Raw genomic sequence first — 106262 nt, forward strand, 5'->3', positions numbered from 1 at the left:
CCCCCATACCATCACAGATGCTGACATTTCAACTTTGCGCCTATAACAATCCGGATGGTTCTTTTCCTCTTTGGTCCGGAGGACACGACGTCCAGTTTCCAAAAACAATTTGAAATGCGGACTCGTCAGACCACAGAACACTTTTCCACTTTGTTTCAGTCCATCTTAGATGAGCTCTGGCCCAGCGAAGCCGACGGCATTTCTGGGTGTTGTTGATCAACGGTTTTTGCCTTGCATAGGAGAGTTTTAACTTGCACTTACAGATGTAGCGACCAACTGTAGTTACTGACAGTGGGTTTCTGAAGTGTTCCTGAGCCCATGTGGTGATATCCTTTACACACTGATGTCGCTTGTTGATGCAGTACAGCCTGAGGGATCGAAGGTCACGGGCTTAGCTGCTTACGTGCAGTGATTTCTCCAGATTCTCTGAACCCTTTGATGATATTACGGACCGTAGATGGTGACATCCCTAAATTCCTTGCAATAGCTGGTTGAGAAAGGTTTTTCTTAAACTGTTCAACAATTTGCTCACGCATTTGTTGACAAAGTGGTGACCCTCGCCCCATCCTTGCTTGTGAATGACTGAGCATTTCATGGAATTTACTTTTATACCCAATCATGGCACCCACCTGTTCCCAATTTGCCTGTTCACCTGTGGGATGTTCCAAATAAGTCCTTTGATGAGTATTCCTCAACTTTATCAGTATTTATTGCCACCTTTCCCAACTTCTTTGTCACGTGTTGCTGGCATCGAATTCTAAAGTTAATGATTATTTGCAAAAAAAAAAAAAGTTTATCAGTTTGAACATCAAATATGTTGTCTTTGTAGCATATTCAACTGAATATGGGTTGAAAATGGTTTGCAAATCATTGTATTCCGTTTATATTTACATCTAACACAATTTCCCAACTCATATGGAAACGGGGTTTGTATAATTGAGCCATGTGTTGTTGTTGTTGTTGTTTTTTTACAAACTACTGCAATATTAATAATCTTTACGAATTGGTGTAATTTACAAAATGCTTTGATTTTAAGTGCTACATTTTAAAACCGGATTGGCTGTGTAGTCAGCCATGAAAGTGCTAAAAAAAAGAAAGAAAAACAAGCCTGGCTTTCACAACACTACATAGTACAGTACATTTTTAATTCATTACCATTTTGATGTATTTTATTTATTTATTTAGAGAGTTAAAAAATATGGATGCTGCAAAATTGTTGAAAGGATGTACGCACAGTACTGCTCTCTTTTGGCAAAGAAAATGTGTCCATCACCTTAAAAAAATAAAAAAGTAGACAGTATGCATGCAACACTCCCCTCTACTGGCAAAACATATAAAATGGTATTGAACGATAGATTAAAAATGTTTTTACCGCTTTCATATACATAGGAATTTTTGTGCCTGAAAACTCTGGAAAAACCGATCATTTTTTAAATGTGGAAAATGGTCATGTTTTGGTTTTAAAACGGTTTGAATCAATCTGCAAATGTGGAAGTCGCAAGAGTTCTAAGAATTAGAAGGGATGGGAAATTTCGGGAAAAGTGGATTTTTTTTTTTTAACATTCATCCATTTTCTACCGATTTTTCAAAACAATTTTTTTTCTGACCCGCATGATTTATATGTACTGTGAATGTGAGTGTGAATGTTGTCTGTCTAGCTGTGTTGGCCCTGTGATGAGGTGGCGACTTGTCCAGGGTGTACCCCGCCATCCGCCCGAATGCAGCTGAGATAGGCTCCAGCACCCCCCGCGACCCCAAAAGGGACAAGCAGTAGAAAATGGATGAATGGATGGATGGAACTTTGTCCATTTCTTTTTTAACGTGGGAAATGTGTAATACTTTTTTTTTTTTATATGCGTCAATAAATCTGCATGGACTCAACATTTTGGATCAATTGAGAAGCCATGTGCATGTTATATATGGGTGAAAAAACATAAAAAAGCAAAACAAATGTTTAATAGAAATATACTTTCTACTGTGGCTAAATATATTTGCTAAATATAGGCCTTGTTCACACTGCAGATCCATTCCGATTTTTTTTTACCCGTATCGGATTTTTTCAAGTCAGTGTGAACAGTGTCATTCCGATATTTTCATATCCGACCCAGGCCTCTTTTGTATATGGATATAAATCGGATATATGTACTATACGTCCTGAATGTGGACGCTCCCATGCTCAGGTCGCATTTATCCGACCAGAACGTCATCAAAAAGCGATAAAGCGTCGTAATTATTCGCCAAAACAGACGGTTACAAAATGAAGTTGGTAAATGAGCAGAAAACAGGTGAAAATTAGAGATGTCCGATAGTGGCTTTTTTGCCGATATCCGATATATTCCGATATTGTCCAACTCTTAATTACCGATTCCGATATCAACCGATACCGATACATCATACTTGCCAACCTTGAGACCTCCGATTTCGGGAAGTGATGGGTGGGGGCGTGGTTAAGAGGGGAGGAGTATATTGACAGCTAGAATTGACCAAGTCAAGTATTTCATATATACATACATATATATATATATATATATATATATATATATATATGTATGTAACACAGTTTTGTTTGCATATTTTCAGGATGTAGATATATATATATATATATATATATATATATATATATATATATATATATATATATATATATATATCTACATCCTGAAAATATGCAAACAAAACTGTGTTTAGATAATTGATACTTCAAACTTGCATAAATAAATCTTAGGAAATATAACATAACTTGGCTTCTGTGAGTTTCAAAATGTAATGAATAAAACGCTAAAGTTGTTGATAAACAAGCAATTATTTTAATAATTAAATATGGTCATTTTAAATGAATTATTATGATAATTTAAAATCAATTATTTCAAATATGTTTATTTTAATGTATAATTCTATGGCTGGATGTAATAAGGAGTCAGGAAAAAATACAAATAAAAATACAATTAATTTTGATGTTTTTAGCAAAATATAGTAAACATGTATTTTTTTTAAATTAATGAATATATTTATTTTTAGGTAAGATGAACATAATAACACAATTTATCTCTAGTCTGGATGATTTAGTTCTTGTCACCCTGTTGTCCTCCCGTCATGAAAAAAGGCTGTCCTCACTCAGGTCCGCATGGAGCTGGAGGGGGCGTGGCTTCTAGCTCCGGCTGAAAATCGGGAGATTTTCGGGAGAATATTTGTCCCGGGAGGTTTTCGGGAGAGGCACTGAATTTCGGGAGTCTCCCGGAAAATTCGGGAGGGTTGGCAAGTATGTGATATATAGTCGTGAAATTAACCCATTATTATGCCCAATTTTGTTGTGATGCCCCGCTGGATGCATTAAACAATGTAACAAGGTTTTCCAAAATAAATCAACTCAAGCTATGGCAAAAAATGCCAACATGGCACTGCCATATTTATTATTGAAGTCACAAAGTGCATTATTTTTTTTAACATGCCTCAAAACAGCAGCTTGGAATTTGGGACATGCTCTCCCTGAGAGAACATGAAGAGGTTGAGGTGGGCGGGGTTGGGGAGGGCGGGGTTTAGGGGTAGGGGGTAGCGGGGGGTGTATATTGTAGCGTCCCGGAAGAGTTAGTGCTGCAAGGGGTTCTGGGTATTTGTTCTGTTGTGTTTATGTTGTGTTACGGTGTGGATGTTCTCACGAAATGTGTTTGTCATTCTTGTTTGGTGTGGGTTCACAGTGTGGCGCATATTTGTAAGTGTTAAAGTTGTTTATACGGCCACCCTCAGTGTGGCCTGTATGGCTGTTGACCAAGTATGCTTGCATTCACTTGTGTGTGTGAAAAGCCGTAGATATTATGTGACTGGGCCGGCACGCAAGATTTATTGGCGCTCTGTACGCCTCCCTACGTCCGTGTACACAGCGGCGTTTTAAAGTCATAAATGTTACTTTTAGAAACCGATACCGATAATTTCCGATATTACCATTTAAAGCATTTATCGGCCGATAATATCGGCAGCCCGATATTAACAGACATCTCTAGTGAAAATAAAATGTTTTAGGAACATTTTAGAAAGTTCAGACTGCTCGCCCACAGACATCGAAGTAAAACATGCCATAAAACTGCCAGAGTCAAAATACGTGTCCTCTTCTTTCATAATCTTCTACACGCAATAATTGGGTTCAGAGAATGTTGACTTTGATTGCACAAAATCCTTGAAAATGCCTCAAATGCACTAGTACTGTGAACGTGGAAGCCATGTTTACTTACGTGAACGTGCGACGTCATGACGTCATGTCCGCATGCGGGTCAGATTGCATTCACATTAGAAATCACATTTTTTGTGCAATGTGAGCGGCCGCAAAAAAGATCGGATTTAACAAAAAAAAATCCGAATTGGACATCGGACCCTGCAGTGAGAACGTATCCACAGTGACAAAAGTCGCTAAGTTGGCGACACTGATTCCGCCACCGTCACCGCCACCGTAGGGGTGTCGAAACATTTTGACTTGGGGGCCGCATTGGACTAAAGAAATGTTGTCCAGGAGCCAAATACATGTACATATTATATATAATATGCCCATCCATTCATCCATTTTGTTCCGCTTATCCGAGGTCGGGTCACAGGGGCAGCAGCCTAAGCAGAGAATCCCAGACTTCCCTCTCCCCAGCCACTTCGTCCAGCTCCTCCCGGGAGATCCAGAGGCATTCCCAGGCCAGCCGGGAGACATAGTCTTCCCAACGTGTCCTGGGCCTTCCCCGTGGCCTCCTGCCGGTCCCTAGGGAGGCGTTCGGGTGGCATCCTGACCAGATGCCCGAACCACCTCATCTGGCTCCTCTCGATGTGGAGGAGCAGCGGCTTTACTCCGAGCTCCTCCCGGATGACAGGGCTTCTCACTCTATCTCTAAGGGAGAGCCCCGCCACCCGGTGGAAGAAACTCATTTCGGCCGCTTGTACCGTGTCCTTTCAGTCATAACCCAAAGCTCATGACCATAGGTGAGGATGGGAACGTAGATCGACCGGTAAATTGAGAGCTTTGCCTTCCGGCTCAGCTCCTTCTTCACCACATTGGATCGATACAGCGTCCGCATTACCGAAGACGCCGCACCGATCAGCCTGTCGATCTCACGATCCACTCTTCCCTCACTCGTGAACAAGACTCCTAGGTACTTGAACTCCTCCACATGGGGCAGCGTCTCCTCCCCAACTTGGAGAAGGCACTCCACCCTTTTCCGGGCGAGAACCATGGACTCGGACTTGGAGGTGCTGATTCTCATCCCAGTCGCTTCACACTCGGCTGTGAACATCATATATTAATATATAATTAATATAACTGGATATTAAGATATGTGAAAGTTTGACTCGTACCTTGTTTACCTACCTTTAAGTTTTGTAATCAATCAGAAATATCAAGCAGCTAAAATGTGCCAAACATTGATAAGTTTTAACATTTTTTCCCATCATGCACTCTAAATGGGTGTAATTCAGAAAGGTATTTCTACATTTTTCATAATATCCACAATGTTCAGTGAGCAGGTTGTTTACATGGTTTACATGGACTGGCACCTCAGTATATCTCGGACCTCATCCAAATTTACACTCCTGCGCGCGCTCTGAGGTCCGAGAGCCAGCTCCAGCTTGTGGTGCCCAAGACCAGACTTAAATCCAGGGGAGACAGGGGCCTTCTCTGTGGTCGGCCCTATGCTCTGGAACACTCTGCCCCTCCATGTTCAAACTGCTCCCACAGTGGAGTGTTTAAGTCTAGTCTTAAGACCCACTTTTATTCTTTGGCTTTTAACACTACGTGAGTTGTGTTCTGTCCTGTGTTTTTTTTATTTATAAATTTTGATTTCTATTTACTGTTTTAATTGGTTTTACCCTTTAAAATCATTTTTAATCATATTTATTTTTATATTGCTTTTATATTTATTTTTTGTTTTTATTCAGGAGCTAAGGATAACATTTGAATATTGTTTTTAATATTGTTATGCAGCACTTTGGAAACATTTTTTGTTGTTTAAATGTGCTATATAAATAAAGTGGATCGGATTGGAGTTTTTTTGCACCATGACTAGAGAAGGTTATTTGGATTGTGTCATACAAGTAAATGCTGTGCTATTATTTGCAAGTACTTTCAAGGGTCATTGATCTGATTTACTTAACATTGTCCATGAAATGGTAGGAAATATGTAGCATGCAGAAACTACCTGGTATTTAAGATTGAGTTGAAAGCGCTCCGTGGTGCGATGCTTTGTTGAACTCGTGACGTCTCACGGGCCAAATTGAAGAGGCTGGCGGGCCGCACTTGACCCAGTTTGGACACGCCTAGTATAGCATTTTTAACGGCCACCTACGCACATTCACAGACAGTCCCATTATGATTATGAAATGTATTTGTGGCCTCAAATAAACAAACACTGCCATAGCTTCTTGGGTTTGATTTTGTTGAGCTTTCCTTCTACACTGGTATCAAAAGAAGAAACTGTAGTTATTACAATCAAAGGAACTTTTATTGCATACAAACTGTCTGAAATGTTCTTTTGAAATTCACACCGTGGAGCAACACATTTCACAGTCACTGTTGTTATACACGATATGCGACAGAATGCAGTCCAAATGGAGCAACTACAGTGCAACCAACAAGCATGTCGACTGAATGTATTTACTGTACACCAGCATTTGGCACTTTATAGGTGCTAATTTCCGACCTTGCTCACATACGCTAACATGTAACAAGCATCGCTAATTTATCCTAATCTTGAAAATGTGTTTAAACAAACTAGACTAGACGTGAAGGCGCCAACTCTCTTTTTAAAACTTTTAAAATAGGATGGATTCTATCATGAGTGGTTAAAAATAAGTTTGAATATAGCGTTAAATGTAGGGCTGCAATTAACAACTAATTTGATCATCGATTAATCTGTCGATTATTACTTTGATTAATCGATTAATAATCGGATAAAAGAGACAAACTACATTTCTATCCTTTCCAGTATTTTATTGAAAAAACCCAGCATACTGGCACCATACTTATTTTGATTATTGTTTCTCAGCTGTTTGTAAATGTTGCAGTTTATAAATAAAGGTTTATTAAAAAATTTAAATAAATACATTTAAAAAAAAAAAAAGTAGCCTCTGTGCATGCGCATAGCATAGATCCAACGAATCAATGACTAAATTAATCGGCAACTATTTATATAATCGATTAGTTGTTGCAGCCCTAGTTAAATGCATGTAAACTTTGTGTTGCGGCGTAACAATTATAAGCTAAAATGTGTTTATTTGTGTCAGCGGTGAAGTCACACATACAGTACATTTAGTTATTGCACACACACAAAAAAAAACCTTCATTTTTCAAAAGGGAACAAAGTTTGAAAATTAAAATAATGTGTTTCCTTGTTCCCGATAAATAACTAACTTTATTCTACACTACTTTTTTAAAAGCATTGCGAGATTCACAGTCCAATGCTGTTTGTTCTTGGGTCCCGTACGTCACAATTTGGGGTCGACTCACATTCAATCCAGTCAAAAAAGGAAAACAGGTGGTTATTCCAAACGGGCAGCAGCAATATAAGACACACTGTACATTAAATATGAAATCTATTATCTTAGTATATATAATATACCAACAGTAGACATACGCGTCACATTAAAATCTGTGCCTGTTTCTCTGAGCCGAGAAGCAAGTCTCAAACTTCTCAGCTTTGGCATGACCGGCGCAAGACACGCTACTGTCGCCGATATGGAATGGTGCACGGGATAAGACATGGTGACTAATGCCCAGCCGCGAATTCCCCCAAATCCTTCCCTGTTGTCAGCGTAAAAACACTACATTGCACTTTGATGCGGTGCAATCACCATATTTCAGCAACTAACCCAGTTTGTGTGTTTGTGTGTGTGCCAAACGTGCATTGAATCAGGAGTAACAAGCTGATGGGTTAAGGGGGTTCTGTGTCCTACACAGCGTGCTGAGGGTGTGCATGTACGTCCTGGTGGACACAGGGGAAGACCGATGAGAAACTCGATACTTTTTACTCCTGCAGGGGGGAAAAAAGAGAGAAAGCGTGATATTATTATTCCTTAAGTTATAGATTTGGCGCGACCTGTTCACTCCTAAAACACAAAACAGCTTGTTGGTAGATGGAATTGTAACTCTGCTTCTTAACACACCTCATACGCACCTGGGGCCTCATTTATAAAGGTCGCTAGTGGCGCCGACTAGTGGTGAGTGTAAGGAAAGGCAAAGGGAGTTACAGACAAATCCTTATACACGTTCAAATCAGACAACTCATAGTGTCGCAAAAGTCACATGTAAAAAGACCGCCAATAGACGGTTCCTGTTTCACACACGTCTACATATTTTTTTTTTTTACACACACCAATCGAAATACGGACAGACATATTATTTTTTTTACACATAGACAAATCATAATACGTGCAGACAACTTAAAACACAAACACACAGATCTGATTGAACACACAGATTTATATACAGGCACACATTAATTGGATTATAATGGAATTGGATTACACATGATACATGGATACATTATACATCATTTATAATATATATTACATATATATATATATATTATACATATTATATATTATAATATATATATTTATATTATATTATATACAATTATATTATTTATATTATATACAATTATATAATAATATATAATATATATATATATATATATATATATATATATATATATATATATATATATACTATATACACACACACACTGTACAGGCCAAAAGTTTAGACACACCTTCGACTCATTCAATGCATTTTCTTTATTTTCATGACTATTTACATTGTAGATTGTCACTGAAGGCATCAAAACTATGAATGAACACATGTGGAGTTATGTACTTTCTTCAAAATAGCCACCCTTTGCTCTGATTACTGCTTTTCACACTCTTGGCATTCTCTCGATGAGCTTCAAGAGGCAGTCACCTGAAATGGTTTTCACTTGAAGCTCATCAAGAGAATGCCAAAATTGTGCAAAGCAGAAATCAGAGCAAAGGGTGGCTATTTTGAAGAAACTAGAATATAAAACATATTCAGTTATTTCACCTTTTTTTGTTAAGTAAATAACTCCACATGTGTTCATTCATAGTTTTGATGCCTTCAGTGACAATCTAAAATGTAAATAGTCATGAAAATAAAGAAAACGCATTGAATAAGAAGATGTGTCCAAAAAATGTGTCCTGTACTGTATTATTATATATATATATTATATAATATATCATGTATAATATACATTAAACATGATTGGATTATACTACACGTTTGCAAATCATTTTGCTACAATAATACTTCCATAGTTGCTACGCACAAAATAGTTGTGCCAAAAGGGGATAGAAAGTGCGTAAGTGACTTTCACAAGAATCGTTTTAAAGAAAAACTCTGAGGAAAAGGCTGCGTATTGCCACGCACTTTCGACCATGCGTAGAGCTAACGTAAATGTTTTCAGACGCGGGAATCAGCTACGTCTGATGGTGTCATCAACACCAAATACAGCTCATACTCACATGGAAAAACACATATTTGACGATATATAAGCATTTTTTAAGTTCTGGATGTATTGTATATACATTTGTTAAAACCTAATGATCCAAATATAGAGTTGTATTAATACTGTACATTAGGGGTGCTAAAAAAAAATCGATTCACATTCAAATTTCAATTATTATTTGTTCCCATTTTACATTGATTCAAAATGTTCTAGATTCGATTACATTTTGTTGTTGTTGTTGAAAATGTATTTTTTTTTTTTAAAGGGGACCTATTATGCAAAAACTACTTTTCTTATCTATTACCTATACCTGTTTTTGTGTATTTGGGATCTGCATAAGTCGCAAAAATGTGAAATAAAACCATGGAGGCATGGTGGAGCTATTTATTAAACAATTTCCTACCTTCATACTTTCTCCAAACAAGCCATTGGTGACGTTTTTCCCAAATGTGACGTCAGCGGATTATTCATATATGGTAGAAATTTACCCGAAGATCTTTGCGCGAGTCCGCCATTGTGGTCCGACGAGGGAGTCAATAAGCTCGCTTGTTGTGGAGCAGACTGGCTCGTACGTGCACATGCATCTCCTGCTGGTGCCATTTATAGTACAAAGTAGCGTATAGTTTGAACTAGGGCTGCAACAACTAATTGATTAAATTGATTATAAAAATAGTTGGCGATTAATTTAGTCATCGATTCGTTGGATCTATTCTATGCGCATGCGCAGAAGCATTTTTTTAAATTTTTTTAATTTATTTTAATAAACCTTTATTTATAAACTGCAACATGTACAAACAGCTGAGAAACAATAATTAAATTAAGTATGGTGCCAGTATGCTGTTTTTTTCCAATAAAATACTGGAAAGGATAGAAATGTAGTTTGTCTCTTTTATCCGATTATTAATCGATTAATCGAAATAATAATTGACAGATTAATCGATTATCAAATTAATCGTTAGTTGCAGCCCTAGTTTGAACTTATAAGTGTCTATCAGTAGTCTCGCTATGGAAGCGCTAAACAATTACAACATGGCTGGCGGCGGGAAGTGCTGGTACGTACCGTAAATACAATCGGCCACAAAACGTGGCATCCTGCAGAGACGGTCAGAAAGCGACTTGAAGATAATTTGTAAAACATAATCTAACAAGGAAGTGTTTTAAATGTAGAAAAAAATCTTTAAGAATCAATTTTTGGAATAAAAACAACTATTATTGATATTATTATTAATATTGTTGTTTTTATACATTTTTAGTTTTCCTTTTGTTAGTATTGTATGTATTGTATTTGTATCTTCTCAATTGCTTTGTAAATTTGTACCCCAAATATTGTAAAGCTGGGATTGGGTTGGAATTTGCTTTTATATAGGATTGATTAACATTCAATGATTTTTGAATTAAAAATTTTTAAATACATTTTTCAAAATAGTTTTTTGAAGGCTAACACTGCTCGTATAAGTCATTAGTCTGCAGCCAAAAGGAGCTTTTGTAACCTGTTTTGTAAAAGGTTTTTTATTTTAATTTGTACACCAAATAATACAAACCCCGTTTCCATATGAGTTGGGAAATTGTGTTGGATGTAAATATAAACGGAATACAATGATTTGCAAATCCTTTTCAACCCATATTCAATTGAATGCACTACAAAGACAAGATATTTGATGTTCAAACTCATAAACTTTTTTTTTTTTTTTTGCAAATAATAATTAACTTAGAATTTCATGGCTGCAACACGTGCCAAAGTAGTTGGGAAAGGGCATGTTCACCACTGTGTTACATGGCCTTTCCTTTTAACAACACTCAGTAAACATTTGGGAACGAGACATTTTTTTAAGCTTCTCAGGTGGAATTCTTTCCCATTCTTGCTTGATGTACAGCTTAAGTTGTTCAACAGTCCGGGGGTCTCCGTTGTGGTATTTTAGGCTTCATAATGCGCCACACATTTTCAATGGGAGACAGGTCTGGACTACAGGCAGGCCAGTCTAGTACCCGCACTCTTTTACTATGAAGCCACATTGATGTAACACGTGGCTTGGCATTGTCTTGCTGAAATAAGCAGGGGCGTCCATGGTAACGTTGCTTGGATGGCAACATATGTTCCTCCAAAACCTGTATGTACCTTTCAGCATTAATGGCGCCTTCACAGATGTGTAAGTTACCCATGTCTTGGGCACTAATACACCCCCATACCATCACAGATGCTGGCTTTTCAACTTTGCGCCTATGACAATCCGGATGGTTCTTTTCCTCTTTGGTCCGGAGGACACAACGTCCAGTTTCCAAAAACAATTTGAAATGTGGACTCGTCAGACCACAGAACACTTTTCCACTTTGTATCAGTCCATCTTAGATGAGCTCAGGCCCAACAAAGCCGACGGCGTTTCTGGGTGTTGTTGATAAACGGTTTTCGCCTTGCATAGGAGAGTTTTAACTTGCACTTACAGATGTAGCGACCAACTGTAGTTACTGACAGTGGGTTTCTGAAGTGTTCCTGAGCCCATGTGGTGATATCTTTTACACACTGATGTCGCTTGTTGATGCAGTACAGCCTGAGGGATCGAAGGTCACGGGCTTAGCTGCTTACGTGCATTGATTTCTCCAGATTCTCTGAACCCTTTGATGATATTACGGACCGTAGATGGTGAAATCCATAAATTCCTTGCAATAGTTGGTTAAGAAAGGCTTTTCTTAAACTGTTCAACAATTTGCTCACGCATTTGTTGACAAAGTGGTGACCCTCGCCCCGTCCTTGTTTGTGAATGACTGAGCATTTCATGGAAGCTACTTTTATACCCAATCATAGCACCCACCTGTTCCCAATTTGCCTGTTCACCTGTGGGATGTTCAAAATAAGTGTTTGATGAGCATTCCTCAACTTTATCAGTATTTATTGCCACCTTTCCCAACTGCTTTGTCACGTGTTGCTGGCATCAAATTCTAAAGTTAATGATTATTTGCAAAAAAATGTTTTTTTATCAGTTTGAACATAAAATATGTTGTCTTTGTAGCATATTCAACTGAATATGGGTTGAAAATTATTTTCAAATCATTGTAATCCGTTTATGTTTACATCTAACACAATTTCCCAACTCATATGGAAACAGGGTTTGTATATTACGAGAATTGTGTTGAAGTGAATCGTCTCCTCAAGAATCGGACTCGAAACAAATGGTCACACGTGACGTGCCCAGAGATTCCAAGAATTTGAAATAGCAACTAAGGAAATACAAACCTGGTTGTGTCACATTGTTCGGCTGTACTGTATGCCGGTCTTGGAGGCGATGTTGGACCACGGCAGCAGAGATCGCAGCAGAGACTGCGCCTGTCGATACAGCCACTGTGGGATTGAGCACGGGCTCAGGCTGGCTAAGGTTGAACCTATGTGCTGGATATAGTCGGTGAGACAGTGCGTTAAGGAAAAAAGTCATTGTGATTGTGTTTCACTGTGGATAACCGAAGAAAACAATAACATCAGACACTGCACAGAAGGTATAACAATAGCTGTGTACACACAAAACATTAAAATAATACTTTACAGACACTGTAATATGATCAATCATGTTTTTCAGTCAGTACAGATTGGTGTCTTATCGCAGTGTTGTGTATTACAAACTCAAACGTGTTTCGTGCTGACGTAGACGCTAGCCTATCTCTTGTCGTAGTTAGCTTTCACGGCTAATAAATACCGCAGCCCGCCGATGTGTTACTACGTTAGAAGAAGAGTTCCTCAGTGTTTGCTCTTACATAAACAATGTTGCTACAGCTTTGTTTATGATAGTTTACGTAACATAAATGGTAGTATTGACGTTTTTTGAAAGCATTTTTAAAGTGATTAAAAGGTAGGTGGCGGGGCTCTCCCTTAGAGATAGGGTGAGAAGCTCTGTCATCCGGGAGGAGCTCAAAGTAAAGCCGCTGCTCCTCCACATGGAGAGGAGCCAGATGAGGTGGTTCAGGCATCTGGTCAGGATGCCACCCGAACGCCTCCCTAGGGAGGTGTTTAGGGCACGTCCGACCGGTATGAGGCCGCGGGGAAGACCCAGGACACGTTGGGAAGACTATGTCTCCCGGCTGGCCTGGGAACGCCTCGGGGTCCCACAGGAAGAGCTGGACGAGGTGGCTGGGGAGAGGGAAGCCTGGGCTTCCCTGCTTAGGCTGCTGCCCCCGCGACCCGACCTCGGATAAGCGGAAGAAGATGGATGGTGGAATAAAAGGTAGAATTGATTGCATTGCTAGCCACCAAGAACGAGCTGATTTTTACATGTTAGAATGCAAAAAAAAAACAACTAAACTTTTGTTTTCTTGTCTCTCATGATTGTGAATGATAGGCAAAATTAAAAAAAAAAATTGAAGTTCCCCTTTAAGAAACTCGAAAATGCAGGTTATCTGCTGTAATGGAGGTGATTATTATCAGTTTAGACTTATGTGTCTCCACACTGTGTATGGAGACACATAATGAGCTGTATTTAAAAATAAATAGCGCCAGCCAAACAGGATCGGTCTTTGTGAATGGCATTAAAAGAGATAAATCGACAAAGGCCAATCACATACTTTTTCACAAAAATCAACACATCCTTACATAAGTTCATTCTAGACCACTGGCACCCCACATCATTTTGAATGGCCCGTGAAAGCTTGGAAATAATATGCATCAATAAGTTCTTTATCTTTCTTTCTTTTTCTATTTAGACAGAAAAAAAGACATGCACTGCATGCAGTTCTATATCTTTTAAAATTGATCTAATAATGCAACATATATTATATTATCATACATTCTACCGTATTTTTCGGATTATAAATCGCAGTTTTTTTCATAGTTTGGCCGGGGGTGCGATTTATACTCCGGAGCGACTTATGTGTGAAATTATTAACACATTACCGTAAAATATCAAATAATATTATTTATCTCATTCACATAAAAGACGAAGCAAATGGCAGCAATCGTCACTCACACGTCAACCAATAAGAATTCGGCGGGGGAAGGTCATGGCAGAAGTGCATTGTGGGTCATGGGATGCGAACTGCTATATGCTACTGCCGTAGCTATTAAAATGGATCACATCAACATTGGCGGTAACTTATAAAAACTGAGAAGGACTGAACAAAAATGGCACCGAAAAGGAAATCATATACTGCAGATTACAAGCTGGACGTAGTGAAATATGCAGCAGAGAACGGCAATCAAGCAGCAGAAAGAAAAGGACATACCAGAGGCGACACCGGGGATGAAGATTTCATCGGATTTAGCGTTTGGGAGTGACAGATTGTTTGGTAAATGTATAGCATGTTCTATATGTTATAGTTATTTGAATGACTCTTACCATAATATGTTACGTTAACATACCAGGCACGTTCTCAGTTGGTTATTTATGCCTCATATAACGTACACTTATTCAGCCTGTTGTTCACTATTCTTTATTTATTTTAAATTGCCTTTCAAATGTCTATTCTTGGTGTTGGATTTTATCAAATTAATTTCTCCCAAAAATGGGACTTATACTCCAGTGCGACGTATATATGTTTTTTTCCTTCTTTATTGTGCATTTTCGGCCGGTGCGACTTATACTCCGGAGCGACTTATAGTCAGAAAATTACGGTAATCATTTTTGGGGTAAAAACATACATAAATATCTACTTAGCCTTATGATTTCAAAGCAAGTTATCCATCAAATTGTACACTGTAAACATGACAATATACATATTTTTTTTAAACAGCTCGGTCTTCAGAATCTTATCATAAGAAAAAAACTGTGGTACCATTTTTACATTTACAGTAATACACTGTCAAAGCAGCAACCATATTTTTCATGCAAAACCCTCCCCCCCCAAAAAACTGGCAGCTCAATCACCAGATATTTACAGTAAAATAGAGTGTGACCATTTTACTGTAAATTTTATGGTAAAATTCTGCCACTTTGACCGCAAAATCCACAGATTTTTTTTTCTTACAGTATAAGTAAAATATACATTTAATAATCAAATGGATAGGTAATCGTGTGACAATATCATGCAACTAATCCTTATACATGTATGTTTCTTTTATTAATGTTACCTCTGACGCCAGCCAAAACTGCAAAGTGGCCCTCAATGAAAACGAGTTTGACACCCCTGTTTTAGATGGTTCAAGTATAATAGGTTAAAGTTTTGCTTAACTTGTTTAAGCTTTTTCTAACATTACACACAACAAAATAAAAGTACCGGTATGTATGATTTGTGATGATATCGGATCGGGTCAATATTGGTATCCAATACTCTAGGCTCAAACATACCGTATTTTTCGGACTATAAGTCGCTCCGGAGTATAAGTTGCACCGGCCGAAAAATGCATAATAATGAAGGAAAAAAACATATATAAGTCGCACTGGAGTATAAGTCGCATTTTTGGGAGAAATGTATTTGCTAAACCCAACACCAAGAATAGACATTTGAAAGGCAATGTTAAATAAATAAAGAATAGTGAACAACAGGCTGAATAAGTGTACGTTATATGAGGCATAAATAACCAACTGAGAACATGCCTGGTATGTTAACATAACATATTATGGTAAGAGTCATTCAAATAACTATAACATATAGAACATGCTATACGTTTACCAAACAATCTGTCACTCCTAATCGCTAAATCCCATGAAATCTTATACGTCTAGTCTCTTACGTGAATGAGCTAAATAATATTATTTGATATTTTACGGTAATGTGTTAATAATTTCACACACAAGTCGCTCCTGAGTATAAGTCGCACCCCCGGCCAAACTATGAAAAAAACTGCGACTTATAGTCAGAAAAATACGGTAGGTATCGTAAGTGAAAATTCATTGAGACACAGACCTCCGGCTAGCCTATGCCCAAAATGACTTAGTTTAATTAGGCCTTAATTATGTTTTTTTCTGTTAAAAGGCATTAGTTTGTGTGTGTAAACCAATATGGAAATGCACTTTCCTTTTTCTGTGATTGGTGAATCATCCTTTCCGAATCATTACTACTGTTTTCCCCTGTTCCGTCCGTGCATAAGCCGAAAGGAAACCGACAAAAGGATATATAATTGTCCAAGGTGGATGACCCCCGTTGATGTAGAGAACATACGTGAAGCCGTCTTTGAGAACGCCGCGTATGGTGTAGTAGTAGGGTAGGTAGTGGTGTTGCTTGAAGTCCCTGTTCTCGTAGAAGTGGATGGCAGTGTTGTTGGTGGTGAGAACGTGCAGGTATATCGCCTTGCAGTGGTCCTGAGCTGTCGTGGAGATGTGCTCCTTCAGACTGTCCAGCAGTAGGGAGCCTGCACCGTGACACGGGCAGAACACTCAGTCACAGAAAAAAGTGGGCTACAAAATGACTCTCAGAATAATAACTATGAATTCATGTTCAGTACCTATGCCGTGTTTCCTGAACTCTTTCACCACTCCCAGGCTGAGGATGTAGGCTACCTGTGTGTCCACAGGAAAACTGGAGGCAAGAATATCTCCATCCTGACACACGCACAGAGACATCACACATTAAAAATGAAAACAGATTGACATGAAGTCAATACATAATCAATACAGCATATTTAATTGAGGAACCATAGTGAGACAAGTTATTTGTGTGTGCTGATGTTTAAATAATCTGCAATAATCTATTCATTCATTTGTTTGATTAATTCAATTAAACACACTTTATAGCAGGGGTTACTAAACTATGGCCAATGAGGCAAGTGCGGCACGCCAGCATCTTAAATTTGGTCCAATAAGCAACTTGACTTGGGCATGGTGTTTTCATATCATATACAAATAGCCAGCGGTCTGATAGCAATTTTTTTGGTCGCCATCTGGTGGCCAACAAAAGTAACTCAAGTCAGTGACTATTAATTACAAACCATGGGACGGCGTGGCAAAGTTGGTAGAGTGGCCGTGCCAGCAATCGGAGGGTTGCGGGTTACAGGGGTTCAATCCCCACCTTCTACCATCCTAGTCACATCCGTTGTGTCCTTGGGCAAGACACTTCACCCCTTGCTCCTGATGGCTGCTGGTTAGCGGCTTGCATGGCAGCTCCCGCCATCAGTGTGTGAATGTGTGTGTGAATGGGTAAATGTGGAAATACTGTCAAAGCGCTTTGAGTACCTTGAAGGTAGAAAAGCGCTATACAAGTATAACCCATTTATTTATTTATTATCACATCATTTATTTATATGACCTTCCCTAGTTATGATGCAGAAAAAAAATAATTCCACCAGCACAAAAACTCAACATGGTCACCCATAACACATACAAAAATTATCAAAATTACACCGATTTAAATCCATTACAAGGGATGATGGGGAAAAAAGCAAAAGACACTCTCCACACTTAGCCATGTTTAGTACATTTTAGCTGCTTGATGTTACTGATTGATCAAAAAACTTGAAGGAGGTTGTCACAAAAGTAAACAAGGTAGGAGTGTAATTTTTCACACGTATTTCCTTGAATTATCGCCGGGTCGGTAATTAATTTAAAACCTCTTCTCACTCCGGCGCTTACCAAAGGCATGCGGTAAATTTAGGCCTGCGCTTATAAATTTATAACCTCTTCTCACTCCGGCGCTTACCAAAGGCATGTGGTAAATTTAGGCCTGCGCTTATAAATTTGAGTGTGATGTAAGGATACCATCATGAAAAGCACATTTAATAAAAAAAACGTTATTATGGTCTTACCTTTACTTATAAATGAAGTCCATGCGCCGCTCTTTCTGAACAAAAGCATCGATAACTTGTTTATAGAAGTCTTCCTTATCTTTCTTCTTTTTAAAAGTCTCTCTGTCTCGATGGAGATCTTCCTTTAATTATTACATCCTGCTTCGATTGAAAGTCCAGTTTAGAAAACTGTTGTTGTCACTTCTTCTGCAGCCGAGTAGTCGCAAGAATGTTTCCTGGGATCACTAGCGCCCTCTATCACCATGAGGCGGGAGTCATTTAATGACTCATATTTGACACACGCAGCTATATTAATAAAACATTTGTACTGTTCTTTTTAGCATATTCAATAGCGTGGACCTTAAATCCTACTGAATAGCTCTTTATCTTCTTCCCTTTATTCGATTTTAAATTATTGAAATTAGCCTCCTCCATTTTGGAAAATGATGCCTTGAAAGGTGAAGTGTCACTCGTGACGTGACGAGTTTGACCCGGCGGTAAAACGAGGCATATGCTAATTATTCTGCGAAACGAGTTTGACCCGGCGGTAAAACGAGACATGCGCTAAATATTTTGCTAAACAAATTTGACCCGGCAGTAATTCTAAGCATGCGCTAATTATTTTGCGAAACGAGTTTGACCCGGCGGTAAAACGAGGCATGCGGATAATTTATACCCAGCGGCAATTCAAGGAAATACGGTACTCTTAATAACCCATTATAATTATTATCAATGATAATAATATTTACTCATATAGAAATACATACATATATTTATATATATATATATATATATACACACACACACACACACACACACACACACACATATATATATATGTATGTACAAACACACACATGTATACACACGCAGATATACATACACACACACACACACATACATACATGTTTTTATTTTTTTAAATTATCAATTGATTTAGAATCGGGATGAATAAGAACCTAAATATCCAAATGTTTTCACATGTAAATCGATTATTTTGTGCAGCCCTAGTAACGAATGTGTGTGTATACAGTATATATATATCTATATATATACATATATATCTATATACCGTATTTTCCGCACTATAAGGCGCACCTAAAAACCACAATTTTTCTCAAAAGCTGACAGTGCGCCTAATAACCCGGTGCGCTTTATTACGATTCATTTTCATAAAGTTTCGGTCTCGCAACTTCGGTAAACAGCCGCCATCTTTTTTCCCGGTAGAACAGGAAGCGCTTCTTCTTCTACGCAAGCAACCGCCAAGGAAAGCACCCGCCCCCATAGAACAGGAAGCGCTTCACCCGCCCCCGGAAGAAGAAGAAAAAACGCGCGGATATCACCGTACGTTTCATTTCCTGTTTACATCTGTAAAGACCACAAAATGGCTCCTACAAAGGACAAGGATCCGGTTCATAAAAAGACGCAATCTCTCCATCCGCACACGGATTACTACCGTATTTCACAGCAACTGATATTCCTGTGAACTGCACTGTGGAACGGGAGCACGTACGGTGAATATTCGCACCACAGAGAATGAGAAGTCATCCTTCACTGTGGTTCTAGCTTGCCATGCTAACTTCCACCCAGGGTGATATTCAAAAGGAAGACCTTGCCAAAAGAGACCTTTCCAGCCGGCGTCATCATAAAAGCTAACTCGAAGGGATGGATGGATGAAGAAAAGATGAGCGAGTGGTTAAGGGAAGTTTACGCGAAGAGGCCGGGTGGCTTTTTTCACACAGCTCCGAAGGCGAACACACCTTCACTAAGACGGGCAGATAGCGCCGGTCGACATACGCCAACATCTGCCAGTGGATCGTAAATGCCTGGGCAGATAGTTTCGGTCACAACTGTGGTCCGAGCTTTCCGGAAGGCAGGATTCACAGAACTGCTGCACAACAACAGCGACACTGAATCCGATGACTTCGACGAGGCGGAGCCGGCCATTTTTGGATCCCACGCTTGCGCAACTTTTCAATTCGGACACCGAAGACGAAGAATTCGAAGGATTTACGAATGAAGAATAACTTCAGAAGGTGAGCGCTATGTTTATTTTGTGTGTTGTGACATTAACGTTCGAGCAACATTATGTTGCTATTTATTGCTCTACACCATTTTGAATTTTACTATGTTTGTGATTGCACATTTGCGTACATTTTGGGACAGAGTTGTTAGAACGCTGGTTTTCAATATATTATTAAAGTTTGACTGAACTATCTGACTGTTTTTTTGACATTCACTTTAGCGCAGCGTTTTTTTGACATTCACTTTAGCGCAGCGTAGGCGCGGCTTTTAGTCCGGGGCGGCTTATTGGTGGACAAAATTATGAAATATGTAATTCATAGAAGGTGCGGCTAATAATCCGGTGCGCCTTATAGTGCGGAAAATACGGTATATACATATATATATATACATATATCTATATATATACATATATATATATATATATCTATATATATACATATATATATATAGATATATACATATATATATATACATATATATATATACATATATATACACATATATACACATATATATATATACACCGGTATACATACATATATATATATATATATATATATATATATATATATATATATATATATATATATATATATATATATATATATATATATATACCTGTAGTTACTCTGCATGCAGTCGGCTTTAGTCCCCCGGCCAAATGTTTTAAGCCCAATAATGCGGCACCCCAGTCAAAAGGTTTGGACACCCCTGCTTTATAGCCTCAATACGTCTTATAGGGAAAATATAGAACTTTATTGATTACATTTTTTCTACAAATACACATATCGCTGTGGAAGGCAAGCGCCTCCTTGCCACACCTGCTGGATTAAAGATGTTCTGTATTTTCTCAAACTGGAGAAAATTAGGCTGACATTGAACGGTTGTTCTGTGAAGTTTCAGCAAGTATGGGGTGGTTTCCCAAAATGTGTAAAAGGGACTCATCTCAAATTTAACCCCAACTGAAAAGTAGATAATTGATGAGCCTTTTGTTTGCTTTAGTGTATTACTGCACCATTGTGGGGACATTCCGGAGTGCATGTGGCTTCATGTCAATATTTCCCTGTACTTGTTTGACTGATGCATGTTTTTTTTTATTTTTGTTTATTTAAGTTTTGTGAGTTACTTGTTTGGGGGAGAAAAAAAGAACATTTGACATGTGTTTAATTGTATTTCTAGACTGTATATGTTGAAAATCCAATAAACAAATGTTTAAAAAGCGAAAAAGAAATACACATAATTGAAATGGCACTTTTAACATCCATCCATTTTCTACCGCTTATTCCCTTTGGGGTCGCGGGGGGCGCTGGAGCCTATCTCAGTGTGTTTCACTATATATTACTTTTTAAAATAACTTAAAAAGTAATAAAAAACAACTGAGTGTAACCTAGGTATTTAAACACATTTTTTTTGCTGAGTGGTGCTGATCAAATGACATCTTCAATGTACTGTTTTTGCACTTTGGCACAATAAAATACCACCCGAGTACCCAATCCAGCTTTGCCTGGGCTGACTAGAGCCCTGCTTCACACACTCGCATGGGGTTTAAGCACAGAGCCTGTTGAGTTGTACTGCTTGGCACAAACTACTATCACACTACTTCAACGTACCTCTTTATGCACTTTAGTTCGACTTTTGATCTCGGCCACGATCATTCCCGCAATGCCTCCTCTGAAGGTGGCGGCGAGAGAGAAAAACTTCTTGTTTGAGGTGATGTCCTGGTACCATGAGTCTGGGTACCTGCGGTCACAGGTCAAGGACATGCCACTTAGTTCGAGAGTTTGTCAAACGTAAACATAGAAAATAAGATTCATAATCGTCTTGCATAGTAAATAATAGGATTCTTACTCAATTGGGAACCAATCACCGCAGAGCAGTTTGACACTCTCTATGTCATCGTGGCACAAGAACCGTAGCTGGACTTCACTGAGAGCTGTGGGAGGCACCACGTCACTCATTCACACCTGTAGGTACCAACACAGAGCAGAAAGATGCTGACTGAGCAGTCTGTTGATGATGATACTGATAAGTAAGGTTGGACTCGTTCAGAATCAATTCACATTCTGAGGTGACGATTCGATTCAACACGATTTTCATGATGTATTATTCGGTATATATATACACAGTACAGGCCAAAAGTTTGGACACACCTTCTCATTCAATGCGTTTTCTTTATTTTCATGTCTATTTACATTGTAGATTGTCACTGAAGGCATCAAAACTATGAATGAATACATGTGGAGTTATGTACCTAAGAAAAAAAGGTGAAATAACTGAAAACATGTTTTATATTCTAGTTTCTTCAAAAATAGTCACTCTTTGCTCTGATTACTGCTTTGCACACTCTTGGCATTCTCTCCATGAGCTTCAAGAGGTAGTCATCTGAAATGGTTTTCACTTCACAGGTGTGCTTGAAGATCATGGAGAGAATGCCAAGAGTGTGCAAAGCAGTAATCAGAGTAAAGGGTGGCTATTTTGAAGAAACTAGAATATAAAACATGTTTTCAGTTATTTTTTGGTGTACAGCTCCACTAATGGACATTGGAGTGTTACTTTCAAAGGCAAAATTAAAGTATTGCTAGAAACATAATTTTATATGGGACTTTATTGTATTATATGTATAGTACATGTATCAAAAAGAAAAAAGCATAAAACACCACCAGAATTAGAGATATTACAAGTCAAAGTGATGAAGCTTAGTGTTACGCTCATGACTTGGTGTAACTAAACATTACCCTATACCAGGGGTCGGCAACCTTTACCAGTCAAAGAGCCATTTTGACCAGTTTCGCAAATTATAGAAAACAATGGGAGCCGCAAAATTTTCAAGAAATTTTAAATGAAATAACACTGCATACAAAGTTTTCTTTTTGCTTTGTGCTATGTATAAACCAGGGGTCTCAGACACGCTGCCCACACCTTTGTATGGAATTTGTAAGCTCGTGCGGCACGCGGATTTTAAATGAATGGCGCATGTCAGCGTCATGCGTGCCGTGATGGTACAGCATATAGCGCCCACTACAACCAGCGTGCCTGATCAGCTACACGTTGTATGGTGTTTCCGCTTGCTCACGTAGGTGACAGCAAGGCATACTTGGTCAACAACCACACAGGTTACACTGACGGTGGCGGTATAAAAAAAACTATAACACTCTTACTAATAATGCGCCACACTGTGAACCCACATCAAACAAGAATGACAAACACATTTCTGGAAACACAACAGGACAAATACCCAGAATCCCATGCAGCCCTAACTCTTCCGGGCTACATTATACACCCCCGCTACCAAACCCCGCCCACCTCAACCGACGCACGGAGGGGAGGGGGGTGGGGGGGTGATGTGTGAGGGAGCAGGGTTGGGGTGGGGGCGGGGTTTTGTGGTAGCAGGAGTGTATAATGTAGCCTGAAAGGGTCAGGGCTACATGGGATTCTGGGTATTTGTTCTGTTGTGTTTATGTTGTGTTAAGGTGCAGATGTTCTCCCGAAATGTGTTTGTCATTCTTGTTTGGTTTTGGTTCAAAGTATGGCGCATTATTAGTAAGAGTGTTAAAGTTGTTTTATATGGTCAGTGTAACCTGTGTGGCTGTTGACCAAGTATGCATTGCTGTCACGTATGTGTGCAAGCAGAAGATGCATATTGTATAAAAAGTGTTGGGCTGGCACGCTGTTAATACAGATTGTAGAGAGCGCCAAATGTTGTACCATCATGGCACGCCCTTATCATAGCTGTAAGGGTGAAAATCGGTGAATATAAATCCCGGGAGTTTTCTGCGAGAGGCACTGAAATCTGGATGTCTCACGGGAAAATTGGGGGGTTCAGCAAGTAAGCTACTGAGCCGCATCAGAGTGATCAAAGAGCCGCATGCGGCTTCGGAGCCGCGGGTTGCCGACCCCTGCCCTATAAGATGAAGGCAATTGCATTTTATTGATATTTGAAATGCATTCAATGTTTATAAATGAATATTTAAATATACTAAATGTAAAAAAGGAAATAAATATTCAAAATAAGATCATTAAATGAAATCTAGTTTGGTTACGCCATCATGAGCGCAATTACAAGGTTGTAAAAGTTTCAACTACAATTCTAAATAAGATGTCAAAAGCAAACTGAAATCAAATACACACAGCTTAAAGATTGATCAATACCGATTTAAATTTAGTAATACATAAATATGATTTATCAAAATATAAAAGAAATATACCTGAACAGGACGCTCATGATGGTTACACCAAAAAGTAACGCTAGCATTTTTATGCTATTTCCAAGCATCTCCTTTTTATTATCGTTGATTTTAAATGGTCAAACTAATGCATATTATATATGCATGCCCTAGTAAACAAAAAAAAAAGTCATATTTATTTTGATTGATACCTTTTGAAGTACCGTACATTTGTGCAGGTGGGTGCGAATGTACCCATTACCAGAGCTGTACACTTTGTTAAGTACATAACTCCACATGTGTTCATTCATAGTTTTGATGTCTTCAGTGACAATCTACAATGTAAATAGTCATGAAAATAAAGAAAACTCATTGAATGAGGAGAAGGTGTGTCCAAACGTTTGGCCTGTACTGTAAATTATTTAAAAAAAACAGGTTACAGATTACAAAAGCTCCTCTTAGCTGCTGACAAAATGCATGCAGTGTTGGCCTAAAACAACCTTTTTAAAATGTATTTTGACATTTTATTTACAAAAAAAAAAATCACAGAATGTTAATCAATCTAAGAAAATAAATATAGAGCAAACCCAACTGCAACCCAATCCCAGTTTTACAATAATTACAAATGCATAAAGCAAAATAAAAGACATACAAATACTTATTAAATACACTACTAAACAAAACAATAAAAAAGCACCTGTATCGACAACAATAATAATAATAACAAATGTTTTATGTTTTTATTCTAAGAAAAATTCTTAAAAAAATAAAATTGATCCTAAATTGATTCTCAAAAATTATAAATCCATTTAGAATCAGAATAAATAAAAATAGCGATTTGAATATGAATACTTTTCTGATAAGGGATGCACAAAATAATACTGCGGCTTTAATTGGATTACATGCTAATTTCAAAAATATTGACAATTCAAAAAACAACTTCAACTGCTTCACAATAAAATGCAGCTTTTTACAATAAAATGCAGCTTTTTTACTTCAGAACTCACGGGCCGCTGCACTGTCATTGACATGGCGGTCGCAACTTCGGCCTCACATTCACCGTCCTTTTGTGAGCGTCGCAGTCAACTTGCCCTGGCTATCATTAATCAGCTACAGGGATCGCATGAATTGACTTTTCCATTGACTTTCTTTCTCACGTGCATGAATATATATCGTGCACGTAAATATTATATGTTATTATGAATGTGCCTGTTACTACTTTATACTTACAGCATGTATTTAAAACCTTAATGAAGGTGTTTGAATGATTTTTTAGAGTGCCTTATAGGCGAAATAGAGCGACTCACATCGGATCCATTTTAGCTGACTTTTGCTAGCTTTTATTTACGACTTAGGATGCATAAAAATGTGTTCTTGTCTTACATAAAGATTGTGAATGATAGGCAGATTTCTCAAAACAAGTGCATAGAAAGACAACTAGAAGTCTAATAATAATGATGAAAATAACAAATGATAGTGTAATATCTTTGCACAGAAAATAGCGTCATGAGAACCGCAATCTTAATTTAACGCAAGAAAATTGTGATTCACATTTTTTGCAGAAACATGCAGCGATACTTAAGCAATTTAAATCAGACTTTTATTAGTAAAAGTCAAAATATGTTCACAAAATCACACAGCACAGTGGGTTCTATTACACATCTGTTTAGAAATGCTACCAACCTATCACTCATCATCATCATTTCTTTTTATTCCTTTCATTAAAATGCATATATACAAGCCACGCACAGTTCACACTTTCATTGTTTTTTTTGTTTCTTATACATTTCCATGCTTTAAAATGTAATATCGGAAATGATCGGTATCGGTTCCAAAATTATCAGTATCGGTTTAAAAAAGTAACATTTATGACTTTTTAAAACGCCGCTGTGTACACGGACGTAGGGAGAAGTACAGAGCGTCAATAAACCTTAAAAGGCACTGCCTTTGCGTGTCGGCCCAGTCACATAATATCTACGGCTTTTCACACACACACAAGTGAATGCAACGCATACTTGATCAACAGCCATACAGGTCACACTGAGGGTGGCCATATAAACAACTTTAACACTGTTACAAATATGCGCCACACCGTGAACCCACACCAAACAAGAATGACAAACACATTTCGGAATATCCGCACAGTAACACAACATAAACACAACAGAAGAAATACCCAGAACCCCTTGCAGCACTAACTCTTCCGGGACGCTACAATATACACCCCCTCAAATATCCCAGTATTATCCATCCACCCATACAAGGTAACAGTAGTTTTTTTTAAATAGAAATGAACAGAATGCAATTGAGAATATGAAGGCATGGCGCTCACTTATTAGGTAGCAACAATTCACCGAAAGCATTAGTTCTTTTTTTTTATATAACTTAGGACAAAAGTAGTGAAGTGAATTATATTTATATAGCGCTTTTCTCTAGTGACTCAAAGCGCTTTTACATAGTGAAACCCAATATCTAAGTTACATTTTAAACCAGTGCGGGTGGGTAAAGTGTCTTGCCCAAGGACACAACGGCAGTGACTAGGATGGCGGAAGCAGGGATCGAACCTGGAACCCTCAAGTTACTGGCACGGCCACTCTACCAACTGAGCCATACCGCCCCAAAAAGTACATTGCAAGAACAGCTGTCACATATACTGTAATATTGTACATGGTAATTGTTATATATTGTTTATATGATATAGACATAATATATTAGGGGTGTAACGGTACGTGTATTTGTATTGAACCGTTTCGGTACGGGGGTTTCTGTTCGGTTCGGAGGTGTACCGAACGAGTTTCCACACGGACATATTAAGTAGCGTACCGCACGTTGTGTAAACAATGCACACCGAGGCACAACACACGGCATGCTAGTAACGACCAGGCTACGATAGACTGACCATACGTCCTCTTTTCACCGGACATGTCCTCTTTTGCGGGGCTGTCCCGGCGGAGGTTCTTAAATGCCTGGCATTTTGAGTTAGGGTTGCGTGTATTTTCAATGTACGTTCAGGGTTAAGAAGGGGTTAAAAACAAAACAAATTGTGCACACAGCAGCATTGGTGAGGGAGGGGCAGAGACAGAGAGAGAGAGAGAGTTATGATAAACGCGCATGCGTCGCCAGGCTTTGCTTTTTATCCATAGATTTATCAGATTTAATTTTTTATCATCTATAGCAGGGGTGTCAAAAGTGTGCCCCGGAGGCCATTTGCGGCCCACAGCTAATGTTTTAAAGGCCCACGGCACATTCTAAAAATACTATTAAAATAAACAAAAACATAACAAAAGTTAAATAAAAAAGCTTAAAGGTGAAATGTAATTTAGAAATAGTTGCAATGTTGACGAATAAAACAAAGCTTTTTTATTTTGTCATTGCTCAAAACATAATATTGAATCAAAATCAATGTTATTATGAATTATTGACCTATCCAAGGTTCCGATTACTTCACATCAAATATTCCACTAAGAAAAATATTTTTGGTGGAAGATTTTGCAAATTTGGTAAATAAATAACCAAAAATGTATATTTTGTTGTTTTCTTACTGTACCGAAAATGAACCGAACGTACGTACCTCTAAACCGAGGTAACCGAAATTTTTGTGTACGGTTACACCCCTATAATATATCAGTACTTATAATATACTGCACATATATTATGTAAATATTATATTTATACCTGCATTGTCCTTTCCATCCTTACACTTTCCATCATTGTAACTGAGCTACTGTGTGGAACAATTTCCCTTGTGGATCATTAAAGTTTGTCTAAGTCTAAAATCTAACAGTTGTAAGAATAGAAATAGTAGAAAATTCTAAGATTATATTGAGTGAAAAAGGGCTGTGGATTATAACACAGTTAACGTTTAAAATGGTCACAAAGGTCATATACTGTAGTTATAAACAAAAACACGACAAGTGAGCAACCCTGACTGAAATGTCTGCCTAACATTGTATTTCATATTACTTAGTTTTTGTACTTTAAACAACAATACACTATTAATATTGTGTTTTTTAACAGGCTAGCTGACGTTAGCTAGCAGCTGCTAACGGTTTGGCTAGGCTAACGTGTTCATACCTGATATCAACTCTCGGACCGAAGGAAAGTCAAGGAGGTTTTTTACGTTCTGGGCTATAAATCTATATTTGACCAAGCATAGTTCAGCACATTTTCACTTTGTGTGGTCATTACTGGTATCGAGGCTGGAGCGAAACTAAACTAAGCTAGCCTCTAGTCCAAAGCTCTCCGCCGGATGTTTTCTTCCTGCTTGGGGAAGCAACGCGGGTGACGTCACTCTAAAGGTTTTATCTTTACGACAGCGCTTTCGATTACTGCCCTCTAGTGGCCACTCAACGCCACTCCTTTTAATTGACCACAACAGGGGTGTTCAAAGTACCTTTTTTTAACCGTAGAAATATTAAATAAAAAAACAAAAAGGGGTAAAATACAGCAAAAATGTAAAAAAGAAAAGAAAAAAAGCTGAAATACTTAGACTTCCTTTTTATTGTCATTCAAATTTGAACTTTACAGTACAGATAAGAACAAAATGATATCCTGCATGGTAGTGCAGGATAAAAAAAGCAATAAGGTGCATGTATAAATAAATAAATAGGTTACTGTACAGATAAATATATTGCACTTTTTCACATGCGTCCACGTTTATGAATGTATGTTATATTGTCTTTTAAAAAAAAATTATTAAATCAACATAGAAAAAAACTCACGATACACTTTCAACTAGTGCAGGGGTCGGCAACCCAAAATGTTGAAAGAGCCATATTGGACCAAAAATTCAAAAACACATTTGTCTGGAGCCGCAAAAAATTAAAAGCCATATTACATACAGATAGTGTGTCATGAGATATACATTGAATTAAGAGGACTTAAAGGAAACTAAATCGCCTCAAATATAGCTACAAATGAGGCATAATGATGCAATATGTACATATCGCTAGCCTAAATAGCATGTTAGCATCGATTAGCTTGCAGTCATGCAGTGACCAAATATGTCTGATTAGCACTCCACACAAGTCAATAACATCAAAAAAACTCACCTTTGTGCATTCATGCACAACGTTAAAAGTTTGGTGGACAAAATGAGACAGAAAAATGATAAAACACGTCCTAGGAAGTCGGAGAAAGTTATATATGTAAACAAACTAAGGTGAGTTCAAGGACCGCCAAAATTAGTAGGACAAAATGGCGCTCGCCAAATACTCGAATCAGTGAAGCATGTTTAATATAAACAGTGTGATTTATAACAATTAGGGAGGTTTGTGTCATGTTTGTCCTCCTACAGAAAACATACTAAAACAAAAAATATTTTTTCCCCCCTCATCTTTTTCCATTTTTCATACATTTTTGAAAAAGCTCCAGAGAGCCACTAGGGCGGCGCTAAAGAGCCGCATGCGGCTCTAGAGCCGCGCGTTGCCGACCCCTGAACTAGTGCATCAACCCCCCAAAAAACCTCCCTCCCCCATTCACACTCATACACACCCACTCACACAAAAGGGGTTGTTTCTTTCTGCTACCAATATTCTGGTTCCCACAACATGGACAACACTTCTGCAAGGGACACAGTCCCTGAAGCACACTTGATTGTTTGTGCTGCTGGTCCACTAACATTTTCATTTAATTACTATTTTTTTAATGTAATTATTTTTATATTGTTTTACTTTCTTTTTTATCCAAGAAAATATTTATTTATCTTATCTAAAAAATAAAATAAAAAAAAAGGACCTTACCTTCACCAGACCTGGTTGTAAATGAAATTAGCTTCGTTTAAAGGTTTTTTTTTAAAACCAGGTCCAGTCCAGATAATATTTATATATTGTCTTTTTTATTCCAGCGAGTTAATCCATTTTGGGGGGAGTTGAGGGGATAATAATGATGCGTTCAAGAGTCTTACGGCCTGAGGGAAGAAGCTGTTACAGAACCTGGAGGTTCTGCTTCGGAGGCTGTGGAACCTCTTTCTAGAGTCCAACAGTGAAAACAGTCCTTGGTGGGGGTGGGAGGAGTCTTTGCAGATTTTCTGAGCCCTGGTCAGGCAGCGGCTTTTTGCGATCTCCTGGATAGGAGGAAGAGGAGTCCTGATGATCTTTCCCGCCGTCCTCACCACTCTCTGGAGAGACTTCCAGTCCGAGGCATTGCAGGCTCCAGTCCAGACAGAGATGCTGTTGGTCAGTAGGCTCTCAATAGTGCCTGTGTAGAATGTGGTGAGAATGGGGGGAGGGAGCTGTGCTGATATATATATTTATATATATATAAATGGATGGATGGATATTTATACTGTACTACTTTTATTACTTTTTTTTGCTACTAAAAAAACTCATGTACAAATTCCAATCCGGCTTCAGAACTAACCACTCCACTGACACATGCCTTCTCTATGTGACCGACCACATCAAACATGAGGTGGACGCGGGCAAATACTGCGGCATGGTCATGCTGGACCTTCAGAAGGCCTTTGACACCGTTACCCACGCTATACTGTTGGATAAGCTCAGAGCAATAGGATTTGATAAAACCTCATTGAGCTGGATGCAATCTTACTTGGAGGGGAGGGAACAGGTGGTAGAGGTGAACGGTACCGCCCCCCCCCCTCTCAGTAAGCTGGAGTCCCCCAAGGCAGTATATTAGGGCCTTTACTGTTCCTAATATACGTTAATGACATGTCATCAGCATGCAACTGTGAATTGTTCCTGTTTGCGGATGACACGGCCCTGCTGGTATCCGGCAAGGACAAGTCACAGGTGGACAAAATCCTCAGTGCTGAACTCCGTAGTATTTGCACCTGGCTCGCTGACAACAAGCTATCCATACACTTGGGTAAAATGGAATCCATCCTATTTGGGTCCCAAATCAACCTTATGAAAGTCAGTGACTTCACTATAAAAGTGGGTGACATTGTTATCACCAGGAAAGATGAGGTCACCTACCTAGGTTCCATTCTAGAGGCTATTCTTTCCTGTGATAAAATGGCAACCAAGGTAATCAAAAAGGTCAACCAACCCAACGAACGAGATTTCTCTACAGAATCTCCTCTCTGGTCAACAAAAGCACCATTAAGATTCTAGCGGGAACTCTCATTCAACCCTTCATCGATTACGCATGCACCTCCTGGTACCCTAGCACCTCCAAAACCCTCAAATCTAGACTCCAAACGTCCCAGAACAAGCTAATCAGGTTACTTGTAGACCTCCACCCCAGATCACACCTCACTCCAACCCACTTCTCCAAAGTGGGCTGGCTCAGGGTGGAGGACAGAGTAAAACAACTTGCACTGAGCCTAGTCTATAAAATCCGCTACACCGTCATACTTGCCAACCTTGAGACCTCCGATTTCGGGAGGTGGGGGTGGGGGTGGGGGGCGCGGTTGGGGGCGTGGTTAAGAGGGGAGGAGTATATTTACAGCTAGAATTCACCAAGTCAAGTATTTCATATATATATATATATATATATATATATATATATATATATATATATATATCTACATCCTGAAAATATGCAAACAAAACTGTGTTTAGATAATTGATACTCCAAACTTGCATAAATAAATATTAAGGAATATAACATAACTTGGCTTCTGAGAGTTTCAAAATGTACTGAATAAAATGCTATATATATATATATATATATATATATATATATATATAATATATATATATATATATATATATATATATATATATATATATATATATATATATATATATAAGAAATACTTGACTTTCAGTGAATTCTAGCTATATATATATATATATATATATATTTATTTATTTTATTATATATATATAAAAATAAGAGAAATACTTGAATTTCAGTGTTCATTTATTTACACATATACACATATAACACTCATCTACTCATTGTTGAGTTAAGGGTTGAATTGTCCATCCTTGTTCTATTCTCTGTCACTATTTTTCTAACCATGCTGAACACCCTCTCTGATGATGCATTCTGCTTCGTCTCCTTGTTGTGTGCGCAGTTGTGCACTGCACTCTCTAAAAGCCCTAGATGTTATTGTCACATATGCATACAGTAGATGGCAGTATTGTCCTGTTTAAGAGTGTCACAACATTGCTGTTTACGGCAGACGAACTGCTTTACGGTAGACGAAAACGTGACTGCTGTTGTTGTGTGTTGTTGCCGCGCTGGGAGGACGTTAATGAAACTGCCTAACAATAAACCCACATAAGAAACCAAGAACTCGCCCTCGATCATTCTACAGTTATAACATGATTGGGCAGGCACGCTGTTTATATTGTGGGAAAGCGGACGTGAAAACTGTCTGTCGACACGTCACTCAGGTCCGCATGGAGCTGGAGGGGGCGTGGCCTCCAGCTCGTCTGAATTTCGGGAGATTTTCGGGAGAAAATTTGTCCCGGGAGGTTTTCGGGAGAGGTGTTGAATTTCGGGAGTCTACCGGAAAATCCGGGAGGGTTGGCAAGTATGGCTACACCTCCCTGATGCCGAAGTACATGTCAAACTACTTCCATAACGTAAATGACCGCCATAACCACAACACCAGGGGGAGCTCCACTAACCACGTTAATCCCAGATTCTGATCTAACAAAGTCTTAACTCATTCTCCTTCTATGCCACATCCATATGGAATGCACTCCCCCAACAGGTGTAAAAGAAAGTGCATCTCTATCCTCCTTCAACACGCACTAAAAGAACACCTCCAGGCAACTTCAACCCTAGACTAACACCCTCCCCCCTCCACATCCCGCCTCCCGGATTGTAAATAATCAAATGTAAATAATCAAATGTACATACTTGTTCTTATGCTTTCTGAACTCACTATGTTCACTGCTCGCTGTACATATCCTACCAAGTCAGACCTACACTGTTTCAATGTCCATTTCTCTGATGATGTATATACATGTGTGTATATATATATACATATGTATATATATATATATATATATATATATATATATATGTATATATATATATATATATATATATATATACATATATATATATATATACATACCGGTATATACATATATATATATATATATATATATATATATATATATATATATATATATATATATATATATATATATATATATATATATATACATACATACATATATATATATATATATATATATATATATATATATATATATATATATGTATGTGTGGGGAAAAAAATCACAAGACTATTTCATCTCTACAGGCCTGTTTCATGAGGGGGGTACCCTCAATCGTCAGGAGATTTTAATGGGAGCATTCGCATACCATGGTTTATATAGGGCACAGAGTGGGTGGGTACAGGCTGGCCTAGGGGCGTGGTGATTGGTTCATGTGTTACCTAGGAGGTGTTTCCGTCTATGGCGGCATGTTGTTACAATTTCGCTGCGCTTGTTGAGGGATGACAGGTCTGGACGGTAGATGATAAACAGTTTCTCTTTCAAGCATAGGTTGCATCTTTTATTACCACTATTGTAAGGTGTGCTGGATGCAAGAATTTGCCATGTTATTGAATATTCAACATTATTGTCTTTGAGGTCCCAAATGTGTTTGCTGAGTTCTGTGGTATTTCGCAGGTTTTTGTTCCTGAAAGAAGCCTTGTGGTTGTTCCATCTGGTTTTGAATTCACCCTCGGTTAATCCTACATATGTGTCGGATGTGCAACCCAATACCTTACAGAACATCCACCTGGAAAATAAAAGGATCGCGGCTGAACTGGACATTGAGGACAGGGTGGACGCCACAGCCAACAAGGAAGCCTTCATCACATTGAAGGATCACAAACCCAACTTCGCAAATAACCCAACATGCCGACTAATAAACCCAACTAAATCTGAAATAGGAAAAATCAGCAAAATAATCCTGGACAGAGTCAACACAAAAATCAAGGACAAAACACCACTCAACCAATGGAGAAATACAGCAGCAGTAATCAAATGGTTCAACAACATCCAAGACAAACAACAGCACAACTGTATCTCCTTTGATATCGAGGAATTTTACCCTTCCATCACGCAAGACCTACTGACTCAAGCACTATACTTCGCCTCAGACTACGACTCAATCACAGGCAACGAAAGAAACATCATCATCCACGCAAAAAACTCCATTCTCATCCACAACAGTACACCATGGCAAAAAAAGAACAATGCAACATTTGACGTCACTATGGGAAGTTTTGACGGAGCAGAAACGTGTGAACTCGTTGGGAGTTTCCTCCTCTCCCAGCTCGCTAGCCTCAATCTGAACCTTGGTATTTACCGTGATGACGGACTGGCAGTGTGTCGCGCCTCGCCAAGGAGCAGCGAGAATACCAAGAAGCGCATATGCCAAATTTTCAAAGAGAACGGCCTACGGATCACGATTGAAGCCAACAAGCAAACCGTCAACTTCCTTGACGTCACTTTCAACCTGAGAAATAACAGCTACCAACCATTCACGAAACCCAACACAACACTCCAATACGTGCACCATGACAGCAACCATCCACCCACCACCACGAAAAGAATACCTACCGGAATCAATAAAAGGCTATCGATGCTGTCATCTAGCAAAGCTGAATTTGACCAAGCAACCCCCCCGTACCAAAAAGCCCTTGATGAAAGCGGATACAATTTCACCCTCACCTATGAACCCACGCCAGGAAACCAGCCAAAAAAGAACAGAAAACGAAACGGCATCATCTGGTACAACCCCCCATACAGCAAAAACGTCTCAACGAACATTGGACACAAATTCCTCAACCTGATTGACAAACACTTTCCCAAAGACAACAACCTAAGAAAAGTATTCAACAAGAACAACATCAAATTGAGCTACAGCTGCATGAACAATATACGACAAATCATCTCAAACCACAACAAAACAATTGCAAATGAGCCGTCGACCCCCAGTCAGAACGACTCCAAAACCAACAAAGCATGTAACTGTCGAAAGAAACCTGATTGCCCCCTCAACGGGGGATGCTTACAAACATCAGTTGTCTACCAATCTAAGGTAATACGCAAGGACATTAACACATCCGACACATATGTAGGATTAACCGAGGGTGAATTCAAAACCAGATGGAACAACCACAAGGCTTCTTTCAGGAACAAAAACCTGCGAAATACCACAGAACTCAGCAAACACATTTGGGACCTCAAAGACAATAATGTTGAATATTCAATAACATGGCAAATTCTTGCATCCAGCACACCTTACAATAGTGGTAATAAAAGATGCAACCTATGCTTGAAAGAGAAACTGTTTATCATCTACCGTCCAGACCTGTCATCCCTCAACAAGCGCAGCGAAATTGTAACAACATGCCGCCATAGACGGAAACACCTCCTAGGTAACACATGAACCAATCACCACGCCCCTAGGCCAGCCTGTACCCACCCACTCTGTGCCCTATATAAACCATGGTATGCGAATGCTCCCATTAAAATCTCCTGACGATTGAGGGTACCCCCCTCATGAAACAGGCCTGTAGAGATGAAGTAGTCTTGTGATTTTTTTCCCCCACACATACATATATTGCGCTCTACTACGGTATCGAGCACTATTTTTTGGATAACCTTATTAAGACATATATATATATATATATATATATATATATATATATATATATATATATATATATATATATATATATATATATATATATATACACACATACATATATATATATATATATATATATATATACACACATACACATATATATATATATATATATATATATATATATACACATACATACATATATATATACATACATATATATATATATACATACATATATATATATATATGTATATATATATATATATGTATATATACACATACATACATATATATATATATATATATATATATATATATATATATATATATATATATATATATATATATATATATATATATATATATATACATACAGTACAGGCCAAATGTTTGGACAAGCCTTCTCATTTAATGCGTTTTCTTTATTTTCATGACTATTTACATTGTAGATTGTCACTGAAAGCATCAAAACTATGACACATGTGAAGTGAAAACTGTTTCTTGAAGCCCATGGAGAGAATGCCAAGAGTGTGCAAAGCAGTAATCAGAGCAAAGGGTGGCTATTTTGAAGAAACGAGAATATAAAACACGTTTTCAGTTATTTCACCTTTTTTTTTGTTGAGTACATAACTCCACATGTGTTCATTCATAGTTTTGATGCCTTCAGTGACAATCTACAAAATAGTCATGAAAATAAAGAAAACGCATTGAATGAGAAGGTGTGTCCAAACTTTTGACCTGTAATGTATATATATATATAGATATATATATATATATATGTATATACTGTAATGTATATATATATATATATATATATATATATATATATATATATATATATATATATATATATATACATACAGACATCATTATATATATATATAAATATTTATGTATGTGTACATATATATATGTATATATATATATATTTATATATATGTTGATATGTATATATATATATGTATATATATGCTTCATATATATATATATGTTTATATATATGCATACATATATATGTGTATATATATATGTTTATATATATACATACATACATATGTATATATATATATATATATATATATGTTTATATATATGTATACATATACACACATACATATATATATGTTGGTATGTATATATATATATATATATATATATATATATATATATATTTTGTTTTAACATATGTTAAATATTTATATATTATATATTTATGTTTCTATTTATGTTTATATATATATAGTTACTTTTGGCCCTCGATCAAATTATTTTAGCCCAAGTCAAGAAGTTTGGAGACCCTTGCATATCAACATCGGATCAATAACAGTCCTTTACAATAGAAATGGCCAACTCTTTCTCCGATGTAAAAAACAAACAGCTTCCAGCCCAGGCCCACCCACAATGTCAACGTCAATGGCTCCCCCAAAAATGCTTGAAAATAATTCAAAAATGACACTTTACATGTGTAGTGGGTTGAGAAATGGTAGAGTTGTATTATGGTTCAAAGTCAGCGTCCACCTGCACAAGACCTTAAATAAACTTTCTTATCAAGTTTTTTTTTAGCACCTGTTGCTCTTCCCAGTGCCTTTTAAAAATAGCATTGATTAATCGGTAGCTGTGTCTTTTTCAATACGTTCATGAGATTTGACAAAACATTGTAAGTACACAGGTAATATTCCTACATTATACTAACATTTGCCTGTGCTTAATTACCCAGTTTTGCTCAGTTAAAAATACACCCCTTAAACAGTTATAACGGTATATAATAGTTAATACACTTTTAATAATATATACAAATAAACACAATTATACATGTATTCAAATACTAACATATACTGTGTTCATGCACTGCAAAAACTGAAATCTAAGTAAGATTAAATATCTCAAATAAAGGTGATATTTGCTTATTTTCTGTTGGATAAAATAATTCTTCTCACTAAGCAGATTTTATGTTCGAGTGTTTTACTTGTTTTAAGGGTTTTGGTCCTAAATGATCTCAGTAAGATATTACAGCTTGTTGCTGAGATTTGATGACCTATATTGAGTAAAACATGCTTGAAACTAGAATATCAACTGTTGCAAAGCTGTGTCATCAACACTCACAAGAATGAAACTACCTTTTTTTAAAGTAATAATTTCTTATTTCAAGCATGAACAAAAAAAATCATGACTTTGACACAATTGTGTCCCGTAATTAAAACAGATGACAGCCAAATGGACTTTGCGGTTTTATTTTCAATGAAACAAGAGAAAATACATACTCATATAGTAGTACAGTTGGCACAGTACAGTAAACGGACAGTTAATATTTAAACATTTCACATGTGACATTTCAAACTATTTTGAACAGAAATAGTTCATACACATCCAGGTAAATTATTCAAAATTACAAAAAAAAAATTTGGCTGGGGGCCGGGCTGTATATATATATATATATATATATATATATATATATATATATATATATATATATATATATATATTCCTCGCGTACTAATTGACTGAAAAAGCATGCACTTGGCGCGATGATGTCATGTTATCGATGGAAAAATGCATTTTTAGACCATATGATTTGCCTGAGCGCTTAGTAGACCCCGAGAGTAACAAGCGCTTGCCTTGTTGCCTTTCCATTAAGAAAAATAAATTAGTTTTTAGTGTAAATTTGCTGGTTTCAAGAAATGTAATGCCGGGCGCATATCATTATGTCAAGATAATGGCACTAGCATTTACTTCATTTAAGAATATTTTTCAACATATTGAGAAAAAAGGTCTCTTTTTTTTTCTATCAAGAAAAGTGCACTTGTTATTAGTGAGAATATACTTCATTGAGGTTAGCTAATTTTACTTGTTTTGGAAAATTTTGACAAGCCAAATTTTCTTGTTCTATTGGCAGATAATTTTCCTTAGTTCAAGTAAAATACCCCTCATTTTTGTATTTTTTTCTTGTTTTTGAACACTGACTTTTTCCAGTGTGTACAGTAGTTATTTTGTTAATAGTACATACATGTGCACATTTAGTAGCATTTTGATGTTGACCTCCACAATGTACCCCATCCATAACAACAACAACACCCTGCCTACCTTCACTCCCGGCCAGCTTGGTTACAGGTCACATGACCCAGTGGTCAGATAAAGGCTTGTCCACAGACTCAATCCGTGGTTCTGCTCCACAAGTTCCATGCAGCAAGCGTCTGCGCTCTGAGAATCAGGTATCAGCGACTGTTTTATTCCATTCTCGTCCACAGCAGTGCTTAAAAAGTAGTTTGTTGTTGCCGAGTACTGTGAGTACTGCGTGATAAGTATGATGATACTGTCGTGAACAACGCTAGATACTTGACTTACTTGTTCAATGTACTTAGGAAGGAAGGTCGCTTGCTTTTTTGTTTGTTCTTTCTGTATTTTCAGCAGGGGTGGGCGATACTGCAACTATGAAAAGTAAAAGTCAGTATTGTCGACATTGGTATTTTTACTTGCAACTTTACTTTATAAACCTGACTAAAACACAGATTTTACTCAAACATTCTTTTTTTTTAAATCAACAAACTTGTTTGTGAACAAGACAATACAACAATACCAACAAAATAATGCAATTATACCCGTTTATGACAATTGTTCAAGCAAAATTAGATCAACCGTGCAAAATAACAAAATCAAAAGCAAAAACTATCTACTAAGCATCTTATTTCTGTAAAATACTTTGTGAATTGACAGATGCAGCGCAGATAGCGCCGTCAAACCACTTTGTCTTCAGGTTACTAGGGTTGCAGCTATCGATTATTATAGTAATCGATTAATCGATCGTTAAGGTTGTGTGATTAATCAAGTAATCACACATTTTATAGCATCAATGTCTATTTTAAGTAAAATAGTTGAAATAAACAAAATATGCTTGCCATTCCCTTCGTTCTTTATTTTTGCACACCATTAACCACAAAATTGCACTTTTGGAAAAAAATTTGTATATTTAAAAAAATAAATCTATTCTGATTGAAGCAACAAAATAAAAATCTAAGATTTCTTTCTAATCGGATGAATCAATTGAAATCGATTCATTGTTGCAGCCCAATCATTTACAAACCCCGTTTCCATATGAGTTGGGAAATTGTGTTAGATGTAAATATAAACGGAATACAATGATTTGCAAATCCTTTTCAACCCATATTCAATTGAATGCACTACAAAGACAACATATTTGATGTTCAAACTCATAAACTTTATTTATTTTTTTTGCAAATAATAATTCACTTAGAATTTCATGGCTCCAACACGTGCCCTATAGTTGGGAAAGGGCATGTTCACCACTGTGTGTTACATGGCCTTTCCTTTTAACAACACTCAGTAAACGTTTGGCAACTGAGGAAACACATTTTTTAAGCTTCTCCGGTGGAATTCTTTCCCATTCTTGCTTGATGTACAGCTTAAGTTGTTCAACAGTCCGGGGGTCTCCGTTGTGGTATTTTAGGCTTCATAATGCGCCACACATTTTCAATGGGAGACAGGTCTGGACTACAGACAGGCCAGTCTAGTACCCGCACTCTTTTACTACGAAGCCACGCTGATGTAACACGTGACTTGGCATTGTCTTGCTGAAATAAGCAGGGGCGTCCATGGTAACGTTGCTTGGATGGCAACATATGTTGCTCCAAAACCTGTATGTACCTTTCAGCATTAATGGCGCCTTCACAGATGTGTAAGTTACCCACGTCTTGGGCACTAATACACCCCCATACCATCACAGATGCTGGCTTTTCAACTTTGCGCCTAAAACAATCCGGATGGTTCTTTTCCTCAGTTTCCAAAAACAATTTGAAATGTGGACTCGTCAGACCACAGAACACTTTTCCACTCTGTATCAGTCCATCTTAGATGAGCTCAGGCACAGCGAAGCCGACGGCGTTTCTGGGTGTTGTTGATAAACGGTTTTCGCCTTGCATAGGAGAGTTTTAACTTGCACTTACAGATGTAGCGACCAACTGTAGTTACTGACAGTGGGTTTCTGAAGTGTTCCTGAGCCCATGTGGTGATATCCTTTACACACTGATGTCGCTTGTTGATGCAGTACAGCCTGAAGGATCAAAGGTCACGGGCTTAGCTGCTTACGTGGAGTGATTTCTCCAGATTCTCTGAACCCTTTGATGATATTACGGACCGTAGATGGTGAAATCCCTAAATTCCTTGCAATAGCTGGTTGAGAAAGGTTTTTCTTAAACTGTTCAACAATTTGCTCACGCATTTGTTGACAAAGTGGTGACCCTCGCCCCATCCTCGTTTGTGAATGACTGAGCATTTCATGGAATCAACTTTTATACCCAATCATGGCACCCACCTGTTCCCAATTTGCCTGTTCACCTGTGGGATGTTCCAAATAAGTGTTTGATGAGCATTCCTCAACTTTATCAGTATTTATTGCCACCTTTCCCAACTTCTTTGTCACGTGTTGCTGGCATCAAATTCTAAAGTTAATGATTATTTGCAAAAAAAAAAAAAAGTTTATCAGTTTGAACATCAAATATGTTGTCTTTGTAGCATATTCAACTGAATATGGGTTGAAAATGATTTGCAAATCATTGTATTCCGTTTATATTTACATCTAACATAATTTCCCAACTCATATGGAAACGGGGTTTGTACAGTGAAAAAACAACTAAATACTGACATGTACCGTATTTTTCGGAGTATAAGTCGCTCCGGAGTACAAGTCGCACCGGCCGAAAATGCATAATAAAGAAGGAAAAAAACATATATAAGTCGCACTGGAGTATAAGTCGCATTTTTTGGGGAAATTTATTTGATGAAAGCCAACACCAAGAATAGACATTTGAAAGGCAATTTAAAATAAATAAAGAATAGTGAACGACAGGCTGAATAAGTGTACGTTATATGAGGCATAAATAACCAACTGAGAACGTGCCTGGTATGTTAACGTAACATATTATGGTAAGAGTCATTCAAATAACTATAACATATAGAACATGCTATACGTTTACCAAACAATCTGTCACTCCTAATCGCTAAATCCCATGAAATCTTATACGTCTAGTCTCTTACGTGAATGAGATAAATAATATTATTTGATATTTTACGGTAATGTTTTAATAATTTCACAAATAAGTCGCTCCTGAGTATAAGTCGCACCCCCGGCCAAACTATGAAAAAAACTGCGACTTATAGTCCGAAAAATACGATAGCTCAGATTCACGGCTGGTGGGGTACTGACTTATTTTGTATGCTTTAAGCAAGGGGTGTCCAAAGTGTGGCCCGGGGGCCATTTGTGGGCCGCAGCTAATGTTTTACCGGCCCGCAGCACATCATTCTAAAAATACTAAAACATTTTTTCAAAAAACATTAAAAAGTGGAATAAAAGAGCAAATAGGTGAAATGCAGCGAAAAAAAGTTGCACTGTTGACTCTAATAACAATTTTTTTTTTTTATTTCTCAATAAGTAATAATGAATCAAAATAAATGTCGCTATGAATTATTGACTGATTTAAGGACAAAAAGGACATAAATACAACAAACAAAAAAACATGAAAAATATGAAAATTATTTAAAAAAATACATACTAATGATATACTAATACTAATTATACTAATTATTATATTGATTGTTATTATGAATATACTAAACTAATTACACTATATATTATCTGAAGCTGATATAGCGATTAGTGTTAAATGTAAAAAATAAAATAAAATAAAAAAGCATGAGTTTTTTTTATGAGTGGGGCACTTTTGGATCCCCACGAATTTTAGTGAAATTAAAAAACACCTGTCTTTGCCAAAATAATTAAAATAATAATACATTCAAATCAATTTTGTTATGTATTGTTGACCTATTTAGGGATCCAATTACTTCACATGAAATATTCCACTTTGAAAATCTTTTTGGAAAATATATTGTATATTTTGTCCCAAAAAATAGGATTTTGACAAAAAGATCTTAAAATGTAAAATAAAAAAAAAATAAAAAATAAAAAATATATATATATATATATATATATGTATATGTATATATATGCCCCTGGGGAAACTGATTTTGGCCGCTAATACCCACACAATATGTCTTTTTAGTAGTCGAATGCTACGAGTGATAATACTTGGGAAGTGTCGTGCCCGCAGATCGTAGTGTGGACACCCCTGCCTTAGACGGATCTACAAAAGCCGTGCACAGTTGAATAATTTGTCATCAACATTTCTCTTGCAGCTGCCTTGCATTTAAAATCATGTCCACGATGCCTGTAGATTGTCGAAACCCACATTGTGATTCAGGTAGCATAGTACTGGAGACAGGAAGGAGGTGGCTTGCAAGAATCCTGGCAAGTTTTTCACCTGCAGTTGCAAGGATGGAGATCCCTTTGTGGTTTTCATAGACGGTCTTGACCTCTTTCTTGAACAGGGAAATTTGAATATAGCGCGTCCTGAAAGTCTGCAGGCATCACCTCGTTTTCCCAGATCTTTGTAATGAGGAGATACAGCCGTTGGGTAAGGAAACCTTTTTGCTTAAACATTTTGCCAGGAATACTGTCGGGTCCAGCGAGTCGTGGTTCCTTTTTGTAATTCTGCCAGATATGAAGTATCTGCTAACTCTTCAATGATGGGAAGTTGTGGAATTTTACCAAACACCTACCCTTCAACTGTAGAGTTCTGGTTTAACAGGTTTTGAAAATACTCCCTCCAACATTGATTGCTGGCAGCATTGTCCGTCAGAAGTTCAGAACCATCTCTTGACTTCAAAAAGGTAGGACCCTGGCTGTTTGGTCCATTGATGTCTCTTGTCGCGCTAAAGAAGACGCAGGAATCACCACTGTCCGCTAATTGCTACAGCTCAACTGTGCTAAGCGATCATGTTTTGTGTTATCGGTTTGTTTTGGACTCCTTTTTAGTTCCTGTTTATGCACTTCCTGAGTTTAGTCACCATGGTTACTTATGATTTTCACCTGCCTTTTACGCACACCTGTTGCTCATCAGAGACTACTATTTAAGTCTGCCTTTTCCGATCATTCGTCGTGGCTTCATTATTTGCTTCCCGCTACTGTCACGTGAGATTTCGAGTTCATGATTCCTGTGCTAAGCGATTCCTTAGCTTCTAGTGTTCCTGTGCTAAGTAAGTTACCTTAGCTTCCCGTGCGATCGGCACGCATCCCTTTTCCCTCTGCGCATGCGCATAGCATAGATCCAACGAATCGATGACTAAATTAATCACCAACTATTTTTATAATCGATTTTAATCGATTAGTTGTTGCAGCCCTAAATACAAGGGATCCAGTTGTCTTAACGAGCTGTTTTATTCAAGTGCTAACTGCTAGCCTCAAACATATACACAGAATGTGGTAACATAAAGACGTGCCGCAACCCGTACATAATCACAACATAAAGAGCACAGAACAGCTACCATTTCAAAAAGAGAGGTAAAACAAAAGTAGTGAACAGAAGGAAACAATTATCAATAAATAATGTGATAACGTCGGACAAGCAGAAATGCACAAAGCCATGTTTGATAACAGTGGAAGTCTACTGCTTCTTCGGCACCTGCAGTGATGAAACTTGTCCAAAAGATGGCGCCATAGCACAAATAAAAACACACCTCTATGTCAGGTTCTGCGCAAGTCAAAATATTCCGATTTAAGGTGTGATGCATGAAAATGCACGTCATAACCAGATCATTTATTTCAGGGTCCATGTACACAGGAACATTCTAATCCCAATGATGATCAGATGAAACACATTTTGTCCATGTGGCTATTGAGGTACATTAGTTAGTGCCGGTTTTTTTTTCCCGTTTTTTGAGTTGTGTGTGTGTATTTCTTTTGTGGGGATATGGTATCTGTCTGTAGTCTCTTTGATGTGTAATTTTTTGTATTTTCTGTTTTTTTAAAAGACAAACTGTTTGGCTGTGACGCACCAGGCCACTCTTTCCCCGAGCTTGAGAAATTTGATCCAGAGAACGGGCGAAAAAGAAACACTGATTATTCCTTATGTCTTTCATGTGTGGAGGAATTGATGATAAATCATCTTTGAAGTCTTTGGTGTTCTTTGCACTTGGTAAGAACTAGCAAGCCATTTGAATTCCTGTTGCTCACCCTCTTTGCCGATGGTGCTAGTCCACGTTTCATGATTTTCTCCCGACTCTTGCATTGAAATACAACTCTGACTTGTGTTCTTTGGGGACTTTTGAAAGTAGGCAAACTTTTCCTTTGGGTAGGAGTGTAATCACTAATCATTTTTGTTGTTCACCTTGACAGACAAGAGATATTTGTTAACTTCTACTGGAGTATCTCGTATTTGACATACTTTCTAGAGCAGGCCTGGGCAATTATTTTGACTGGGGGGCCAAATTTAGAGAAACAAATGTGTCTGGGGGCCGGAACACTAACACAAAACCTCACAATAATGTCTGATTGAATGCTAAAAACGTTATGACAGACCGCCTTAAAAAACGGAATGGAATTTTAAATTTTTTTTACTGAATGAGACACTCAGAATGTACATGAAAATAAAGAATGTTACAATATTAACTATGAAGGATAAAACACTAAATATTGACAACATATGAACGTCACACACCGTCTCCATCCACATATTTTACAATCAAGCAAAACGCAACAAAAATGCAACAAACACAGCGAAATATGAACGTGAAGGGTACAAAATAAACCCACCTACAATCTGATATATCTGATATATCACTAAGCTTTAGAACTTTGTTGTAAAAATCTCCTTCCGCGTCTGTCCCTGACACCCACATTTCAGACTCTCGAAACACTCAATGTGTTAGATGACCATAGTAACTAATTAGATGACCATAGTAACTAGTATATCATGCAGATTCCAAGCATTGAAAGACTTAGTATAGTTGAAGACTTACGGTCATTAGAAAACATGAGTGCACATCATAATGGCAGCTACACTTTCCAGCTTAAAGATCTAAAAAACGTATTTGGGAATGTCCGGCAGGCCAGATTGAAAAGCTTAAGGGGCCGCATGTGGCCACGGGCATTCATTTGCCCAGGTCTGTTCTAGAGGTTGGTTCCTAACAGGGTTGTCTCGATACCAATATTTTGGTACCGGTACCAGTACCTAAATGTATTTCAATACTTTTCTAAATAAAGGGGACCACAAAAAATTGCATTATTGGCTTTATTTTGACAAAAAAATCTTAGAGTAAATTAAACATATGTTTATTATTGCAATCGAAGAACAATTTTGTCCTTAAATAAAATAGTAAACATACTAGACAACTTGTCTTTTAGTAGTAAGTAAACAAACAAAGGCTCCAAATTAGTCTGCTGACATATGCAGTAACATTGTGTCATTTATAATTTTATTATTTTGTCAACATTATAAAGGACAAGCTGTAAAAATTGATTATTAATCCACTTGTTCATTTACTGTTAATATCTTATCTTATCTTATTTTCTGTTTCAACATGTTCTATCTACACTTCTGTTAAAATGTAATAATCACTTATTCTTCTGTTGTTTGATACTTTACATTAGTTTTGGATGATACCATAAATTTAGTTATCGATCCGATACCAAGTAGTTACAGGATCATACATTAGTCATAATTTAAGTTCTCATGTGTCCAGGGACATATTTCCTAAGTTTATAAACATAATATGAATTTTTTTTAAAGGAAAAATAGATTTTGTGACAATAAAAAATATCGATGTAATAATAGTAGTATCAACTAGATACGCTCTTGTACTTGGTATCATTACAGTGGATGTCAGATGTAGATCCACCCATGGCGTTTGTTTACATTGTGACGCCGGTGAGCTATTGTATCCTCCTACGGTGTGTAGTATTGCGTCTGACCAGCCTTTCCTCTCAGGGAATTAAAGTCACCGGTCAATCCCAAGTTCTTTCAAATGACATATATGCAGAGTAAGAAGGACCATCAAGACAGAATACGAATATTATCAAGTTATACTAAAGCTTTAGGAGACCAGCCCACATCAATACAGTCATACCGTCATCTCGGGATGGTCTAACATTCAAACAGGAAGAGACAACTTCTTGAATAGAAAAACAGCCCCCACCCTGTCCACAAAGGAATACAGCCTCATTGTTCTAATATAGATAAGATATAAGAGAGTACTCCAACTCCTACATTCCAAGTCTTCAAGGTAAAGCACACAGTTTACTTGCGGACATAAGATAAAAAATAAAAAAAGGGTACAAATGGAAAAACACTAGCTGATTTAAACATGGCTATGAATAAAGAAAGAACTCTTAAACATATATGCATTCTCCACAGTAGTGAAGCATGTTTAGCTATTCCTCGTCCTGCAGGGATGATACTTGTAAGGAACTCACTTTATTTGTCGCCATGGAGACAAGGATTAGTGATTTAGAAGTAGCTAAAACACTGCCGACTGCGGATGGATGTTAGCCGCTAACTAGCTAGCCATGTCTTAAAGCACCTCTTCCTGAGGGCGTTTCAGTGTTATAACTTCACCTTTATCGTCAGTTTTTAAGCCAAAATGCATCCATTCTCCCTTTTCTGTCTACACACTGTGTCTGCTTGTAAGTACTCCGTGATTGTGCGCTGCCGAACAAGCTCCTCTGCTTGTAAAACCAGCAATGTCATGACCCGATGACGCGCATTTATTTGACGTTATCATGATTAGTTGTTGTTTTTCTTCATGATGACAGGGGAGGCTCTCCTCACCACACGTCATTGATTCACACTTCCCTTTTGCGCAACGGTGTAATGTTTTATCCTGTAAGTGTAACATTTTAACCAGCATGCAACACGACGAAGATCAAGTTCCATGTTGTTACTTTCACGCCTCACTTCCACAGTATGCAGATTCTTTGAAGCAAATCCTTACTGCTCATGAAGTCATACAGAGTTATTTGATCTGACCTGTCCCAGGATGCGTCTGGTGTGTACTTTGGGTCTGCTTCTGGCCCTGCTGCATCTGTGCACGCCGCTGCTGCTGGGAGCCTTCAACGTCAAGTCCTTTGGGGACAAGAAGGCCTCCAACACAACCTTGATGAACATCATCAGCAAGGTAGGATTTCATGAAATGTATCAGCACAACACTACTGAGCTACCTCCGTTTTCTTGTACCCCCCACTTTTTGTAGGATTCCTTTAAAAAAAAAAAGTTCCCCTATATAACGCCCTTGTTTCAATGATATCATCTCAATTATCTGTATAACTGACTGTATAATAATGTGTTTTATGCAATACAAGTACAGTGTAATAATGTTGTTATTCATATAGTATGGTGTAATAATGTTGCTTATGCAGTATAATGTAAATGTTAATGCAGTTTGTGTTATAATAGTGTGTATGCACTATAGTGTAATAATGTTATTTATGCAGTACAGTGTAAGAATGTTGTTTATGCAGTATACTTTATGCACTATAGTGTAATAATGTTGTTTATGCAGTATACTTTATGCACTATAGTGTAATGCTGTTGTTTATACACTATAATTTATGCAGTATAGTGTAATAATGTTGTTTATACACTATAATTTATGCAGTATAGTGTAATAATGTTGATTATGCAGTATATTTTATGCAGTATAGTGTTATAATGTTTATACACTATAATTTATACAGTATAGTGTAATAATGTTGTTTATGCAGTATATTTTATGCAGTATAGTGTAATAATGTTGTTTATATACTATAATTTATGCAGTATAGTGTAATAATGTTTATACACTATAATTCATGCAGTATAGTGTAATAATGTTGTTTATGCAGTATAATTTAGGCAGTACAGTGTAATAATGTTGTTTATGCAGTATAATTCATGCAGTACAGTGTAATGTTGTTCATGCAGTATAGTGTAATAATGTTTATGCAGCATAATTTATGCAGTATAGTGCAATAATATTGTATATACAGTATAGTGTAATAATGTTGTTTATGCAGTATACTTTATGCACTATAGTGTAATAATGTTGTGTATGCAGTATACTTTATGCACTATAGTGTAATGCTGTTGTTTATACACTATAATTTATGCAGTATAGTGTAATAATGTTGTTTATATACTATAATTTATGCAGTATAGTGTAATAATGTTTATACACTATAATTCATGCAGTATAGTGTAATAATGTTGTTTATGCAGTATAATTTAGGCAGTACAGTGTAATAATGTTGTTTATGCAGTATAATTCATGCAGTACAGTGTAATGTTGTTCATGCAGTATAGTGTAATAATGTTTATGCAGCATAATTTATGCAGTATAGTGCAATAATATTGTATATACAGTATAGTGTAATAATGTTGTTTATGCAGTATAATTTATGCAGTACAGTGTAATAATGTTTATGCAGTATAATTTATGCAGTATGGTGTAATAATATTGTTTATGCAGTATAATTAATGCAGTATAGTGCAATAATATTGTATATACAGAACAGTGTAATAATGTTTATGCAGTATAATTTATGCAGTACAGTGTAATAATGTTGTGTATGCAGTATAATTTATGCAGTATAGTGTAATAATGTTGTTTATGCAGTATAATGTCATAATGTTGTTTATGTAGTATAATTAATGCAGTATAGTGTAATAATGTTGTTTAGTCAGTATAGTGTAATAATGTTGTTTATGCAGTATAATTTATGCAGTATAATGTAGTAATGTTTTTTATGTGGTATAATTTATGCAGTATAGTGTAATAATGTTTATGTAGTGTAGTGTAATAATGTTGTTTATGCAGTATAATTTATTAATAGGGTAATGTTGTTTATGTAGTATAGTGTAATAATGTTGTTTATGCAGAATAATGTATGCAGTATAGTGTAATGTTGTTAATGCAGTATAATTTATGCAGTATAGTGTAATAATGTTGTTAATGCAGTATAATTTATGCAGTATAGTGTAATAATGTTGTTAATGCAGTATAATTTATGCAGTATAGTGTAATAATGTTGTTTATGCAGTATAATTTATGAACTACAGTGTAACAATGTTGTTTATGCAGTATAATTTATGCAGTATAGTATAACAATGTTATTTATGCAGTATAATTTATGCAGTATAGTGCAATAATGTTGTTTATGCAGTATAATTTATGCAGTATAGTGTAATAATGTTGTTTATGCAGTATAATTTATGCAGTATAGTGTAATAATGTTGTTTATGCAGTATAATTTATTAATAGGGTAATGTTGTTTATGCAGTATAGTGTAATGTTGTTTATGCAGTATAATTTATGAACTACAGTGTAACAATGTTGTTTATGCAGTATAATTTATGCAGTATAGTATAACAATGTTATTTATGCAGTATAATTTATGCAGTATAGTGCAATAATGTTGTTTATGCAGTATAATTTATGCAGTATAGTGTAACAATGTTGTTTATGCAGTATACTTTATGAACTACAGTGTAACAATGTTGTTTATGCAGTATAGTGTAATAATGTTGTTTATGCAGTATAATTTATTAATAGGGTAATGTTGTTTATGCAGTATAGTGTAATGTTGTTTATGTACTATAGTGTAATAATGTTGTTTATGCAGTATAATTTATGCAGTATAGTGTAATAATATTGTCTACGCAGTATAATTTATGCAGTATAGTGTAATAATGTTGTTTATGCAGTATAATTTATGCAGTACAGTGTAATAATGTTGTTTATGCAGTATAATTTATGCAGTGTAGTGTAATAATGTTTATGCAGTATAATTTAGGCAGTACAGTGTAATAATGTTGTGTATGCAGTATAGTGTAATAATGTTGTTTATGCAGTATAATTTATGCAGTATAGTGCAATAATATTGTATATACAGTATAGTGTAATAATGTTTATGCAGTATAATTTATGCAGTACAGTGTAATAATGTTGTTTATGCAGTATCATTTATGCAGTATAGTGTAATAATGTTGTTTATGCGGTATAATTAATGCAGTATGGTGCAATAATATTGTATATACAGTATAGTGTAATAATGTTATGCAGTATAATTTATGCAGTATAGTGTAATGTTGTTTATGCAGTATAATTTATGCAGCACAGTGTAATAATGTTGTTTATGCAGTATAATTTATGCAGTATAGTGTAATATTGTTGTTTAGTCAGTACAGTGTAATAATGTTGTGTATGCAGTATAATTTATGCAGTATAGTGTAATAATGTTGTTTATGCAGTATAATTTATGTAGTACAGTGTAATAATGTGTATGCAGTATAATTAATGCAGTATAGTGTAATAATGTTTAGTCAGTATAGTGTAATAATGTTGTTTATGCAGTATCATTTATTAATAGGGTAATGTTTATGCAGTATAGTGTAATAATGTTTATGCAGTATAATTTATGCAGTATAGTGTAATGTTGTTTATGCAGTATAATTTATGCAGTATAGTCTAATAATATTGTCTATGCAGTATAATGTATGCAGTATAGTGTAATAATGTTGTTTATGCAGTATAATTTATGAACTACAGTGTAACAATGTTGTTTATGCAGTATAATTTATGCAGTATAGTGCAATAATGTTGTTTATGCAGTATAATTGATTAAGTATAGTGTAATAATGTTGTTTATGCAGTATAGTGTAATAATGTTGTTTATGCAGTATAATTTATGAACTAAAGTGTAACAATGTTGTTTATGCAGTACAGTCTAACAATGTTGTTTATGCAGTATAATTTATGAAGTACAGTGTAATTATGTTGTTTATGCAGTATAGTATAACAATGTTATTTATGCAGTATAATTTATGCAGTATAGTGCAATAATGTTGTTTATGCAGTATAATTTATGCAGTATAGTGCAACAATGTTGTTTATGCAGTATAATTTATGCAGTATAGTATAATAATGTTGTTTATGTAGTGTAGTGTAATAATGTTGTTTATGCAGTATAATTTATTAATAGGGTAATGTTGTTTATGCAGTATAGTGTAATGTTGTTTATGCAGTATAATTTATGCAGTATAGTGTAATAATGTTGTTTATGCAGTATAATTTATGCAGTATAGTGTAATAATATTGTCTATGCAGTATAAATTATGCAGTATAGTGTAATAATGTTTATGCAGTATACTTTATGAACTACAGTGTAACAATGTTGTTTATGCAGTATAATTTATGCAGTATAGTGTAATAATGTTGTTTATGCAGTATAATTTATGCAGTATAGTGTAATAATGTTGTTTATGCAGTATAATTTATGAAATACAGTGTAACAATGTTGTTTATGCAGTACAGTCTAACAATGTTGTTTATGCAGTATAATTTATGAAGTACAGTGTAATTATGTTGTTTATGCAGTATAATTTATGCAGTATAGTGTAACAATGTTGTTTATGCAGTATAATTTATGCAGTATAGTGTAATAATGTTGTTTATGCAGTATAATTTATGCAGTATAGTGTAATAATGTTGTTTAAGTAGTGTAGTGTAATAATGTTGTTTATGCAGTATAATTTATTAATAGGGTAATGTTGTTTATGCAGTATAATTTATGCAGTATAGTGTAATAATGTTGTTTATGTAGTATAATTTATGCAGTATAGTGTAATAATGTTGTTTATGTAGTATAATTTATGCAGTATAGTGTAATAATGTTGTTTATGTAGTATAATGTAATAATGTTTATGCAGTATAATTTATTAATAGGGTAATGTTGTTTTTGCAGTATAGTGTAATGTTGTTTATGCAGTATAATTTATGCAGTATAGTGTAATAATATTGTCTATGCAGTATAATTTATGCAGTATAGTGTAATAATGTTGTTTATGCAGTATACTTTATGAACTACAGTGTAACAATGTTGTTTATGCAGAATAATTTATGCAGTATAGTGTAATAATGTTGTTTATGTAGTGTAGTGTAATAAGGTTGTTTATGCAGTAAAATGTATTAATAGGGTAATGTTGTTTATGCAGTATAATTTATACAGTACAGTGTAATAATGTTAATGTAGTGCATAAGTGTTTTGTTTTGATGCTTGTTGCAGATCGTCCATCGCTATGACATCATTCTGATCCAGGAGGTCAGAGACAATGATCTCTCAGCCACCCACAAACTCATGCAGCATGTCAACAAGTCAGCCTACTATACAAACTTCATGCATCGTAGCGGGCAGCCGTTTTACCACACAACATCCAGCTGTGAAATGTGCATTAATACTCACTCTAATTCACACTGTGTGTGTTTCCCCAGAGGTTCTCCTCAGTTTCGGTACAAGAACATTGTCAGCGAGCCGCTTGGCCGCAGTTCCTACAAGGAGAGATACCTCTTCCTATACAGGTACACAAAAACAGGGCATGGTATGGTTTATTTAGTCCAGGACAATACGTTACAAAACATGAGTACGGTTACACAACTCAACACGTTATGGAGCCTTTGTCAATGTCCATAACGTGTTTACATGTTGACACTTACAAACATTACCCTGTTTTTATATTACTTATTCAAAGTTAGTTCTTCACCTGTCTATAAATGTTACCATTTTGTAGTAGCAAGATAAATAAATAGAGACTGGGAAGAAATATATACATCCATTCAAGCAGTGATAAAAGACAGAATAAAAAATAAAATACAAAATCTCCAAATGAGAGTAAAAAAAAACCCAGAAAATAATTATGGAGGAAAACGTCGTGTTTGTCCTCCTACAGCAGGGGTCGGCAACCCGCGGCTCCGGAGCCGCATGCGGCTCTTTGATCACTCTGATGCTGCTCAGCAGCTTACTTGCTGAACCCCCCAATTTTCCCGTGAGACTTCCGGATTTTAGTGCCTCTCGCAGAAAACTCCCGGGATTAATATTCATCAATTTTCACCCTTACAACTAAAAATAAGGGCGTGCTATGATGGTACAGCATTTGACGCCCTCTACAATCTGTATTAACAGCGCGCCAGTCCAACACATGTTACAATATACATCTTCTGCTTGCACACGTACGTGACAGCAAGGCATACTTGGTCAACAGCCACACAGGTTACACTGACGGTGACCATATAAAACAACTTTAACACGCTTACTAATAATGCGCCACACTTTGAACCAAAACCAAACAAGAATGACAAACACATTTTGGGAGAACATCTGCACCTTAACACAACATAAACACAACAGAACAAACACCCAGAATCCCATGCAGCCCTGACTCTTCCGGGCTACATTATACACCCCTGCTCCCACCAAACCCCGCCCCCACCCCGACCCTGCTCCCTCACACATCAACCCCCCATCCCCGCAATCCCCCCCCCCCCTCTCTGTGCGTCGGTTGAGGTGGGCGGGGTTTGGTAGCGGGGGTGTATAATGTATCCCGGAAGAGTTAGGGCTGAATGGGATTCTGGGTATTTGTCCTGTTGTGTTTATGTTGTGTTACGGTGCAGATGTTCTCCCGAAATGTGTTTGTCATTCTTGTTTGGTGTGGGTTCACAGTGTGGCGCATTATTAGTAAGAGTGTTAAAGTTTTTTTTATACCGCCACCGTCAGAGTGACCTGTGTGGTTGTTGACCAAGTATGCATTGCTGTCACCTACGTAAGCAAGCGGAAGCCCCGTACAACGTGTGGCCAATTAGGCACGCTGGTTGTAGTGGGCGTTATATGCTGTACCATCACGGCACGCATGACGCTGACAAGCGCCATTCATTTAAAACCCGCGTACCGTATCAGCTTTCAAATTCCATACAAAGGTGTTGGCAGCGTGTCTGAGACCCCTGATTATACATAGCACAAAGTAAAAAAAAACTTTGAATGCAGTGTTATTTCATTTAAAATTTAAAAATTTTTTTGCGGCTCCCGTTGTTTTCTATAATTTGTGAAACTGGTCAAAATGGCTCTTTGACTGATAAAGGTTGCCGACCCCTGTCCTACAGAAACCATATTACAACAAATATTTTTCACCCCATTTTTTTTAAATTTCCATACATTTTTGAAAAAGCTCCATTGAGCCTCCAGGGCGCCGCTAAAGAGCCGCACGTGGCTCTAGAGCCACGGGTTGCTGACCCTCGGACATGGTTTTCATTAAAAACAAGCCAGAGGTTTTGTTTAACAAGCGAATTAAATTTTTTTGCCCACTGTAGCATTACACAAAGTTTGAACAGTAACACTGTTTGAACATAGGACAGTAAAACACTGTACTTTAAAGGGGAACATTATCACCAGTCCTATGTAAGCGTCAATATATACCTTGATGTTGCAGAAAAAAGACCATATGTTTTTTTAACCGATTTCCAAACTCTAAATGGGTGAATTATGGCGAATTAAACGCCTTTCTATTATTCGCTCTCGGAGCGATGACGCGTCAGATCGGGAAGCAATTTGCCATTTTCTCACTTTCGTCGGTGTGTTGTCGGAGGGTGTAACAACACGAACAGGGACGGATTCAAGTTGCACCAGTGGCCCAAAGATGCGAAAGTGGCAAGAAATTGGACGAAATGTGTTCAAAATACGAGGCTGTGGGGAAAGCCGATGAAATGGTCAGTCGTTTGTTCCGCACACTTTACCGACGAAAGCTGTGCTACGACAGAGATGGCAACCGTCCCTTATGCCACCGAAGATGATCAAGAGAAGAATATCGACCCTAGCTTCCCTGGCCTGCTGACATCAACTCCAAAACTGGACAGATCAGCTTTCAGGAAAAGAGAGCGGATGAGGGTATGTCTACAGAATATATTAATTGATGAAAACTTTATTCATTACTCGCGGTTTTACGTAAATTATTATACATAAACTGTGTTTACCAATAATTTAGCTTAAAAATATTTATTTTTTTCAATCATTCGAGTACATTCGGGTAGTCTTGTGTAATGCAGTATTTTGTGTCTATTTAGGTATGGTTAACCTGAGTGCTGAAATCGTGGAAAAATATATGTTCTTAGCGCGCCTGAAATGGGCTGTCTGCACTCTCAAAGTGCATGTTGTTGCCAAATGTATTTCATATGCTGTAAACCTAGTTCATAGTTGTTAGTTTCCTTTAATGCCAAACAAACACATACCAATCGTTGGTTAGAAGGCGATCGCCGAATTGGTCCTCGCTTTCTCCCGTGTCGCTGGCTGTCGTGTCGTTTTCGTCGGTTTCGCTTGCATACGGTTCAAACCGATATGGCTCAATAGCTTCAGTTTCTTCTTCAATTTCGTTTTCGCTACCTGCCTCCACACTACAACCATCCGTTTCAATACATGCGTAATCTGTTGAATCGCTTAAGCCGCTGAAATCCGAGTCTGAATCCGAGCTAATGTCGCTATAGCTTGCTGTTCTTTCCGCCATGTTTGTTTGTGTTGGCATCACTATGTGACGTCAGAGGAAAATGGACGGGTGTATATAACGATGGTTAAAATCAGGCACTTTGAAGCTTTTTTTAGGGATATTGCGTGATGGGTAAAATTTTGAAAAAAACTTTGACAAATAGAATAAGCCACTGGGAACTGATTTTTAATGGTTTTAACCCTTCTGAAATTGTGATAATATTCCCCTTTAATCTTTGGCGTACCACTAGTGGTACATGTACCACAGTTTGAGAATCCCCCAAATCTGATTTTGTTGTTGTCGTCCTCAGGGAGCAGACGGTGTCCGTGGAAAAAAGCTACACCTATGATGACGGCTGTGAGCCCTGTGGAAACGACACCTTCATCAGGGAGCCTTTTGTGGTCATGTTCACCTCCAAAGACACCGGTATTTGATCGATTATTGGCTAATCAGATCAATAAAGTACAGTAGGAAGAGGATATAGATGGCCCCATTCGTCGCGGTTTACGTGACACATAAAACGTGACAAGTCGGGAGGTTGCACTATCCACTTTAGCCGCCAGATGGCTGTAGAGTGTTCCAACTATGACCACAGCGTCAGTTGCTAAGTAGAGTGGCACTTTCCAAAATTTGAGCAGACTATTGCCCCTTTCACTACTGTACTAAACGTATTTGTTCTTTCCGTTTTGACAGAAAAAAATGTATTTACTGCATGAAATATACAAACCCCGTTTCCATATAAGTTGGGAAATTGTGTTGAATGTAAATATAAACGGAATACAATGATTTGCAAATCATTTTCAACCCATATTCTGTTGAATATGCTACAAAGACAACATATTCGATGTTCAAACTGATAAACAATTTTTTTTGCAAACAATCATTAACTTTAGAATTTGATGCCAGCAACATGTGACAAAGAAGTTGGGAAAGGTGGCAATAAATACTGATACAGTTGAGGAATACTCATCAAACACTTATTTGGAACATCCCACAGGTGTGCAGGCTAATTGGCAACAGGTGGGTGCCATGATTGGGTATAAAAACAGCTTCCCAAAAAATGCTCAGTCTTTCACAAGAAAGGATGGGGCGAGGTACACCCCTTTGTCCACAACTGCATAAGCAAATAGTCAAACAGTTTAAGAACAACGTTTCTCAAAGTGCAATTGCAAGAAATTTAGGGATTTCAACATCTACGGTCCATAATATCATCAAAAGGTTCAGAGAATCTGGAGAAATCACTCCACGTAAGCGGCATGGCCGGAAACCAACATTGAATGACCGTGACCTTCGATCCCTCAGATGGCACTGTATCAAAAACCGACATCAATCGCTAAAGGATATCACCACATGGGCTCAGGAACACTTCAGAAAACCACTGTCACTAAATACAGTTGGTCGCTACATCTGTAAGTGCATGTTAAAGCTCTACTATGCAAAGCGAAAGCCATTTATCAACAACATCCAGAAACGCCGCCGGCTTCTCTGGGCCCGAGATCATCTAAGATGGACTCATGCAAAGTGGAAAAGTGTTCTGTGGTCTGACGAGTCCACATTTCAAATTGTTTTTGGAAATATTCGACATCGTGTCATCCGGACCAAAGGGGAAGCGAACCATCCAGACTGTTATCGACGCAAAGTTCAAAAGCCAGCATCTGTGATGGTATGGGGGTGCATTAGTGCCCAAGGCATGGGTAACTTACACATCTGTGAAAGCACCATTAATGCTGAAAGGTACATACAGGTTTTGGAACAACATATGCTGCCATTTAAGCGCCGTCTCTTTCATGGACGCCCCTGCTTATTTCAGCAGGACAATGCCAAGCCACATTCAGCACGTGTTACAACAGCGTGGCTTCGTAAAAAAAGAGTGCGCGTACTTTCCTGGCCCCGCCTGCAGTCCAGACCTGTCTCCCATCAAAAATGTGGGGCACATTATGAAGCGTAGAATATGACAGCGGAGACCCCGGACTGTTGAACGACTGAAGCTCTACATAAAACAAGAATGGGAAAGAATTCCACTTTCAAAGCTTCAACAATTAGTTTCCTCAGTTCCCAATCGTTTATTGAGTGTTGTTAAAAGAAAAGGTGATGTAACACAGTGGTGAACATGCCCTTTCCCAACTACTTTGGCACGTGTTGCAGCCATGAAATTCTAAGTTAATTATTTGCAAAAAAAAAAAATAAAGTTTATGAGTTTGAACATCAAATATGTTGTCTTTGTAGTGCATTCAATTGAATATGGGTTGAAAAGGATTTGCAAATCATTGTATTCCGTTTATATTTACATCTAACACAATTTCCCAACTCACATGGAAACGGGGTTTGTACTTTAAAATTGTGGTATTATCCAATATTGCGAACATTTTTTTTATATTATAAATGGTAAATGGGTTGTACTTGTATAGCCCTTTTCTACCTTTTTTTTAAGGAACTCAAACGCTTTGACACTTTTTCCACATTCACCCAATCACACACCCATTCACACACTGATGTGAACATTATCATACTTTTGTTAAAATGAAAATAAATTCTTAAATATCTGCTTGACTTATGATTCCAAAACAAGTCCTCAATCATATTTACACTTTGAAAATTACAATAGATTTGACGATACAATTTCGGTTGTTTTTACAGGATATTTTTGTGAATTAGAAAAAAAAAAACAGTTTTTACTGTAAAATTCTGGCAACTGAGCTGCCAGTTTTTGGGGTTTTTTTGACCACAGGGTCAGTTGCTAGGTAGAGTGGCACTTTCCATCATTTTCAGCAGACTATTGCCCCTTTCACTACTGTACTAAACGTATGTGTTCTTTCTGTTTTGACAGAAAAATTTTTATTTACTGCATGAAATTTACTTTAAAATTGTGGTATTATCCAATATTGCGAAAACATTTTTTATATTATATTATCATACTTTTGTTAAAATGAAAATAAATACTTCAATATCTGCTAGACTTATGATTCCAAAACAAGTCCTCAATCATATTTACACTTTGAAAATGACAATAGATTTGACGGTACAATTTCGGTTGTTTTTACAACATATTTTTGTGAATTAGAAAAAAACAGTTTTTACTGTAAAATTCTGGCAACTGAGCTGCCAGATTTTGGGGGTTTTTAACCGTAAAACCCACAGTTGGTTTTACGATGTATTACAGTAAAACCGTACCGCAGTTTGTTTTTTTCGGTAAAAAACTGGCAGCTCAGTTGCCAGAATAAAAAAAAACAGGGTAAAATTCTGGCTACTAAGCTGCCAGTATTTGACTGTAAAAAAAAACAGTGGTACTGTTTGTCCATTTACTGTAATATATTGTAAAAAAAAATTTTTACAGTAAAATTCTGGTAACTGAGTAGCCAGATTTTACTGTAAAATCTGCAGATAATTTTTTACATTGTACGTAAAAAATATATATACTAATCAAATGTATTTGCAAATGTGTATATTATTCGCTGTTACACGCGGCCCTTTAAGGGCAGCCATAACTACAATGTGGCCCCCGATGAAAACGAGTTTGACCCCCCCTGATTTACAGTAACATGTTGTAAAGACCACCTTAAATCTCACGGTAAAATACTGGCGACTAAGCTGCCAGTATTTTACCATAAAAACAATCAGTACTACTGTTTGTCCATTTACCGTAATATGTTGTAAAAAATAAAAAACACTGTATATTTTACGGTAAAATTATAGTAACTGAGTTAACAGTTTATTGTAAAGTTGATGGTTGTTGTTTTTTAATGTGTTTTACTGTAAATGGAAAAATAACCGATAAAACAGTCTTTTTACGATAAATAAATGGCAGCTCAGTTGCCAAAATTTTAAAGAACAGCGGTACTGTTTTTTCCATTTACATTAACGTGTTATAAAAACCTGCATATTTTTTAACGGTAAAATTCTGGCGATAAGCTGCCAGTATTTGACTGTAAAAAAAAACCCACAGTGGTACTGTTTGTCCATTTACTGTAATATGTTGTAAAAAAAAAAATTGACAGTAAAACTGAAAGTTTAATGTTTTTTTAGTTTAAAAGTTCAACTTTTGCACACTCTTGGCATTCTCTCGATGAGCTTCAAGCATACCTGTGAAGTGAAAACCTTTTTAGGTCACTACCTCTTGAAGTTAAAAAGTACCACTGATAGTCACGCACACACTAGGTGTGGTGAAATTACCCTCTGCATTTGACCCGTCCCCTTGTTCCACCCCCGGGGAGGTGAGGGGAGCAGTGAGCAGCAGCGGTGGCCGCGCCCGGGAATAATTTTTGGTGATTTAACCCCCCAATTCCAACCCTTGATGCTGAGTGCCAAGCAGGGAGGTAATGGGTCCCATTTTTATAGTCTTTGGTATGACTCGGCCGGGATTTGAACTCACGACCTTCCGATCTCAGAGCGGACACTCTAACCACAAGGCCACTGAGCAGGCTAGGCAGCAGGCTTGAAGCTCATGGAGAGAATGCCAAGAGTGTGCAAAGCAGTAATCAGAGCATGTTTTCAGTTATTTTTTGTTAAGTACATAACTCCACATGTGTTCATTCATAGTTTTGATGCCTTCAGTGACAATCTACAATGTAAATAGTCATGAAAATAAAGAAAACACATTGAATGAGGAGAAGGTGTGTCCAAACTTTTGGCCTGCACTGTATGTTAAACACTGAAGTAAAAAGATAAATAAATAAGTAAAGTTAAAGTTAAAGTACCACTGATAGTCACACACACACACTAGGTGTGGTGAAATTACCCTCTGCATTTGACCCATCCCCTCGTTCCACCCCCTGGGAGGTGAGGGGAGCAGTGAGCAGCAGCGGTGGACGCGCTCGGGAATCATTTTGGTGATTTACCCCCAATTTCAACCCACACTTAATAAATACATTTAAAAAACACTGGTTTCCTGCTACGTCACACTATTTAAAAAAAAAAAAAAGGTTAAAATGTCACATGATGTATTTCTTCTATTGCGTCGCAGCTGTGAGGAACTTTGCGGTGATCCCGCAACACGCTTCCCCCGACTTTGCTGTGCAGGAAGTGGACGAGCTTTACGACGTGGTGACCGACGTCCGCGCCAAATGGAACACCAATGTAACGTTTTAACCGGGATCAGGGGATGGGGAATGTACAAACCCCGTTTCCATATGAGTTGGGAAATTGTGTTAGATGTAAATATAAACGGAATACAATGATTTGCAAATCCTTTTCAACCCATATTCAATTGAATGCACTACAAAGACAACATATTTGATGTTCAAACTCATAAACTTTATTTTTTTTTGGAAAGTAATCATTAACTTAGAATTTCATGGCTGCAACATGTGCCAAAGTAGTTGGGAAAGGGCATGTTCACCACTGTGTCACATCACCTTTTCTTTTAACAACACTCAATAAACTATTGGGAACTGAGGAAACTAATTGTTGAAGCTTTGAAAGTGGAATTCTTTCCCATTCTTGTTTTATGTAGAGCTTCAGTCGTTCAACAGTCCGGGGTCTCCGCTGTCGTATTTTACGCTTCATAATGCGCCACACATTTTTGATGGGAGACAGGTCTGGACTGCAGGCGGACCAGGAAAGTACCCGCACTCTTTTTTTACGAAGCCACGCTGTTGTAAGACGTGCTGAATGTGGCTTGGCTGTAAGACGTGCTGAATGTGGCTTGGCATTGTCTTGCTGAAATAAGCAGGGGCGTCCATGAAAAAGACGGCGCTTAGATGGCAGCATATGTTTGTTCCAAAACCTGTATGTACCTTTCAGCATTAATGGTGCCTTCACAGATGTGTAAATTACCCATGTCTTTGGGCACTAATGCACCCCATACCATCTCAGCTGCTGGCTTTTGAACTTTGCGTCGATAACAGTCTGGATGGTTCGCTTCCCCTTTGGTCCGGATGACACGATGTTGAATATTTCCAAAGACAATTTGAAATGTGGACTCGTCAGACCATAGAACACTTTTCCATTTTGCATGAGTCCATCTAAGATGATCTCAGGCCCAGAGAAGCCGGCAGCCTTTCTGGATGTTGTTGATAAATGGCTTTCGCTTTGCATAGTAGAGCTTTAACTTGCACTTACAGATGTAGCGACGAACTGTATTTAGTGACAGTGGTTTTCTGAAGTGTTTCTGAGCCCATGTGGTGATATCCTTTAGAGATTGATGTCCGTTTTTGATACAGTGCCATCTGAGGGATCGAAGGTCACGGTCATTCAATGTTGGTTTCCGGCCAAGCCGCTTACATGGAGTGATTTCTCCAGATTCTCTGAACTTTTTGATGATATTATGGACCGTAGATGTTGAAATCCCTAAATTTCTTGCAATTGCACTTTGAGAAACGTTCTTCTTAAACTGTTTGACTATTTGCTCACGCAGTTGTGGACAAAGGGGTGTACCTCGCCCCATCCTTTCTTGTGAAAGACTGAGCATTTTTTGGGAAGCTGTTTTTATACCCAATCATGGCACCCACCTGTTCCCAATTAGCCTGCACACCCGTGGGATGTTCCAAATGTTTGATGAGCATTCCTCAACTTTTTCAGTATTTATTGCCACCTTTCCCAACTTCTTTGTCACGTGTTGCTGGCATCAAATTCTAAAGTTAATAATTATTTGCAAAAAAAAAAATGTTGATCAGTTTTAACATCAAATATGTTGTCTTTGTAGCATATTCAACTGAATATGGGTTGAAAATGATTTGCAAATCATTGTATTCCGTTTATATTTACATCTAACACAATTTCCCAACTCATATGGAAACGGGGTTTGTATATCATTTTCTTTAAAATGACTTCTTTTAGGATATCATCCTTCTGGGAGACTTCAACACCGACTGCAGCTACGTCACAGTGTCAGAGTGGAGGCACATACGCCTCTTCACGGACAAGAGCTACCATTGGCTGATCCCTAACGAGGCGGACACCACCGTGTCTCACACCGACTGCGCATACGACAGGTAGATATCAGGTGTGGTCTTGGTATCAGTCTGATACGGTACGTTCCAAGTCCCCAATGAATAATGGACGCATCCATAAAAAGTGCTTATTTTTAATGACCTATTTCAAACCGTTGCCCCGCACAGTTACTCATTTTAAACAGGTGTGCGCAAAATTCCAATTTAATTAATTTGAGTAATTCCAATTTTAATTGAATTGGCACCGCCCCACAGGATGTGGAATTGGAATTACAGGAAGTGGAATTAAACTCATTACAATTCCTTACAGGTATAATTTTTTTTTTACATTTAACAAAAGCTTTGGCCTGAATACAGAAACACTTTACAAACATTAACATTTAACACAAATTCCCTCAATGTTGAAAAGTTGGATGAAGATCCAACTTGTGTGTGCAGACCTAACCTCTTTGTGTGTGTCTTTAGGATAGTGGTAACTGAGGACATGATGAAGGGAGTGGTGCACCGCAGTGCGGACGTGTACAACTACATGGTGGACTTGAAACTCGACCTCAGTATGGTAAAAGTGTTGTGTAGTCTGCATTACAGTTGACATAAAGGAACCAAAAACAAACTATGTTTTTTTCTAACACTAAACATTCAGGGATGGATCATTATTACTAGGGATGTCCGATAATGGCTTTTTTGCCGATATCCAATATTGTCCAACGCTAAATTACCGATACCGATATCAACCGATACCGATATACACAGTCGTGGAATTAACACATTATTATGCTTAATTTGGACAACTAGGTATGGTGAAGATAAGGTCCTTTTTTTTTTTTTTTACAACTTTTTTTATTGGCATTTTCAAATAGACAGAAAAAAGTGCAAGTCGAAACTGTACAATTTTAAAGTCAGTAAATTATTCACACCCTTTCCCTTAAAACCCAAACCACCCACCCACCCTCCCACCCCACTCAGGTCCCACCAACGAGGGACAAATGGCACAATTATATAACAAGTAAGACGACAAAGACAGACACATTCTCACACACACACACACACACACACACACACACACACACACACACACACACACACACACACACACACACACACACACACACACGCACACACACACACACGCACACACGCACACACACACACACACACACACACACGAGGCCAGAGACAGACAGACGGGCTGAAAAGGAGAGAGAGGGAGAATTTTTTTTTTTTTTTTAAATATATAATAATAATAATAAAATAAATGATAAATGATAAATGGGTTGTACTTGTATAGCGCTTTTCTACCTTCAAGGTACTCAAAGCGCTTTGACACTACTTCCACATTTACCCATTCACACACACATTCACACACTGATGGAGGGAGCTGCCATGCAAGGCGCTAACCAGCACCCATCAGGAGCAAGGGTGAAGTGTCTTGCTCAGGACACAACGGACATGACGAGGTTGGTACTCGGTGGGGATTGAACCAGGGACCCTCGGGTCGCGCACGGCCATTCTTCCATAAAAAATTAATAATAATAATAATAATGATATATAATAAAATACAAAAAGAATAAAATAATACTAATAAATAAAAGGGAGATTATTCCTCATCTGCGTCTGGGCATAGGTCAAGAGAGTTGACATACAGCAAAAAAGGACTCCATGAGCTTTCAAATGCTTGAGCCGAGCCTTTTAGCGAAAACCTAAGTTTTTCCAGTTTTAGATTGTAGAGAACCTCTCTAATCCAACGGCCGTGTGATGCGGGGCGAGCCAGCTTCCAATTAAACAAGATCAATCACCTGGCCAGCAAGGTCGTAAAAGCAACAGCGCGTTTTAGTGGTACCGGGCACATGTTATCGGGGCATACGCCAAAAATGGCTGATAATGGGTTGGGAGGAAAGTTTCGACCGTATGATTTTCCAATTGTGTCAAAAATGTCCTCCCAAAAGGAACATAGTTTAGAGCAGGACCAGAACATATGGACGTGATCAGCCGGAGATTGTTTGCATCTATTGCAGGTATTGCTAACAGTGGGGTTGATTTTGGATAGTTTTGAATTAGTGTAGTGAATTTTATGGATTACTTTTCATTGGATGAGACTATGACGGGCACATATTGAGGAGGAGTGAACCAGTTTCAGGGCAGAGTTCCAGTGTTGATCGGATATGTTGGTATTAAGATCGCTCTCCCACGAGGCTCTTATAACTGATAGAGAGTTTGGAGCAACTGAACTTAAGGAGGTATATAACACGGAGATACATTTTTTATGATTAGGGCTCAAAGATAACAATGTATCTATAAGAGTTGATAAGGTCCTTTTTTAAAAATAATAATAAAATAAAATAAGATAAATAAATGAAAAACATTTTCTTGAATAAAAAATAAAGTAAAACAATATAAAAACAGTTACCGTACATAGAAACTAGTAATTAATGAAAATGAGTAAAATTAACTGTTAAAGGTTAGTACTATTAGTGGACCAGCAGCACGCACAATCATGTGTGCTTACGGACTGTATCCCTTGCAGACTGTATTGATATATAATGCAGGAACCAGAATATTAATAACAGAAAGAAACAACCCTTTTGGGGGAGGGAGGTTTTTTGGGTTGGTGCACTAATTGTAAGTGTATCTTGTGTTTTTTATGTTGATTTAATTAAAAAAAAAAACAACACAAAAAAAAACGATACCGATAATTTCCGATATTACATTTTAAAGCTTGTATCGACATCTCTAATTATTACCATTGAAATGTAAGGTAACATTCTATAACATGCATGCTAAGAACTCAGAAAAACGTTTCCCATTTGTCAACTCTATCCTGTAGCCACGCCCCCTCAGGTAATATACTTCCTGTGTTGTGACCTCTGTTTACGAACCGTCACGTCAAAAACACACCTTCTCGCTGGCTACTAATAAATACTCTACATCAGTAGTTCTCAATCTTTTTTCCACCAAGTAGCACCTCAGAAAAAACAACATTAAAATACAGTAGCGTAGTAGGCATAAATACTAATTAAAAAACAAGGCAGGGGTTTTATTTAATAAATGTATTGAATATTTTTGGCCACAGTTTGAACAGTAATATAAATATTTAATTAAGTGAATCGTTGACGTACGCATACCACAGTTTGAGAGTCACTGCTCAAGAACTACAACTCGTTCGGAACTAACAGTGTTGGGATTGTAATCATGATTAACTTGGAGAGGGAACAGGGGCAGACAACAAGTAAGCTAGCTAGATAGTTAGCTAACTAGCTAGCTTGTTTTGGTACTCCTGATCGTCTCCCCGTCCTGGAACTCAGTGCAGTGTTTAGGCAAGAGGAACAGTGAGTACTGTGGAGAATGCATATATGTTTAAGAGTTCTTTCTTTAACAATAGTCATGTTTAAATCATCTAGTATTTTTCCATTTATACTCTGTATACTTGTCTCTCTTTGTCTGCAGATGTCTGTGTAGTGTCTTGATAGTTGGAATGTGGGAGTTGGAGTACTCCCTTTTTTATCTTATCTGTATTAGAACAATGAGGCTGTATACCTTTCTGGACAGGGTGGGGGCTGTTTTCGTATTCAAGAAGTTGTCTCTTCCCGTTTGAATGTTAGACCATTTCGAGATGCCGGTATGACCGCATTTGTGTGGACTGGTCTCCTAAAGCTTTAGTAAAATTTGATAATATTCTTATTCTGTCTTGATGGTCCTTCTTACTCTGCATATACAGGTAAAAGCCAGTAAATTAGAATATTTTGAAAAACTTGATTTATTTCAGTAATTGCATTCAAAAGGTGTAACTTGTACATTATATTTATTCATTGCACACAGACTGATGCATTCAAATGTTTATTTCATTTAATTTTGATGCTGTGGTAAATTTTAAATGTGCTCTATAAATAAAGTTGATTTGATTTGATTTGATTTGAAGTGGCAACAAATGAAAATCCAAAATTCCGTGTGTCACAAAATTAGAATATTACTTAAGGCTAATACAAAAAAGGGATTTTTAGAAATGTTGGCCAACTGAAAAGTATGAAAATGAAAAATATGAGCATGTACAATACTCAATACTTGGTTGGAGCTCCTTTTGCCTCAATTACTGCGTTAATGCGGCGTGGCATGGAGTCGATGAGTTTCTGGCACTGCTCAGGTGTTATGAGAGCCCAGGTTGCTCTGATAGTGGCCTTCAACTCTTCTGCGTTTTTGGGTCTGGCATTCTGCATCTTCCTTTTCACAATACCCCACAGATTTTCTATGGGGCTAAGGTCAGGGGAGTTGGCGGGCCAATTTAGAACAGAAATACCATGGTCCGTAAACCAGGCAGGGGTAGATTTTGCGCTGTGTGCAGGCGCCAAGTCCTGTTGGAACTTGAAATCTCCATCTCCATAGAGCAGGTCAGCAGCAGGAAGCATGACCATGGTATTTCTGTTCTAAATTGGCCCGCCAACTCCCATGACCTTAGCCCCATAGAAAATCTGTGGGGTATTGTGAAAAGGAAGATGCAGAATGCCAGACCCAAAAACGCAGAAGAGTTGAAGGCCACTATCAGAGCAACCTGGGCTCTCATAACACCTGAGCAGTGCCAGAAACTCATCGACTCCATGCTACGCCGCATTAACGCAGTAATTGAGGCAAAAGGAGCTCCAACCAAGTATTGAGTATTGTACATGCTCATATTTTTCATTTTCATACTTTTCAGTTGGCCAACATTTCTAAAAATCCCTTTTTTGTATTAGCCTTACACAATATTCTAATTTTGTGACACATGGAATTTTGGATTTTCATTTGTTGCCACTTCAAATCATCAAAATTAAATGAAATAAACATTTGAATGCATCAGTCTGTGTGCAATGAATAAATATAATGTACAAGTTACACCTTTTGAATGCAATTACTGAAATAAATCAAGTTTTTCAAAATATTCTAATTTACTGGCTTTTACCTGTATGTCATCTGAAAGGACGTGGGATTGACCAGTGACTTTAATTCCCTGAGAGGGAAGACTGGTCAGACGCAACAGTACCTGCTGCTGAAGTGAGCGTTCAATAAATTTTGTTCGGATCGTATTTTCAAAAAAATATTTCATAATTTTTATTTTTTTTAAACGCGTAAGTGATATTTTGACGCGAAGATGATTGTTTAAAAATGGGGATTTCTGCGTTTCCCTGGACCTTTCACATGCCTGAATGTTGCGTATGGTTTAAGTCAGAGGTGTCAAAGTCCTTTTCACTGAGGGCCACATTGCAGTTATGTTTGGCCCCAGAGGAACGCGTCTAACACTGAATACTATTATTACACAATTTGTTATGCATTTTATTAGTAGATTTTATTTAAAAAGTAAAATGTAAAAAAATCTGGTAAATTGCAATAATTTCACCTCAAAATATAGTGTATATTACTGTTAATGGAAAAACAATACTGCTGTTTTTATGGTATAAAAAAGGCAGCTCAGTTGCCAGAATTTTACTGTAAAATTAAAAACATTTTTTTTACTGTAAATAAAAAAACTGCTATTTTACAGTAACATTTTGGCACCTGAGCTGCCAATTTGTTTGTTGTTTTTTTTTTTTTTACCGCAAATCAACAATTGTATTATTTTCGGTGTCTTACTGTAAATGCCAAAACGACACCACAGTTTATTACAGTAAAAAAAAAGTAGTGTTTTCATTTAGAGAAAAATGCTGTAAAAACCCCAGTAAATTTCACAATTTTACCTTGAATTATCTATTGCTACTTTTACATTGCACAATGTGATGGATAACTTGCTTTGAAATCATTAGTATTTATTTCTATTTAAAAATGCTTTGAATGTTTGATAATATCTTTTTTCATAATTAGACAATATTTAAGTCAACATCATTTGCGATTACATGGAGTACATATTTTTTTGAAGAAATAATACATTTAGTAAGAAAAGTTACAGTACCTTATTGATACATATTATTTGCAGGCTTTCGAGGGCCAAAATAAAACAAAGTGGCGGGCCACATCTGGTGGTTTAAGTCGATTCAGTGACACATCATGCTTTCAGTGATCTGCAAGGAACAATACGAGTATTTGTATACAGAATATTGTCGTGTAGAAGCGGTGCTGTGAAAGATCAAGAGTGTCGCAAGAAATCCCCTGCTAAGTACATTATTTTGTTCATCTACTGCACAGTTGTCAAAGTCAAGGCTCAGGGGCCAGATCTGGTCCGACCCTTCATTTTATATGGCCCGCGAAAGTTTGGAAATAATATGCGTTAATAAAATACCTCATCTTTTCTTACTAAATGTATTAGTTTTTTTCCATTTTGACGGAAAAAATATGTACTGCAGGAAATTGCCTACCTTTATAAACTTTAATTGTATCCAATATGGCAACAAATCTAATATACTTTCCAAAGTTTTTTTTGTTAAACTTAAAACAATTACCGTATTTTTCGGACTATAAGTCGCAGTTTTTTTTCATAGTTTGGCCGGGGGTGCGACTTATACTCAGGAGCAAGTTATGTGTAAAATTATTAACACATTACCGTAAAATATCAAATAATATTATTTAGCTCATTCACGTAAGAGACTAGACGTGTAAGATTTCATGGGATTTAGCGATTAGGAGTGACAGATTGTTTGGTAAACGTATAGCATGTTCTATATGTTATAGTTATTTGAATGACTCTTACCATAATATGTTACGTTAACATACCAGGCACGTTCTCAGTTGGTTATTTATGCCTCATATAACATACACTTATTCAGCCTGTTGTTCACAATTCTTTATTTATTTTAAATTGCCTTTCAAATGTATTCTTGGTGTTGGGTTTTATCAAATACATTTCCCCCAAAAATGCGACTTATACTCCAGTGCGACTTATCTATGTTTTTTTCCTTCATTATGCATTTTCGGCCTGTGCGACTTATACTCCGGAGCGACTTATAGTCGGAAAAATACGGTACTTAAATATCTGCTTGACTTATGATTTCAAAGCAAGTTAGCCATTGAACTGTACACTGTAAAAATGACAATAGATTCCACGGTAACATTTACGGTGGTTTTTACAACATGTTACTGTAATTTTTTTCTAAAAACTACCAGTTTTTTTTAAGGTAATATTTTGTCGACTGAGCTGACATTTTTTTTTGTATTACTGTAATTTAAAAACAGTAGCATATGTTTCATGGTAAAAAAAAACTGCCGCCTCAGTTGCTAGATTAAAAAAAAAAAACAACAGTTGTACTGGTTTTGCATTTACAGAAATATGTTGTAAAAACAACAACTGTACATTTCATGGTAAAAAAAAAACAAAAACAAAAAACTGGCAGCTCAGTTACCAGAATACAAATTAAAAAAACGGCGGTACTGTTTTTCTATTGACCGAAATGTTTAAAAATGTTTTAATAAAAAGCTGTATATTTTATAGTAAAAGTCTGGAGAATCAGTTGCCAGTTTTTTTTACTGTAAAATCTACTTCTTTTTGACAGTGTATATACAATAATCAAATACATAGCAAATGTGGATATTGTTCACTATTTCAAGCGGCCCTCTGATGGCAGCCATAGCTGTGATGTGGCCCTCAATGAAAACCAGTGTGACACCCCTGATCTACTGTATGCGAGCGACGTTTAATGGCACATTATCAGTGTTGGGTTAGTTACTAAAAACCAGTAACTAGTTACAGTTACTAGTTACTTTATTTCAAAAGTAACTCAGTTACTAACTCAGTTACTTACACCAAAAAGTAATGCGTTACTGTGAAAAGTAACTATTTAGTTACTTTTTTTTTTTTTAAAGCTCCCATTAATGCCCTTTTTGCCTTCATTTCAGTACTGTTATTGCACTGGAGAATAATAATCTGTTGATCAACTTGACATGCATTTTTATTTTCCTTTTAACATAATTAATGAAAAATAGTGCAACATAAAAAGGCATTCCTCCTTTCTTTAAACTTGGACCAATGACCATTAATAAAAAACAAGTTTAAGTGCAACATAAGAAGAAACATCATCTTCCTTGAAACATAGGTAGTGAAATAAAGCCTGACATCTGGAGTGATGCTGCTGTCTTCCACACTTGGAGCCATGGATTGTAGAATACTTGTTTTCAGTGGCAGGATCATTGACACAGATGGTGAAGTTTCAGTGCTCAGTAGAGATGGAACACTTTTGAGGGGTTTAAGCACCTGGAGGACCTCATCTGCCACTCTCACATCATCATCAGACAGGGTGACATTTGTCTTCAGGGTGTTGTGGGTCAATGCAGAGTATATAGCTGCCTGCTGCTCCAACATATCATAAGTGGAGTTCCACCTTGTTGGGATATCATGTATGAGCAGGCAGCTTTAGCATTTCTTGCTTTGTCTTAAGCACATGAGCAGCTGTTGTGCTTGGGTGGAAGTAGGAAACCTTCCTGATCCTCCCAAAGAGGTGCTCCATCCTATTGACTGAGATTCCCTTCTGTGATGCCAAATTCACTACATGTGCAAAGCACCTATCTGTGGTCCCAGTCCTGCCTCATTCTCTGTAATTATTTGATTTTTGGCATTATCACGTGTGACTGGGATATCTTTATCTTCCATTCCTCCACTGCTTGTGTCAGTACCTGCGCAAGGTGACTCTCGTAGAGGGGGCGTGTCTTCTCATCTCCCAGTCTGCTGTGATGAAGTGAGCGCTTATAGTTCCGCTGGACGTCCACCCGTCTGTCATGAGCGCAACAGATGATGCTCGGGATAGTTCATCCACAACTTTTTTCTTCTCCTGCTCATAAAGATCTGGCACAATCTTATTGCTGAAGTGGGTGCGTGACGGGATGTCGTAACGTGGTTCAAGCACGTTCAGCATGTGTTTAAAACCCTCGTTTTGCACAACCGAGTCTGCACCTATAAACACACCGATTAAATGGCGCGGGGCGTTCAAGCTCCTCCGTTACTCCGCTCGCCATGACCACGCTGTGTGTGGACTGAACGTGCCAACAACTTTTTTTGTTTGTTTCATATATCAAACCGCGGATCACTTGTGTGCCTCCCCACACCCACACACACACACACACATAGACCGCGCCTCTTTTCTTCTCTCCGGCTTGTGACAGAGGAAGATTCAGAAGAACGACACCGCAGCGCTTCTGTTTCTAGCCGATACTACATCAAAAGTAACGTAAAAATAACGCAGTAACGCATCATGTAGTAACGGTAACTAAATTACTGAATAAAAAAAAATAACGCGTTAGATTACTAGTTACCGCCGAAACTAACGGCGTTACAGTAACGTGTTACAAAGTAACGCGTTAGTCCCAACACTGCACATAATATACAAAAACAATAATGTTTAATTAATTACATGTGCACAATGTGTCTTTGTCGTTTTCCATTGTGTTTTACTTTTGTAGCTGTATGTAAAAATGGTTCTCTCATTTTTTTTTACCTTCATTTTTGTGGGCTTTTCTGAACCTGCATTGCATTTACAACCGTTCCCGCATTGTGGGAATATTAAAGTCCGTCCTAATGACAGACAGAACAATTACAAGCTCAGATCCTCCACTAAATGGCATAAGATACATACATTTTGTTTATAAAATCTATCTAATGTCTAAAATATGTACCTTAGTTGGGAAATAGGTTGGTGAAAACAGTGGTTCTCCAACTTTTTTCACCAAGCACCAACTTAGAAAACACCTGACTCTCAAAGTACCACCATAATGACCAACAATACAATAGCGTAGCAGGCCTAAGTATTCATCAAATACAAAGCAGCGGTTTTGTTTTTGTTTTTTGATTTTGCCCTGTCCAGCTACTCAGACGAATCATATTGTTGATGTAGATGCCCATATAGGCTGTACAGATCTACTTTACAAAAGAGAAGTGTGGGATACTTCTTCAGTTGCCTTATTTGTATTTGACTTTATTAAATGGATTTATATTATTATTTGGCGCAGGATGGGATAGAAAGAGAAAAAAAGGAAGACAGAGGGGGAAGTTGCCGGGACAAAAGGGGGATAAGACAAAGAGACGACAACAAAACAGCATCAGAAAATAGGATATGTACAAATATGATAGTAAAAGTGATAGCAAAGAAGCAGTTAGTGAAATAAATATTAATAACACAGAAATGACAATGAGCATTATTATTAATAAATGGAGCAATACAAATACCAATAGAAATAGCACTATTGATAATGAATAATAATAATAATTACCCTTATTATCAACAATACAATTGTTTCAAATGCAACAATACATATATGTAATGATAACTTGAAATACAAAAGAAAGCAGATAAATGGAGAGGAAGAAAAAGAAGCTAACTGTATTAACCTTGTAGATTGTTATAGTAAAAATAGGTTAAGCTTTGTCATTGTGCCGTGTGTTACCCAGTTTCCCCTAAGGCAACAACGTTATTATATGTAAGCAGAGGTTCTATTTAAGTATATTTAATATTTTTAGCCACTGTAACATTACAGTTTGAACAGTAACACTGTGTTTGAATATTTAATTTCCCCTCAGTTTGGGAATCACTGGTATAAAATACTGTTACAGAATTTTTTAATTTTTTTTTTCATGTCTTTTGTCAGGCTCTGGCTGTCAGCGACCATTTTCCAGTGGAGGTGACGCTACTTGGTTGAGCTCCGACTGCCAGAACCGTCAGCGACTCTCCAGTTTGAGTAATCTGAACATTACCACAAGACAATTAAATTTCCTCAGCCCAAAGTTTGTGAGAGAAACATTTTTGTCCATAGTATCTGTGTTTTTTTAAGTGGTCGTATAAAGACAGGGGTTCCAAAGTGTGGCCAAAGGGTCGTTTTTCTGTTTGGTTTGTTTTTATTGCCCCCTGTATTTCCTGGAGATAAAAAAAACCCCTCCTTATTAATGAGATGTTACTCTCGTTTGTATTGTCAGATCTAATTAATATTTCTTGGCATATTAAAATGCATTTCAATGACGAGGAGCCCCAGTGTGGGTACCGGCAGCACATGGTCCCTGGTTTCCGTAAACACTCTTACTCAAAGCGTCTAGTGACATTATGCGGATTCTAAAAAATTCACTGTTCCGGTTCTTTTGGATCCGTCCTCAGCTTTTGACACCATTGACCATGGGGTTCTGCTGAGAAGACTACCGGTAAAAGGGATCAAGTAGGACCGTCTGGGTCAGTTCTACAGTGGTTCTCCTCCTATTTATCTGGGCGTTTAGAGTTGCAGCTAACCAAAAAAGGTCTGAGTCAGCGGTTTTGTTGTGTGGAATGCCTTCAAGGTTGCGTTTTGGGTCCTCTGTTTTTTGTTTGTTTGCTGTATTTGAACCCTTTGGGAAAGATCATCCAAAAGGTTTAGTGATTGTCACGTTTTTGCTGATGGCATCCAGCTCTACGGCTCTTTTAAGCCCTCTGAAATTGTGAGAAGGAGATATTGTTAAGTGATCTTTTTTTAATCCATAGTCATGTTTAAATCATCTAGTATTTTTCTATGTAGTTTGTCTTCTCGTGCTCTCCGTGCTTTTATCTTATGTCCGCTAGTAAACTCTTTGTTTTGTTTTAAGGGCTCCTGTTGGTCGCCTCACAGAGCTGTTTTGGCAAGTTATCTGTTTTTAAAGCCTTAGCTGTGCTCCTTTCTGGCCGAGAGGGGTTGCAACATAAGATGACTCTTTTTGTTTGGATTTTGACCTCTTCTTGCTGATGCAGGGGCTGGTCTCCTAAAGCTTTAGTAAAACTTGGCCAAGTACTATTCTGTTTCCGTGGTCCTTCTTACTCAACATATATGTCACCCAAAAGAATTTGGGATTGACCAGTGTGTTTTATTCCCTGAGAGGAAGACTGGTCAGGCGTAACAAAGTCCAGAAGCTCAACTCTTTGCTTCATTGTTTAGTGGCCATAAAACAGAAACACTGGTTATTGCACCTGATGATTCAGTACGAAACAACACTTCGGCCAGTCGACTAAGCCAAGCCTCAAAGACTTGGGCGTTTTCTTTGACAAAGACATGTCGTTAGTGCAGCATTGTGAGCAGCTGACGAGGAACCGCTTCTATCAAATAAGGAACACCTCTAAACTTGGGGAAATGGCGTCACAGAACGATTTAGAGCTTATCATTCATGCTTTCGTGTCCTCGCGTTTAGACTATTGTAATCGTTTGAAGGAGTATAGAGCAAAACTCTGCAGGGAGAATTCTGACCCGTACAAACAGGAGGACCCACATTGTCTGCCAGTGTCCTATAGCAGTGGTCCCCAACCACCGGTCCGTGACGCATTTGCTACCGGGCTGCACAGAAACATTAATTAATTTATAAACTACCGCATTTTGTCCAACTTGACTTTGGCCTAACACACCAATAAGCTTGTTGATAGATGTATATTACAACTCCTGATTAATGGACATATAAAATGTAAATGTGCCAGATTGTGGCCAAAGGCTAATTTCTATCTGTAGGGTCATTGTTTATAGCAGGGGTTCTTAACCTTTTTGACCTTAGGAACCAACTTTTCCACTACAGAGGGGACCGAGGACCACTCTAATATTAACACTGAATTAGTAATCTTACTTACAATATGTATTATAAGTTAAAGTGCCAATAATTGTTACACACACACTAGGTGTGGTGAAATTATTCTCTGCATTTGACCCATCACACTTGATCACCACCTGGAGGTGAGGGGAGCAGTGGGCAGCAGCGGTGGCCGCGCCCGGGAATCATTTTGGTGATTTAACCCCCAATTCCAACCCTTGATGCTGAGTGCCAAGCAGTTATGTTGTGCTAAAATAAATAAACTAAATTAATAATAAATATGTTTAACTAAACAGTCAATAAAAGCGAAGCTACTGCCAAGCTACTGGGAAATGTAGATAAGCCACATAGCTTTGAATTTTAAGTTAATCATGTTTAATGGAAAATTGTAGTTTCTACCACTACAGCCGTAAACTGGAATGAAAACTGTACAGTATTTTCCGGACTAAAAGGCGCACTTAAAATCTTTTTTTCCCCTCAAAACTCGACTGTGCGCCTAATGTAAGGTATACCGTATTTTTCGGAGTACAAGTCGCACCAGCCGAAAATGCATAATAAAGAAGGAAAAAAACATATACAAGTCGCACTGGAGTATAAGTCGCATTTTTTGGAGAAATGTATTTGATAAAACCCAACACCAAGAATAGACATTTGAAAGGCAATTTAAAATAAATAAAGAATAGTGAACAACAGGCTGAATAAGTGTACGTTATATGAGGCATAAATAACCAACTGAGAACGTGCCTGGTATGTTAACGTAACATATTATGGTAAGAGTCATTCAAATAACTATAACATATAGAACATGCTATACGTTTACCAAACAATCTGTCACTCCTAATCGCTAAATCCCATGAAATCTTATACGTCTAGTCTCTTACGTGAATGAGCTAAATAATATTATTTGGTATTTTACGGTAATGTGTTAATAATTTCACACATAAGTCGCTCCTGAGTATAAGTCGCACCCGCGGCCAAACTATGAAAAAAACTGCGACTTATAGTCCGAAAAATACAGTAAGTTCAGTTGAGCTTACTCACCTCAAAGCGATTTTATTTGGTACATGGTGTAATGATAAGTGTGACCAGTAGGTGGCAGTCAAACATAAGAGATAAGTGTAGACAGCACTATGATTGCAATATGTCTCAAGTAAAAAACATCAACATTTGAAATGTTCCATTGAAAATATAAAACATTACAGACGGCGCTCAAAAATCTATCAAAATGTTTTAGTATGACTTTGGTAAGCCATGAAGCCGCACTGCTTGAAGGATTGTACTGTGCTTCAACATACGAGCATTATTATGGTGTGTGTATAAGGTAAGACATATTACCTGGCGTTTTGTTTCGCATTATTATGCAAAAGCAACTTTTCTTACCTTCTGGTACCTCCTGATGTGTATTTGGGATCCGTAGAAGTCCTGAAAAAATGCACGAGTCGATAAGCTTCTTCTTTTTCCCCTATATCTTCTTCTTATGGAACATTCATCCTCCGCTGTTGCCATTTCTAATATAAAGTAGGGTGAAGTTGTAACTTATATCTGTCAGTAAACTCGCCATGAAATCCCTAAAACATACCGGTGTAGTGAGTTTACCTTATTCACCCAAGGAACTCAAGTTATTAGAGTTGCGGTTGGACGGTTTTTCACAGGACAGATTTCCTGTGTTGTTTCTGGATGAGGAGATGCTGCTCTGTTATTGATTTAAGTAAATTTTGAATGTCATTAAAACAGTTAGCTCCATCTTTTGACTTTTCTTCTACACCCGTCCTTGCACGCTACACCGCTACAACAAAGATGACGGGAAGAAGACGCTGTCGAAGGTGAGACACGTAAATACGACCGCCCTCAAAACGGAGCATCCTGAAGCGACTGTCAGAAGGCGGCTTGCAGATGGTCTGTAAAACATAATCTATGCAACATTTTGACCAAAGAACCACCATTACATGTTATGTAGACCACAAGTTAGTGTTTTACATTTAGAAAAAAATATATAATTATATGACCCCTTTAATGCGTTTTATCAAATCAAATCAAATCAACTTTATTTATAAAGCACATTTAAAATTTACCACAGGGGTAGCCAAAGTGCTGTACAATGAGCAGGTTAAAAGATAAAACGAGTACCGAGCAAACACAACACAACACAAACAGAACACGATAAAAAATAAATAATTAAAATAGAATTAATAAAAACATAAAAACATAAAAACAGGATCACAGCAGGTGTATTATGGGGCGCCATTGCAGGATGGATATCACTCAGTGTTAAAAGCCATGGAATAAAAGTATGTTTTTAAGAGAGATTTAAAAACAGGAAGAGAGGAGGCTTGTCTAACACTCAGGGGTAGGTCGTTCCAGAGCTTGGGAGCAGCAACGGCGAAAGCTCTGTCACCTCTAAGCTTCAGCCTTGTGTCAGGGACCGTCAACAGCAGCTGATCGGCTGATCTTAAGGATCGGGTGGGGCAGTAAGGCTGAAGGAGGTCGGAGAGATAGGTTGGCGCGAGGTTGTTTAGACATTTAAAAACAAATAAAAGGAGTTTAAAATGTATTCGGTAACGCACAGGGAGCCAGTGAAGGGACGCTAAAATAGGGGTGATGTGCTCACGTCTGCGGGTCTGTGTTAGCAGACGAGCAGCAGAGTTCTGCACGAGTTTTATAATCCGGTGCGCCTAATATATGAAAAACAAAAACAAATAGACCATTCATCGGCAATGCGCCTAAGCATTGTGAGCCCTGTGGTCCGGAAAATACGGTACGCATTACGGGAAAACCGTAGTTGTTGGCAGGTATGCAATAATTCTTGAGGAAAGTTTGAAGCAGGTATTTGTTTATTTCTAGACATGATGTGAAGAAAACAGTTTTGTTTGAGTCCTTAGCTTCTGACAATGCTCGGAACAAGGGTACATTACCGCTTAGACAGGCACGTTAATGGCGAGGCTTTGCTGCTTATGTTCCTTATGTGAGCCGAGCTCGCTTAGTTCCATTTATACCGAATAGTCCTTCAATATATAAATATGACCCCCAGCAGCGAAACAAGTAAATCCTATCAAACAACAACAACAACAACAACAGTGAAAATGACACTGACGTACAGCCGATTCCCTTCATTTGCTTCCTTCCCTGTTCTCACTAAGCCTTCCTCTTTTTGAGCATCTCAAGATATCCACGCAGGTACTTCTGGATGGAGTCTTTGGTGATGAAACCCACAAAGTTTTGGATGTCGGCCTCTCGTTTGGACACAAGCTTGTCAAGCGTCGGCTTCCTCATCATGGACTTGGTGATCTGTCTGGCGTGGTCTGCAACGTATTTCAAGGAAACGGCTCAATCACGACTACAAGAGTGAGCTTTAACCCGATTATGTTCCAGGGATGCAACGATTGCCGTGCGAAATTCTGTATCCCTGAAATATTTAGTATCCCCTACCGGTGGAGGAGCTCTGTGCCTTGTTCAGACAGCAGCAGAACTTCCGTGTTATTAGCGATGTCAATGATACAAAATGTGTATTATTACGATCATGCTTTGTCAAAAATGTTGTTGGTGTTACATGCGACATTCCTACCCGAATAAATGCTTTTGATCATCTGTACATGACGTGTTATACTTGTATTCAAGCTTCTCTATTGTATACGGTCACGTTGTCCTGCCTGCTAATTTCTGCAAATGACATTAATAACATCCTGTAATTTGGTTTATTATTTATTTCATCTTCTGATAGATCAGTGGTTCTTAACCTGGGTTTGATCGAACCCTAGGGGTTCGGTGAGTCGGGCTCAGGGGTTCGGCGGAGGTCAAAACACACCCGACCCATCCATCCATCCATCCATTTTCTACCGCTTATTCCCTTTGGGGTCGCGGGGGGCGCTGGAGCCTATCTCAGCTACAATCGGGCGGAAGGCGGGGTACACCCTGGACAAGTCGCCACCTCATCGCAGTGGCGACGATGTTTTAGCCACATCTCCTGGAGCCCGGCCAAACTGAAAAAAACTGCGACTTATAGTCCGAAAAATACGGTATGTACTAACATGTGGATTATATGTACAGACTTGTCTTTGTACAAAACTTGTGAATTTGGACTAATTTTATTACCGTATTTTTCGGACTATAAGTCGCAGTTTTTTTCATAGTTTGGCCGGGCTCCAGTGCGACTTTTATATGTTTTTTTCCTTCTTTATTATGCATTTTTGGCAGGTGCGACTTATACTTATAAAATGCGGTAATCACAAAAAAAGTTAGAGGATACAGAATATTTCAGCATATTTCTGTGCTTCCATAAAATGTGTCCCCCCCCTCTATTTTCCTCAACTGATGTACTAACACCATGTGTTTTATTCTGTAGATACTTAGCATCATCAACAAAAAAACTTGTGAATTTGGACTCATGTTATTAATCACATAAAAAGATAGTAGGGGATACATCATATTTATAATCATTGACATCGCTAATAACACGGAAGTGCTGCCGCTGTCTGGACAATGCACAGAGCTCCGCCCCCATGCGTGCTCCTGCGGCAGGGGATACTAAATATTTACAGAATTTCGCACCACACCGGCTGTGGTAATAATGATAAACCGCGGTAAAACTCCCAACGGTCAGTTTTACCGTTTCAAATTGAAATCCATGTAAAACTGTGATTGATAATCGCACTTCCTTTACTCACGGTTCCATTAACTTTTGCTCATTTACTGGAGAAGCGAGCTAGCGTGCTAATTGCTAGCTAGCTTGAATTACTAACAGTTTTGTAAACTTTGAAAAATAGACTTGTGAATTAAACATAAACCTTTTCAATTTCAATCAGCATATTAAAAAAATGCACACCATATCTGTCCAGATTGGATATCATTTTTATTTACTCCGAGTAATTATTTTAATTTTAATTTTCACTTCCATATATTTTGATATATGAGCTTTGTTTTTTTCACATTCCAATTCTTTTTTTTACAGTTTCACTTTTTTCAATTTCAAATATGTTTGGGGCTCAGATCTTTAATTCCTGTTCTTTTTCAGAATCAGATCTTATTGTATTCCCTATTTTCAGTTCTTTTTTTTTTTTTACAGGGCTCTGGAATCATTGTGCTTACTTTCACGTTGCCTTCAGGGGACATAGGAACTAAAACAATTAGACTCAAAGCACCAGAGGTTCCCAACCACCAAGGCGATGGACGCAATTATTTAATTAGAAATACAATACAAGGTTAGAAAGTCCACCGTTTTTGCATGTTTGTCCTTTTGTTTCATTGAGCTACGCCAAACGTTCACTTTTCTCACTTTATTTAGCCGTCTTTGAACACACCAAAGTAAAATCAATGTCTCCAAATTTGGTAACAGTACACTTATTTTACAGTTTGATTTTTGGCCATAATTTAGCTCCATATCCCTAAACATCTCATTAAAAACGAAGTGTTTTTTTTAAATTTTATTTGCTTTTTGGACTATTTTATGTTACTGTGAGGAATTGATTCAGGGGAAAAAAAACTATAAATATATAACAGTGTTAAGGTTTACTTTTTACATAAAACTTGGTTAAAGGGGAAAACGGCACTTTTTTTTTTTAAAGAATTTTGCCTATTGTTCACAATCATTATGAAAGACATGACTACGGATGTATTTTTTTGTAATGCATTCTAATTATTAAATAAATGATCAAAATTCTGCTTACAATGGAGCCAATGGCACTAGCACTATTCTACCTATAAAGAATCTTATAAGGTTTTATATACATGATGTAAGTATATATGTAATGTAGTAACAGGCACATTAATAATAATATTTAATATTTATATATTTTGCTCATGGCGATCGCTTTTTTTCTGACTACATCACTGATTATTACTCACTGCAGACTTTATGAGACGACAAACATAATAAAACATCACTTACTGTACAAGGTCTGCTGTCATTAGGATGCCGACTGCTGGGATGTTTATATATTCCCATTTAGATGAAGAATGACTCATAATCCTCGCAAAGAAAAGGGGGGTGGAACCAAGCATCTTTTTCGCCATTTCTGGGTCTAAATTGGCTGTCAAAGTGTACCAACTTGTCGGAATACCTACTCATCCTTATACTATCCTGGTGAGAGGCATGATTTTGATCTACAATAAAGTTTGTTGAGCAAGTAAACAAGGAAGCTGCTCATCAGTCAATCACGTCAAGCTTGTGATCACAGCGCCGCTATAAATATTTTGTCTGAGTTAGCACTTATAATAACAATATCACTCATACTTGGTTAATATTCAAGTCAAGAAATGTAAATGGAGTATTGTTGGCGCTTTTTGGATGTTTTTTTTATTGGGTTTTATGGGCGGAATAGAGGACCTCCGATTGACTTTTATTTACGAATTAGAATGGATTAAAAAAATAATAATTTTGTTGTTGTGTCTTTCGCAATGATTGTGAACGATGAGCAAAATTCCAAACAAAAGTGCAGTTCCTCTTTAAAATACAAGTACTTTTTGAGCACACTCAACAGTACAATGACAACTTGGGTCATAATAAATGCGATATTAAATTTATGTCGACATAAACGGGCTCATTTTTCATTGAAAAGACCCCTTTGGGTCTCAAATTTTATGTTGACAATAGTAGTGGTGGTAACTTTTTAATAACAACACTGTGGGCCAGGACTTGATAAATTGGTTGTCAACATAAACCAGTTCCACTGTATATTTATAACATGGATGACATACCTGGAATGGCCAACCACTTGGCCATGGTCTGCTCAGCTGTGGTCATGAGCTTATCTTCTGGTACTATTTGATCCACTAGTCCTACTTTCAGAGCCTCTGCTGGGTTGTAGAGCAGCCCCAGAGCCAGCGCCATCTCAGTGGTCCGGTGGCCAACTGTGTTACTCATGGTATCCTTAAACCTGCCAGCAGTACATGGTACAGGATATATTTAGATGGTACTTTACTTCATTGATACGAGAGGAAGTGTCATCATAAACAGCACTGCCACAATTTTCATTAACATGATGGTGAATTTTTACCAAAAAGGCGCAACGATGCCAAGCTGCGTCTCATTTAAGCCGATCCTGTACCGTGGATTGTCCACCATTATTCTATAATCGCATGTGATGGACATCAGACAGCCCCCTGCAGGACTGGAGCCCTGTAATAGAAAACCAAGTTGTCTTCTTTGCTCTAATTACAGAGATATGATGGATTATACCGTTTGTACGTACGTTAATGGCAGCAATCGTCACCATGTTGGAGTTGTAAAGTTTTAGCCACATCTCCTGGACAGCTTTCCAGAACTCTCCACAGTGCTCTGGACTCTTGCCATACATCTCCATGATGTCCAGTCCTGCCGAAAAGACATTGGGCAAGCTCTGCATACAAAGAACGCATGGACTGAACTCAATGTATGTCAAATTAATAATTATTGAATTAATTAATGGGATTATTATAAAACATACAGTACAGGTCAAAAGTTTGGACACACCTTCTCCTCATTCAATGCGTTTTCTTTATTTTCATGACTATTTACATTGTATATTGTCACTGAAGGCATCAAAACTACAAATGAACACATGTGGAGTTATGTACTTAACAAAAAAAGGTGACATAACTGAAAACGTGCTTTATATTCTAGTTTCTTCAAAATAGCCACCCTTTGCTCGGATTACTGCTTTGCACACTCTTGGCATTCTCTCGATGAGCTTCAAGCACACTTGTGAAGTGAAAACAATTTCAGGTGACTACCTCTTGAACTCTTTAGAGCCGCCCTAGTAGCTCCCTGGAGCTTTTTGAAAAATGTATGCAAATGAAAAAAATTTAAATTTTTTGTTTTAATATGGTTTATGTAGGACACACATGACACAAACCTTCCTAAATGTTAGAAATCCCACTGTTTATATTAAACATGCTTCACTGATGAGAATATTTGACCAGCACCAATTTTAATTTCGGCAGTCCTTGAACTCACCGTAGTTTGTTTTTTTATGCACAACTTTCTCTGACGCTGACACAGAAAGATGTGTTTTATGCCACTCCTTTGTCTCATTTTGTCAACCAAACATTTTATGCTGTGTGCGTGAATGCACAAACATGTGCTTTGTTGATGTTATTGACTTCTTTCAAGTGCTAATCAGGCATATTTGGTCACTGCATGACTGCAAGCTAATCAATGCTAACATGCTTTTTAGGCTAGCTGTATGTACATATTTAATTTCCTTTACTTTTGTCTTCTGTGTATTTAAATTATATTTGCATGTCTCATGACACATTATCTGTATGTAATATTGGCTGCATTTGTGATAGTTGTTTGTGTGCCATGTTGTTCCAGACCACAGCAAACGTTACCCAGCTTGCAAAGATGGTAATAAATCCATTAGAAGAAGACAGCCTGCCGTTTCCTTTAACTATGACACACACATCTATACCTTTGGCCATTCTAAACCAGTAATTTCCAGGAGTTATCTCACCCGCTAAGAAGCCTCTGTTTTACTACTGTCTTCCAATTTTGAAAAATGTGTAAAATAAATATTACATTTTAACATTTTTGTCAACAAAGAGTTGCGTCAGCCTGCGACAGTCATTTTGATAGTTAGATAATGTAGATATTTACATAATGTGTTGCCTTCATTATAACATTTATAAGGCTTTTAATTTTTTGCGGCTCCAGGCAGATTTTGTTTTTTTTGTATTTTTGGTCCAATATGGTTCTTTCGACATTTTGGGTTGCCAACCCCTGATCTAAGGAGTAGGTGTTACCGAGGTGATGATGAGGCCTCGGCAGCTCTTGTCCATCTCAAGCTTCTCCACACTGATGCAAAACTCCGTGAGGAAGTCCAAACTGAGGCTGTTGACTGGCGGACTCTTCATACGCATCACGGCCACGCCTGCAGATGCATATGACACAAACACATTTATCACAACAAGAGAATTAGCATGTCAATAAACACACGGTTCGGGGCCGTTGTCATTTTGTACACTTACAGGGCGGTGGATTCTCTCCCAGCTGACTTTGTGCATTAGGAGGACTACACACTGGTTGCAAATATAGTCGACTAGCGAGGATGCTGCATTGTGTTGAGGACGCTTGCGTTTGCGGGACACAGCGAGAATGTGTCAACATACATCATCACCATATGACGATTGTATTGAAAGGTCTATTGTTAGAATAATTGTTTCTAAATTATCCCAAAAGCTTTGTATTACATCGAGTTCCTGACAGGGGGACGGGAGCTGTCTTTGGGGCCTACCAGGAGGAAGGCTCGGAAAACTCCACTGTGACTTCAAAGCGGACAGATGGCAGGATCTGCCCAATTTCCAGACAAACTCTTTTTGAAGTATTTTACGAACCCTTTTTGAACTATTTTATGGAACTCTTTTTGAACTATTTTACGACCTCTTCTTTTGAACTGTTCGGTAACCAAAGGCAAAGCTGTTTACGACCCACTTCCCTCTGGAAGCAGCTGTGGTCAGGTAGGGGGAGAAAGTCAAATAAAGAAGGAGGAGTGCAATCTTTTGGCAGAGCGTGCTGAGATACTGTACAAGGGTACAGTGTGTCCAGACGTGTCTCCTCAATTGAATCCAAATTGAATTCGGTCTCTGTTTAATTTATTTGCCTTTTGTCTTGTTTAATAGATGTCATCAGTGCTTGAACCTGACATCTATCGTCTGCCAAATGTATATAACTTATATTGCGCAACCCTGGTGGCTCAGTTTTGTTTGGGGGGTAAAAAAAAAACAACGAAAATACGCAACAGAATAAAGTGTATTTGTAGTTCTAATACATGTTTGTTTTGCTTTTCATGTTTTTTCACTCACTTCATGACCAATTATGCAATTTAGACTATTACATCATTGCAGTGGTGCAAATTGGTAATTAAACTCAAAGGGGGACTACACTTTTTTTATGGAATTTTGGAATCATTCCCAATCCCCAGGTAAGGCAAGAGCACTTTTTTTTAATGCATTCTAAATCGTAAATAAATGTAAGAAAAAGTCAGCTAAAAATGGATCAATCGGAGTCGTTCTATACCGCCTATATACCGCTCTAAAAAACATCCAAACACCTCCATCATCCTTTTATATACACACTGTAAGTATATATGTAATGTGGTACATTCATAATAAACATTTTTAACAAGTATTTTTGTAATTTTAAGCATACGGCGCGGCATTCATTTCATAGACGCATCACAAAATTCACGTTTTTCTTCAACAACAACACCTTCTACTGTATTTTCCGCAGTTTAGAGCGCACCGGTATATAAACTGCACTCACTAAATGTACGAGAAAATATTTTCCCATGTATTAGCTGCAACGGACTAAAAGCCGCAAATACTGTATATACGCTGCAAAATGAATATTTACACAAAAAAATTCGGTAGAAGTTTCTTTACATACCATAATTGTTTCCAAACGATGCCTGTAACAGGGCAGTAAAAGGGTTGATCAAACAAAACAGAAGTCATGGTCATGGACCCACTAGCTCCGGAAGTTAGCTTTCCAATCAGCTAAACAGACTCAATAACTCCACGGTGACGTTGTGGTGAATTTACTGAGGAATTTATAAAACTGAAACAATACAAAAAGAATGCTGTTGTAAATTATTAATACTAAGACACTCGTAAATGTGTTAGCATATTGGCGAATACTAATGACGGTAGAGGCATTACGTAAAAATAGCATGTAGTGTACAAATATGCATGAAAACACACATGGGACAGTTTTGTAAGTATAAACAGTTTTAGTTATACTATAAAACTTACAAACGTTGCCTGGAGTTTTGAATGCAGAATCCATTTGAGTAAAAACACTATAGACGGCTAGAAGACTAAGCGGCACTCTACTTTCAGGTGAAAGCATTAAATCGAAAGACACTGCAGCAACTGCAGTCAGCAAACTTGTCAAAAAGATGACGCCATTGCACAATAAAACAACTTAGTGTATTTACTTGTTCTTTCCTCAAACTGTATAATGGTTGTCAGCAAAATAAAGCCATAAATTAGCCGCACCATTTTATAAGCCGCAGAGTTTAAAGTGTAGGGAAAAAGTAGCGGCCTATAGTCTTTAGAGGTATTTAACCTCTAAAGGCCTGAGTGGCCACACGCGTGGACAGCACCTTTTAGCTCTTATTTCCAAAATTGTGTACACTACTGAATTGGGGTCTTATGGCCCTTATGTGGACACCTATACCGCTATCTGTTGGTGTCAGAAGAGTATAACAAAAGTGTAAAAATAATAATTAGAATGTCACTAAACATGAAGTACACGTTTGTTATTTATAGACTAAGTACATCATATAAAAAGATGGTTCTTAGTTTTTATTCTAATGAGGGTCCAATAAGCCCAAATAGCAAAGAGAAATAAAAAAAGCATGTAAACAAACAGCTTGGGCCTTAAGAGGTTAAGGTAATCATGACAAACTTCATGAGAGACCATAAACACAATATACAATCACTTACTGTACAATGTCTGCTCTCACTGGGATGACAACTGTTAGAATGTTGTTATATTCCCATTTAGATTAAAGAATACACATAATCCTCACCAAAAAATGCGGGTGTGTCTTTTCTTGCCATCTGTGTCTAAATTGGCTGCCAAGGTTGACCAACCTGTTTTTTAGCTAGTTACTTCTCTGTGATCAATGCTCCGCTAAAAATAGGTCCTTAACATTAGCGCTCATGATAACATAATATCTCTAATACTTGTTTAGTATTCAGGTCACAAAATGTAAACAGAGTACTGTTGAAGTTTTTAGGATATTTTTTGGGGGACGCAATAGAGGAGCTCCCATTGGCTCTGTCGTTTGTTTACTTTTGCTAGCATTTATTTACGATTTAGAATGCATTAAAAAAAAAATGAAGATACCGTATTTTTCCGAGCATAAGTCGCACCGACCGAAAATGCATAATAAAGAAGGAAAAAGACATATAAGTCGCACTGGAGTATAAGTCGCATTTTTGGGGGAAATTTATTTGATAAAACCCAACACCAAGAATAGACATTTGAAAGGCAATTTAAAATAAATAAAGAATAGTGAACAACAGGCTGAATAAGTGTACGTTATATGAGGCATAAATAACCAACTGAGAACGTGCCTGGTATGTTAACGTAACATATTATGGTAAGAGTCATTCAAATAACTATAACATATAGAACATGCTATACGTTTACCAAACAATCTGTCACTCCTAATCGCTAAATCCCATGAAATCGTATAAATCTAGTCCCTCACGTGAATGAGCTAAATCACGGGTGTCAAACTCTGGCCCGCGGGCCACATTTGGCCCGCCGTGTAATTTCATTTGGCCTTTGAGGCAATATCAAATTAACATTAGAGCTGGCCCGCCGGTATTATACAGCGGCGGTGCCGCTGTAACACCGCATTCACCGCTAATACTCATACTTGCCAACCCTCTCGATTTTCAGTGCCCCTCTCGAAAGTCTCCCGGGGCAACCATTCTCCCGAATTTCTCCCAATTTCCACTCGGACAACAATATTTAGGCAGTGCCTTTTGCACTGCCTTTAGCGTCCTCTACAACCTGTCGTCACGTCTGCTTTTCCTCCATTCAAACAGCGTGCCGGCCCCTGTCACATGATATATGCGGCTTCTACACACACATAAGTGAATGCAAGGCATACTTGATCATCAGCCATACAGGTCACACTGAGGGTGGCCGTATAAATAACTTTAACACTGTTACAAATATGCGCCACACTGTGAACCCACACCAAACAAGAATGACAAACACATTTTGGGAGAACATCCGCAGCGTAACACAACATAAACACAACAGAACAAACACCCAGAACCCCTTGCAACACTAACTCTTCCGGGACGCTACAATATACACCCCCGCTACCACCAAACCCCGCCCAACTGAGCCCCGACATTAATGAACTAGCATCCCAGAAAAGATGGCAGGTATCTGGCTTCGGCACATCAGATTAGATCAGTGTGTCGCAAACTGAGCAGTAAAAAAGCCTGAATGGTTGATTTATTCATTGTTATTTTATTTTCAAATTTATTAGCCTGTGGAAAAAGTTAATGTTGATATTTACCTCAGAAGGCTGCAAATAAAAGAGGCATTAAATTTTTTATTTAAATTTTATTTAATATACCATTGATGTTTTTTCGTTTGTTTTTTGAAAGCTGATTTTGCACTATTAAGTTATATAAGCGTTGCTTGTTCCATATTCAGTGTTAAAGCAAATCAGTAGCAAACTGAGCAATAATTAACGTTTTATTCATGCACTTTCTCTTGCTACTTCAAGGCTTGAATGTTTGATTTATTCATTATTTTATTTTCAAATTTATTAGCCTGTGGAAAAAGTTAATGTTGATATTTACCTCAGATGGTTGCAAATAAAAAAGAGGCATTCAATTTTTATTTAAATTGTATTTGATATACCATTGATATTTTATTATTATTATTATTTGAAACTCGATTTTGCATGTCACTATAAAGTTATATAAGCCTTGCTTGTTCAATATTCAATGCACAACTTGTTTGGGTCCCAATTAAAAGGTTAATTTGTTCTACCTTGGCCCGCGGCTTTGTTCAGTTTTAAATTTTGGCCCACTCTGTATTTGAGTTTGACACCCCTGAGCTAAATAATATTATTTGATATTTTACGGTTATGTGTTAATAATTTCACACATAAGTCGCTCCTGAGTATAAGTCGCACCCCCGGCCAAACTATGAAAAAAACTGCGACTTATAGTCCGAAAAATACGGTACATGTGTTTTTGTCCTACATAGGGATTGTGAAAAAAAACTGCAGTTCCCCCTTAAAGTGAAATATTGACACAGCTATGCTTCACTTTCAACACTCACCTGTACTCTGGTCGAAATCCACCGCGATTTTGGGTGTTGTGGAGTTTTTTCTCTGCTGTGAGACAAACACAGAGGACGCACACACTCTGCCATGACTGCTGCTGGAGGACAATTGAGAGAGAAGACCTGGATGTTGACACACACACAGAAAAACAAATGCAATGCTCAAAATCTCGTGTTGCCAACTTGCGTCTTTGATTGATTGATTGATTGAGACCTTTATTAGTAGATTGCAAAGGAAGAGAATACATTATATGAAACAGTACAGTACATATTCCGTACAATTGACCACTAAATGGTAACACCCGAATAAGTTGTTCAACTCGTTTAAGTCAGGGTCCACGTAAATCAATTCATGGTGATAATATTTTGATTTATAAGCGAAAAAGCAAATCGCTGCGTTATACAAGAATACATTTGACTAATGACGATTGTCATTTTACTATTAGTATTTGCGGTGCAGAAAATAGCTGCACTTTGGACACCTTTGTAGTGTGTTGGTCTGAGAATGTGAAACAAACGTTTGGAAAGAAAGACATAAATGTTATCGGTGAGTGACTGGTAAGGATGAAGACCAAACAATGTCCAAGTTAGTTATCAAGTAGGACAAAAACATATGACCCTTGCTCCACTTTCTGTCAAGCAGATAGCAACGGCTAGCTAGTTAGCCGAGCTTTATAGTAGCGGTCGAACCTTAAACAAACTCTCTAAATGGGTATCAAGGTCTAAGATGAAACGTGCTCTCTGTATTGTAAAACAACATAAAAACGACGTACCTGGTAAGGCGGACTTAATTCTCAAAGCTGCCCTCAAAGCCATTTTTGTTGTGTGCGCGAGTAGAGACGTGACGTTCACGAACGAATCGACTCTTTTCAACGGCTTTTTTAAGTGGACGATGAGAACCGATTCCCAAGTGTGAGCCGTTCGTTTGAGAGATGTTTTTTTATGCACATGCAAATTTGCTCGAGAAAATGAGTCAGAATTAAAGGAAACTCAGCAGCAGTTAGATTAACTTGTTATTTTAATAAAACAAAAAATATAAATAATAATTTAAAAAAAATATATATATACAAACCCCGTTTCCATATGAGTTGGGAAATTGTGTTAGATGTAAATATAAACGGAATACAATGATTTGCAAATCCTTTTCAACCCATATTCAATTGAATGCACTACAAAAACAAGATATTTGATGTTCAAACTCATAAACTTTATTTATTTTTTGCTAATAATAATTAACTTAGAATTTCATGGCTGCAACACGTGCCAAAGTAGTTGGGAAAGGGCATGTTCACAACTGTTTTACATGGCCTTTCCTTTTAACAACACTCAGTAAATGTTTGGAAACTGAGGAGACACATTTTTTTAAGCTTCTCAGGTGGAATTCTTTCCCATTCTTGCTTGATGTACAGCTTAAGTTGTTCAACAGTCCGGGGGTCTCCGTTGTGGTATTTTAGGCTTCATAATGCGCCACACATTTTCAATGGGAGACAGGTCTGGACTACAGGCAGGCCAGTCTAGTACCCGCACTCTTTTACTATGAAGCCACGTTGATGTAACACATGGCTTGGCATTGTCTTGCTGAAATAAGCAGGGGCGTCCATGGTAACGTTGCTTGGATGGCAACGTATATTGCTCCAAAACCTGTATGTACCTTTCAGCATTAATGGTGCCTTCACAGATGTGTAAGTTACTTATGTCTTGGGTACTAATACACCCAAATACCATCACAGATGCTGGCTTTTCAACTTTGCGCCTATAACAATCCGGATGGTTCTTTTCCTCTTTGGTCTGGAGGACACAACGTCCAGTTTCCAAAAACAATTTGAAATGTGGACTCGTCAGACCACAGAATACTTTTCCACTTTGTATCAGTCCATCTTAGATGAGCTCAGGCCCAGCGAAGCCGACGGCGTTTCTGGGTGTTGTTGATAAACAGTTTTCGCCTTGCATAGGAGAGTTTTAACTTGCACTTACAGATGTAGCGACCAACTGTAGTTACTGACAGTGGGTTTCTGAAGTGTTCCTGAGCCCATGTGGTGATATCCTTTACACACTGATGTCGCATGTTGATGCAGTACAGCCTGAGGGATAGAAGGTCATGGGCTTAGCTGCTTACGTGCAGTGATTTCTCCAGATTCTCTGAACCCTTTGATGATATTACGGACCGTAGATGGTGAAATCCCTAAATTCCTTGCAATAGCTGGTTGAGAAAGTTTTTTCTTAAACTGTTCAACAATTTGCTCACGCATTTGTTGACAAAGTGGTGACCCTCGCCCCATCCTTGTTTGTGAATGACTGAGCAGTTCATGGAATCTACTTTTATACCCAATCATGGCACCCACCTGTTCCCAATTTGCCTGTTCACCTGTGGGATGTTCCAAATAAGTGTTTGATGAGCATTCCTCAACTTTATCAGTATTTATTGCCACCTTTCCCAAGTTCTTCTTCGTGTTGCTGGCATCAAATTCTAAAGTTAATGATTATTTGCAAAAAAAAAAAAAAAATCAGTTTTTCAGTTTGAACATCAAATATGTTGTCTTTGTAGCATATTCAACTGAATATGGGTTAAAAATGATTTGCAAATCATTGTAGTCCGTTTATATTTACATCTAACACAATTTCCCAACTCATATGGAAATGGGATTTGTATATATATATATATATATATATATATATATATATATATATATATATACTGTATATTTGTGTGTGTGTGTGTGTGTAACAATAGGTAGACATTTTTTTAAAATATATATATATATATATATATATATATATATATATATATATATATATATATATATATATATATATATATATATATATATATATATATATATATTTTAAATCGTGTTATCTGTTTAATTGCATTAATATTTAATTTAATTAATTCACCTCGGATAAGCAGAAAAAGATGGATGGATGAATTAATTAATTTTTTTTTTTTTTCACTTTTTGGGTTCATTATTCAAAAGCACAAGTGTCAAACTCAAGGCCCAGGGGCCAGGTCTGTGGTGTTCGGGTCTGTTGGACCCGTTTGAATTTTTTATTAAAAGAAAAATGATACAATTAGATCATTTTTCAAACTGAGACTCACTGACTTTGGCTCATTTTCTGTGAAGAACATATATTGAAATATATAATAAATGCATACTTGCCAACCTTGAGACCTTCGAATTCGGTAGATTGGGAGAGGGGGGGGGGGGGGTTGAGGTGGGCGGGGTTTGGTAGTAGCGGGGGTGTATATTGTAGCCCGGAAGAGTTAGGGATGCAAGGGATTCTGGGTATTTGTTCTGTTGTGTTTATGTTGTGTTACGGTGCGGATGTTCTCCCAAAATGTGTTTGTCATTCTTGTTTGGTGTGGGTTCACAGTGTGGCGCATATTTGTAACAGTGTTAAAAGTTGTTTATACGGCCACCCTCAGTGTGACCTGTATGGCTATTGATCAAGTATGTCTTGCAGTCACTTTTGTGTGTTTGCAGAAGCCACATACAACATGGTGAAAAAGCGGATGCGTCGACAGGTTGTAGAGGACGCTAAAGGCAGTGCCATCACAGCATACCCTTAATATTGTTGTCCGGGTGAAATTCGGGAGAATGGTTGCCCTGGGAGATTTTCGGGAGGGGTACTGAAATTCGGGAGTCTCCCGGAAAAATCGGAAGGGTTGGCAAGTATGATTTAATGACCACACACCATACACCCCCCTACACATTTCTACTACGTATAAAATGTCCGGGTCCACTGTGGAAATTGATGTTCTGTGTACCACACGCACACACACACACACACACACACACACACACACACACACACACACACACACACACACACACACACACACACACACACACACACACACACACACAGCATGCCTCGACAGGAAGAGGACAGAGTGTAGGTACACAGAACATCAGAGGGTCAAATGTGCGAGAAAATGACAGCAGACAGTGTTGACAAACCATGTTGCAACCTTGTGTGGGAACCGCAGGTGCAGAAACACAAAAGAAGAATCCCTGTGGGATGCAGAAACTGGCAGAGAAATTTTCCGTGCAACGTTCATATTGTTCTTACTCAGCCAGCGTTTGTGGGTCTGATGGACCCGTTGCATTTTGTGGCTTTTAATGCCTCACAATCAAACACTTTTAAGTTAAAATACTATACAGATGTTTATTGGGATAAGGTAAACATCTGTTCAGTATTTTAACATAAAAGTGTTTGATTGTGAGGCATTAATAGCCACAAAATTCAACGTGTCCATCACACCCACAAACGCTGGCTGAGTAACAACAATATGAACATTACACAAGGGTTAAAGTGGCCTGTGATAGCCTGAAAATAGCAAGCGTCAATAAAGTACTTTTGTTTTCGTTCTTTCCATTTTGACTGAAAAAATGTACTGCATGCAATTGCATATATTTAGAATTAAGGCAATTATCTGATCATGTAACAAATATTGTATTATGTATTATCAGTTTTTTTCCCCAAAAATAAAAACAAGTACTTCAAAGCAAGTATCAATCCATGTGTACATACACAAATCTAATAATCAAATGCATGGGCAATTGTAAAGTAATATCATGAGGCGATTATACAGTACATGCTCTGAGAGCAGCCATAATTCTGATGTGGCCCTTGCTTTAAAGGGTTGTAGTTCAAGTGTACACACACTAGGTATGGTAGTACAATTTTGTACTCACATTTTTATTGTGTCGTAATTCTTATTGTAGTTTTATTTATTTATATACATTATTAAATTGTATTCTTACTTACTATGTGTGTATTTTTTCTATAATTTTTAATGCTACACGTTTTTTAGATGAGGTAAAATTCAAACTAGTGATATCGCTGCCAAAGTATGGAATTATGGCACCACTTTTTAGGGAATGTGTACAATGAAAACGCTACAATAAATAACGGAAGTTTTATATTCAAAGTAAAAGCGGGGATACTACGGTATCTGTGTGCCTGGCTGAATGTATTTGGAACCCTATAAAGAAATGATTTTAAACATGGCACAACGAGGACTGACATCTACAGATATCTATTCGCACAAATCACACGAAAGTGGATCCAAAAAGGTATTCAAAATGCATTTTTTACATGAAATAATGCTGACAATTTCATTGAATGCACAATTGTGAGCAAAAATTTTGCAACTAAAAATTCAGTTTGTTCAAATACAGTGTTTTAAAATTCAGTGTAAAAAAAATGAGTGTAAAAAAAATTGTCCATAAACATTCAGTTTCAAGACAATCAGTGTAAAAAAAATCAGTGAAGAAATATTTGTAGCTTCAAAACTCCATAGGCTGGTTCTGAGACAAGATCGATTGCTTCAGTCTTATTTCATCGGAAGTGGGTCTTGAGTTTTGATGCACTGAATTTGTTTACACTGAATTTATAAATCTTAAAATTCAGTATGAAAAAAATCAGTGTATATATATTTTTATTTTTATTTTTCATATATATATATATATATATATATATATGTATATATATATATATATATATATATATATATATATATATATATATATATATATATATATATATATATATATATATACACAGATTTTTTTACACTGAATTTCAAAACATATGTATTAATTTTTTTTGGGACAATTTTAGAACGCTGTATTTTAATAAACTGAAATTTTAAACACACACATTTTGCTCACACATTTGTATTCAATGAAATTGTCAGCATAATAAGATGCACAAAAAAAACAACATTTAAATGCAAACAATTCAACTAAACAAATTCAGCGTGGAAAAAAAGCTACACAAAAGCTTCCGTGATGAAGACACAAATTAACCTCCATAAACGAGGAACATAATAATATATATATATATATATATATATATATATATATATATATATATATATATATATATATATATATATATATATATATATATATATATATATATATATATACACATATATATATATATATATATATATATATACACACACATATATATATATATATATATATATATATATATATATATATATATATATATATATATATATATATATATAATTCAAAACCAGATGGAACAATCACAAGGCTTCTTTCAGGAACAAAAACCTGCGAAATACCACAGAACTCAGCAAACACATTTGGGACCTCAAAGACAATAATGTTGAATATTCAATAACATGGCAAATTCTTGCATCCAGCACACCTTACAATAGTGGTAATAAAAGATGCAACCTATGCTTGAAAGAGAAACTGTTTATCATATACCGTCCAGACCTGTCATCCCTCAACAAGCGCAGCGAAATTGTATCAGCATGCCGCCACAGACGGAAACACCTCCTAGGTAACACATGAGCCAATCACCACGCCCCTACGCCAGCCTGTACCCACCCACTCTGTGCCCTATATAAACCATGGTATGCGAATGCTCCCATTAAAATCTCCTGATGATTGAGGGTACCCCCCCTCATGAAACAGGCCTGTAGAGATGAAATAGTCTTGTGATTTTTATTTTTATTTTTTATTTTTTTTTATTTTTTCCCACACATACATATATTGCGCTCTACTACGGTATCGAGCACTATTTTTTGGATAACCTTATTAAGACATATACTCCGCTCCAAATTGACATTTGTTGAGCACTGTACGACGATCAGAAATGGAAAAATTCAACATCGACTACTCCACGAAGAACATTCCCATACCCGCGCAGAATGACTACAAGCTAAGGCTCATAGAAAAGACGGAACACTTCCTAAGAAGGATGCGGTGGAAAGCACATTTTTTCCTCCACCCTGAAACAAAAGGAACGCAAAAGAAAACTTACGGATTCAAATCTACCAAGAACCCACCCACAGTTGAGGAACTAAAGGATTTTGAGAACGACATGCTCAAAATGATACAATCAGTCAAATTCAAGCCAATCCGCAACCCACTCCTCACCAATCTGAAAAATGACAAGGAGCGCATCAAGAAAGTAAACAACCTCATCATAGCTGCCGATAAAACCACAAACTTCTACAGAATGGACATACCAGAACACCACACCTTACTGGACAGAAGCATCACCAAATCATACAAAAAAGCGCAACCCAACACCTTACAGAACATCCACCTGGAAAATAAAAGGATCGCGGCTGAACTGGACATTGAGGACAGGGTGGACGCCACAGCCAACAAGGAAGCCTTCATCACATTGAAGGATCACAAACCCAACTTCGCAAATAACCCAACATGCCGACTAATAAACCCAACTAAATCTGAAATAGGAAAAATCAGCAAAATAATCCTGGACAGAGTCAACACAAAAATCAAGGACAAAACACCACTCAACCAATGGAGAAATACAGCAGCAGTAATCAAATGGTTCAACAACATCCAAGACAAACAACAGCACAACTTTATCTCCTTTGATATCGAGGAATTTTACCCTTCCATCACGCAAGACCTACTGACTCAAGCACTAGACTTCGCCTCAGACTACGACTCAATCACAGGCAACGAAAGAAACATCATCATCCCCGCAAAAAACTCCCTTCTCATCCACAACAGTACACCATGGCAAAAAAAGAACAATGCAACATTTGACGTCACTATGGGGAAGTTTTGACGGAACAGAAACGTGTGAACTCGTTGGGAGTTTCCTCCTCTCCCAGCTCGCCAGCCTCAATCTGAACCTTGGTATTTACCGTGATGACGGACTGGCAGTGTGTCGCGCCTCGCCAAGGAGCAGCGAGAATACCAAGAAGCGCATATGCCAAATTTTCAAAGAGAACGGCCTACGGATCACGATTGAAGCCAACAAGCAAACCGTCAACTTCCTTGACGTCACTTTCAACCTGAGAAATAACAGCTACCAACCATTCACGAAACCCAACACAACACTCCAATACGTGCACCATGACAGCAACCACCCACCCACCACCACGAAAAGAATACCTACCGGAATCAATAAAAGGCTATCGATGCTGTCATCTAGCAAAGCTGAATTTGACCAGCAACCCCCCCGTACCAAAAAGCCCTTGATGAAAGCGGATACAATTTCACCCTCACCTATGAACCCACGCCAGGAAACCAGCCAAAAAAGAACAGAAAACGAAATGACATCATCTGGTACAACCCCCCATACAGCAAAAACGTCTCAACTAACATTGGACACAAATTCCTCAATCTGATTGACAAACACTTTCCCAAAGACAACACCCTAAGAAAAGTATTCAACAAGAACAACATTAAATTGAGCTACAGCTGCATGAACAATATACGACAAATCATCTCAAACCACAACAAAACAATTGCAAATGAGCCGTCGGCCCCCAGACAGAGCGACTCCAAAACCAACAAAGGCTGTAACTGTCGAAAGAAACCTGATTGCCCTCTCAACGGGGGGTGCTTACAAACATCAGTTGTCTACCAATCTAAGGTAATACGCAAGGACATTAACACATCCGACACATATGTAGGATTAACCGAGGGAGAATTCAAAACCAGATGGAACAATCACAAGGCTTCTTTCAGGAACAAAAACCTACGAAATACCACAGAACTCAGCAAACACATTTGGGACCTCAAAGACAATAATGTTGAATATTCAATAACATGACAAATTCTTGCATCCAGCACACCTTACAATAGTGGTAATAAAAGATGCAACCTATGCTTGAAAGAGAAACTGTTTATTATTTACCGTCCAGACCTGTCATCCCCCAACAAGCGCAGCAAAATTGTAACAGCATTCCGCCATAGACGGAAACACCTCCTAGGTAACACATGAGCCAATCACCACGCCCCTACGCCAGCCTGTACCCACCCACACTGTGCCCTATATAAACCATGGTATGCGAATGCTCCCATTAAAATCTCCTGATGATTGAGGGTACCCCCCCTCATGAAACAGGCCTGTAGAGATGAAATAGTCTTGTGATTTTTTTCCCCACACATACATACATACATATATATATATATATATATATATATATATATATATATATATATATATATATATATATATATATACATATACATATATATATATATATATATATATATATATATATATATATATATATATATATATATATATATATATATATATATATGTATATATATATATATATATATCTCAGAATCAGGATCAGAGATACTTTATTAATCCCTGAGGGGAAATTAAAATTTTCAGCACATTCCCATTCAAGAACAGACAAACATTACAGGGAGACAGAACAGGATCGCTGACGGGTCTGCAAACTTCCGGCGCCCCTTACAAAAAAGGTGAGCTACAGGTAAACAATGGGGGGAGGGAAAAAAAAATCGGTCTAAGCCTAAACCAGTGGTTCTTAACCTTGTTGGAGGTACCGAACCCCACCAGTTTCATATGCGAATTCACCGAACCCTTCTTTAGTGAAATTTTTTTTTTTTTTTTTTCAAATTCAAGACAAAGTTATATGTTTTTGGTAACACTTTAGTATGGGGAACATATTCTAAGTAACAAAGACTTGATTTAGAGTTTTTTGGACACTAGAGAAACATATTCTAAGTAACAAAGACTTAATTTAGAGTTATTTGGTTAGGGTTATGGTTAGAGGGTTAGGGCCAGGGTTTGAGGGTTATTGTTATAATAAGGCAATGCCGAATAAGGCATTAATAAGTACTTAATAATGATTAGTTAAGAGCCAATATGTTACTAATTTGCATGTTAATAAGCAACTAATTAATGGTGAATATGTTCCCCATCCTAAAGTGTTACCATGTTTTTTTTACTGGTGCACAAAATGAACCGTGCATGAACATCACCTTGTTCAAACAACAAAACCAACACAGTGCATAAACTCACAACAAATTACACACCTGCAAATCAGTGTGACTTCTGCTGTTGTCGTATCCGTAATACGCCGATAGAGAGAAGTTTTTATTTACACGATGAGTCGGGTGTGTTTTGACCTCCGCCGAACCCCTGAGCCCGACTCACCGAACCCCTAGGGTTCGATTGAACCCAGGTTAAGAATCACTGATATATATATATATATATATATATATATATATATATATATATATATATATATATATATACATATATATATATATATATATATACATATATATACATATATATATTGTAGCTGAGATAGGCTCCAGCGCCCCCCGCGACCCCAAAAGGGAATAAGCGGTAGAAAATGGATGGATGGATAAATATATATATATATATATATATATATATATATATATATATATATATATATATATATATATATATATATATATATATATAGTGTTAGCCTGTAAACCATCCGGAGGGGGCGGTATTGCACTAATTCAGTTTGCATCCGCCCTTAAACAACAAAGAAGAAGAAGAAGTGCCGAGTACGCACGCGCAAGCGCAGCATCGTTCGACGTTACCTCCTAAACTGAATAACTATTATGAGCTACCTCTTGTAGACTTTGTCACTCGCGCTACAAGTAAGTAATTATTTTAAAGTATATTTTATTCATTGTGTCTCCTGACATGTCGACAATTACAGCGTGAGGAACTACCGAGCAGCACGGGTGTAAATGACAAAATTCGACAGCCAACATGAAGTCGTCAACCATTCATGCAAACAGAAGAGCGGATTTTTTTTACCAACAAATATGTTTTTGTGCGTTTTTATCTTTTTAGATTTGTGAACGGATTGCAATATGGAGCAGAGAGCCAAACAAATTGAAGATTATCTGTCCGAGGGGAAATACCCAGACGAGTTTAACAAATCTCAACGGTTAACCCTCAGGAGATTTGCAGAAAAGTTTACAATACAGGGTGAGTAGGCAAAGGTGTTATTTAAAGTAGGGATGTCCCGATCCAGGTTTTTGCACTTCCGATCCGATACCGATATTGTTTTTGCATTTCCGATCCGATACCGACCGATACCAATACTGACCGATACTGGCCTATCCGAGCATGTATTAAAGTTTAAAGTTATTTAGCCAACTTAGTTGTCAGAATCATGTTGAAAAGGGTTTTAGTACTCTTGATAACAACTAGCCAGCTGAATTAGGGGAGTTTGAATAATACACAATGGTTGGTAACAAGAAACTGACCTGTTTATTCAAGGATAAACACAAAATAGACAAAATTATACATGACAAACAGAAATGGCATCATTGAACTAGGGCTGGGCGATATGGCCTTTTTTTAATATTGCGATATTTTAAGGCCATATTGCGATACACGATATATATCTCGATATTTTGCCTTAGCCTTGAATGAACACTTGATGCATATAATCACAGCAGTATGATGATTCTATGTGTTTTGATTGATTGATTGAGACTTTTATTAGTAGGTTGCACAGTGAAGTACATATTCCGTACAATTGACCACTAAATGGTAACACCCAAATAGGTTTTTCAACTTGTTTAAGTCGGGGTCCACTTAAATTGATTCATGATACAGATATATACTATCAGATATATACTATCATCATAATACAGTCATCACACAAGATAATCACATTGAATTATTTACATTATTTATAATCCAGGGTGTGGAGGGGGGCGCCGGATGTAAGTGTCAAAAAAACAGCCAAAAGAGTTTGATATGAGAATAAATCTAAAGTTAAAATATAGGGTAGAAATGCACCCATTTGCAGGAAATGTAGTCTTGATTTTCAAAATGTTCTTTCAAGGCTTGCATGTCTACATTAAAACATTCTTCTTCATACTGCATTAATATATGCTACTTTTAAACTTTCATGCAGAGAAGGAAATCATAATTAAAAAAAACACTAATTTTTTCATACGGTGTTGATGTGGAAATTTTTGCCTCGGCATTTTGATGGTGTGGACGTGTGGCACCGAATGGAGATAAGCGTCTCGACAGATGTTACAATATTTGAACAATGATGACGAAAACTGTTTTCTCTGTCGTGTCCGTGTGTCGAAAATTGTTATGCGCTTATTTTTTTATTTGATTTTGTGCGTGGCATAGATTTGCCGTGCACAGAGGACGTTTGAGCAGGCGCGCACCTTAGCGGCTGCGCTAGCATCACAGCTAACGTTAGCCATGCTGCTACCTCTCTGCTGGGAGAGGACGTATACGTATGTGACGTGTGACGTGTGTAAGAAGTTGCGCTTGCTGTCTGTGAGAAGGAGACAGAAGAAGGAGTGGGAAGAGCCTGTAGTGTAATGCCAGCAACTAAAAGCAACTGCGTGAGAATCCATAGACCTGTGGATGTGTTGAAGGTGTGCTGGAAAATGCGGAATGGAAATAGGGAGCAGCAGAAAAGTGGAATGTATTATTTAAATCTGTGCGTTGGAAAACACGGACCAGAGTTTTTTTTAAACTGGATCTGGATCGGCATTTTCCCATGCCTTGCTGATACGCATTTTTTGGCAAATATCGGCGGCCGATCCGATCCAAATATCGGATCGGGACATCCCTAGTGTTATTTAAAGATATGTGAATGTCTTGCTAAACAGTCTACTTGCCTACATGTACTTTTTGAATGTTGACTGCAGAAGGACAGCTCATGTACGGAAACAGAAGGGTGATCCAGTCCGAAATTGAAGCCAGATCACTTTTCCTCAAATTCCATTCCTCTCCGATTGGCAGACATACTGGGATAGTTAAAACAAGAGCAGCAATGTGCTCCAGGTTTTACTGGCTTGGCATGTCGCTTGATATTGACAGATGGGTATGTGTTTTGTTTCTGTGTCTTGTAAGGGTGTAACGGTGCACAAAAATTTCGGTTCGGTACGTACCTCGGTTTAGAGGTCACGGTTCGGTTCATTTTCGGTACAGTAAGCAACATCAAAATATAAATTTTTTGGTTATTTATTTACCAAATTTGTAAACAATGGCTTCATCCTTTTAACATTGAGAACACTAATAATTCTGCCCACGTTAATCAACATTAAACTGCCTCAAGTTGGTGCTCAGATTAAATAAAATGACAAAACGTTTCTTCTACATATAAAAAGTGCAACATTAAACAGTTTCAAGTCAAATCATCATGCTTAATTTATTACAGCATTTGGGAAGCCTGTAGTTGATTTTTATTATGTAAATGTTATATTTTTATCAACATGTGATAGCAGGGACCCTGCCATTCAAAACTAGGCTGCTGCATTACTAATGATTAATGTAACTATAGCTGAAAAAATGGTACAATAGCAATAGGAGAGACTATTCATCCCTGAACACCATGGAGTTCATGTAGGCTTAATGATGCAGTTATATTATTATATCAACTATCAGAGACAGTAATTCTTCATTTAACATAATGTCCTGCTTCAACACAGCTCAATCAACACAGAAAAAGGTAAAGTGAGATAACAGACAGACAGGGCTTTGCTGTCCGTAACACACACACACCGCAAAATGAGCTAACGTTAAGCTAAAAGCGAATTAGTCTTCACCTCAAGCCAGGACTGCGAGCAAGCTGAGCTGCCGTTTAGGTTTCTAGAAGGTCAACAGGCTCATAGTGATGTTACTAGTAGTTGGCTGGGAGATGTTTATTATAATTTGGGGAGAGTCCGCTGCCTGATGCTTACCTTCTAAACGCTAAGCACTGGCTACATGCGCTCTGAATACGCACTGCTGATTGGCTGTTACCGCTCTGAATACACACTGCTGATTGGTTGTTACCGCTCTGTTTCTAACCAGATGGTTGTGTGGGTGGGACAATGCTGGGTGCTGTGTAGAGTCTTGACAGAGACAGAGGCAGAAGGAAGCGGAGGCGGCTACTTAATATGTCCGTGTGGAAACTCGTCCGGTACACCTCCGAACCGAACCCCCCATACCGAAACGGTTCAATACAAATACACGTATCGTTACACCCCTCGTGTCTTGGTATCTTCTTTAGCATTACAACTAACTGTTTTTTTCTTAAAGGTCTTAGAATGCAACGGATGCCCGAGAACTGGCAGATCTTTGGCTGCTACACAACCCTTACCGAGCATCACGGTATATTCATTAAATGTTATTTTTAGTAGAGATTATTGACGCTGACATTTGGCATTTTGACATATTTTTGTCGGTATCATTTTTTATTTATTTTTTAACAACTACAACAGAATACAGTACAGGCCAAACGTTTGAACACACCTTCTCATTCAATGCGTTTTCTTTATTTTCATGACTATTTACATTGTAGATTGTCACTGAAGGCATCAAAACTATGAATGAACACATGTGGAATTATGTACTTAACAAAAAAGGTGAAATAACTGAAAACATGTTTTGATATTTTACTTTCTTCAAAATAACCACTTTGCTCTTATTGCTGCTTTGCACACTCTTGGCATTCTCTCGATGAGCTTCAAGCACACCTGTGAAGTGAAAACCCTCTTGAAGCTCATCGAGAGAATGCCAAGAGTGTGCAAAGCCGTAATAAGAGCAAAGGGTGTTTTCAGTCATTTCACCTTTTTTTGTTAAGTACATAACTCCACATGTGTTCATTCATAGTTTTGATGCCTTCAGTGACAATCTACAATGTAAATAGTCATGAAAATAAAGAGAACGCATTGAATGAGAAGGTGTGTCCAAACTTTCTGCCTGTACTGTGTGTTTCATGACATTTGGGCCCATGTACTAGATTTATACTTGTTCTGTTGAGCCCATATGCCAGGGTGGGGGCTTAGTTTGAACCACTTTACAGATAGTGTGTGGTCTTCAGGTTCTTGAGGAATAGGGGCGCTGTCATTTAAAGAACAGGGAAAGGTTTAATATTTGATTTGCTTTTGTAGGTGTCTGCTGTCTGGGAGTTGGTTGGGATCGACTTGACGGGACCTCTTCCTAAAACTGAGAATGGCTTTCAGTACATCCTCACAGCCACGGACTATTTCTCCAAATGGGTCGAGGCATTTCCTTTAAAGACCAAAACTTCTTTTGAAGTGGCACAACAGGTCTGCTCAATTGTTTATAGGTATGGCTGCCCCAAACGGATTTTGTCTAATCGGGGAAGAGACTTTGTGAATGAGGTATGTGAATATTAAAACATGTTTTCTAAAATATAATTTTTTATTCTTCATTTATGTATTTTTTAACATGTTATATTTAAGCTCAACAACAGCCTCTGTGCCATCCTGGGCATTGAAAGGAGTGTCATGGCTGTGTATCATCGACAAACAAAATGCCTGGATAAGAACACAAATGACATCATAAAACAGTAAGTGGATTGTTTCTAACCTTTCTAACCCCCCAATAACATATCTCATACGCACTCATTCATCTTTTCAGAGTTCTTACAAAACTGGTGAAAGACAAGCCAAACAACTGGGATGTGTTCTTGGATGCAGCATTATTTTCATTAAGACTGAAGGTCCACACAACATCTAAACACTCCCCCTTTGTATTAATGTATGGGAGGGAGGCAGTATTCCCCTCTGAAATTCCCAATGACGTGCCTGTAAGTATATTTTTAAGATTAAAGAAACAATTGTGACTTTTTTACATGCAGTTTTATCGGATAGTACAGCAAGGTTATGTTATTACTTCAACTTTGCGCGATATTGCTTGCCGAGGAGAGTACCAAGAGCCATAGCTTGGAGAAGAAAAAGACCATTGTGGAGATGATAAAGCTAACAGCCGAAGAAAAGATCTCAGTCTAAAGAAAAACTGAAGCAGGTCTACGAAGAGAGATAGAAGTACAAAGACATAGTACATAGTGGTGGACAGGAAGTACAGTGCATCCGGAAAGTATTAATTTTTTCCACTATGTGTTATGTTACAGCTTTATTCCAAAATTGAATAAATTCATTTTTGACTTCAAAATTCTACACGATACCCCATAATGGCAATGTCAAAAAAATATTTTTAAAGATATTTGCAAATTTATTGTAAATAAAAAACTAAAAAAATCACATATTTTTTATATATATACCGTATTTTTCGGACTATAAATCGCAGTTTTTTTTTCATAGTTTGGCCGGGGGTGCGACTTATACTCAGGAGCGACTTATGTATGAAATTAACACATTACTGTGAAATATCAAATAATATTATTTAGCTCATTCACGTAAGAGACTAGACGTATAAGATTTCATGGGATTTAGCGATTAGGAGTGACAGATTGTTTGGTAAACGTATAGCATGTTCTATATGTTATAGTTATTTGAATGATTCTTACCATAATATGTTACGTTAACATACCAGGCACATTCTCAGTTGGTTATTTATGTGTCATATAACGTATTCAGCCTGTTGTTCACTATTCTTTATTTATTTTAAATTGCCTTTCAAATGTCTATTCTTGGTGTTGGGTTTTATCAAATACATTTCCCCCAAAAATGCGACTTATACTCCAGCGCGACTTATATGTTTTTTCCTTCTTTATTATGCATTTTCAGCCGGTGCGACTTATACTCCGAAGCGACTTATACTCTGAAAAATACGGTATATATATATATATATATATATATATATATATATATATTTTTTTTTTTGTATATCTGTGATGAACACTAGTGTCATTTAAACATGACCAACAACACCAAATAGCAGTTGAAAGTGCTTATCTGTTAGATCCAAGGCTTGCAAGTTACTAGCACTAGCTTATTAGCATGGAGCACTCTCTTCTACTGTATTTGCATTACCACATAGCTAAACAAGCTGAAATCATCATTATTGCCCCCTAGTTTATGAGAGGCACATGTCGTGAAAATAGAAGAATCTGAATTATTTGACAAATCAGACAAATTTAGTGCATAGAAATGTAGGGACTGTAGAAATTGACATGAAGTCAGACAAGGCAGCACACATCTTAATGATTACTTTCATACTCCGTAGAAATGTCCACATTTCAGCCTACAATAATTACACTTCCAACTAGAAAAAACATGCTGGAGTAAAAAGTATTTGATTTTTATGTTTTTTACACAAACGCACGTGCGCGCACTAACTATGGTTGTAGTCCAAGAACCATTAAAAAAATAGCTACTAAATAAATCCGAAGTTATTCACAATTGGCTCAATACTTGAGTATCATTTTACGGAATGCTTACTCAATTATTTTGATGACTACTCTTACTTGAGTCATATTGTCCTAAAGTAACGATACTCTTACTTGAGTAAATTTTTTGGGTATTAGACCCACCTCTGAATGAATGTCAAAAATAGACAAATTATGCGATTGGTAGCTTT

General features: G+C 37.4%; 3 protein-coding genes across 5 annotated transcripts; 1 reads left to right on the forward strand and 2 right to left on the reverse strand.

Annotated features, from left to right (window-relative positions):
• Positions 1-7848: 7848 nt before the first annotated feature.
• Positions 7849-29735, reverse strand: naa60 (N-alpha-acetyltransferase 60, NatF catalytic subunit). 2 transcript variants are annotated; one of them, XM_061973699.2, is made up of 7 exons: positions 29360-29735; positions 21994-22109; positions 21756-21885; positions 16846-16942; positions 16518-16752; positions 12715-12880; positions 7849-7994 (listed from the first exon to the last, which is right to left on the reverse strand). In XM_061973699.2, the coding sequence occupies exons 2-6, from the start codon at positions 22101-22103 to the stop codon at positions 12724-12726; spliced, it is 729 nt and encodes a 242-aa protein (XP_061829683.1). In that variant the 5' UTR covers positions 22104-22109; positions 29360-29735; the 3' UTR covers positions 7849-7994; positions 12715-12723. The 2 variants fall into 2 exon arrangements, with proteins under 2 accessions (XP_061829683.1, XP_061829682.1); XM_061973698.2 differs by lacking the exon at positions 29360-29735 and adding an exon at positions 28383-28584.
• Positions 29736-39012: 9277 nt separating this feature from the next.
• Positions 39013-73579, forward strand: dnase1 (deoxyribonuclease I). Of its 2 annotated transcripts, none has more exons than XM_061973343.2 (9): positions 39013-39052; positions 47723-47861; positions 52786-52874; positions 52992-53078; positions 56337-56452; positions 60987-61099; positions 62801-62955; positions 63379-63472; positions 73444-73579. In XM_061973343.2, the coding sequence occupies exons 2-9, from the start codon at positions 47724-47726 to the stop codon at positions 73492-73494; spliced, it is 843 nt and encodes a 280-aa protein (XP_061829327.2). In that variant the 5' UTR covers positions 39013-39052; position 47723; the 3' UTR covers positions 73495-73579. The 2 variants fall into 2 exon arrangements, with proteins under 2 accessions (XP_061829327.2, XP_061829326.2); XM_061973342.2 differs by lacking the exon at positions 39013-39052 and adding an exon at positions 47578-47648.
• Positions 73580-78177: 4598 nt separating this feature from the next.
• eci1 (enoyl-CoA delta isomerase 1) lies at positions 78178-90061 on the reverse strand. Its single transcript, XM_061973700.2, has 7 exons — positions 89936-90061; positions 89160-89285; positions 84080-84207; positions 82549-82695; positions 82354-82475; positions 82055-82233; positions 78178-78663 (listed from the first exon to the last, which is right to left on the reverse strand). Exons 1-7 carry the CDS (start codon positions 89976-89978, stop codon positions 78497-78499), a joined length of 912 nt encoding a protein of 303 aa, XP_061829684.2. The 5' UTR covers positions 89979-90061; the 3' UTR covers positions 78178-78496.
• Between the last annotated feature and the right edge of the window lie 16201 nt (positions 90062-106262).

The sequence above is a fragment of the Nerophis lumbriciformis genome, linkage group LG22 (assembly GCF_033978685.3).
Source record: "Nerophis lumbriciformis linkage group LG22, RoL_Nlum_v2.1, whole genome shotgun sequence".
NCBI classification, from domain to species: Eukaryota; Metazoa; Chordata; class Actinopteri; order Syngnathiformes; family Syngnathidae; genus Nerophis; species Nerophis lumbriciformis.

Coding starts and splice junctions, on each gene's coding strand:
- naa60 (XM_061973699.2), bottom strand. CDS start 22,103: ATGAGTGACGTGGTGCCTCCCACAGCTCTCAGTGAAGTCCAGCTACGG. Junction 16,943..21,755: donor GAACTAAAGTGCATAAAGAG/GTACGTTGAAGT, acceptor TGCGTGTGTCAG/GATGGAGATATTCTTGCCTC. Junction 16,753..16,845: donor GTTCAGGAAACACGGCATAG/GTACTGAACATG, acceptor GTCACGGTGCAG/GCTCCCTACTGCTGGACAGT.
- eci1 (XM_061973700.2), bottom strand. CDS start 89,978: ATGGCTTTGAGGGCAGCTTTGAGAATTAAGTCCGCCTTACCAG. Junction 82,234..82,353: donor GGCATCGTTGCGCCTTTTTG/GTAAAAATTCAC, acceptor TACTGCTGGCAG/GTTTAAGGATACCATGAGTA. Junction 78,664..82,054: donor CAAGTGGTTGGCCATTCCAG/GTATGTCATCCA, acceptor AATACGTTGCAG/ACCACGCCAGACAGATCACC.
- dnase1 (XM_061973342.2), top strand. CDS start 47,593: ATGCAACACGACGAAGATCAAGTTCCATGTTGTTACTTTCACGCCTCA. Junction 47,649..47,722: donor TTTCACGCCTCACTTCCACA/GTATGCAGATTC, acceptor GACCTGTCCCAG/GATGCGTCTGGTGTGTACTT. Junction 56,453..60,986: donor GTTCACCTCCAAAGACACCG/GTATTTGATCGA, acceptor ATTGCGTCGCAG/CTGTGAGGAACTTTGCGGTG.